The 144,179-nt window shown below is 40.5% G+C and overlaps 1 protein-coding gene and 1 pseudogene across 1 annotated transcript; one reads left to right on the top strand and one right to left on the bottom strand.

Annotated features, from left to right (window-relative positions):
- Positions 1-7,239: 7,239 nt before the first annotated feature.
- LOC148353906 (U2 spliceosomal RNA) lies at positions 7,240-7,329 on the top strand (annotated as a pseudogene).
- A 39,553-nt stretch (positions 7,330-46,882) lies between these two features.
- LOC148353905 (uncharacterized) lies at positions 46,883-143,905 on the bottom strand. Its single transcript, XM_088351448.1, has 5 exons — positions 143,193-143,905; positions 65,076-65,180; positions 60,822-60,964; positions 59,095-59,213; positions 46,883-54,021 (listed from the first exon to the last, which is right to left on the bottom strand). The coding sequence occupies exons 1-5, from the start codon at positions 143,307-143,309 to the stop codon at positions 50,036-50,038; spliced, it is 4,470 nt and encodes a 1,489-aa protein (XP_088207574.1). The 5' UTR covers positions 143,310-143,905; the 3' UTR covers positions 46,883-50,035.
- Positions 143,906-144,179: the final 274 nt, after the last annotated feature.

Raw genomic sequence — 144,179 nt, 5'->3', positions numbered from 1 at the left:
ACTCTATGTCGCTGAATCGTCAGACCAGCTCCCCATCCCAATACTTCGTCTACATACTTGGTCTCTCCAAGATGTTCATCAAATATTCTTTTTAAGACCACCTCAACTTTCTTTACCAAGATTCCCCTCCTCCGCAGCTCTGGTTCCACTCTCCCTTCTCAATAGTGAGTCTTATTTTTGTTATTGAATAAACGCCCCCTGTTGGGGTTCGATCACACCCCCGTTTTTTTGCTCTGTCCGACATAAAAGCATAAGGGGTCCCACTTAGGGATTGTTAACATAAATTTGATAGAAAAAATAATTAGTTTTCAAAAATGTTTGAGGACACCTCAAACGAACGCTGCAACCCACCTTTAACTTACAAATGAAGCCAATGCCCTTTTTTTAATGAAAGCATAAATGGATAGGTGATCCTCCACTATAAAATACATCCATGCCATGAAAAAAGAATAACTGGATGGCTTGACTTGTTTTTAGCTTGCAATTACTATTACTACTTTTTTCCAGTCCAAAATGTGCAGACAGACAAATAAACGTTATAGCTGTCAACCGGTCTGACAAAACACAAAAAAGTCATTTTTTTAATGTGGTCTTTTTGATGGTGTTAGTCGATGTTTTTCTTCTCATTTGTTTTTTTTTGTGTAGAAAGCCGAGGCTAACAATGAGGCTGTCCGCTGAGCTCAGCCTCCCGCTGGGCTGCAAAGTTTACAGTCTCATTCAAATTCAACCTTTAGTCAAATACAACGCTGTTCGATATTTCTTGTTTATTTGCATGTACAACACCGTTGACCTGCCTGACTGATGGTCCGCGAGTTTAAACTCATCTGTTCGTTCACCTGCCCATCTCGAAATAACAGTGATGAATACAATAGTCCACTCTTCTACTTTCCATGATGCTTTTATAATTCATTAACTTACAAATTATGTCAACAAAACTGTATAAGTAGAGACTGATGAGCAGGTAAAGTGTGTCACTTTATATACAGTGTTTAAGTCCAGGCTGAAAACAGCTCTGTTCAACTGTGCATTCAACTGAAAGGGTTCTATCTGCACTCTTCACTTTTACTTTATTTTAATTCATTGATTTTATTGTTTTATCTGTGGTTTTAATGCATTTTAAAAACCACATTTTAAGTTTTTCAATTTCTTTTTTTCTATGTTTTAACTGTAATTGTGTTTTTAACCTGTCTCTTTGCCATTTGTGTAAAGCACTTTGAATTGCCTTGTGTATGAATTATGCTATACAAATAAACTTGCCTTGCATTGCGTATATTTAGTCACCATATATTTTATTAACTATTTACTTAAATACTTCCTGATGCATTCACTTGATGTCTTAAAGTATTCTCTCATTCAGTCGTGACATTGTCCCAAGAAGTGTTCTGATTTACTTTTGACGGGGAGGCCTGGAGTCTTACCAGACTCCCTGCAAAATCCAGAAAAATCCAGTCCGACCAGGCCTTTTACACTTACCGGTACTTGATCCTTCGTTCTTTCAGACATCGTCCGTTTCCTGTACAAATAATGGTCAGCCGTTTTGTTGATGCCCTTGTGACACAGAGCTTCGTTCTGTTCTCACAATCCCGGAACATATTCTGATATTTTGTTTTGTTTCCTTTTGTTCAAACAAAAACCTCAACGGAACTGCTTCACTCAGGCAATTTTTTTCCCAATTTGGTCTCGCAACCCGGATGTTGATTCGAACAGGGAGATGAAAAAAAACTTGTCCTCCTTTAGGACTCAGGTGTGAAATAATTCAGCCTACACAAGACTTTTAGTTGCTCCATCATAAACAATACACTTGATATTGTTCTTAATATTTTGAGTTTATTTTTTTCTGACATTTCATGTCTGACATCAAGAATGAAAAAAATGGGAAACATTTTTCCCCAAATCAAATGCGGGAACTTAACAAATTTTCAAGGTTTTGCAATTCGAACGCTTGACACGAAAGGCAACTATTACTCTATGTCGAAGCTCTTGAGCCGCATATGGCTCTTTAGCACCGCTCAAGTGGCTCCCTGAAGATTTTCAAACATGTCTGGAAATGGAAAAAGAAGAGTCAGGGAAGTATACATTTAAAAAAAATCTGGTTTCTGTCAAACAGAGGTTTCCATCGTGGTGCCCGAGCTCACCAGGTAGACCCCTCACAGCACCCTCGTGGCCTGCTTACCTGATCAGCAAATAGCTCACCAAGTTATCGGGATATTTCAAAAAATTTGATTTAAATGGCTTGATAAATCATTCACATGATCAGTGTCTTTAAAATCACTTGTTAGCGGTTAGCTGTGCTTTTCTAATAATGACAACTTGGTAATAACATAATACTAACATTGTAATTACATAGCAATAACACAAGTTACTGTCTTACGAATACATTTCAAACTGGTATCCCTTTGCACAAAAAAGTAGCAAAAATAAGTTCTCGGGATCAGAGGGACAAACACAAAACAAACAATTTTAGTATTCTTCATTGCTGCAATTTTGTTTGGAATATATACTAAATGAGTGACATTTAGGAAAGAATCCCCCTTCGGTTTGGATTTGAAAAAGTCTTTCAAAAGGCTTTTATCTTTTTTGCAGCTCAAAACATTTTTGCTTTTTTGTTTTTTAAGTTTGTTATGGTTCTTTTAACATTTTGGGGCGCTCAGCCTGTTCTATGTGATAGGGAAAAGATCCACTTATTATTGTCATGTGAAATGTGCTCCCATGCAAGCAGGTCAGTAGACAGCAAAACAAGTTTCCTACGCTTTCACAAATCAGTACCTTTCCCTACCAGTGATTTGGACAAAAACCCGCTTTAGAAAAACAAAGGGCCACAGTGTAAAATGTTTCTCCTTCTGTGTAAAGTCTGACACAAATGTCATAAAGATGGCGGCTTGGCCCCCTGGTGGCCACATGTAAGCCAAACGCAAATGCAGCTTAATAAGAAAGATAAAAGTGCAAAGTTGTGATTTGAGGATTCTGTTTCAAGTCAGCTCATTCATCAGCATCTTTGTATAATCTCACACTGACTTGACCTCACATTAATTATTCATTCAGGCCAGAAAAAAGAAGAAGCAGCAGCTCAGAAGTTGCATGAAAGTTTCAAGTATGGCGTCGGGGGGGACGCCGAACAAGCACGACTTTACTTTCCTTTCATCTTCTACTCTCTACTTTTTTTCCTTTTTTCTCTAACTTTTCTACATGCTCAGGTTTGCCTATAGGGCTGGCAAGTCTCAATTTTATCAGTCAATCTCAACTACATCCATTTGAATCGAATTTAAACAATAAACCAGACAGTGTGTATTGATTCGACACTAGAGGCCCATGTATCATAGAAAGACACTTTTTTCAATATTGGACACCTGCAAAGTAAATTGCATGAGATGTGTCACGGTTGCCCATTGCCCTCATTTGGGCCCGCCCGCTTGGCACCAGCTGCTGCTCGTTGCCTGATTGGCTTCCCTCCTATTTAAACTCAGTGCTCTCATTCACTCCTGGTCAGTCCGCCAACGAACCTCTGCACTTGCAAGACTTGTATTTTGAATCTGTCCGTTATCCTGCTCGTGTATCCAGTATACGGTATCGATCCCGCCTGTCACGATAGCCAATTTACTGGCGTTTGTGTTCCCGCGCATGACTGCCCCGTTCCCGTAAAAAAAAGCTTGTGTGAAAACGTAACACATCCGTCTCCACCAACTGTTCGCGTTCTGACAAGAATCCAGTTTGTTATTTTGACTATTACAACTCACGATTGTTCGTTGTTTTTAATACAAATGTGACAAATGTCACATCACACAGAGTGACTCAGTTAAAAATTTAGGTGTCATATTTGACCCTGATCTATCCTTTGAAATGCATGTAAAGAAAATTACTAGAACCGCTTTCTTCCATCTTCGTAACATTGCTAAAATCCGTTCAATACTGTCTCAGCCTGATGCGGAAATTATAATTCATGCGTTTGTTACCTCCCGTCTTGATTACTGTAATGCACCACTCTCTGGTCTCCCGAAGTCTAGAATCAAGTCACTTCAGCTGGTACAAAATGCCGCAGCGAGGCTTTTAACTAGGACAAAAAAGTACGATCACATCACACCGATTTTGGCTAACCTGCATTGTCTCCCAGTTAGCCTTAGATGTGATTTCAAGGTTCTCTTAGTATTGTACAAAATCATACATGGACTTGCTCCCTCTTATCTTTCAGATCTGATTTGCCCCTACGTCCCGGTCCGAAGCCTACGATCTGAGAGTGCTGGTCTTCTGGTGATCCCAAGAGCAAAGAAGTGTTCTGCTGGTTCGAGAGCGTTCTCCATCCGGGCACCGGTGCTGTGGAATGCTCTTCCCCCTGAGATCCGATCTGCAACCTCAGTGGAAATGTTTAAATCTAAACTTAAAACTCACTTCTACTCCATAGCATATGAATAACCTACTCTTCTCGTCGGCTGAAAAATAGTCTGTGTAATATAGTGTAATAATCTGTGAAGCCCTTTGAGACTCTTCGTGATTTAGGGCTATACAAATAAAAATGACTTGACTTAACTTCGGGGCGGCAGTGGCTCAGGAGGTAGAGCGCTCGTCTTGGGATCAAGGGATCCCAGTTCGAATCCCGGCTTGTCCGTGTTACATGTCGAAGTGTCCTTGGGTAAGACACTGAACCCCTAATACCCCCAATAGGCAGGTTAGCGCCTCACATGGCTGCAAGGCCGCTATTGGGAAATGTGGAGCACATTGTAAAGCGCTTTGGGAAGTCATTGACTTGAAAAGCGCTATATAAATGCAGATCATTTCATTTCATTTCATTTAACTTGACTTAATATTATGCACTGCTTACATCAACATCACTATTGGCCAATAACGTTGCTGTTCTTTGAGTTCGCCCTCTTTAGCACGGATTTTTAATTTTGTAACTTAGGAGATTTAATAAAAAAGTAAAGCCCCTACGAGGGCTTTTAGAACAGGTGGTAATTCCTTATCTGAGATTCAGGTCCTCTCCTGTTTTACTTGCAAGTTGAAAACCCATTAAGTGTTTCGCTCCTTATTTTGAGTGTCTACTACGGTGTTTTTCAACCTATTTTGAGCCAGGACATATTTTTTTTATTTGAAAGATTTTGCGGCACACCACTAACCAAAAATGTCATAAAATGACACTGAACTGTATGTTTGATTACAATATAATTCATAATGCCCCCAGTTTTTACAGCACAGACACTTGACAATGACATAGTATTTGCAGACAATGATTCAAACATGTTTTATGAAATTTTAAGTTTTAAAAAGTGACATTGGATAATTTCTCTCGGCACACCCACGGCACAGTGGTTGAAAATCACTGGTCTACTAAACTATAAACTTAACAGTCACTAAATCATGTGCATTTCAATACATTGCACAATGGAAACCCAGACCAAATCAAAAATACATAAATGCTGGTTTATGTCAAAGCGTCCATTTCATAAAAGAGGTTTCGTGAGAAAATTGAGTGTTGCAATTCTTAAAATAAGGCAAACGTTTAATTTTCTGTTACGCAAACAAACAGAGAAAGTTATTTTTTTATTTTTACTATGAAAGGGGATTTGAAATTTTAACCTGTTACCCTAACAATATGTTTTTGTAATAAGCCTGCAGGTTTTCCCTCAATGAACCTCAAGTTTTCCCTCTATTTCGGACGCAAGATTCGACTTTCTCATTCATTCAGTCAGATGGCGAGATTTGGCATAGCATCTCATAGTTCCGCCTTCTGAATTTTTAAGGCAAAAAAATTATTCAACCTTACCCTCAGAGCGTTCATTGGTTTTGGTACTGAGAAGTCCGGTTTTCAAAATTGAGGTTGAAGACAGTTCCTTCGAAGGTTTTTCTTTTCAGAATACATTACAGACATAAATGAGCTTGAAGACAATTGCCGTAGCAATTCAGTTGTGAAAAGGCTCCCACATTTTACCAACACTCATAAGATCATTTAAAATCTATTAAAACGTAAACATACATTTAAATGTAACACTATCCTACTAATGACCGCCTCATCATTTTTACTTAAGCAGCTCAACCCTTAATGAGGAAATCATTTGTATTTTGTTAAAACGGATGAAAGCTGGACTTAATGCGATCTTCTCAGGAATGTACTTACTTTAGACATCTCCTCATAGATTGAAATTAGTGTTTCCTGTCTTCTATAGTGTATTCTATTTAAAGAAGTAAGATTATTTGATATATTTTAAAAACTAAAGTTACATAATTACGACAAAATAAATTGAGAACTTATAAATGAAGTATAAAATCTCGACGAAATATGGGCAGTGACATATTTTAAGACTACAACAGTCTCTATTATAAGTCCAGTATGTTTATTAACATTTTGTATCCGAGTTGTGAGACAGTCAAAAACAATGCTGGGACAGGCACTTTCTTCAAAGTTTTATTACAGAATACCCCGGGCACAAACGAACTACAGGACAATGGCTGTAAATTCAGAAGTGCACAGTCAAAATGGCTGACCATTACTTTTATACAAAAAGGGTGGTCCTTCAGGACCGAGAACCAAATAAAATGGCGTAACGCGGTTGACTCACCTCAAAACTAAAACAGTAAACTGGAGTTGAATATCCCCAAACAAGAATCTTTTGTTACAACAGGAACTGAAAAGACAAGCTCAATTTCTTTCTATAAAACACGGCTGAAATAATAGAGAAGTCAAATAATATTGACAGAATAAATGAATAAATATTAAAGTTGATACTCTCGATTTCACAATTCAGTACATATTAAATTGTTGATCATCACAACAAGTAATGTATATATTTATGTATAATACACACTCGAGTATTGCATGCAAATCTTTAATTAAAAATCAGTATACCTGTAGTATTTTGTTACACTTTTTCTCAGCTCAAACCGAGAATTACAAGTGACAAATGTTGTTGAACATGTGTGGCCATGTTTAAAATAATTTGTTAACAACGTAAACTATAAACACAATACCTCATACATCATATACATCATATTTACAATGTATTTATTTAATGTCTTGAAAAGTCCAATTGATCATCAGATACGGCAAGAATTGTTTCCCTGGTCTGGTTTCTTTGGAGTTATTTATATCTTTCAGGAAGATTTTCTATTTTCTCCATTCTCTATCATTCGTCTCTGGTACCATGAGTAAAAATAGTGTTATAATGACATAAAAGAAAATGTTTTTTTTCCTATGTTAACAATGTAATTTGTGGTCTATTAGTAAGTATTCCACACTCTCTTGCCATGATCTTTGATTTTTGCAATCCGGAGATGGAATAAGAGCTTGCTCTGTCCACTTCACGCATCGGCCCGGTATTGCAGTACCTCCGGGAACGGTGCATTCGCAATGATCGCAGCAAGGCTTTAGGGCTAGGACCTTAGCTTGGCCTTTTGGCTGAGAGTAAGTGTCTCAGTCTGATGCGAAAATTATAATTCATGCGTTTGCTACCTCCCGTCTCGATTACTGTAATGCACTACTCTCTGGCTTTGTAGCGTATTATGAACTGACCGATAACGGATAATGGATAATGAATAACGAAGATAGAACAATAACCCTTAAAATCCCCAAAACCCCACACTCTCTTCGCCGCCAATGTTTTCTGATTGTACGTTAATATACAACCACAAAACCTCATGTATGACTTGCAGACAAACTTTGGATTATTTTTTAGGTAAAAAAGTGTGCGTTATACACAAAATAATACTATAATTATTGGAATCAATTGTACTTATTATCCCGTCCCAAAAATATCTGCATGCAGCTAATCTGGTTTGATGTTGTATCAAGTGATTCTGACTCACAACTTTTCATCAAGTACACTTTTTTCAAGATGAACTTTAGTTGAGAAAGAGCATGTTGCGTTAACATGGACATGCGAAAACCTGATAATGAGCTCCGCGTCATTAATGCAAGTCATCGATCCTGCTCGAAATTTTGGGGAAGCGTCGGCTAGTTTGTTAGCCGTAGAGCACCCGAGCGGCGCATCCGTTAGCATAATCGATGAGGCACTCTGGCGTGTTTACAATATTCCAAATGTGTGCGGCTAATTGGCCGACGGTCAACTTGTGGTCGTCAATGCTGATCAGTCACCAGGAGTCCGGTTGAGCAAACGCTCCCGATCAAGTGTTAGCTTAGCCTTGTTTGCTTGAATTCTGACTTTGTCGAGTTGACCCATAGGTTTCCTGGTGGGTGTCCTGTGTTCTGACTCTGCTATATGTGGAGCTCCATCCACATACAGAAAGCAGAACTTTGTGCGTCTGCAGACTAATCCATCCACCGAATTTAGAAGCTATGTCAAAGAAATTCTGGAAAAAGTAAATTATATTTGCCGCATCAAGTTGAGTTAATGATAGGGACAAGGGAAGTAAAAAAGACACTCCATAGAAGAACAATATTGAATAACCGGTGCCAAAAACACAGTCCAAAAATGCAAGGCAAGATGAATACAAAGTCTAACTATTCATAAAGGAGGTGACAAGGGTTTTTTAGAGAGCTGTGCGGACGGGCAGGAACGTCTCAGATCTCACACTGGGGATCTGTCCAAACTGTCCTTAAATGCTAAAATTTAAATGAGCACAAGGTATCCTCATCCCCTGGCGTCCTTTAGTAAGCTTTGGCGCACTGAGACCACATGATTAGCACACAAAAACACCTTAAACCAACAAATGATCAAAAAGAAAACAGTTGGGTTAACAAAAACAAGTTTAGGTCAGAAATGGACTAACCCTGTATTCAGGTTTATTCAACCTAATGTCCTGTGTTGTTTTGCAGAAACAACCCCAATTAAGATTGTGTAATGTTTAAGTGTGATGTACAAAATAGTTCAGCAAAAAAATGAGTATTTTTCTCTAGAATAACTTGCCCACGTGTAGGTTTGTAATCAGGGAATGTTGCATCTACCATACTTGTGGGCCAGTACAGCCCTCTAAGATACTGTGTGATTAGGGGCTATTCATGTAAATATGACTCTATTGTAAAATGTGACTTATTAATAGTGGGGCTAAAATAGGCTCAATCAAACTCAATCAAAACGTCTTCCTCAAAAAAGGCACTAGGAAATTACATATATAACTAATATGCTAATTGAAAAAAAATATATTTAATCAGCGTTACCATTAAGAATGGCTCATGTATTTAAAGACTCCGATCATGTTAGTGTTTTATCATGTCAGTAAGAAAACATATGCTACCAATATAAAACACTTTCTTAAGATTTGTCGAACTGTTTGCATTTTTTACAAAATCACAATGGCCCATTTACTGGTAATTTTTCTTTGATATGGTCTGAGGTCTACTAAGGCGTTCTTTGAGGGCTACTTATGCTCGCCGGCCAACGTGGCGACCTGTGGCATAAAATAAGAATTTGAGTGCATGGCATCCATTTTATTGCCTCGATAGTTGTGGAGTAGCCATAAATCGGCCCAACAAATTTCATGCAACCAAGATGAAGTGTGAGCACAATTTAGTAAAAACAAAAGAAAAATTGGGCCAACAAATTCTTCCCCGAAGGTTTGCCTGTAACTGTTTTAAAGGACAACAAACAAAACAGCAGCTTCCAAGTAAAACTGGGCACTTGTGTGTATACGTGTTTTTCAATGCCACATGTTGTCTAAACTTTTTGATCGTCATCTATTGGCAAAAATGCTTACCACATTTTGTGGAATTGGTTCTTGAGCCCAACTTTACAAGATTGACAAGAAGTAGCTTGAATTGTTGTCCTATATGCTGACAAATATTACAGACAAAGACTTTGGTGCTAGTGTATTTTTGTTTGTTTGTGACAATGACATTCCGTGAGATTCATGTTCCCGAGTGCAGCGATTAGCAATTTGCCTAAAACGCAAAAGGTCCCTGGTTCGAGACTGGGTGGAAACATTTGTTGGCCTGGAGAGGGATGCGGGGCACCAGGCTGTACTTGCCCAAAACACACCAAAAGAAATGGTGCCCCTAAGACCCCAAAGGATCCACCCAACCACCCATTGAACTGTGTATTCATCGTTGATTGGCAACATGTAACGCAATGTTGGAAAACCAGCATCCTTCCCATAATAATATACAGACGCTCTCCTACTTATGACCATTCGACTTATGCAAAACTGTAGATACAAACATTTTTTTCGGGATGTTGAAAAATATCCGTACACTGCTGTAAGTTTGATTTTGTATTGTGTGCACCCTTGTCCAAGTACAGGACATTACTGTAGCAGCGTCAGCCATGCAAGGCCTGCTATCAGGGGCATTAGGGATTCAGTGTCTTGCCCAAGGACACTTTGACATATAACACGGAGGAGACGGGAATTGAACCTGCGACCTCTTGACGAGCGCTCTACCTCCTGAGCTAATGCCGCCCCCAAAATCTGGAAGTGATTGTCCAAATAATGCAAGACTGAGACACAGGAGAAAGGAGAGAGAGAGAGATAGTTAGAGAGAGAACCTACAGACAAATAGAAACCTAAGTGCATGATTGTGATCATCGCAAGCTGGCAAGGTCCTCCTGACTGTGCAGAGAGCAGGCAATGATTTTATGGCCCGTGTTGATTACTCTCTGCATGGTTGTCCAGTCTCCCGCTTTTTTCATAGTGTGGTAAATGTGATATATGAAAAAGAAAATCCTAAAAAAATTGAAGTTAAAAGCAAAATAACTTTAACACTGCATCAATAAAACCATTTAATATATTCTTTATTTTTCCATGATGTAACGTGAGGCACTGGCTCACCTGCCTCCCCTGACTGCATGTCACTGGTATGTAAAAATGTGCTTACATGTGTCTTAGGGAGAAGAAATCTGTTGCTCCTGGACTTCTGACATGAGGAAACACAGACACACACACACACACACACACACACACACACACACACACACACACACACACACACACACACACGGCACAAAGTGTCCTTCGCGCTGACATTGCTTTTCAATATTTCACGACATGCAGTGATTGCCATATGCCATCCTGTCATACACACTCATGCATACAGACACACTCGTACGTTCCCACGTACACAGTAAATATACCAGAGTTAAATATGCATTAGTAAAGTGTTCTTACTCCTCTGGTGTTCTTCTAACTATGGGCAGAGTAAAAGAGAACAGAATACTGTAACCTCCGGTGTAGTGAAAAAACAGACATCCCATAGGATTTACATGATCTCTCTCACATTATATTGCAAAAAATATTTTATAATTTGTTAGTGGATAATGTGTAGATGTATTTTCAAATTGTTTCCTTTATTTGTGTGTCATTTTAACAATTTTTAGGACGGCCTCCCCTCGAAATGTTGCTCATCTGTTCCTGGTTTTACAGTACTCCCTATCACTGATATCCACTGGTTCACCATAGATTTTGAATTGGAAGTCTTTGAATATGTGTTATTTTTTGTTAATGGAGTGAAATTATTTGTACAGTATTTGATTCTTTTCTGTCCGTGTGTTTTTGTGTGTGTTTACAAACGTTTTTGTGTGTCTTAACTACGTTTTTGTGTGTTTTTTACCTGCCTTTTTGTGCGCGTTTACGTTTTTGTGTGTGTTTATATATGTTTTTGTTTGTGTTAACGAAGGTTTTTGTGCTACTTACGTACCTTTTTGTGCATTTTTTACAGGTAGGTTTTTGCGCGTGTTTACATATGTTTTGTGCGTCTTAAGTACATTTTTGTGCATTTTTTACGTACATTTTTGTGGGTGTTTACATACGTTTTTGTGCGTCTTAAGTACGTTTTTTTACATATATTTTTGAACGTGTTTATTTATGTTTTTGTGTGTGTTTACGTACATATTGTGTTTGTGTTTGTATACGTTTTTGTGTGTATTTTACGTACGTTTTTGTGCATGGTTACATATGAATACTGAATGCTATTTTATTCTACTGTTTACTGTTAATTTTGGTCGCATGACAATAAAGACAACAAAGTGTAGGATAGATCTGTTGCTGGTGTGGTGCAATAAATATTACAATGTTCTATACAATTTTTTTGACAAGGAGTCATTCTGAAAATGTTTACTCTGACATGCCCACCTCCATGAATGTTAATGAAGGTGAGTTTGTGAATGAAACTGTTGATGAAGTTGCACATGGACATTTTGGTTTTGGCATTGGTATCAAGCCAAACGACTGTGTTTCTAATGTAAGTAGAAGAAGGTTACATGGCAAAGGATCACATCGATTCTACGTCATAGAAGCTCTAATAGTGGCAGGTCAAGCATGTACTCATCCAGGGTTCTGGCCAATGCTGACAGGTTGGTGTCTAGAGATTGTGATGTATTCTATCGAGTGAAACTCATTTAATATTGTTTTACAATAGACTTTTGTTGTGAGCAAAATACTTGAGGTAGAGTAGGCTTTGTCTACTTGACCAATTGTCTCAGGTTGTGAAAGTTGGATTCAATATATTAAACTCACTTTATATTGTTTACTGCTGATTGATATTACATATATTATATTCTTTACTGTTTATTTTTGTTATAAGTGTCGGATAAATCTGTGGCTGGTGAGGTGCAATAAATATGATTCTATATGGTTCTATAACTCAATTGCCTGTCTGTTCTTCTCTATTCAAATGACTCAAATACTGGTCAGGTCATTTCAAATTTTTTGACATACAACTGCTTTTTAAAGTAATGGAAATAGTCACCTACCCTGGCAACTAGTTACTTTTATTCTAGAGTTACTAACTCCCATACTTTTTATAGAAGTAGTGAGTAACTATCACTTATTGCTTCTCTAGTAACGTGCACAACACTGATGGTGACCAACGTCTTCAGCAGAAGCTGTTGTTCGATAACTCCAGACAAACTGGCGGGACGGACGTTAAGCCAGGGGCCCCTTTGTGTGTGTTGGGGCCGACCCTCTCTCGTTGCTGCTTTTGTTCACTAATGGCCGCCATAACTCACTTGCGCGCAAGTCAGTTGGCATGCACGCACACACATGCACGCTCAGGCTTTAATGTCTCGTGGAAACAAATGGCCTTCGATGGGCGGCTAAACGTCGGTTGCCATAGCAATAAGGTCAATCGATCACAAAGTATCGATTGTACATCGATCGCGTTCGGACAGCGAGTTGCAGGAATAGGCAACGAGGATTGTTGTGTGTTTGTGTGTGTGTTTGTGCGTGGACGTGTGTGTGTGGGTTTAACCGTTGGTATACTGTATGACGCAGGAATTCCGTTGCAGTGGTTTATGTGATTGTACCATCTTGTTTGCAGCACTGCCCATTTCATCTCTTAAAATAAATCTTGGTGAATTGCTCTTGCATATAATATAGTTTTTTTCGATTACAATAAAAAATCAAATACTTAGTATAAGCAAAATGATTTAACATGGCTAGTCATTTTACTTATTTGACTCATTTTATTGAATTGCACTCGCATATATTTTTTTTTATTACAATAACAAATAGAATACTTAAAATAAGATAAATAATTAAACATGGATGGTCAATTTACTTATTTTACTCCTTTTATTTATTAGAATAAATCTTTCTAAAAATCTAAAACTTATCAATTGCACTAGCAGATAATTATGTTATTTTTTTACCCATTAAAATTTTAAATTGAATACTTAAAATGAGCAAAACGATTTGATATGTTTGGTAATTTTCCTGATATGACAAAAGCTATTCTTAAAATTGATCTTGGAGAACTGCACTTGCATATGATTTAGTAAATTATTTTTTATCACATTTAAAAATAGAATGTTTAAAATGAGCAAAACGGTTTAACATGGTTGGTAATTTCACTTATTTGAAGTGATATTTCCCCCCTAGTTAACTTAAATCATTTCTTAGAATAAATCTTGGTAAATTGTCTTTGCAGATAATTAAGTTGATTTGTATCTCTTTAAAATAAAATTAAAAACTTAAAATAACTAAAATGATATAAAATGGCTGGTCATTTTGCTCACTATAGGTGATTTTTTTATTTTCTTATTTTATTAAAACTACATCTTAAAATAAATCTTTGTTTTGCAGATGATCAAGTTCAGTTTTTCATATTGAATTTTAAAATAGAAGATAATAAAATGAGCAAAACAATTGACATTTTGCTCATTCAACATGATTAGTTTTCCTTATTTTACTTTAAAGGGTTATTAAAATGAATCTTTGTGAATTGCACTCACAGATGATATGTTTATTTTTTTGTATTAAAATTAAAAATAGAATACTTAAAACAAGGACAACATTTAACGGCTGATAATTTTTCCTGTTATTCTATTCTCATTTAACTAAAATGTATTGCCTGAAATAAAACATGGTCAACTGCACTTGCAAATATTAAGTCCATTTTCTCTATCAAAACAAAAAATAAAACGACCAAAATAACTAAAAAGGTTTAACAATGCTGCTTATTTTGCCTTTTTAGAGGGAGTGTGGTTTCCCCCTTATTTCACTGATACTATTTTTAGAAATACATCTTGGTGAACTACACTTGCTAATCATATTTTTTTTATTCAAATGAAATATAAATCACCTAAAATGACCCAAAATGCTTGTGTAGTGCAGTTCATTTTGCCTACTTAAAGTGATTATTTTCTCATTTCATTAAAACAATTTATAAAAATAAATCTTAGTAAACTGCACTAGCAGATAATTTATTTAAAAAAATGTTTCTATTAAAATTGAGGATAGAATACCGGTACTTAAAATGAGAAAAAAAACCTTTATCAAGGCTGGTTATTTTCCTTAATTTAGGTGATATTTCGTCCTCATTTTACTATAATCATTTTTAAAAATAAATCTTGGTGAACTCCACTTGCAGATAATTTAGTTCATTGTTTAATTTTCAAATCAAAACTATAATACTTGAAATGAGCAGGTCCTTTTCATATATTTAAAGTGTTTTTTTTCTCATTTACTAAACTATGTCTTAAAATAAATCTTGGTGAACTGTACTTGCAGATAATTTACTCAGTTTTTTTTCCAATTAAAACAGTATTAAAATACTTAAAATAAGCAAAACCATCTAATATGGCAGGTCCTTTTTAAAGTGATTAAAAAAATATTTCACTAAATAAATTCTTAAAATAAATATTCGTATAAAACCAAAATCATTTTTAATAAAAACTAAATTATCCTCCATCAGAATATCATAATTTTCCTAAACTTAGATGTATTTTTCTGTCATCTCCATATTTTCCACCAGTTTGCAGTCGGAAAAAAAGCCTTGAGTTTTATCAGTACTTGCCAGACAAACGCTAGACAAAGGGCTGGTGTAAAGGAGAAGTTTTGTGTTATGTGTCATGGTCCCAATCCTAGTATAAAAGTGATTTTCAGCCATTTTGAGAACGCATTTGTCAAAATATACAGCAGGGTTGTGAAAGTCAAGTGGACGGAGGGCCAAATATAAATCCAGCTAAAGCGGAATGTTGGAGTGATCAAATCCAGACATTTTTTTTAAAATGACCCATGGGTCTAGTGAACCTAATTAAAGTTACTGGAAACCTAACATATCTGTTTATATTTGATAAATAAGGAAAACAATTATTGTGGCCCGGTCAGTAATCGTGAATTTTTAATAAGCACTAAAGACAAATTTACAGAAAATAAAAAGCCGGTCTTATAGAAGGCACCATCAGTAGCCTATAGTTTTTATGCTAGCAAAAATCGGCTAAGAAAAATAAAGCATTTTTTATCAATCACTCAACTGAAGTATTTTTTAAATAGAGTTGGATAGAAATATGATAAAAATAAATCAATTCACATCAAAAACAACACGTCATTCAAGGAGGAGTAATATACATTGAGATAAATTCACGACGATTCCAGGAGTAAGATACAATAATGAAAAAAGATCATCTCAGGGGCTGGAGAAAACCAGCTGGATATGTCCCGCATTGTTTTGTACCCCACATTGCCCAGAATATTCTGTTTCTATTTAATAAAAGTCTCAGTGGAACCGCTCAACTCCGGCGTTTGTTTTACCCATCTCACAACCTGGATGTTTAACAAACATCAGAGGAAGAAATGTCATCCTCCATCACACTAAACTTAGACTGTGCAAGACTAAACACTTTTTTTACGTGTGATTGATGAAGTAGAAAAAAGGAAATCGGCGTCGCAAAGGAGCTGCATACCGTATGCCAACGACATTTACAAAAGTCAAGTATGTCATTGTGGTAAGAACTGTGCAACACCAGGTGAACCTTCAAAAGCACATTAGCGAAAGTCGGTGGTCGCCAGGGTTACTGAACAGGTAGCAGCATCTGAAAGCTACCTTCGCTCTTAAGTTGGGGGAGTGGCGGAGCTTTTTCGTCAGCGCCTTCCATTAAAGCCAACGCTTGTTGCTAACAGCGCCAACGAGTCCCCCGACAAAGTGCTCCCCTGCTGAGCTCCGTCATGAGCTGTGCTCCCTCACGTGCTACAGAAAATAAAAAAAACAAGTGTTTGAGGCCTTAATGCTGCACCGGAGCGGATCACCCCCAAACGGTATGCTGCGCGAAGGCCTCATCATACCTACATCTTGATAAATAATGCATCGAATGCGCTTGTTGAAAATTTCCCGAGGGCTCAATCAAGCATCTTGCCTCGACAAGTCTGCGCTTCATGCTCACTGCTTCGTTTGAAAACAACCAAAGTGCAAATGTCTGTAATGCCTGCTGGCACTAGGTATGTTTAAATTCAGTAAATAGTTGAAAATCTATAATCCGTTTCCATGACTAGGAACAAGAGTTAACTCCACTTTGAACAACAATGCACAAGTGAACTAGTAGACATTTTGTATTTGGTTTTCGACAATAGGGGATGGGAGTGCAGTTTGAGGTGTCCATAAAAAGTAAAATGACATATTTTCCTCTATTAAATATGTATTTAACAATGCCTAACTAAGTTCAAAGAGCATTTATGTATTTTTTCCAATGTGCCTATCTGTTCCAAAAATGAAAGAGGAAGAGGTTATTTGAGTGCATCTAAGAGTTGTACTTAATTGCACATGCAACAAAATGAACTGTAATAAGGATTTCAGCCAGAAAATGGCGTCAACAAGTGAAATATTTGGAAGTTACGGACACCAACTTTAAAAATAAGACAGTTTTATTAATGCCAGTCACAACAATGCTGAGTCATGTCTTCATAGGTTTTGCTCCTAAGTTGTGTTGTAATTTAGAACTGTGTCAAAGCATGTAATTTCATGTTTTGTGAGTTTTTTTTTCATTTTTAATATTTTAATCAAGGTTATTCATTTGTTGGTAATTTTTGCACCTTATAATTATCCAGATATTTGAATATAGTTATCTACTCTATTTCAATGTATCCATTCATTTAGTTACCATACCGTCTCTACATTGTTTAAGGTGTAGTTCTGGGATACTGTTGGGAACAAGGCTTTGAGTCTCAAACCACAAGCAGGATTCAGTCCACACAAAAGCCTGGCTTGAAGCGAGAAATACAGGCATTTTCCACTGAATTATGTTTTGATTTTGTCATGGCCCGCTGTGTTCCGCCCCTTTGATATATAAATGATAGTCAGCCATTTTGAAAGCAAGTCAGTCCGTGTTAATTTGTAATAAAGTCCAGTTATTGAACATCATTTGCTCATTTTAATTATTCATAAAAAAAATAGAATATATATATATATATATATATATATATATATATATATATATATATATATATATATATATATATATATACAGTATATATATATATAATTAGATGTGTTTGCTTTTTTATTTATTTATGTATTTATTTTTTTATTTGTTATTTTACTCAAAAAACAGGATAAAAAAGGTAGTAAACCCTCCAAAGCAGGTAAAAATATAGCATAATTTTGAATCACAGCACTATAATTGAGCAAAATCAACCACGGTGACCAAAAAATGATAAAATAAGAATTTTATGCTCTCAATTTAAAAAACAAATTAATTTAAGCTTAAAAACCTGAAATGAATAAACTAATTAATTTTTAAAAGTTTTCGACATATAAAAAATATAGCAATACTAGCAAGCAAAATCCACCACTGTGACCAAAAGTAATGAAAGAAAAATTGTATGCTCTCAATTTAAACAACACAAGCTTATAAACCCGTATAAAAAATGAATAAACTAATGAATTTTTCGACAAGTGCCTCAAGAATTTTTAATTAAATACGTATTCCTTGGCTCAAAAACAATTGGTAAACTCGAATTTTAGTAGAACTAAGAAAAATCTATTTTCAGATTTTGAAACCTCCTACCCCTGTACAGTACACATGCACTCACTTGTCATATGAAAGCACGGAATAAAGTGGGACCCAAAAAAAAACTGGGGTTCTCAGAGCTTACATTTTGGTTTGTAAGGCAAAGCAAAAAGCAAAGCAAAAAATGACCCAAGTGTTGGGTTTACCTGTTGAAAAGCATGCAAGCGAGTCCGGGATACAGTGCCGTTGAATCATGAATCAGCACCACGGCCTGAACAGCTCCACCAAGACTTCTTGATTGGAGCTCACAGTGTTCCTATTGAAGTGACCAACTTCAGCATGTCGAGTTCTTCCTCATTTCCACTTGAAAGGCGTCTTTGATGAAAGCAAGTTTAACCTTGACACCGGCAGAGCGGTCGGTCAAGCGGTAGGAATTAGATCCAAAGTCCGGCAGGTGCCTCAGGGGAGGCCTCACTATCCTCTGGGAACTTCTGCTCATCAGCAGTTTTGCTCAAGGGAGGTCAAGTCGCTTGCAATGCTAGTAAGTGTGTACAACTCATATATCATGCTCCAATTCATGATTAAACTTTGGGGAGAAAAAGTATATTTGTTTTATTTAGTGATTGTTATCGTTGGGCGTGTAACTGGAAAAAAGTACAATATTGAGTTATAGTTAATAGTTACTTAATATAAAAAGTAATTGTGTTTACATAAAAATGTAAAGTTTATTCTTTTTTTAAATTCTTCTTATTCTTTTTGTTATTGTATTTTTGATTTTGTGTCATTTCTCCATTTTTTTCTTTTTTTTCTCTTTATTTTTCTACTTTTTAAAGTCATTCTGTGCAAAATGTTACATCATAGTTGGTAATGTAGGGATTAAAGCAACCAAAACAACCTGAAGAGACGTTGGGCCCCCCAAAAGAGCCGGCTCTTTTTAATGATTCGACCAAAAGAAAACCCCAGCTCTCTAAAAATAGTCAAAATTCTGGTCAAAGACGTCACTACAGTGTTTCGTATTTTCCCAGAAAATTTCAAATTATTTGACATGGCACTAGCCACCCCTGCCAACCACTGATTACGCCCCTGGTCCTAGCAGACCTGATGTCCACCGGCAAACTGTTCCATAGCTCAGGACCAAAGTGGCTGAATATTGCTTCCCCATTGATGGGTTTTGGGCCTCACCCTAAGAACAGTCAACAACCCCTCTTAGAGGACCGAGAAGGCTGATTTCATAAAAGCAAATCGGACAGATAGGATGGCCCAAGACCATTAAGACACTTAAAACTGGTAAAAGCACCATAAAAATGGTCTCAGAGAATCAGGGGATGGTATAACGGTGGTCTGTGCAGCCCTTTGATACTTGTTGTGATTAAGGGCTATGCAAATAAACATGGCTTAACATACAGCTTTCACGGAAATACTTTCCCTGGTAACTAGTTAATTTGACTATAGAGTAATTCAGTTACTAATTGAGTGAGTACCTATAACTAATTACTTTTTCAGAGTAACATGCCCGACACTGATAGCGACACATGAGACATGGGAAAGTATTAAATTCACACACGCGCACACCCGGGAATAGTAATCCAAAGGAAAAGGAAGGAGCACTATTTTTTTTAATTCCCACTCTGGCTGTCTCCCTCATTCTCTTGTCATGCGTGAGATTACCTGAAGGGACAGCTGGCTATCAGTACTGTACGTGTACCTACACACACCCAAAGACACACACATGGAAGAAAAAACACTTAAAAGATGCGCTCGCACTTGCTGTAGTAGTCAGCAGGGACATCTAGTTGAATGACTCTCATTTGGTAGGAATGGCCTGCACATTTGTGTGTGTGTCGGACATTTTTGTGCAAGTAGGAGACGGTTGTCTCCCCCGTGAGAGGAAGTAAATATTAACCGAAGAACGAGATGAGGCGCTGATATGAACCCTGAGGGCTGTGTGGATTGTGAATGGTTTCAGTGGGAGAAATCATGTAGCAATTGGCGGAGGGTGTTAGGGGGGGATGTTTTTTAACTTAGGATGTTGCCACGGCAACGTTTGGCTGCCAAATGTAGCAAATGTCCGCCGCTCAGAAAAAAAAGGCTGCCAAGCGCCACCTTTAGAGGATTTAGAAAAGGAGGAAATAAAGGCTGAATGAACACTGTCCTCCACCCACGTGTTGAATTCAAATATATCTTCAGAGCAACACAAAAAACCTTACAAACCCACTAATAAATTTAAAAAATCACATTTTGTTGTTGAAGCCTGGGTCATTTTGTGTACTTTCTGGCCTGTCATTGTTTCTGTGGTGTTTTATTTTGTAAGAAAACAGCCTTGAATGATATCAGTATTTGCCAGAACCAGTTTAGACAAAGACCTGTTGTGCAGTGCAATTTTTCACTCTACCTCTACTTTAAGTTTCATTTTTGTTATGGCACACACGCAGTATAACATAAGTAATTAAGTATTGTCAGCCATTTTGACTACACACTTCTGAAATTTCCATTGAAATTTAGCTCACTTGTGCCCGTAACATTCTGCAATAAAAACTTCAACGGAATTGCTAATCTCCAGCGCTTGTTTTACTCGTCTAACAACCCGGATATAAAATGAATTCGCAGAGGAAGAAAATATGTTTAATCATCATAAATTAGTGTTCCAGTATATGTCCTATGTCATCTTCCCTTCACTTTTTGTTCAGTTGAAGTTAGTTAGTGTTCCGACATATCCTCCTTTGTCCTCTGTCATATTTTGTTTTGTTCTAGCCGGTTGATGTTGGAACATTATGTAGTTGTTTAATCCATGCCCGAGTATGTTCGTCTGCATTCTTTTTAGTGATTTGTTCAGTTTAAACTCCCCAACATGTCCTGCGTCTTCATCCTTTTATGTTTTGTGCATTTAGTTCTAATTCGTGTTCTGCTACCTGTTCAGTAACCTTGGGGACCGCCGACTTCCTCTAATGTGCTTTTGAGGGTTCTCCTGGTTCCGCACGGACGTTACCACAATGTTCTTTCAATTCTGAGGATCCTTGGATGCTTTTTCTGTTCTTTTTCTGCACACCAACGGATAACGGTAACAGACAACACTAACTGTAACTAACGAACGATGTGTTTTCTGTAAATAAATCACTTTCTAAAATCGTATTTTGTGTCTACATTTCTGGGGTCTGCTTCTCTAGTCATGCTGAATCATGACAAACAGTGCCTTGTTAATATTGCGCTACCGTGAAATTGCTGAATTTGCAGGTTGTAATCAGTGTCAGGCAATTTATCCATATCCCCTAGTCCAACATGGCAATTATTTTTGTATCTTATGTAAAAGCTTTCTTTTGGATGTTAGATTTTGGCCCATTTAATGCCTAACATGCGTTAGATCCTTCCTACTTTCCTTACTACTATAATTCCTTCTTACCTTATTTTAGTCTTCCCTCTCTTTCTACTTTCCATCTTTCCTTTACTATTTACTCACTACTTATGTCCTTTCTTACTGATTTCCATTCTTCCTTCATTCTTTTCTTGCTGCTTTTTGTCTTTCCTTCTTATTTTCCTTGCTACTTAAATTCCGCCCTTCAATCCTCCATACCTACTTTCATTCTTTTCTCTCAACTTTATGTCCTTTCTTCCTACATCACATCCTTCTTACTTTCATTGCCACTTTAATTCCTTATTACCTTCCTTCAGGACCCCATCTCTCCCTCTACTTTACATCCTTCTTTCCATAGTTTCTCATGATTTATGCCCTTCTATTCTTTCGCCCTACTTTACACGTTTCTTTCATTCTTCCTTCATCCTTCCTCACTACTTTATCCCTTCTTTTTTACTTTTCTTGCTTCTGAAATCCCTTACTTCCTTCAGTCCAGCCTCCCTCCCTTTCATCATTCCTTCATTCTTTCCTCACTACTTTATGTCTTATATTCTTACTTTCCATCCTTCCTACTATTCTCACTACCTTTTTTCTTTCTTTCCTTCCTTCACTCCTACTTTCCATTCTTATCAAGACAAGGCAAGTCACATTTCTTTGTACAGGCCTCAAACACAAAATGTCTCAAAGGACTACACAGGTTACAATCACACCATCCCCTGATCTTAAACCAAGATGCGGGCAAGAAAAAAACTCAAAAACCTTAGCATGAGGAAAAGAAGAAACCTTGAAAAGGGGCCTCACAAATGGTAATCCCCCTTCCAGGTTGACCAGGCTGCAAAAGATTTACCATTGGGTAACAGTACACAAAACATAGTAAACATCAATTCTTCCTTTTTTCCTTTCTTCTTCCCTAACTACTTTATTCCATTCCTTTCTTCATTCCTTGGGTTGTGTTTCATCTATCCAACATGGTCTAAATTTTGTATGAAAAAGCCTATAAAAAATTACTATTCAAGTTATCTTTTCCAACAAAAAGACTAGATTAGCCCCCAAAAAGACATTTAGAATTGTGTTGCTATGTTGTTCGAATATAGTCTGAATAATAGTCGTCTTATCAACATTGTGTACAAGACGTTTTTTAACTTGAATTTTTCAATAAATGAAGCTGGTTGCAGGAGGAATTTTAGCATCAATTCGATGTCATTTTACAGCAGTTTTTGTTCTGTAGCTCCCCTGTAAAGCAACTTCTCCATTATGCTGGGTCTTCAGACTGTTTCACGCCACCACATATTTGCTGACGTGAAACCCGCTGAGTCGACAGAGAGACCAGAGCCGCCATCATCACGTCCGTCTCCCCTGGTGGCCTGGCGCGACTTCTCCACTATTGAAGGCCTGTTGGTGGGACGTCCAACGATTTCCGTCTTTTCGCCACTTCTCAGTTGAAGGACCGACATGGGTGTCGCTTCACTCCCGCCGTGTCTCCTCTAACCGGACGGCACACGAGTGTCGGCACGTCCCCGGTGAGCATTCAATGGTGGCATTAACTTCATCCTGACTCAGCGGAAAAAGTCCTGAGAAAGATCTGCAGTGCTGCATTCATTCTTTCTTTAAAGGTGGAGAGTTGTGTGTTTCTAATACACAACAGTCAAACAATTGCAGGAATTTTGTTTTCTTCTTCCATTTTGTGTTTGAAAATAAGGGAGAAAAGCCTTTTTCTCCTCCGCGTGTTTGTTTACATTCGTTTTGTGAGATGGGTAGAGAAAGCGCTGGAGCTGAGATGAGTAGTTTCCTCAAAGTTATATTGTCACAAAATTTTCCAGAAACAAATGAGCTACAGATCAATAGCTTGCTTTAAAAAATGGCAAATAATTACTTTGATACTGCTGGGGCGGCCCCAATGACCAGAACCTAAAGAAAATAAAACAGAGAGTGGAATTTCACACTTGAAATAGGCGTCTTTTTCAAACCGGTATTAATAGGAACTTACATGATGAGCCCAAGCCTCATCCTTCTACAAAATAAAACACAACTGAGACAATTACGATAAATAATAAGGCAATTACTTACAATTGCTACACAATAAATTAAGTTAACTAATTATGACTAAGGAAAATTAAGAAGTTATGAATGAAAAACCGTAAAGGGTACGTCATTTGAGGTGTCCTTAAAGTTAACAATGTCCAACTAAGTTTACTGTTATATTTTTAACTGCACCTATTTGCTTTTATCTTTATATTTGCAGAGCTGTTCGGAGCGGAACACATGAGGTAGGAGGAATGGGGGTTCGGTAGGTGCTGCAGAGTAAAGTTATGCTCATTCCTGTCTTAAAAAAACCAACTATTTCTACTTATTGGTGTAGCGTGTTAAAAGTAAAAATAAGAAAAGGGCATGCTTCAAATATGGTCCAAATGCTGGGCCAAACCCCAAGAAAGATAAAAAGATAAGTTTATTTGAGTGGTCTAAAAATTGAATGTACTTGCAGGCGCATCATGAACACGATGAATGAGGCTCTAGTAATAACACAAACATGGAAATTTTGTAGTTTCTTTAATGTGAAGCAGCCAAAGACTTCTTCATCGCATGCCTTAAAATCTCAGAAATAGTTGCAAAGCAGATGGAGGTCCAGCGGATCGCACGCAAACTTTCTTCTTCAGCTTGATAATGGCGAGTGTGAAAAGAATGGCGAGCGATGGCGTCAGTCGCTGGCCGTGCGCAATAGCCAAACGAACGCATCCGGCATGGCCTTGCTCAGGAATGGTGCCAGCCATTTCCATGGAAACACACTCAAACTGGCCAGCCTTGATTTGGGATTTATCATTTTCACACACACACACACACACACACACACACACACACACACACACACACACACACACACACACACACACACACACACACACACACACACACACACACACACACACACACACACACACACACACACACACACACACATAACCACGCGCTTACACAAAACACTCTGATTAAAAACTTGCATGTTTCAATTCCCAAACTGATTCTAGTGGGCATTGTGGTGCTCCTTCTGGTTTGTCAACTTTGGCCACAGGGGGGCAGTTGTTTGATTCCAGACGCTGCCCTACTTACGAATTAGATTGCAAATTGAATTTGTTGGTTAGTTAGTTCAGTGCTAGATTTTGTATGGAATGTATGTTTAAGGTTTATATAAGTTTGTTTAAGGCTTTTGTAAGTAACCTGCATTGTTTTGTACTAAAAAATAAACATTTAATAAAACAATATGCTCTTAAAAGATAAATGAACTTTAACTTACTTTTGTAAGATTTCGGCGACTTCCTCCTTTGTGGAAAAAGTGGACGAAAAAAAAGCGATTCCAAATATTTTCTCAACCGCTTCAATCTTTCTTATACCATTTTCATTTCAAAAGAAATGGCTTGCCTCTTCTTTACACTAACCATATTGAATGGATGCACGAGATATTGAACAATAAAAACGTCAAAGTTCTTAGTGCGCTAGAGATACTGCATAGTATTTTTACACACGAACTAGAAAGAGGAAGCCGGATTTCCTCTTAGGGGTGGATGCTGGGTTACCTGTCATAGTGCCAAATGCCAGTAGCGGCGAAAAGAAGCAGTACAGTACGTTCCTGTACTCGGAAAAAGGTGCACACAATACAAAATATAACTTACAGCAGTGTTCGGATATTTTTCGACACCCTGAAAAAAATATCTTCCGTATTTCGTAAGACGAATGCTCATAAGTAGGGAAGCATCTGTACTGAAATATGACGGTGCATACACAGAGAGCTTTGGTAATCGCTGGTTCACTTCTTCGCGGATTTTGAATTGAATTGTCCCTATGTAATTGATTTCATTGTATTGAACATTGCTATTTGATAGACAGCAGACAGCGAGGACAGATTAGGGAGGGTGCTCTTTGCTGTGTACGTACAACTGTGATAGGATGGTGCATGCTGTCAGTCAAACAGCAGGCGAGCGATGCCTTCTAAAACAAATTGGAAAGCATACAGACCGCTACCTTTTAGCATATCATTACATTGAAAATAAGTTCATAAATTAAATCTGACTCTGAGGAAAGTCAGAAGAGCGCAAAGAAATGGTGATCATCAGCGGGTGCTCCCTGGATTACAGGTTCGAGAAACTATTGAGGTGGCATCCGGGAGAAGGCATAGAGAGATTGGTGCTACTGCTAAGGTTAAGCTATGTCGCAACCCTCACAGGCTACCCCCGGAGCCTGTATTTTTGCAACGCCAGATCCATTACTGATGAGACTGATGACATGGAGGACCCGCTACACTTGGGACTCTTGTATTTTAATAATTGCGGGACTTGGCACAATTCGATGATACCTGATGCTAGCCCGCAGCTAGCCATAAGCTCTCCAAATTGCTTTCTTACACTGAAGAAGAATCCCTCCAATGTCATTTTAATTTTGTGAAATTACAATAATCTATAGTTGTTATTTTGTCACAGTCTTATACTCTCAGTCATTAATGAAAGTTTTTTTCTTAGAGTCTTTTATGAAGGTGTGACAGTAACTGGCGGATTTTCACTTTTTGCTGGTGGTTCTGTTCCCCGTTAACCGCGAAAACCGAGGGATATCTATATAGTCATTGTGGACTAACACCTTCCATCACTTGATGAACAATACAGAGCTTTCTGCGTCAAGAAAGGTCAGAAAATTGTCAAGGACACGTTCCACCCCAGACATTACTTTTTTGAACTGTTGCCTTAAGGTAGACGATTATGGATCATCAAGTCTCAAACACATAGAAATAAAAACAGCTTCCGCCCTAAGGCAACAATCAGCCTCACACTGGTAACCATGTTTGGACGTTAACGTGCAATAATAAAATGTATATTTCTAATTTTTATACTATTACCTTTAAGTTATTCTAAACTGTGGTATTTTATCTAGTGAATGTTCTTGCACCATCAGGATGAACTTTGTTGTGCATTTCACATGTTATAATGACAATAAATTCTATTATAGTCTATAGTTGTATGTGTTTTTCATTTTTTTTTGATCGATTAAATCACCATATTATTTTTTAACCATTTTATTGATTTAATTGTAATGAATACACCTTATGATTACCTATGTGTCAAGTATTGAATGTAATATTTACCGTACATCTTGGTGGGTTTCAAAAGATGCCGCAATTAAAAAATGCCCTAAAACTTGTCCTCGATTTTGTTAATGGCCAGCAAGGTTGCGAGCCAGGAGTTCGGGCTCCACCCTTCCTCAAATTTCGTTCCTTTCTGAGCCAGTCTCTTCCTGGTATCTAAACTATGGTCAGCCATGTTGTTGACATCCTTGTTACACCTTAAAATAGCTCGTTTGGTATTCCACAGGCTCAAAACATGTTCTGTTTTCATTTTATTTGTTCTATTGTTTGAAAATAAACCTCAACAGAACTTCTCTGCTCAAGCTCTTGCTTCACTTGTGGAAGTCTTGTCGATCCCGGATGTTGACTCGAGCATGCGGAGGGAAACAAAAGCTCCCTCCATCTTCACAGGACAATTATTTTTGTGTGACATTGAAGTGTAGGTAAGAACAGGCCTCAAATATCTAGCCAGACCCGGCTCGCGAGTATATACTGCAAGCCCGAACCTGCCCGAACCCAACTGATTAACTTGATTTGAGGGACCGAGGCCGAAGCTTTACTGTACTTCAGTGCGAAAGTCCAAATTGTGCGTTTCAACTGAAATACGCTGCTACGGGTTTACATCAGGCCAAGTCTTCAAATCAAGTGTACATTTTGAAGAGCAGTGCTGAAATTAACATTTCCGCGCTGAAGTGTACATTTTGACGAAATGCAACAAAATGAAACTGAACAAAATGGCACTGAAATTAAATCATATTTTGCAGATTACAAGACGCCAATCGTGAAATATTTGGCTGAAAAGTAGAAAGACATTTTGTAAAGCTTGTAAGCTATAGGCAAAAGGAGAAATGAGGTCTGACATAAGCGACGAGACGTGGAAAGAGGAAGCAGTGCATCTTCTCCCGTGACACCAAGGATGAAAATATCTTCGGATTTAGTGATCTGGAGTTGAACTGATTGTTTGGCAAGCACGTTCGTCATGATAGTTTCCTGAAAAAGATTACTTTGGCATCGAACTGCAGCTTTGACGTGTGTTACTCAAGTAAAATTACTGTTACTTCAGAAAAAATAATTATTCGAGTAAAAGTAAGTACATGCTGTGCAGATCATAGCTCACTTAAAATTGTCACGACCAGCAAACAGGATAGACCTAATCGCGTAATGTTTTCTTACAATTTTATTGAAACAAAGAGGAAGGGCAGGGCCCGCAATCCGATGCTCGCTGGACGCTAGAAGCAAGTCGCTCTCGCAATCGGATTGTGATCCGAATAGGGAAGTGGATCTTCTGTCGCGGGTGATGGCAGTGTCAGGAACGGAAAAACTGGTCGATAGCCGGGACAGGACAGCAAAAACGTGGTCGGGGTCAGAAATGGGTCGTAAGCCGGTACGGGAGAGCAGACGTAGTCGGGATCAAAACGGGTCGTAGCCGGAGACAAACGGGAGCAAAAAAGGTGGGAGTCGGGGTCGAAAAAGGCTTGTCTTGCAAAAACAGAGGTTTGCAGGTGGACTGACCACAGGGGATTGACAGGGCTGGGTTCAAATAGTGAAAGGGAGCCTATCAGAACCCGCGGTGGTTGGCGCCAAATGAGCAGGCACAGGTGATTCAGATCGGTGATCATGACAAAAATACTCACTTAAATTACTCACAATTTAATTACTTTAAGTGTGTTACTCAAGAAGTATTTTTACTTCAGAAAAAATGTTACTCAAGTAGAAGTAAAAGCGGTCATCTAAATAATTACTTGAGTAAAAGTAAGTGCATGCTGTGTAGACCCTCCACGAAGGAAATTAAAAAAAAAAAAAAAAAAAAAAAAACGCGATAGAGAACCCCGACCTGGCCAGACTATTGACATATTAAGCCCATATAAGTTGTTGTTTTTTGAACAAGATGAAGAAAATATGCTGTGGCATTCAGCTAAAGACATCAGTTGAAATTTGCAAGCACAGAATATATGATGCGTCCAAACCAAACGCTTCTATGGTGAATGAAGCCACTGAGCTTGTAAATTCCAGCGGTGCACTTGGTTCCAGGATGCACGGTCGCAGCTCGGCTTTCCACCGTGCACGTGTGCAGGAGGCGCCAGAAAAGAAGGAGCCGTTCCCGCAGTAGTTTCGATCCTCGCTGCAGTCACACATCCATCAGCATGCGACTCGTCTTCAATAAATCATTAGTGTGGTGACGCATGGAAGAAATCCACAAGCGCTGTGAACAATTCGACACGCATCGTCAGCATTTGGGGAGTTACATGAACTTGAATGGGAAACTGAAGCCTTCAGAGAACCCTTGTACCTTCAAAACTGCAATGGGTTAGGACCATGACATTCTTGGAGTATATGCTAAAGTTTAAATTCAACTGGAACGTTTTAAAATAATGTCTGAGTTGTGAGACATGTAAAATGAGCAACAGAGATGAGGGATGAGCAGTTTGTCCAAAGTTTATGATCACAGAATATTCTGGACGCAAATGAGCTACGTAAAATAGATTGTGGGATTCATGAGTGGGCCGTCAAACTGGCCAACAACAATTACAAGGACTAAAACCTAAGGAAAACAAACTAAGAGAGTGGAATTTTTCACTGAAATCATTTGTTAGAACAAGTTCGGACTATCAATTTAACTCCAAATTGTCATGATTGCTTATTTGGGGCACTTGCGACTGCCCCGTTGGCGCCAACAGCCCTGAGCGCTGATTGGTTCCCTGACTCCTTTTAAACCCCCGGCTTCCAACAGGAAGCTGTCAGACCGTCCTGCGAACCTATGCTTTCAGCTAGCCAAGCTCTGTACCTCCCGACATTCTCCTGCCCTGTTTTCTCCTGCCTGATACCTGTTGCCGACCTGTTTTTGGACCCGTTTTCACCCTGCTCTTCCGTCCTGGCCATCGACCTGTTTTGCCCTGTTTCCTGCCTCATACCTCTTGCAGCACCACTTTTTTGTACTCGTTACCGCCCTTGCTCCCCCGTCCCGGTTATCGACCAGTTTTCCCGCTGCCTACGACTATCCTCGCTCGACACAGAAGTGCCACTTCCGCGTTCCTGCCATCAGCTACCTGTGTCCGAAGATCATCGGATCGTGGAAGCAAGCACTGCTCTCTTTCTCAATAAAACTGAGTAAAAACGAACGCTATTGGGTCCTGTCTCCGTTTCTGGCTTGTGACACCAATCACTGAATCCAAAGAAACGTTCATCCTCGGAATTGTGGTAAAAGACACGCTGCTTCCTCCTTCCACCTCCCTGACGTCAGACATAATTTTCGCTTCCTGCCAATAGTTTACAAGCTTTACAAACTTTCTGCTTTTTGGGCCAAATCGTTCACTGTTTGATTTATTTTATTTTATTTTATTTTCTGTGGAATTTCGTTTGCTACACGTAGCCAACATGAGCACTTCAGCGCCAAACCGCTCATTTTGGTGCACACTTGATTTGATGGAGTCAAGTAAAACTCCTAGTTGCGTAGTTCAGACGAAACGCACAGTTCATGTGGCCAAAGTAAAGCTTCGTGTTCACTTTGGCTGCAAATTAGAGCTTCCAGTTTATTTCGGGCTCGCTTATTAAATCAAGTTAATGTGTCAGGTTTGGGCGGGTTCGGGTTTATATACCTGCGACGCAGATCAGGTCGGGCTGAATTTTTTTAGGCCTAATCTTACCTCTACTTCAGATTATATTTTGTCTTCATCATGTGGACATTATTGGGAATACAAAAATGGGACGTTATAATGCTTTTACCTTCTTTTAGCACCTTTTTCTCACACACATACACTCACACAACTATTATTTTTCACGCACCATTAAAAATAGCTATTACTATCGGGGTTAATCACACCTAGTGTAATGATCACCTCTCAGGTGTTTTTTGTTTTACCTTGGGCTCTTTGGTAACCATAGTAATGCAAACTGATCTCTGTGTATATGTTGTACAGTTTGACATCAAACTGGAGTTGCTCCTAGAATATTCATGCAGTCTCCTTAATGAGCAGTTTTGGGCACATTACTGTAGTTGTTATAGTTACTCAATACTTTTTCCAAAAAGTAAACAAGTTGATAACTCAATTAATCTATATTAAAAGAAAGTTACCAGGGATAATACATCTTTCAGTTACTTTTAAAAGGAGTTGTATGTCAAAGAATTTGAAATACACTAAACACTATTCGAGTCAGTTGAATAGAGGTGTAATAATATGACAGACAGGTAAAGAACACAACTACCCGTCTGTCATATTATTACACCTCATAAGCCACGGATTTAGCCAATACTTGAAGTGAAACAAAAATAAACAGTAAACAATGAAAAAGTGAGTTTAATAAATTAAATCCAACTCTCACAACCTGAGACAATTGGTCAAGTAGACAAAGCCTACTGTACTTCAAGTATTTTGTTCACAACAAAAGTCAATTGTAGAACAATATTAAATGAGTTTCACACTATAAAATAGATCACAATCTCAGACACCAATGCGTCTGTCAGCATTGGCCAGAACCTTGGCTGAATCCTTGCTTGACCTGCCACTATTAAAGCTTCTGCGACATGGAATTGATGTGACCCTTTGCCATGTGATCTTCTTCTTCTTACATTAGGAACACAGTCAGTGGGCTTGATACCAATGCCAAGACCAAAATGTTCATGTGCAATTGCATCAACAGTTTCAATCATTAACATTCATGTTGGTGGGCACGTCAGAGTAAACATTTTCAGAATGACTCCTTGTCATGAAAATCTTAATGCCACGTATAAAATCATTATTTGGAATGATTTTTGCTCTAAACCAAATATCATGTGTTTCCCCTTCTTCCACTGGTAATATACTCAACAAGGTATCATGAATATGTTTAGCATCATTACAATTTTTCATCAAACATTTTAAAGCATTTTGTAACGGAGAAATGTCATGTTTTAAAATGAACATTGATTTCCCAATAACACTTGCACTGTCCAATTTAGCCTTTCAGTCCACCCGTAAGACCAAGTTTGTCAGGAAGCGCATTTGCATGACTGCTTTGATGATTCACGTCACTACTAGATTGACTAGCAGGCAGCAGTTTTTCTGCCATTGTCACAAATATGTTCAACAAAAAGAGACAGACTGTTCGATATGCAAACAAAAAAGTCTGTGATTGTAAAAAAACGGAACGGGAAGCAGGAAGTTGGAACTCATTTGCGTAGACGATCACTTTAATTGAGAAAGAAAAGTTGTCTAACACACAAACGGACCAAAAACAAAACAAAGCAGGCTCAAATGCAGGCAAAACTACAGATTAGGCATTTAACGGGATTAAACAGAATTTGCAGGAATCTCTCAGAATGTCACACCGAAGTGTAACAAAGTCCAACAAGCACAACAAGAATAAATAAGTATCAAACAGGCATGAACAGGTTTTCAACAACGGTAAACAATGATCTGGCAAAGGGCAGTTCCAAAAGGCTCGTTTAAGTACCCATAGGAGTAATCAGGAAAATGCAGGTCAGCCGGTGTCAAGGGGCGGGGCCAGCTGGGTGCCATGACAACCGTGCTGGACATGACAGTGATAAGGTCAGTCATTCAATCAAACGACGCACAAAGTCCCAAGCAGTCCTTGCTTTTCTGCTAAAATTGATTTAAGTGAGATATTTCTACCCATTTAGCTCATGACTCCGGGAAGAGATTCGTAATGACCATGTAAATATGTCACATGTCAGTGATCTGGAAAATAATAGGTGCGTAGGATAGTGGCTGTCCGGTGATTTTCTTCCTGTTTTAGTGATTCTTCACTTGATTATCTTACACAAGTAGTGAATACGGCCAAACCGACCACCTGCCTGTTTGACCCACTTCCAAGCTCCCTGATTAAAGATCTTTTCAGGGGCCTTGGACCTTCAGCTTTAAATATGATCAACATATCGCTCACCCCGGGTGTTGTTCCAGTGACTTTTAAGTCAGCTGTCATGAAACCGACGCCTAAAGAACCCGACCTTGACCTGGAAATCGCATTTGATTATAGACCCGTGTCAAACCTACCGTTTCTTTCTAAGGTACTTGAAAAGGTTGTAGCACAGCAGCTGGAAAAAATTATGTCTGAGATTAATCTTTTTGAATGTATGCAGTCAGGATTCAGGGCTAATCACTCTACTGAGACAGCCCTAGTTACGGTAACCAATGATCTTCTGTCATGCCCAATTTCGTTGTCACAATATGTTAGCCCATTTGTAACAATGACAATAAAGGTATATTCTATTCTATTCTATTCTATTCTATTCTCCTGTCGACGGATTCCAGGGCGTCATATCTTTTGCTGCTGCTAGATCTCGGTGCTGCCTTTGACACTGTGGACCATAATGTCTTACAGTATTTGGTTCCCCTCTTTTCAGCATTTATATGCTTCTTTTACGTGATATTATTCGAAAGTATATTGTCAGTTTCCATTGCTATGCAGAAGACACTTAACTGTCTCTTCCAATGAGGAATCTGCCCAACTTGATTGTGGAAGTTTGGAAGGCTGCCTCACTGAAAAAAAATGGATGTCACTTAACTTTTTGCGCCTCAATCCTGAAAAGACTGAAATGTGCATTATTATCTAAATGCCGTGACTTGTTATTAAACACTGCTCTGAACATTGACAAATGTACTATCACCCAGAGTGACTCTTTCAAAAATATAGGTGACACATTTGACACGCGGCACAGTTCTGAGGTCATGGGTTCAAATCCAGTTACCAGCCTTCCTGTGCAGAGTTTGTATGTTCTGCCCATGCTTGCGTGGGTTTTCTCGGGGCACTGCGGTTTCCTCCAACATTCCAAAAACATGCATGTAAGGTTAATCGACCAGTCCAAATTGTCCGTACGTGTGAATGAGTGAGTGAGTTGTCTGTGTGCCCTACAACTGGCCGGCAACCAGTTGAGGGTGTCCCCTGCCCCCACTGCCTGAAGATGGCTGGTTTGGGCTCCAGCACCCTACTGAGGATAGGTGTTGCAGATAATGGATGGATGGATGGATGGACATTTGACCCTAATCCGTCCTTCCAGTTACACGTTAACATTATTACTAAAACAGCTTCTCAACATTGCGAAAAATCGCCCTATGCTGTCCCAGTCTGATGTTGAGACTTGAATTCATGCGTTCGTTAACACCCGTTTCGATTACTATAATTTAATACTCTCAGGTCTCCCAAGTTTAGCATCAAGAGCCTGCAGCTGGTACAAAATGCTGCAGCGGGGCTTTTAACTAAAACAACATTTTATTTATATCTGTACATTCAAGGAAACTGTGCGGGTCAGATGTATCGACATTTCATTCTGTATACACGTGTACTAGAATGACAATAAGGTAGATCTGAATCTGAATCTGAATTTGAATCTGAAAGTTTGATCACATTACCCAGATTTTGGCTGACCTGCATTGGCTCCCTGTCCGTTTAAGATATGATTTTAAAGTTCTGTTGGTTTTACACAAAATTATGCATGGACTTGCTCCCTCAGAGATTGATTTGAATTATATCTAATTAATTCAGAATTTATTTCAGTGGTTCCCAATTTGGCCAGCACATAATGCTCATGGTTTTCCACACAAATTAAAATGAAAATTTAATGAAATAGCCTCATATTGTGCTTAACATGTATCATGAAGAAAGCGATATTTTAACATATTTTAAGTTTTAGCTATGAATTATTGATTTTTCAGGTAATTTATACGGATACTGATTGATCAGTCCAGAAGAAAAACACAAAGAATGCAAATGGTTTATTACTAACCAACTACATTTATTTATATGACAAGGAACAAACAAACAAAAGATTAAAGGTCATTGTTGACAAGAGAAACTCGTATTTCTAATTAACAAAGGATAACAATGTGGGAAAAAAAGGAGTTGAGTAAAAGTGGCGAGTTGTTACTGTTTGAGAAACACAGGATTGCTTGCTAACAGGGTTGGGTAGGGTTACTTTAACTTACTTACTTACTTACTTATTGCTCCAGTCCCTGTGCGTTGAGCCGACCAGATGAACCAGGTTTTTCCAATGCTGGCGGTCTTGTGCCAGCTGTTCTGCATCCTCTACGGCAACTCCGTGTTGTTGGAGGTCGCCCGCAACGACGTCGAGCCATCGAGTGCGGGGTTTCCCTCGTGGTCGTCTCCAGCCTGCGGCCTTTGGGTCAAACTGGAGAATGGCTCGTGTCGGATGGTCTGGTGGTAGACGAAGGACATGGCCAAACCAGCGGGTGCGGCGTTGTGCGACCAAGGAAGATGCTTGGGGCTGGCACGTGCGGGCTCTGAGCTCTTTATTGGAGACTCGCTGGGGCCACCTGATGTTCTCGATGGTTCTGAGAGCCCTGCTATCAAAACCATCGATTCTTGTGGCCAGGGTGTCGTTCAGGGGCCATGTTTCTGAGCCATAAAGCAGGATAGGGAGTACGGCGAGGTTGTAAATGCGGAGCTTCGTCTTGCGTGCGATGGTCTGGTGCCGCCAGAGTGGTTTCCAGAGAGACTGCAGAGCAGATGCTGCCAGGGCTCTTCTGCGGAGAATCTCTGGTTTTAGGTCCCCATTGTCTGTCACCATGGACCCCAGATATACAAAGCTCTTGACAGGCTCTACGATGTCGCTACCAATTTGGATGGGAGGTGGATCTGGTCCATCACCGACATACATGAACTTGGTTTTCGTCCAACTCACTTGCAGGCCAAGCCGCGCTGCCTCTTCGCTGTAAATGCCCAGAGCGTCTCTCAGCTGGCTGTAGGAAGTGCTGAGAATGATGGTGTCGTCAGCATACTCCAGGTCAGTCAGGTGGTAGTTGCCGAAAGACACTCCGGGGATGCGCTCACTAACCCTGAACATCAGATGGTCGATGATGCAATTAAAAAGGTCGGGAGCAGCCACACAGCCTTGGCGAACGCCGCTGGAGATAGCAAACCAGTCGGAGTCAATGCCGTTGATACGGACACAGCTCTCTGTGTTGCTGTAGAGCAGCTTGAACAGGGCTATGATCTTGGGTGGTGCTCTGAGAGCTTGGAGGATGTTCCACAGTGAAGAGTGGCAGACGGTGTCAAAGGCGGCCTTCAGATCAATGAATCCGATATATAGATGGCGATCTTTACGGAATTCACGGGTCTTTTCTATCAGCAAACGGACGGCAGAGATGTGGTCCGTTGTGGAGCGGTTGGGCATAAAGCCAGCCTGCTGGGGACGGCGGCAGCTTCTGATTGCTGGAAGGGCACGGCTGAGCAAGATCCTGGTAAAGACCTTGCCCGGGATGGAGAGTAAGGTTATGCCTCTGTGGTTTCCACAGACAAGCCTGTCGCCCTTGCATTTCCAGAAGGGCAAGATGACTCCTCTGGTCCAGTCGGTGGGCAGCTGCTCCGATTCCCACACCTGGTTGAATAGGCGGGTTAGCCACTCCACCATGCCATCACCGCCGGCCTTGAGCATCTCGCCGGTAATGGCACAGATGCCGGGGGCTTTCTTGGTGTTCAGCTTCTTCAGAGCAGCTCTCACTTCCTCGGGTGTTACGGGGTCTGTGCAGCAGGTGTCGTTAGGAGGTGCTGTGCTCGCAGCCCGTAGGAGGGTGGGATCAGCCGGGATGGTGCTGTGCTGCAAGAGGAGGCTAAAGTGCTCCTTCCAGCGCTCGAGGCAGTTGGCTTCTGTCATGATGAGGTTGCCGTCTGAGTCCTTTACCAGGGCTGTCTTTATGTGTGGGCCGCTACGGGCTTGGCGTAGTAGACTGAATACGCGGCTCATGTTGTTGTTGTTGGCCGCGGACTCAAGCTGTTGGGCTTCTGCCTGCCAAAACCTCTCCCTATCTTCAGCAATGGCCACATTGCGCAGGCGATTCAGTCTCCGATACTCTGTGAGGTCGCCTCGGAGTCGGGCCTCACGCCGCTGGTCTATGATGTTTAGTGTCCTCTCTGATATCCAGGGCTTTCTCGGGGAGGATCGCGGGCGTCCGTTACTTTAACTGGACTACTTTAAATTACTTTTGGATTACTCCAATACCAAATATGCTAATAAAAGACAAAAGAAACTAAATATGAATAAAATGACTAAATTTTGTGCAGGCTTGGGGAGTAACATAATACATGGAACGGCAAAAATGATGTTGGCAAGCTTTTTGGATTTATTTTCATTTTGTTTCTGACGCATTTTATGTTAGTTTTGCCAGAGATCAAAGAGATCAAAGCCAGGAGAGAAAGCTTACCACATGTTGTGAGTCATCATTTTATTCATATTTAGGTTTTTTTTGTCTTTTATTAGCATATTCGGGATTGGAGTAATCCAAAAGTAATTGAAAGTAATCAAGTTAAAGTAAACCTACCGACTTTAATCGGGCATGTTTAAGGACTGTACTTCCCAAATCCATTCAACATGTGGACTGAGCAATTAGGGAAAAAACACTGGACCGTGTGTACAGTAAGGTCAAACATCTAGTTGGATCCGCCCATCTCTGTCTGTCCCTCACCCCCTCATACAGTCAGTAACGCTAAAGGCGTTTTGAGGTCTGAAAAAATTATTGGTTCGATCACCCCGTTACTAAACAATACTGCTGTTACGTATCGGCGTTATTTTAGGACGCAATCAATTCAGCACCATTGGAACTTTAAAGGAGCTGGACGGAATTTGAAAATTTCTTACTCTGCTGCAATCTCCTGGCTTGAAGTTACAATCGCAGCCTCATTCAGTGTAATTAATCTGGACTATTTGAGAAAGTGTGCTTGCTTATGTGCGAGTATGACAGGCCGTTTGAGAAGTAAATCCTACTTGCTCTCACATATAACACTATACGTTCACTCATACACAACTATACTCTCATACAGATAAAGTCATACCCATGCTTAAACATTAATGGCCTCCTAAATGTGAGTCCACAACACTCACACATCTGATTGCTGTTATTTGCTTGTGGTGGCAGCAATGCGCAATGCAATTTACGAGGTGTGCGTGTTTGTGCTTGCATGTGTGACTGTAAGGAGGAAGGCAGATGGGGAGTCAAGTGAGGCAATTTAGAGTAAGGACGCCCGTGCGTGTCTATGTGTTGTGTGTGTACATGTGTGCAAACAGTTCAAGTAGCAATTTGGAGTAAGCAATTGTGTGCGTGTGTCTGTGTGTGTGTGTGGACAGCTCAAGCAACTTTTGGTGCGGCTACTTTGATGTCTGACCCACTTTGGCGGATTCTGACTAGAAAGCTATTTATTTACTTTCTGCGTTTGTGTGCCTGGGTGTGCGCGCACATGTCAATTTAGTAGACAGCCTAGCACCATGTTAGCTGTCCGCTGGACCTTCATCATCAACTTCGACATCTTACGCTTGGTCTGCTCTTGCTGGTCCACTTTGCGCCCTCATTTTCCCGGATGCCTTCGTCTGGACATACTCGTTTCGTCCGGCTTGATTCGATGAGGTCTTGTTTCGTTCGTTTCTTTCCACCTTTTGCGGGTTATGAAGTGCCTCCGCTTTGCATTAGATAGGCTTCTCTCCGCTGAATGGATGAGTCCTATGCTTCTTTTTTAGGCAAATGTCCAATTTGATTCAAATTAATTCCTTCCTTCCTTCCTTCCCTTCTTCCTTTATCTCATTTTTCCTTTGTTTCTTTTTCACATTCTTCCCTCCTGCCTGCCTGCCTTAGGGCCCGGTCACACAGCCGTTTGCGTCTGTATCGAGGCTGAATCACGGCCAGAAATTTCTGCCTGTGAAGCAGACGCTGTTGGACGCTTTGAGATCGCCATACAGACGAGATACAGCAGTGCTTTACACGCGGTCGGAAATTCACACGCGGCAAAAAAGTTTTGCGCTGCTCAAAACTTTAGACCACGTGTTAACCGCGGGCGGCACACGTGGTACACACGAGGTAATGACGCGGAACGACGTGCTATGGCCGCGGCCAGGGCGTGGTTACACGTGGGTAGGACGCGAAATTTCAGCGGGTAATCGTGGGTGGAGCACGGTCATAGCATGTTCTGCGCCTGTATCGCGGTGTTATTACGTGAAATTAGCGCGTCACTTTTGAGAACTGTTATGCACTCTACCGTAAAGCTTATTATGCAGAAATAAGCTTTATGGTATATTGCATAACAGTTTCAATACGAGCGATTTGAATAGAAAAAGGCAAAATAAACATGTTACCTGCTCAAAAGTGATTTGTATACGGCGTGCATTACCGTTCGATTACATTCACAACAAATACAAAGACGGAATGTTTTAAGTTATATTACATTCCCAACAAATGCAAGACGAAGTGGGTTTGGTTATATGTTCGCCATTACATTCCCTAAAAGTGATATAAAAGTGAGATAAAACGAGGTAAAAGTGGTTGTAGTAGCGAGGGGATGCAAATCTCGGCAAGGATGCATTTCTCGGCATAACACCGGCTCGGCAGCTTTTATACCCGTGGTCCAGGGGTCAGCAATAAATGATTGGTGAAAAATTAATGCCATTAATTGCGAAAAATTAATGGAATGGTTGCTTAAATTCATAAATCCATTTATTGCAAAATTTAAATAATTAGCAATTATTGCAACCCATTAATTGCGAAAATATTCGGGTTTTTTGTTAGTCGATTGCGTCAACAAACGTGCAACTTTTCACGCCGCGCGAGCATTTCGTATGCGGTCAAGGTCACATACACGCACAATCGGGACAGTGCATGCATACGCGTAAGCTACCGTGCTTCCCCCATTATAAGACCCACCCTGAATATAAGGCCCAGCTTTTTATGAGAAATGAAATTCAACCTTCCTGCAAATAAGAGGCTCATATTACCTATGAAAACCGTAGATATCAACGTTATTTAACAACGGCAATGCTTTTCTAAGAAATTTTTAGCGAAAATGTATTACTTTTGCACATATTTTTGTTTCAAAACCTCAATTTTTGACGATGATTTTGAAGTAAGGCCGGCCTTATATTCGGGGAAACACGGTAGCTGTACGTACATAGTGTGGTTGCAAAGCAGCTTTTTATTGGTCGGGACAAAATCGGGCTTGTTGATTGGCTCACGTTTTGCCTCAAGCACGTACGTCGTGGATGCCCATACGCACACGTTGTACACCACTACTACTACGCTGTATTGATTGTAATCTTCGCACGGTTATGGGACCGAAGGAAAAAATGGTTAGATTAGATTAGAGGGACCAGTTTGTTCGACCATATTGACACGGCTAGTATACCATTAAATTACCAATTAATGGCTAGAAATCCAATAAATACCCATTAATTGGCCTTGCCGCAAAAAAATTAATTTTAATTTTTTCGCACTTAAATATTAATTTTTTTTCTAAAAATCAATTACTGATGACCCCTGCCGTGGTCCACACGAGAAAATGACGCGATGAGGAAGCGTAACAGGCGCCGACGTCTGTTTTGCGGGCATACCACCGATGAACAGCGGGTTGGCCAATTTTGCGCATTTTCCATCGCGGGCAACCACGGGCAAAAAAAAAAATCGCAAAATTTTACCCGCGATAAAATATGTGCAAAAGTAATACATTTTCGCTAAAAACAGCTGTGTGACCGGGCCCTTACTTCCTTCATTTCTCCATTCCTTTTCCCCTCCCTCTATGCTTTCCTTCTTTCCTCACTTCCTTTGTACTTTTATTCCCTACTTACTTTCCTTTCCTCCTTGTTTGCATCCTTCATTTCTACCTACGACTCTCAGTACTTGATGTCGTTACATCCTTCCTTCCTTCCTTCCTTCCTTCCTTCCTTCCTTCCTTCCTTCCTTCCTTCCTTCCTTCCTTCCTTCCTTCCTTCCTTCCTTCCTTCCTTCCTTCCTTCCTTCCTTCCTTCCTTCCTTCCTTCCTTCCTTCCTTCCTTCCTTCCTTCCTTCCTACTTTTTAAAAATGCACAGACGCACAAATTCATTGAACACCGTACCTTTTTTCAGCATCCAGCAAGAGGAGAAAATAAATTAAAAAACGTGTCGTCTCCCCATGGTTGATTTTTTAATTTTCTGCTCCTTTGCTTTGGTCTCCTTCATATTTCACTTTTCTCCTCCGCGCCATTTCCTGCTTGCTTGCATCTTGCGTCTCTTGTCATGTAGTTTCTGGAGGTAAGTCGTTCACTTTTCCCAAATGCTCGCATGAGCACCTTAGTTTCATCACGTCCAGTACAGAGATCTGCATCCTCTTAATCAGGGGTCTCCAACCTGTTTAAGCTGAGAGCTACTTTTTGTTACTAGTTAGCATACATTTCACCCTGTTTGATTTCACTTTTTAAAATAAAAACTTAGCATGTTATTTGTATTTTGTTACAATGTTTTGACCAGGTAACTAATGGAAGTAGGGTCAAATGGACTACATCAACCCCTAAAAACATCATTTAACAAGAAAATCACAATGACCCAGCATTGGTGAGCTATTTTCAGAGCAGGTCCGTAGGCACCTAAGTTGCCCATAGGGGGAATTCTGGTGCGGGCACAACGATGGAAATTCCAGTGACTGGATCCTTACTCTTTTTCAACCCAACCCTGGATTGAAACCTTAATTTAAAAAACTTTACCTCAAATTAAAGCATTTGTTTACATCAACTGAAAATCGTAATTTATAGTGTAACTACTCCTTGCTTGAATCTAAAAAAAAAAAAAAAACACAATATGATTCAAAACCCATTTAAAATTCCTAGCATGAAGGATTTCATACATTTGACTATAAAGGATTTTATACGATTGACTCATAATGCAATGAAGATTTTCACTGAGTAGGCTTTAGTTCAATGACAGGTCAGGCTGTTCCAAATGAAGAATATTTTGTCTAGTTCTGTTGATAACAGGACTCTGACGGAGGACGGCAGGCGTTGTTTTGAGAACAAGGCGCTGTGTTGTGAGAACGGTGGGCGCAAAATTATTCCTTGGCACGCCCATGGGAGGAGTTGCGACGCCATCTTGCGGGAGACGTGGGCTGAGAAGAGAAAGCTAAAGAACTTCAGAAGAAGGCTTCACACAGACTCCAACGTCGCTAATTCGGCAGTTTTCGATGGAGTACACTTAGTTAAATTGTTAATGAAATTAAATCCGCCCCCGTGTGGAAATGTCGGCTTCCTGTTAATCTTTTCCCTCAAGAAACGAGCGCGCATAAATTGTTGGGTAAATGTAGGTTGTGTTTGGTTAACTAATTCGAACAATTTGGTAAACGGTACATTTTGATATTTAATTCCCAATAAGTGTCATGATTACCCAAGTGGAGCCACCTGGGGTAATCATGTGGCGCGCTGGAATGTGCTACCTGATTGGTTAATGCTCCCTTTTTAAACGCGTTACGCGGAGAACTCTTTGTCGGAGGATTACTTTTTACCCCGTTTGACTCGCCTGATTTTCCTGTGTATTTTTGACTTGTTTACCTGATTCTGCCTGCCTCCGATTCGACCTGCTTTCGTCCCACGCTACGATCTTCTCTTCAGTCCTGGTAAACTCGACCTGCCTTCGTCCCACGCTACGATTGATCACGTCTCCCGCTAACCCTTACGCTTCCCCAAATAAAGAACTGTACGAACACTCTGGGGTCTCTTGCTCTGTTCTGGTCCTTCCTGACAGAATCCTCCGACCAGAATGGACCCCGCGTCCGTACATTTGCCCCCTGACCACTATGAAAGCCTGAATCAGCAGCGCAATTCCCCTTCAGAATGTACAGTTCGGCAAGTCCTTTCCGACGTGGCAAAATTGGCTAAGGCACCTCCGGCCGTATGACTGCGTAATGACTCCCATGCCTGCCTGTTCGACTCCCATGCCTGCCTGTTCGACTCCCATGCCTGCCTGTTCGACTCCCATGCCTGCCTGTTCGACTCCCATGCCTGCCTGTTCGACTCCGACTCCGGTGCCTGCCCGCCCTGAGTCCGACTCTTCTGAATCTGCCCGCCCTGAGTCCGACTCTTCTGAATCTGCCCGCCCTGAGTCCGACTCTTCTGAATCTGCCCGCCCTGAGTCCGACTCTTCTGAATCTGCCCGCCCTGAGTCCGACTCTTCTGAATCTGCCCGCCCTGAGTCCGACTCTTCTGAATCTGCCCGCCCTGAGTCCGACTCTTCTGAATCTGCCCGCCCTGAGTCCGACTCTTCTGAATCTGCCCGCCCTGAGTCCGACTCTTCTGAATCTGCCCGCCCTGAGTCCGACTCTTCTGAACCTGCCCGCCCTGAGTCCGACTCTTCTGAATCTGCCCGCCCTGAGTCCGACTCTTGTGAATCTGCCCGCCCTGAGTCCGACTCTTCTGAACCTGCCCGCCCTGAGTCCGACTCTTCTGAATCTGCCCGCCCTGAGTCCGACTCTTCTGAATCTGCCCGCCCTGAGTCCGACTCTTCTGAATCTGCCCGCCCTGAGTCCGACTCTTCTGAATCTGCCCGCCCTGAGTCCGACTCTTCTGAATCTGCCCGCCCTGAGTCCGACTCTTCTGAATCTGCCCGCCCTGAGTCCGACTCTTCTGAACCTGCCCGCCCTGAGTCCGACTCTTCTGAATCTGCCCGCCCTGAGTCCGACTCTTGTGAATCTGCCCGCCCTGAGTCCGACTCTTCTGAACCTGCCCGCCCTGAGTCCGACTCTTCTGAATCCGACCCCCCTGAGTCCGACTCTTCTGAGTTGACTCTCCTGATTTTCCTGTGTTACCCTGTGACGTGCCGTGGGTTTATTTATTTTTTTTCCTGGGGAACTTCTGGAGCCGTTCCTTGAGGGGGGGGTTCTGTCATGATTACCCAAGTGGAGCCACCTGGGGTAATCATGTGGCGCGCTGGAATGTGCTACCTGATTGGTTAATGCTCCCTTTTTAAACGCGTTACGCGGAGAACTCTTTGTCGGAGGATTACTTTTTACCCCGTTTGACTCGCCTGATTTTCCTGTGTATTTTTGACTTGTTTACCTGATTCTGGCTGCCTCCGATTCGACCTGCCTTCGTCCCACGCTACGATCTTCTCTTCAGTCCTGGTAAACTCGACCTGCCTTCGTCCCACGCTACGATTGATCACGTCTCCCGCTAACCCTTACGCTTCCCCAAATAAAGAACTGTACGAACGCTCTGGGGTCTCCTGCTCTGTTCTGGTCCTCCCTGACAATAAGCCCCAATTACAAACTTCAATTTGGAACCTAAACTTGGCTTTAAAATGGTAGTTTAATCCTATTTTGAAACAGAATTGGACAGAATTGGAAACCATAATCTGACTTGTAAACAGTACTCAAGCAAGAACCCCAATTCCAAAACCTTTTTACAAACTTAAACCCTACCTTAAAATCTGAAGGGGAAACTGAAACGAGCAAAAGGAACTAACATCTCTTTTTCTCTCCGTAGACTTCTTACCGCCACTGAAGTAGCGGTCCAGAATCACGGACAAATGTCAGCTTTTCTTGCGGCCTGCATCCCAAAATAAACTAACAAATGATACATTTTGAGTCCACGCTGTGAGGCGTATTTCAAGCGTTCTCGCTTGAATGTCACATCGTTGCTTTCTTGCACCTTTTAAAGGTCAGCCCTGAAAAACGGCTGCTGAGCATTGATTCGTACACGCGCACGCAAGCACAGACCGTACGTCAAAATGAGCCTCCCATAGGAAAGCAAGTAAAAGTCACAAGACATTTTTATTAAGAATCTCGTTCAAGAAGTTTGAGTAGACTGTCAGGCAAATCAAACGCAGGCCATTTCTTGGTTGTCCATCTGAAGTATTCTTTTCTTTGAATTTTTAGTCGGATTAAACGGAATACGTGATTCCTCCTGTGGCGCGCCGTGAGGTTTGTGTTTGATGAGGCACAGTCAGATTTAGAAATAAACAAACTTACATCGTATTCAACATTCAATTGTTTTACCTTAATTTATCATACCTGTCAACCTGTACGTTTTTGCCGTACAAAGTACGTTTATTATGCATTTTAAGACGTGTACGACGTACGAGAAAATCTGTATGGAAAAACGAAAATTTGTCAAATATGAGTACCACCCGGTATACACCGGCTATCACGAAACGGCAAATCAAGCAAGTCAAACGAGTTCGACGCGGTACCCTCTACCTTGGTATCGTTTTTTCGTTGCAAACGAAGCAAGCGGTTTAATGCTACTGTGCGCATGCGTCTGCTGCCTGGGGATTTCCCATCATGCATCATTCTGTGGTAGTTGTGTAGAGAAAGGAAGTCCGTCTCTCTTCAGAGAAACGGCTTTTTCGGCTCAACTCATTAAAGAGTTGAGAAAAAAAGAAAGTATAAAAGGAGAAAATGAAAAATGACAGGTTTGTGGTTATCCCTTTAATCAGTATGTTAACAACAATAATTTAATGAAGAAAATGAATTAATAATTTGAATAAGAAAATTGTACTTATTATATTTGCCTGCATTTTTTCCTTCTATAGTGAACGTCAAAGCCACTTAATGTTTGATTTTTTTTTTAATAAACCTCATTTATGTCGAGCAACTCAGGATCTCACAACAAAATGTTAATTAACAGTATATATGATAAATCGAAACACATGTACAATATAACACGTTAAACTACATAAATGAACATGTCCGAAAAAAAAATATGGTGTAAGATTATTTTGTATTTTGTAAGGGAAAATACGACAGTTTGTAAGGGCATGGAGCCGTGGAATTGACAGGTATGGATTATCCTGACCCTTTATAATTACATTTTAGACAGCAGGTGTCGTCTGGTCATTTAATTTCCCATTGCTAACTTTGATTTTGTTTTTGTTTCTGGTTTCTTGTTAGGAAATTTTGTCAGAAGTTGAGTGTCCACTTGTTTGGTTGTTTTTTTGTTCCAAGCATCTCCATTTCCAGTTTTGTCTTTGTTCCTGGGTGGGACCAAGTCAGGTTTTGTTTTGTTTGGATATTTTGTTGTTTTGTGAACCCTTAATTAATTGTCGCTTTGTACCTCATTTTCTTATTAAATTCTATGCCTCTTTTTGAGCACCCCTGCCTCAGTGTCTGATTCCCCCATACTAGTCCACTCCCACAAAAACAGAGTTAGGGAGGAATGTTGCGGTTAGCGCGGAAAGCTAGCAAAAGTGTAGTTTCAGGTTGTTTTTCTGTAATATGTCTCGGTCGGTTGCCATTCTTTATTTACTGTATTACTAGAAGTGACGCTCTGGTTATTTTGTACTTTCTGGCCGTAACTTGCTAATCCATTACCTGTTTTAAAATTCATCGATTGATTGTCTTAAACCTGAGCAGTGGCTGAAATGTGTGCCAAATAAGAACCCTTGGTCTCACTATTGCCCTCTACCATTAGACAAGAGAATTGTGTCCCCTACCCTGCATCTGCAGCAGTGTAATACATTACAAACTGCTCTTTTGGGTTAGGGTTAGGGTTAGGGTTAGGTCACTTCTAATAAAGTATTAATAGATTGGACTCTTTCATAATTAAAGATTTTTTTTTAATGAATAAGAAAAAGTACTGGAGGGCTTGACTTGCTGTTAGCTTTAATGTTTTGGACTGAGGTGTGTGCCCTATTTTTGGTCTCGTTATTGCCCTCTTCCAAGAGGCAAGACAATTGCGTGCCTCACTCTGCATCTACAAATGCGCATCACAGAAATACGTCACATACAGATTGGTTTGATAATATTCCTTAAATGACAAAGACTTTGAACACTGAATAAATAGAACCTTTTAAAGATATTTTGATGTTATATTTTCCTTATTTAACAGGTTAGACATTGCCTCACTTGTCTGTCCTGACTGCATGTCACTAGATTCTTCAGTTAGTAATCTACTTGTCATGATTAATTTTCGCTAACTGCTGCGGGTTCTGATTTGCTCCCTGTCAGTATTTGAACCCAGTCCTGTCTGTCCCCTTTTGTCAGTCCGTCTGCAAACCTCAGTTTATACTAGGCAAGCCTTTTTTTTGACCCTGACTCCCACCTGTCCCGTTTTTGCTCCCGTCTGTCTCCGGCAATGATCTGTTTTGCTCCTGACCACGTCTGCTCCCCCGTCCCGGCTTACGACCCTTTTTGTCCCCGACAACGTCTACTCACCCGTTCTGGCTTACGACTCGTTTCCGACCCCGGCCACGCCATGCTCTCCCAGTCCCAGCTAGGACCCGTTTCTGACCCCGACCATGTTTTGGCTCTCCTGTCCTGGCTATTGACCTGTTCTTCCGTCCCCGACACCGCCATCCCCCGCTACAGGAGATCCACTTCTGTATTCGGATCACAATCTGATCGCGAGAGCGACCTGCCTTCCACGTCCAGCGAGCATCGGATCGCGGGCGCTGCCCTTCCTCTTTCTTTAAAAAAAATTGTGAGAAAACAATACGCGATTGGGTCTACCCTGTGTGCTGGTCGTGACACTACTAACTTATACATATGTAGCATTTTGGAAACATGTAGCGCAAAGAAAACAGACCTGACGATGTTTTTTTTCTCAAGAAAACAATTCTCTCCTGATTTTTTATTCCGGTTCAAAGAAATCAAGACACTCAGTAATCGAGTTTATAGATTTATTCTGCATTTTCCATGTCCATGTATTTCTTCTAAGACAAGCATTTACTCTGTTCCAGATGTATCTTTTTATTTCTTTTTTTTAAATGGGTCACAGAGAGAGAACAAAACAAGTCGTTTGAATCTAAGCCTAACTAATTTGCAGCATCAGCACAAAAATATAAAAAGTCTGCCTCATTCAACTGAGGCTCTGGTCTACAAAAATACATCCAAGTCGACTTGTAGCTTCTAGTTGATATATTACAGTTATCTATGACGTCACACTTGTGCTCAACACACGTCAGAAAGTCTCTCAGAGAAACAGGAAGGTGTCAGTAGTTTGTCAATGAAATGAGCAAAGGGCTAGATCGAGATTGGAATATGTGTCACAACTTCTTGTTTTCAACAGTTCCATTTGACTTTTAGTTTTATGTGGAGGAAAGTGACAGAGTGGGTCATCAGTTCACCACAAACCAATGTCTGTCATAAGAAACTCATCAAAATCCTGTTTAGTCCATTTCAATTTCAATTTTAAATTGTAATTTACTCTCATTATAAAATTATAATTTTTGCTGTTATTTGTATATTTATTGAATTTCACTATCAACAATTAGTGCTATACACAGCGTAAACACAAACAAAGGCAAAGTGAACCTTCATTTTTTTTTACCTTGATGAAATGAAGAGAACAATTAGATTTTGCTGCTCTGTTTCTAATCCACAATTATCATCACAATTACATTTCATGTTACAATTTCAAGAGAGAAAAAGCAAATACTTCCTGTAAAATTTCTTGTAAAATGTGTTGCAGGATTGGCAAAATAACAAGAATAATAAGTAAATTAGTAAAATATTTAATCCATCCATCCATCCGTCCATTACCTGCACCGCTTATCCTCAGTAGGGTCGCGGGAGTACTGGGGCCCATCCCAGGTATCTTTGGGCAGTGGGCAGTCTCAGGGTTAAAATATTTTCAATTTGCTAAATGATCAGCCATTCTAGATTGGATTACTATTCTTTTTCAATAGTTTATTTTAGTAATTATTCAATAGAAAATGGGAATTAACATTTGTATTATTTTTCTTAACTATTATCCTTCCGGGCAGCACAACGGCGCTGTGGTTAGCGCGTGTGCGGCACAGTTCTGAGGTCATGAGATCGAACCTTCCTGTGTGGAGTTTGCATGTTCTCCCCGTGCTTGCGTGGGTTTCCTCCGGGCACTCCCTTTTTCTCCCACATTCCAACAGCATGCATGTCAGGTTAATTGGCCCGTCCAAATTGTCCCTAGGTGTGAATGAGCGAGTGAGTTGTCTGTCTCCGTGTGCCTTGCGACTGGCTAGCAACCAGTTCAGGGTGTCCCCCGCCCACTGCCCGGAGATAGCCGGGATGGGCTCCAGCACCCCCGCGACCCTATTGAGAATAAGCGGTGCAGATAATGGATGGATGGATGGATTACAAATGCATCATTTTCTGCACTCACAATATTTTGCAGTGCAACTATTTAGAAGTGCTAGACCCGAGGGGTGAGCAAATTACAGCCTGCGGGCCACATGCGGCTTACTTAATCTGGCCAGCCAAATGAAAAGTAAAGATGTAAAGATATAATCACTAGCCGAAAATAGTCGAATCGAATGTGATTTGAGTGGAGCCAAGTGAAGCCGAGATGCACTCAGCAGAACTAGCTTTAGCTCCACTTCTATCCAGACCATCAATGAGTGAAGGGGTATGTCATTTTTTAAGTTATTTCTTTCCTAGCTTGTAATTTTGCGTTCCTTTTGAACATGGGTCCCAAGAACGACAGCGATAAAGGGAAAGATAAGAGGAAAACAGTGAGGCAAACTATTGGACTGAAAAAGGAAATAATCACTAGTATGACAATTGTTTCGAGTGTCCGATCTCGCACTGCAATATGGCATCGCAACGTCGCCAATTTCGACTTTTATAAAACATAAAGAAGCGATGAAGAAAGCTGCTCCGGCAATGGGAGTGACAGTGGTTACCAGGCAAAAGCCTCAGATAATCGGGGAAATGGAAAAGTTGCTTCTAATCATTATCAAAGACAAGGAGATGGCAGGGAATGGCATTAGTGAAGCTTTTATTTGTGAAAAAGCGCTTTCTTAATATTTTAGGTATTTTTTTATGCGTGGAACGGATTTAAATACTTACCATTATTTCCTATGGGAAAAAGAAAATCGGTACTCAACCAAGTCGGTACTTAACCAACAACTAGTTGAGGACCGAGGTACCACAGTGTTATTGATGAAAAATCGATTTTTTTTTTTAAATTCAGATGGTAAATATTTATTGGTGTCACTCTAGTCCCCGTAATCCCTTTTTTATCACCCTATTTAAAACATATATAATAATAATAAAAGCATTAAAGTCTATTCCGTTCAAGACTAACAAAAAAGCTGGTTACATTATCTGTACTTGCTTTTTTTAATCATGTAATTGATTTAGTTATAAATACACCTATCAAATTTTAGGAATAAAAAAAAAACTTTCTGAGCTAAAACCATTACATTTTTTCATTCATGTTATCAAATTTAGTGCTCAAAACCAGGGACTTGTTATATTATTTTTAATTTAATTCTTTACTCCATGCCCATGTATCCTTTGCTTAGACAAGCGTTTACTTTTCTCTAATTTGGTAAAATGCTCTACTTATACATTAAAAGGTATATATATAAAATATACATGTAGACGTTTGCATGTTTATCTATTGCCGCTACTCTAAAAAAACTTATAATTCATAACTCATAATTTTTGACATTTTTGCAATAATCATTGCAAAAAAACGCCAAAAATTGGATACATATTTTCGAATTAGCAGTGACGATATGAGAAAAATTGGACACGGCTGCATCTTTTTTTCCTCATGCATTGCTGAAGGATTTGAGACTGTATTGGTAGATACAAAAAAATCAAATCAATCATTTTTTTAATCCTGGCCCAGATCCTCTTTGATTTTGTTAAGTCAATGAAATCCGCGAAGCAAAATGGATGCCCACCCCTAGTCTAGGTTTTTATCAGGGGAAAATGAAAACGCCCCGTTTTTTAACCATTTGAGAGACGTGACTGAGTAAATGAGCACAGTCCATGACTTGTGAGTTTATTATGATTATTTTCAAAGTTACCTGTTGTTTTTCAAAATGTAGGCTAGAACAACACTTGCAAGGGTAAGGCCGTTGGGTGAGGGGGTGCCAGGAGGGCAGCATGGTGCTGACTTAGCATGGGGTGAAACTCGGCCGTCGCCAGAGGAAACGGCGCCTCTAAGAGATGGATAGTTGGGGAGGCCAAGAAAGAAGGCGGCGGCGGTGGCGGATTGAGCGCCAGGGGATGAGGAGCAAAGGCTGGCAAAAGGCGAGTGTAGGAGGGAAGCGGCAGGGGCGGGGGCACCATTGAAAGATGGTGCTGGATGACGGTGTGACGGAAGGAAAAGGAGGAAGGCGACGGCAGGAGTAGGGGAGCCCCAAGACTGGCACACCCCCGGGGCAGGCCACGGGGGAAACGTTGTCTCTTTTTTGGGGGGGTATATTCTGCAACCTCGTCCCCCTCAGGCATCCCGTTCGCACACTTGTCCTTTGCAAAGTCGACTGATTGGACTTCTCCAAGACAAATACGGTACTGAAAAGATGCAGCGCTAGAGGGGCTGAACTGGCCAATTGCTTGGTTTCCTCCCTGACTCATTTTGTTTGTCCTGTCAGGTGAAAGATGGGCCAGTTTCTCTTTCTCGCTTCCTTGGTTTGTTTCTGCTGAGTACAAAGTTTTGCTCGAGCCAAATCTGTCTAGTTTGTCAAGGGTCGTTACTGCCAACGCCAGATTAAATCCTCTTCCGTTTGCTTCCTGACGTGCTTTGTTTGTCTTGTAAGGTGAGGGATGGACCAGGTTTTGTCTATCGCTTCTTGTGCTCGTTTCTGCTGAGTCCGGAGTTCTTCTCAAACCCAATTTGTTCGTTTTAGCATGGGAGAAACAGATCATATTAGCCACTTTGTTGGTGTCTTGGTGTCCACGTTTGATGACATCATCAAGAGTGGTGTTTACTTGTTTGCCACTGGTAGCATCCCAAGCCATTGCTCCACCGGATGAGAGGCAGGCAGGCTCTTCATTTGTGTTTCCTTTACTTATGACTGCCAGGTCCAAATCACAAACATTTCCGTTTGATCCCGGACACACTTTGTTTGTCTTGTGAGGTGAAGGATGGACCATGTTTTCTTTCTCGAGTCTTCTGCTCGTTTCTTCTGAGTCCAAAGTTATTTTCAAACCCACGTTGTTTGCTTTATCAGGGGGGAAACAGCTCAGAATAGCATCCTCGTCTCTCTGTTCACTTTTGATTACATTATCAGAAGGAATGTTTACTTGTTTGCAGTCGTTGTTAGCATCCCTAACCATTCGCACGTCAGGTGAGAGGCGGCTTGGCTCTTCATTCCTGTTTCCTATACTTGTTACAGAGTCCAAAGTAGAAACTCTTGTGTTTGATCTCTGAAAGATTTTGTCTGTCTTGTCAGGTGAGAGGTGGGTCAACTTTTCGCTCTGGCTTCCTCCGCTCGTTTCTGCTGAATCCAAAGTTCTGCTCAGTCCGACTTTGGCTGTCTTGTCAGGGGAGAAACGGCTCAGATTAGCCTCTTTAGTGGTGTCTTGATGTCCATGTTTGATGACATGTTCAGGAGTGCTGTTTACTTGTTTGCCGTTGTTGTTAGCATCCCAAACCATTGCTCTGTCAGGCGAGAGGCGGCGAGGCTCTACATTTGTGGTCCCTTTATTCGAAACTGCAGAGTCAAAAGTAATAACTTTTCTGTTTTCATTAAGTTCTTCTTTGTGTTTCTTCTCAGCACTGCTTAACGGACCGTCAGTCCACTTCCTCTTGATGCTTCCATTGGCATTTTGCGCATGGCAGGTGAGTGCCATATTGTTTAAATGTTTGTTGAGGTGGGCAGGGTTGCTCCCTGCCTTGCAAGATGGTGCGAGATAGCTTTGGCGCCCGCACGCCGAGTCTCGGCAGGGGGGCGAGATGGCGTTAATCTGCGGCATCCACACGCTTCCCTCCTGAGCTTTTTTCCGGCTCGAGTTTCGGTCAGCCTCATCGTCTCTGTTGGGCCCCTCGCGGGTGGCGGCGGCAATTGCAGGACAGCGTGGTGTCTGTGGCGCGGGACTAATCGCCCCGTTACATGCCGCTTCCCCACAGAGAGGCTTTGTGAGCGCGAGACCCCGCCCGGAGGATGATTGAGGCCCGGCACCCGCGCTCACCTGCTCGGAGCGATTACAGCGATTTGCGGGAAGATGACATAATTGCGCCTCGCTCTCTGCTCTGCGTCCCTGCTCATTTTTTTCCCCCCTCAGAGTTTTACCTGTGCTCGAGCGCATCACTGATTGCCTTAATAGCTGCTTTTGCAACCTTTCTTCTGTTTCTGCGTCCTCTTGTTCTAGCTTCAAATTGGTTATGACGCCCCACCCTCTTTGCCGTTTGCTCTTGATCCTCTCGCCTCTTTTCCTTCTCCCCCTCTTCCTCATTCCTCCCCTCCTTTTCCTCTTCCTCCTTCTCCTCCACCCTGCATGGACAGATTTGAAGGCGCCGACTTGTTTGCCACCTTTGGCTGGGCCCGCCACTTGCGGGGGATTTCCCGCCTGTCGGCCTTGATTCTCTTCCCGGCTTTCATCTGACTTCACCTCGCCATCTCCCCCGCCGTTTTTCCGCTTCTGTCGGCAGCCGGAGTGTTTGATCACTGACGGCTTTATCTTTGGGCCGTCTTCCCCGCGGCCTCCCGCGTTTGCTCGGAAGTCGTACAGCAGCGGGTTGATGGCATAGGAGAGTGAGGGCGAGGTACTGGTGTACCAGATCATCTCCGAGGGCCACAGAAGCACCCGGCTGCCATCGCGACTGAGGACAGGACAAAACGGTTCTCGGGACTGGGCTGCAGGAGGTGCAGGTGACTTTTTCTGACCCAATTCTTTGGTTTGGTTCTCCAGTCTTTCTTTTAGAAGTTCAACGGGAGTGTCAAAACCTTGGCCCTGTGAAGGTGGCAGTGTATGGCACAAACCTCCCTCATGAGTCCCACTTTGACATGTTATCAGGGTTCCGAACCCACTACCGGCAGAATCTGGTTTGGTTCCAGCCATATCTTTACTTTGATATTGCTCCTTTGTACTGCATGCATCTAGGTCTTCAGGTCCAGTACCACAACCAACAATTACCTTTCCATCTTGCTCTTGAGAGTCACATCTTACAACAAGTTGGTCCTCTGTCTCAGTTTCAGTCCATTTTTCACCTCGACCTTTAATAGTCCCAAGTTCACGAGTCACTGCGCCATTGGTTGCATCCTTGCTTCCGGTAATCGCTGTTTCACTGATTAGGGTTGCAAAGACTCCAGTTCTGCTTCCACCACGAGCTTGCCTGGCTTCAGTTCTAGACATAGTCTGCCCACAATCATCATTGCCTTGGCCAGCAGTTGCACTTCCAATTCTGTCATTATCTTTCAGCTTATTAATGCTCTGTGCTATTGTTCGACCACCTACATTTATTTGGACTCCCGTCTCATTTAAGTGAGATCCAGAGAACCTAGCTCCAATAACATCTTCAGATGAACACCCACTCTTAAGCCCGCCTCCAAGCCTATTTCCACCTCCATCTTGGCCTACTGCAGCTTCAAGCCTACATCCGCCACAGACTTGGGCTCCTGTCCTACATCCCACATTTACTTCAGCCTTAGTCCCATGTTGGTGGTTACACAATGCAAAGGAGGCTTTTATGTTGTTGCCAATCTCTCGGTTTAAGTTGGGGATACCCTTTGTCCTTTCTCTGTCTTGTGAGTTTCGCCCGGCCTGGATGAAGACAGCGGCTGACCGGTGCAAGAGAACGCAGCTCCTCTTTGGCAGAGAGAAACAAACTGGGCGTCCCCTGCCGGCGCCCGCACTCTTGTTTTCACTCTTGGCCGGGATGTTGTTGGCTGTAATGGTATCGCTTAAGATAGTGGAGGCCCGTGGGAGCTTGTTAAAGGAGCTTTGGCTGGCGTCACAGCCGTTCTTGCCGGTGATGTCACCAGACGTTAGAGAGTTTGTATTGTTCGGTTGGTACGGCCATCGAGTGTCGCTCAGGAGCCGGCTCTCCAGCGCCGCGTCCAGAGGGAAGAGCAGCGAGCTTTGAGGATCTAAGAAGGAAGAAAGAGAACACGGAGGATTACAAGTCGGCTTACATTTACATGTCAAAAGCGGCGCAGGGAGTCAAAGAAAAAAGATGAGGGGGAGATGATTGCAGGCATTCAGCAATGAGGCTGTCGGGCCTTCCTTTTTTGATGCTCATCACACATCACAATGCCACATGCGAGCGTGGGACGCTCTTGAATGTGAGATTATTTAAACGTGTCTTTTATTTTCATAAAAGTCCAAAATGCGTCTAGGGAGAAGCGTTTAGCTGCGTCGTTGGACAGATGCCAGACGCTTGTTGGCTGGCTGCAGGATTTACACGCTTGCTGAAGATTGAAAGATGAGCGCCGCTTCCCCATAAAGGGCCTGCGCCTCCTACACCTCCTGTCCTAAAGCACTCCTTCAACTGTATATCCCTCCTTCACAGTATACACTGATGTTTAAACCTCCTCTTTTTCCTCTGGTTTTACCTTAAATACCACCTCCTCCCCAACCTTTTTCATGCTTCCAAATCTCTTTACCTGTCCCGTCCTAAGACTCATCATCAACATCCTCTTAACTTAATAAACTTTATAATCTATGTTCTCCTCCTTCCACCTGAAACCAAAGATTTAGAAGATTGTGATTGCCAGCCGCCACCTGAATCTCATCTGTTTGCTTCTCTTCCTAAATCTTTTATCCATCGAAAACTCCTCCTAAGCCTCAAAACATATCCTTCCAAAAATCCTCCTAAACTTTCTACTCCAGAGTCTCTGCTCATAACCAAACGTCATTTTCAGCGTCACGATCCTCGAAAACGTCTATCTGCTTCACACCCTCAATGCAGCATTTTAAAAAAACTACCCAATCTATGGAAAGGGCAAAACCTTGGTGATCATTTTTAAATATTCAAGCAGTGATGTTCAGGTTCAGTATCAGTTTATTAGTATCCACATTCCTACAAAGAGATTCTCATGGGTCCATTTGAAATATAAGCAAATAAATAAGTACAATGTATAACGGGAGAAAATAAAACTTTAGAAATTGGAAATTAAGAGCTTTTCAGAATTGCAAACATCATTTCAGGGGAGGCAAGTGATGCTGTGCCTCACTTGTCACTTGTCACGTGAGTTTGCAATTCAAAATATAATAAAAAGTTAAATTTAGTCAACGTTATATTTTTTTTATTTAACTTCACACTTTATAGTTAATATAGTATACATACAATATAATTAATACAATTAGCATGTAACTTATCACTGCGCTGAGTGTGTGTAGTTTGGCACACAATTCTCTTGCCTCATGACACAGGGTAATAGTGAGATCAAGGATTCTGATTTCACCTACACCTCTGCCTCAAACCATGGAATTTAAGATCAGAAAACCACCAGCAAGTATAGACATGTAGTCATTTTGTTCTTGTTGCATAGACTTTTTCATGATAGACGATTACCTATTGATTGATGCTTTCATTTAAAAAAAGCAATATGTGATGTATTACTGTGTTGAGCATCTGCAAATGTAGAGTAAGGCAGGCAATTTTCTTGCCACTTGGCAGAGAGGGACAGTGAGACCAAGGATTCTGATTTGGTGCACCTCTCAGCCCCAACCAATACAATTAGTGATAGTATTAGCAAGCTAACAGCAAGCAAAGCCTTTCAGTATCTTTTTTCCATCATTGGATTGGCTTTTTTTTTTGTCATGAAGGATTACCTACCTATTGATGCTTATATTCAGCAGAGCATAGACTTTATGATAAGTGATAATTTTATTTTATTTTAATATTGCACAAATGCAAAGAATATTTCATATGATGCCAGTTCTTTATTTTGACAATGATTGCGCTCTGTTGTTTGTTGTTTTCACTATTACATCATGTTGCTGATCTTTGATATTCTCACCCCAACGGGCTGTTTTTTGTAACCTTAATGATTTAATAAAAAGAGGGGTCTCAGGTGAGGACTTAAGAACAGGGATGGAATTTTCTCATCTGAAACCTTCTCTCCGGCTTCTCTATTGATGTTTTCTCTCCTTATTTTGAGTGTTTACTAAAGTGTTGACTTAACAATAAGTTAAGGTGGGAAAATAAAACGTTTTTTCTATGCTACCGTTTTTATATTACTTTCTTGAGCTGCTTATAAATAAGATTTGGTTTTATTCATTTGTAAATCTGACTGTGCCTCACATCATTTGATTGAGATGTTAGTCATTGGTCCATCTAAATGCCGTGACTTATTCTCAAAAACTGCTGTGAACATCGACAAATGTCACATTACACAGAGTGACTCAGTTAAAAATTTAGGTGTCATATTTGACCCTGATCTATCCTTTGAAACGCATGTAAAGAAAATTACTAGAACCGCTTTCTTCCATCTTCGTAACATTGCTAAAATTCGTTCTATACTGTCTCAGTCGGATGCGGAAATTATAATTCATGCGTTTGTTACCTCCCGTCTCGATTACTGTAATGCACTACTCTCTGGTCTCCCTAAGTCTAGAATCAAGTCTCTTCAGCTGGTACAAAATGCCGCAGCAAGGCTTTTAACTAGGACAAAAAAGTCCGATCACATCACACCGATTTTGGCTAACCTGCATTGGCTCCCAGTTAGCCTTAGATGTGATTTCAAGGTTCTTTTAGTATTATACAAAATCATACATGGACTTGCTCCCTCTTATCTTTCAGATCTGATTTCCCCCTATGTCCCGGTCCGAAGCTACGTTCTGAGAGTGCCGGTCTTCTGGTGATCCCAAGAGCAAAGAAGTGTTCTGCTGGTTCGAGAGCGTTCTCCATCCGGGCACTGGTGTTGTGGAATGCTCTTCCCCCTGAGATCCGATCTGCAACCTCAGTGGAAATGTTTAAATCTAAGCTTAAAACTCACTTCTACTCTATAGCATATGAATAACCTACTCTTTTCGTCGGCTCCAGAGCAGAGGAATGTATGATAATATTCTGAAAAATAGTCTGTGTAACATAGTGTAATGATCTGTGAAGCCCTTTGAGACTCTTCGTGATTTAGGGCTATACAAATAAAAATGACTTGACTTGAAATGACTTAGATGTTATTCACGTGTTTTCAGAACATTTGTTTTTCTTGAAAACATCCACGGGCTGAGGTTGCACTTCATTTATTAGTTTAAACCAAATTGATCTATAGAAAATCCTCCCAAAGTTAAAAAAAAAACAAAAAAAACAAAAAAAACTTACATCTTACAAAGTGGCCACTTGATTAAGTGCACAGTTTGAATATCGTTCTCAAGGGAACTGGAAGTTCCATCAGCAAGAGTGCGACAAGAAGTTTGTTCCGGATTGATTGGTGGCCCATTCCTTGTTTTGTTCTCGAATAGGAAAAGAATTAAGGCTGCCGGCAGCGAATCCTCTTTCTATGACAAATTCTCAACATGAGCATAGAACATCCTCACTCGGTTCCACATGAGATGCAGAGGCTAAATTGTTTCGGCAGTTTTGTGCCACACATCTGCGTCTTCTACCTGCTTCGGATGGCTTGCAGATTCGGCTCTGTCCCTGAGTAGGAGTTTGTCAATCTAGCAGCTGGAACGTGCCCAAAATGAGCTTGCGTGGGCTCGCCGCTTGTGTGCTGGCTTCCTCCCACCTTTTTTTAACATGCATTTTAGATTCAGTAAGGACTCCAAATTTGCAGGATCAAATTCTCCTTAGGTGCAAATGTAATTGCAAAGAGATGTTTGTTTTTATGAGAAGTAATCAACTTTTTGCAGAGCTCAAAACATTTTTTTTAAAAGTAAAGGAAATTAATCTTGACAAGAAGTCAAAAATAATTAAAGGGACAAGGTGTATTATTTTGACCATTGGATGTCACTGTATTTTGTGGTACAACCGAAAAAAAACACTTGGAATAATACAAACTATGGAGAGTCCTTATGACCAAACTGCACCGCTTTTCTTCTAACTTTTTTGCCCAAGCTTTTGCGAGGTTGTTGTTTTTTTTGGGTATCTGCAGCAGCAAGATAGTGGACAACTATTATCATGGAATAATTCAGGAAAAACTATATAAAATTACTTATTTTGTTTGATGAAATTGTTTCAGACTGTGTTTCAAAATTATAAAATATACCTGGTGAACATGTTGCACATATTTTAGATTTTTTAGCTATTATCTTATTTTACAAATAAAAAGTTAGAAAGGTAGATGATTTTTGCTTATTTTAATGAAGCTTGGTGGAATTAGCATCTTCTTTTACTTGTGGCTGCCATCTCCTGGCTCACAGTCTGTGCAGCGGTCATTCATGATGCACATGCAAGTACTTGCATTTCTCAGACATACTCGAATAAACTCTTCTTTTTTCTCCTTTGTTTGGGCTTAGGTTGGCAGGTTGCTTCTTACTATCACTATCTTCATGCTATACCACCAAATAGAACCAAACAAAAAAACTCGCAGGGACGAGCCTGACATCACCCTCCAGCACCCCCCAAACTCGCTAGGACGAGCCTGACATCACTCTCCAGCACTCCCCCCACCCCATTCCTCCTACCTAATGTGTTCCGTCCAAACAGATTTTCTAAAATTAAAATAAAAGCACATAGCTGAGGTGGACGCCTCAAACGATGCACCCCACCTTTAAGTATTATTTTTCAATTAAAAAAATAATACTAATATAAAGGTTGTTTAAAAGAGGTTAAAAATATAGTTGTATCCAGAAAAACAGAAAAAAATACTGACCAAAATAAATAACCTGTATTACAAATTCACTAAAAATGACACGAAAAATGTTATAGTGTCTATTTAGGGAACATGATTATCTTTTTTTTTTTTTATAAAAACAGACTAATGTGACACTACGGACCTTTTCTACTGATTTTTGGATGAAAGAGTGTGTCGTATCAAAAAGGGTTAAGAAACACTGCTCTATGAAAGGTTTTGGTTTTTATTTTAAAACATATTTTAGACTTGGGAGAATAAATTCAACTTGGAAAACTTAGAGTTAGCGTGGTTGGAGATAGGAACCAAAGGAAATTGATGATTTTGACTCCATGAGTACTTGTGCTGATGTGTGATTGTGTGTATCATCTGACACAATGGCAAAATCTATTGAGTGGAGTTGAGTGCTTGAGGAGCTCTTACCTCTCTGCAGGTCGCTGTGATCGTTTCTGCTGGCGTGGCCGTCGGTCCATTTCTCCACCGCGCTCGACGGCTCAACCGCCACAGTAGTGGAGCGGAACATGGGCCCGGATCCCGGAGCGCTAACAGAAAAAGAAGAACGTGGGGGAGGTTGGATGGTGGAAAGCAAAAGCCGAGAATCAATTTGGTCACACTTAGCTCTTCTCTCGCATTCTCACAGGCTATCCTGCAACATGACTTTCTAACGGCTTTGCCTATTTTAGTAGCCGGTGACTGTCAACAAATCACCAGTTTTTTGCACTCTTTGAGCTTTTGGTGAAGATGTGCTGCTTGTAATGAGCAGCTCCTTCTCAGCACATGAAGTGTTAAACGGCATTATTCCGCAATGCTCCTTTGAAATTCTTGCCTTCATGCATAGATTGAAAGAGTTTGATGTGGCCCTGAGGGACGACTTTCTAGCATAGGCCGGAGTTCTCCCGGCGTAGGCGTGCCGCGAGTGGCTCAGAGTGGGGGTTTGTTCGCAATCGTTGGAAAAAAGGGGTGCCTTTGATGGGTCAATTTCGCAACTTTAAAATGTATTTGAAACCAGGGGTCTCAAACTTAATTTACCTGACGGCCACAAAAGCTGGGTTCTAGCTGAGGTTGGGCCAAATCGGGGTTTCCACAAGAAAATCTCTAGTAAAAACACTGTTCTCAAATATCTCAGTGAAGTGAGATCCACAAATTAAGATCAAAAATTTAAAAACATTAGCAATGAACGTGAAACTAAACCAATGAATCAGTACCAAATTAGTCTTTTAATAAACTTTCATTATAAGGCCGGTGCCTCAAACTATCAGCAAGGGTGCTGCAATTGGCCCCTGAGCTGCAAGTTTGATATCTCTGCTGTGAGTACTTTGTAAACCAGCTGATCATAGCACAGCATTGAAAAAGAAGGTTGCTAAATGTTTGTGTCGAAACAAAAACAACTATCCATCCATCCATTATCTGCGTCGCTTGCCCTCAGCAGGGGTGCTGGAGCCAATCCCAGCTATCTTCGTGCAGTGGGCAGGGGACACTGAACTGGTTCCCAGCCAATCGCAGGGCACATAGAGACAGACAAGTCATTCGCCCATTCACACCTACAGACAATTTGAACTGGCCAATTAACCTAATAAATTAGAATATCATTGCTGTCATGTTTTTTTACAAACGTTTTTACATATTCATACATCATGTATGATTAATCAGATATTTACTTACTTTAATTTTTAGGATGAATTAATACTTCTCCATTTGCAGTTTTAATGTTTTAGTGTCTGCGTGTGAGCGGCACGGCGGCTAACTTGTTAGCGCTTCCACGGCACAGTTCAGAGGTCATGGGTTCAAATTCAGCTACCAGCCTTCCTGTGCAAAGTTTGCATATTCTCCCCGTGCCTGTGTGGTTTTCCTCCGGGCACTCCAGTGTCCTCCCACATTCCAAAAAATATTCATTTTGGGTTATTTGGCCCGGTCTTAATTGTCCATAGGTGTGTATGAGCCCTGTGACTGGCTGGCAAACAGTTTGGGGGGGCCCCTACCCACTGCCCGAAGTCAGCTGGGATGGGCTCTGGAACCCCCGTGACCCTACTGAGGATACGCGGTGCAGATAATTGATGGATGTTTGCGTGTGTAAGTTGTAAATAGTAAAGAAAAAAAGCCGTACGTGTGTAGGGTGGTTTTGGATTATTTTTCGTGTTCATCTGTCTTACCAGTGCTCTTGTGCTTTCTCCTCATGATGATGATGGAGCCTCTTCCTCAGCAAACGCTCCTCCCTGCGTTCCTCCCTTCGCCGCCTCTGCTTCCTGCAGGCCAACGCCCGGTAGAACTCACGATGCTTCAGCTCTTTCAGGCGCTGAAAGGAGAGTCGAGGTTATTGTCGATGCCAAAACATTCGACATCATAATCAGCATTGGCTTTAATAACGTGACGTCATCGTTATTATCATCTTTGTAACACAAACTTCCCAGGCGGAAGGCATGAAATTAGGGCAATTTATTACAACATAAGAGGCAGCACAGCGGGGCAGTGCTTAGCGCGTGTGCGGCACAGTTCTGAGGTCATGAGATCGAACCTTCCTGTGTGGAGTTTGCATGTTCTCCTCGTGCTTGCGTGTGACTGAGCAGGTGAGTTGTCTGTCTCTGTCAGGGTTGGGTAGGGTTGCTTTAACGTGATTACTTTCAATTATTTTTGGATGACTCCAATACCAAGTATGCTCATAAAAGACAAAAGAAAGTAAATATGAATAAAATGATGACTCCCAACACGTAGTAAGCTTTCTCTCCTGGCTTTGATCTCTTTGATCTCCGGCAAAACTAACATAAAATGCGACAGAAACAAAATGAAAATAAATCCAAACAGCTTGCCAACATCATTTTTGCCATTCCATGTATTCCACGCCTGCACACAATTTTGTACTTTTATCCATATTTAGTTTCTTTTGTCTTTTATTAGCATATTTGGTATTGGAGTAATCCAAAAGTAATTGAAAGTAATCCAGTTAAAGTAACCCTACCCAACCCTGGTCTCTGTGTGCCCTGCGACTGGCTGGTCCCCAGTTCAAGGTGTCCCATGTTAATTGGTCGATCCAAATTGTCCCTAGGTATGAATGAGCGAGCGAGTTGTGTATCTCTATGTGCCCTGCAACTGGCTGGCAACCAGTTCAGGGTGTCCCCTGCCCACTGCCCGAAGATAGCTGGGATGGGCTCCAGCACCCCCACGACCCTACTGAGGATAAGCGGTGCAGCTAATGGATGGATGGATGGATAGTCCAAAAATCTGAATTCTGATACCAGTCAGACTATACCTTGCATGTAAATATAGGATAATGTGAGCGTATGCATCATCCAGAAAGGAGGGATGCCAATTCCCTAGTGCCAATCAGCGATTGTAAAATGAGCCGTAATTTGTAGCATTTAAAATATGTAAATAGTAAATAGACTGCATTTATATAGCGCTTTTTGAGTCACTGAAGACCTCCCAAAGCGCTTTACGATGTACTTCACATTTACCCATTCACACACACTCACACCCCGATGGGGTGTCAGCTATGCAAGGCGCCTACCTTCTGTACAGTATAATGTAATTTTTTTTCCCCTGCTTATTATTTTACGGTACAGTAGTTATTTTTAAAAAAACAAAAGTAACTTTTATGGAGTACTTTTATTTGTTAAACAAATGCTTGAGTATTGAATGATATTGTATATAAATTTTATGCGCGTAACCTATTAATAGAAAAAATAAATAAATAATAGTTTTGCAAGCCACTGTATATATACTTCTGCTAGTGTGTGCGTGTTTATCAACAGCAAAGCCTCCTCCTGTCATTAAATGTGCTTGCGCTCAACTGTCAGCTTTTGCGGAGTCCAGCTTAATTCCAGAAGCGAGGGGTCTGCAGCGCAGAGATAGCGACGCACGCTCGCAAAGAATCACCACAACAACAATAGCGTGCACTACATCGTATAGACGAATACTAATAATAATCAGAAACATGAGAAAACAGTTGTGTGCCGTCGTATCGACAAACTGGGACAGACAGGACACTCACAAACTTTTAAGTACTTTTAGAACGTGAGTGGCGTGCCTGTGTCTGTGCATTATACAGAAGAGTCTCAACATATCTTTTATGACTGAGTCAAACTTTTTTCTTGAGACCATACATACTGAAGGAAAAGCTCTACTTTTTCAACATGGTTGAAATTTTGCAGTTTTCGAGCTGATCACTAAACGTTTAGGAAGTCCAACCTGCCCATTTTGACATTTGCTGATCTTGATTTTTGTAAAGTTCAACACACACCTTCACCTTTCTCATCTTCCATTCATCTATCCATTATCTGCACTGCTTATCCTCAGTTGGGTCGCAGGGGTACTGGAGCCCATCCCTGCCATCTTCGGGCAGTGGGCAGGGGACACCCTAAACTGGTTGCCAGCCAGTCGCAGGGCACATAGAAACACACAACTCGCTCGTTCATTCACACCAAGGGACAGTTTGGATCGGTTGATTAACTTGACATGCATGTATTTGGAATGTGGGAGAAAACGAGAGTGGCCGGAGGAAGCCCACGCAGGCACAAAAAGAACAAGCAAACTCTACATGAGGAGGTAGCTGGACTTGAACCCTGAACTTTCACACCGTGGGGCTGAGCTCTAACCACCCAGCCGCCTTCCCGCCTTTACCATATCTTATAAAAACGAGCTGCCAAACATCAATAATCCTTTTTAAGATTGTATGGAGAGGTTTTCAGATTTTGAAAATGTTTTCGTAATTTTTGATTGAAAGTTGCTCTTGGACAACGAAAAAAACCTACAATAAACTTGCTGTTACTGCAAGTGTCCAGAAGATGGCACTAATGCACCATAATTAACAAAGGATCAATCAATATTGTCAAAACAAAAACGAGCCCCGGTTGACTTTTTTTTTGTTTTAATTTTTATAGTTTTTATGTAAAATGAGTATTTCGTAATTTTCTATAAACTGGCATAGTTTCCTAGCACAGTGGCCCCTCTACATACGAGCTACGCTGACCATTTACCATTTAGTTACGAAAAATTTGCAACATCTTCCAGATAAACGGGAGATAATACAAGTTACGAGAATTTCCAGAAGCTACCACCAGAAAGCAGAGTGCTCAAAACAGCTCACTGCCGCATCAGCATGTGTTAGGACATCTTTTCCCCGCCATACAGACCTTAGCCCGCACTCTTGTCTCTTTTTATTGTTTCATCTTGTGCTCCCTCACTCCTCCCAAATCTCTCTCCTATACTACTCCACCACAACACATACACCTCTGTTAGCAACTACCAACTTCCTCCATGGTGTGTGCTCATAATAAACTTCTCATCTCATTAGCTGCACCACTTATCCTCAGTAGAGTCGCGGGGGTGCTGGAGCCCTTCCCAGCAGTCATCGGGCAGTGGGCAGGGGACACGCTGAACTGGTTGCCAGCCAATCGCAGGGCACACAGGGACAGACAACTCGCTCGCTCATTCACACCTAGGGACAATATGGACCGGCCAATCCACCTCAAATGCATGTCTTTGGAATGTGGGAGGAAACCGGAGTGCCCAGATGAAACCCACGCAAGCACGGGGAGAACATACAAACTCCACACAGGAAGTCCGGTAGCTGGATTTGAACCCACTCAGGAGGTTCCCAAGACCTTAGAACTGTGCCGCACACGCGCTAAACACTACACCGCCGTGCTGCCCTATAATAAACTTTTATTTCATAGATATCATCTAATTCATCTCATTGCTGTGTTTTTATGTACAATTACTACTTTAATGTGATTTTAGCGACTAGGACAATTTGTTTTATAGCGATTAGGGTTAAGTTGGATGATTTTGGAAAGCCAGGAATGAATGAATTGGTTTGCAGTTATTTCTTACGGGGAAAATTCATTCGAGATACGAAAAATTGTAGTTACAACCTTAATCTGGGAACAATGTATTCTTGTATTTAGACAGGGCACTGTATTTGGTAGCACTGACCATTGTATCATTCACGCATTAATTTGTTCTTTTAGATAAAAAATCTGAATTCTCTTTATCATCTTTTCATAGAAAAACGGTGCTGATCTTTTCAGACCAATCAAAGGGAGATGAGGTCAGAGGAAAAAAAAGTTTGTTTTATAAGAGTTTGCCTGGTCACAGTTCTTGTGGTAATTGTTTTCTTCTCAAATCTATCATTTCAAATATGGAACCCACTTTTATCTCAATTAGGATTCATTCATCGACAAAGTCAACTTGACTTCTTTTAATTACAGCTGGTCAAACATGTTAACATAACATGGACATTCTCAGCAGGACTTTGGCCTGCACCGAAGTAAACTATTAGATGTGTGCTTGGTTCAAGCAACCATGGCGAGTTGTTACTGGCAACCAGAGAAATGTGAAGGCGAAGGCGTCGACGAGAACGTGGAGGCGTAATTGTGAGCTAAGGCGTCTCCGGGCCCCCCCTCGCTCACCTGCTTGTGGTGATGGTCGTAGGAGTTGATGTGGTTGTCAAACTGCTGGTGTCGCACATATTGTTTGTCGCACAGCTCGCAGTAAAGACTGGAGGCACCCTCATCCTGCACACAGGTTACAAAAACACACACACGTGAAGTCAGTTTTTGTGTGAATGTTAAAACGTGTGCTGATGGAGAAGAAAAAAAAACAAGCAGAAAAGTCACAAAGCAAGGACGTTGAATTACATTGTATACATTAAAAAAAGAAAAATATAAACAACACGAGTGGAGAGTTAAGTAACACAAACATGTTGCATGGTCTTCCACCCTATTAGTCTTCTGATTTAGTAGTGTGGATGTTCCTGCTGAATGCCCCTGCACACAAAATGATGAACTACTTGAGACTCCAAGAGCCAAGAAGAAATCTGCAGCCTCATAAGTTTTCTCCATTTTTACCACTGTGCTGTGGAATGCTCTGGCCTTACAGATAACATTTTCAAGCTCATTGGATGTGTTAAAATCTAGACCTAAACACACTTATATTTTATACCTTATGATTAATGTTCACCTTATACTATTGTTCATTATCTCTTCCCTGTTGCTTCGCCGGTGGCTTAGTGACATAGATGGACTGTGTTGAAGAATGGAACTGCACCTTATACATGCCGTCATTTGGTGCCGACTGCATAGAGTGGCTGTTGGGATGAGAAACTTTGTGGTTCCTGTCTTGGACATTTTGCATAATTTCAGTTATTACTTAATGTTGATGTTGACCATGTTTTTCTATTAGTGCCCATGCCTTGTCATCCGGGAAGGAGGATTACCTCATGTGTGACCCCTTCTCAAAGTTTCTTATTTTTCCTTGTCCTCATATGGGTTTCAGATCAAGAGATGTTGCAATGGTGGCCTGTGCAGCCCTGTACAAATCTCTGCTCTTAAGAGGAATACAAATAAATGTGACTAGAATTGATATTTTTTTGCATTTGGACATTTTAAACAAACCATGTTTGTTCATCTTTAAAACTTGTAAAGGTACATCTTCTATTATTTGACTGGATGACACTGTATTTTCTGAAGTGAAAGAAAACCATTGCTAAAAGAGCACAGCGTAGCAGCAAGATGGCAAACGTGGTGGCAACTACTAGGTATGGATTCAACTATGTAAAAGCCATAAGAATTTCTCACCCTATGAATACTTATAAAAATTAACATTGATATGATGGTTAATTATTGATATCAATATTTTTATTTTCACTGAAAGAAGATTTTGTGTGCCACAAAGTGGCACTAAATATGACACACTGTCCCTTCAAATAGTTTGTATTCAAATTGTTTACGAACGTGACTCACACAAATTCGCAAACCAGTCGCCTGACCACACAATCTATCTGCGTAGTGAGTGTTTATGAAAAAAAAAAAGGATCGCCCTGGTGAATTATCATGATTAAAAAGGCAGAATATGTTCACACGGGATCAATACTTATCATACTGGGGCTTTTCATTTGGGTGCGTGTGTGAACAATTTTGTCTCTGTGGCTAATGGAGCTTTTAATCGCAACTATTGATCCGCAATTCGAGTTCCTGACTGTCTTGTGCACACCAACTTTGAGTGTTTCAAAGCCATCTATCCTATACCTGCACCGCTTTTCCTCAGTAGGGTCGCGGGGGTACTGGAGCCCATCCCAGCTGACTTCGGGCAGTGGGCAGGGGACACCATGAGCTGGTTGCCAGCCAGTCACAGGGCACACAGAGACAGACAACCATCCACATGCTCATTCACACCAAAAGACAATTTGGACCAGCCAAATTAACCTGACATGCATGTTTTTGGAATGTCGGAGGAAACAGGAGAGCCCAGAGGAAACCCACGCAAACACGGGGAGAACATGCAAACTTGGCACGGGGAATTGAACCCTGGACCTCAGCACCATGGAGCTGAGCGCTAACCACAGAGCCGGCGTGATGAAAATGATCTATTTATAAACAAATATGAAATGTACAAGTAGATTTCTGCATACATATTAAACTTTAAATTTGATGAGTTTACATGATCTTTTTTCCTCGTAACTATCAATAAATAGAAAAAAGCAAGTCAATCATTAAACTCCTAAATCAGAACACTTCACAGCCTGCGACTTCATTTGTTTGCCCAACCCTGATTTAAGCGGAATCCATAACCCTTTAGCTCCAATATTCTCGAGCAACATTTAAACCGACCCGAAAACGTATTCTAGAAGAAAATGATTTTGATGACGACCTTAAAAATGTCCCTAAATTACATCAACTTAAAAAATTACATACGCTATGTACTTTCAATAAATATGATGAAAATGATTAACATGTCAAGAGTTTCTTTGGGTATTTTCTGTTATAGGAGTCACTAGCGGTATGATTGCAGGTCTGAAATGTCATTTATTTTATCTCATTTCCCTTTTGTGGGGTAAAGTTATTTTTTCATTTTTTTAATGCCGTATCTATTTGTATACAACGTGTATTTTTTTAAACCTGAAAAATAACTGTGGGTGCATGTTATATCCTAGGGGAAGTTTTATTACATAACCGTATTAGTGCAATGATCTATCAGTGGACAAGCGTAATTGCCCTGCGTTGCCAGGCATGGCATTGCCGGGCATTCTACTTGAGCGAGGTTGTCGGGGCCATAGTTTGGTGAAAAAAAGACCAGGGAGCCACTATGGAGTGCTCTAGAGTAGCAGCTTCACAGCTTCAGAGCAGCTTGTACACAAAAGCAGATGCTTATTGATATTTTTTGGAATGCTCTATTGGAGGTGCCTTGACATGAAACTTAGCTAAAACCACTCTCAGAGTCCTGGAGTACTACTATGTAGATATTTACGAAAAATCAGTTCAGGCATTTTGGAGCCTATCAGCCACATACAAACACACACACACACACACACACGCACGCATGCACACACACCATCACAATTAATTTTCCCTTGAGTTTTTCTCGCGGGCCACCTTAAATGATGTGGTGGGCCACATTTCTTTCGCATGGCATGAGTTTGACAAATGTGTATTACACGTTGTATTGTACAGCTGTTTGGTGTTAATATTTCGTGGTCTTCTCCCGTAATTAGTTTTTGTTTCTATTGTCGTATGCAAATGAAAAGCAACAAACAAAAAATGAATGTTTAAAAGAAAAAACAACAGAAGATAAAAATTTCCCCATAAACTCCAAAAGTTCCTCACAGAGCTAAAGTCTGGCAGGGAGCGGTGGCCCGTGGCCACCCATCGCTCACTTGCTCGGACGTGACACATGGAAGACAAACTAAAGCGTGCGCTAGCGTCCGTCGTCCATTAGGGGAAGAAGGTCCCCCCCCGGACGATGGCGCGATCCGCCGTAATTGCATTAAGTCACGACTTATGTGGCGTGATTGCACGAGACAGAGCCACATTAGGCCAGGACCAATGCGCCCTTCTTCCATTCAACAAGCACAATCGAGTCGTCGTTCAATTAGAAAAACTAAAGGGCCCATTTGCATGATTCCCGCTTAGCCTGATGTCGTTCCAACAACCTCCATTACGGTCCTCGCCTCAATTGAGACAAATTTGGCCATCGACTTTATGGCTTGTTTTGCTTGGACCGAAAACAAGGTGGGATTAAAAAGACAAGCGCGACGGACAATGAAAATATGCAAATTGATTTTGGACTGCAATTTGGAACAGTTTTTACATCCAGAATGTATCAAATAAAACAACAATGTTCTACTTTGTGTGTGTAGAAAAAGGGTGGGCAGACTGATCCAAATATTGATATTATCGATACCAAGCAAGTATTTGGGTCGGGTCGACTCTATTATCTTAGGATCGATACTTTGCTCCCCCACAAAAGTGCGGCTTCTCTGTCTAGATATCGCAGACGTTCATTCTCTCTAAGTTTATACCTGAGTGTGTAACTGACAGTCTTAGAACCTCTCTTTATCTGGCCAGCTGCTGCAACCTGCACTCCAGAGAAAGTCTAATTTATACACCCTCCCTTTTCAGAGGCAAACAGGAAAGACAGCGCTAGAGGTAAGCTCTTAAGCTCGAGCCCAAACTAAGCCCCAAACAAAATTTGGGTCAAGCCTGAACTGTCAATAATTACATTCAGGATCGGGCCAGGCTTCTCTCTCGGGTCGGGTGGTGTCGGCCAAAATCACAGTTCCTACCCCCGACTCGTCACAAATAAGATATGAAAATGTGTGTTTGCTTCAGGCTATGTCCCTCAAATAATTTTATTAGTTGGGCCTAAGGTGAGTCGGGCTTTAATATCCGCTGGCCCAGGTCAGATCAGCTGGATGTCTAGGCGGTGCGGTATGGACTTTTTCTTCAACTACTGAAAAAGACAATGCCAGGTGTAATTTGTGTGGTTAAGTGATCTGCTACTGTGGCATCACCACAAATTTACATAAAAACATAAAAACGCTCACCCTGCTCAGAGCAACATTATGCGACCAAAGATAATTATGTTACAGTTCCTGAACAAAAACGTGTAAATCCGTTGTCACTATGGCAACAGAGCCAATAAGAGAACATTGAATCATTATTTGCATTACTGACTTCATCTTCAAAATACTGTGCAAGTGAAGAAACTATAGTATTAATGTCTTGTTTTAATGACATATTTTCATTACATAGCTGGTTTGTTTCTTGAATTTTGTTGTAAAACAGTCGTTTCTGTTAAAGTTTGCATTGTAGGTATTTGATAAAAAAATAAAACATATTTAGTGCCTTAATTAACTAAACTCAATTATTCAACAATCATCACATTTCCAAGCAAACATTATCATTATTGAATCGGCGTCAATCGATTCTTTCCTATATTTAAAAGTTTGGATCGGATGAATGCCAAAATTCCAAGTATTGTCCACCCATATTGCCTAATTTGTTTGTTTGCGTAATCCTTCACCATTATTATGGTATCGTGCGGCTTGTCTAGCAATAATAGTTTCAAATTTGTCTTCATTATCCGTACTTAAACTATGGGATCTTAAGTAATTGTGTAATTCATACACAAAACCAGCCCACCAGGAAGCTTGAGCATGTGCCGCACTTGGATTTGTGGATGCGTACTAATGAGTAGCATTGAAAAGTACATTTCTTACTCCATTTGAAGACATTTTCTAGAACTATTCCATTCCAAAGTGACCCTGAAGCTGACGCAAACATTCGATGTGCTTCAGATGCCTCAACCTCGCCTAACAACCCGCACGTCTTTTATTGTGTGGCGCTTTGATGCGTAGCGTTAGCGATTTACCCTGGCTAGGCCAGAAAACAGGAAACGGAGCGCTAATGTATTGTAGCCAATTAGCCGCTTGCAGAGTTGGCTTCAAAACAAAATGTCTCGCCGCGCGCATCGTACATGAAACAAAGCATGACGGCTGCAAATCATCGCCGTTCTGATTCCGCACGCCAAATTGTTGAAAACATCACTGACTTTCAATCTTAATATAACTCTTATTCGGCATATTGAAGAGCGAATAGGAACGGTCTAGAATATATTTGTTATGTTGGTTCCTAAAATAATTATCAGTTATCACACATGTGCTTATTATTAACATTCATGTAACGTGTAGTACAGTACATTGGGGGCGGCATTAGCTCAGGAGGTAGAGCGCTCGTCTGGGATCAAGGGATCGCAGGTTCGATTCCCGGCTCCTCTGTTATATGTCGAAGTGTCCTTGGGCAATACACTGAATCCCTAATGCCGCCGATAAGCAGGTTGGTGCTTTGCATGGCTGCATGGCTGCTATTGGTGTGTGAGTGTGTGTGAATGGGTAAGTGTGAAGCACATTGTAAAGCGCTTTGGGAAGTCTTCATTGAGTTGAAAAGCGCTATATAAATGCAGATCATTTCATTTCATAAAATTTTTTAGATGTTTTGTAAACAGTTTTCTTATGCTAGCTAGAGATAGGTTTCCCGTATCTCAATGTTGTGCGTGGTTTCCTCCCAGCATCTTATCCAGCAGATACAGATTTAATAGGGGGCCATCCAAGTGAAATAAAATGTTTGTGGAGACCATGGGACACCATAAATGACGAGCAAGCTCCCATGTTCAGTTGTTCCACAGCCTTCTCCCAGATGGAAAATAATTAAACGTCTGCATCTCTTCTTTGTGGTATTTTTGGTAGAAAAAAAGTCTCAATAACCTGACATTTAATTGGTCCTTCGAGCCGGATTCAATATACCGGAAATTTCCAGAATCTGATATAGCTTCCAGAAAAAGACCATGCCATAGACGGACACCCTTCCGGGGCCTGGATCCAGACTCAGTTTCTGGGAGCCGAAGAATGATGGAAGTCCTAAGAGGCAGACGACTTTGGTCAGTAGAGAAACTCACGAACAATTCATATTGCTTTTGTGATTTGTGCTCAAGAATTCTTTGGTGAGAAGGAATATTCATGCTCACATTGGTTCTGTGATTTGCATGACCTCTGTTAAAACCTTGATGAATACTAATCTCTGATCAAGTCAGATATTGGAACACGTCTTAGGCAATGACGCCTCTTAAACTTAAATTTAGAACTTTTTGGGGAAATTAGACAGTAGAATCTATAAAAATGAGACTGAAGATAAGGCATGTCCCTGGGATAATAGGGCAGTAAAAGGTCATGCAGGCATAAAAAATACCAATACAAGCTTTTGATTTGAATTAATTGAAAAATTCAAAATTCAACTTCATATGCAAGTTTAAACATACATCTGTAATTTTATTCTAAGCCCTTTAACACTAAATTTTGTAATTCCTTACAACACAATAAATCTTTGACACAATGGAAATTAATTGTCTTCTATTTTGGTGGAAAGAAGAATGACACTTAAGTAAGACGCTCTGTTGAAAAAAACCATGCCTCTCCCAGACAGAGTAACCAGTTGAATTCTTCTTTTGCTGTGTTAAAAAAACAGACTACCGTAAATTCCGGACTGTAGAGCGCACCTGATTATAGGCCACATTTTAAAACGAAAACCGATTTTGTACTTACACAAGCCGCACCTGTATGTAAGCCGCATGCGCCCACATTAAAAATATGTAACACAAACACAAAATTAACCCAAACCCGACTTTAAGTCCCGCGATTGAAACTGAATGTCCTTCATTAAAGTACACAGTCCAAAAATCACAGCCGGCAAAATGAATGTAAAATGATACTGGTACTTAAGGGTTGATGTAGACCTGCAGAGTCCGGGTCCCGTTGAAAGTAATCCAAGGAAAAAAGTGTATATTTCCAAAGGTAAGGGTGGGAAAAATATATATCCACTATTGTCTGCCGCGTCCACAAACAGGTCTCACCTTTACCCCACTTCCCGTCAGCCCCGCGTTTGTTCTGCCCTTTCTTTTTTATTCGCCTGTGCAAAACATATCAAAATAAGTGTCTCAAATAAATACGTTACAAAAATATACAGTTGCAAATACATATCATACATGGTTACACATATTTACAAAGAAAGACGGTACACCGAGAGAGTTTTCAAAGCTTTAATAATAACAATATAACTTTCATCCCAAACGGTGCCTGTGGCAGGGCAGTTTATAGTAGCAACACGCTAGCAACACGCTCGCAACACATTAAATGGGTCTGTTAAAAAAAATACCGTACTTTTAAAAATCACGGTAAACCGTCCTCATCTTCCTCCTTAGAACTGAAGCCATCAAAGTCGTCTTCCTCAGTGTCGGAAAGCAACTTTGTCATATAGACTTCGTCCTACGCTCCCGCAGCCTCACTCGCGCAGTCACTGTCGCTGGAACTTTCATCCACTCCTGATTCTGTGCCCTCCTCTCCGTCACGCAGCAGACCGGCTTTTCGGAACCCGTTGGTGAAGGTGGATTTTTTTGATGTGCCTTTCTTTTTGCATTTTGCATGATGAGGGTATGTTTACGCTAAATTAATTCATGCACAAGCCAAGAAGTTGCAGTCTTCTTCGGCGCATATATTCCACCGGTCTAAATCTTATCTTTTGTACTCGAGCGCCGCTGGCGGCCGTTAGAAAAATTACATAAATTGGTCGCATCACTGAATAAGCCGCAGGGTTGAACGTTTGGGAAAAAAGTAGCGGCTTATAGTCCGTGATTTACGGTAGTTGTCAGAACTTAAAATGTTCCAGCTGTTTGACGTTTAAGTACTTCATAATTCTGTATATCAACTGAGCTTCTCTTGATGAAGGCTAACTGTATAGCTAATTGTGCATGGCTTAGACACCAGACTTAAACGGAATGTTCCCAACAGTTGAACGTACTGAAGAGAGAGAACTTTTTCTCCTCCACGTGTTTAAATCAACATCCAGGTTGCGATGGAGAATGGCTATAGTCAAGGCCTGGAGTGAGTAGTATGAGACGTTTTTACAATAAAACACGTAAAACAAAAAATATGTTAAATTCTGGGTTTGTTAATACAGACCGCTGTGTCTCCATCACAAACAATCCACAGAATGTAATAGGTATGGAAGAACAAAGCATTGATTCAGTGGAAAAATCCGAGAACCCTCTTCAGACAAATCTTGTAAGAATTTTCAGGTGATCTGGCAAGACTGCAGACCTCCCTACCAGAAAAACACAAATCACTTGGAACAATGTAGACTGCACAACGGCCAAAACAATAGACACAATGAGACCCTTAGTGAACACACCAAGAAGTATATGAGTAAATAGTGACTAAAATAATGATGAGATAATTAAAACAAATAAAATTGTTATAGGAGAAAGAGGCAAACTCATATACTCATGACAACAAATGCAGTTGTCAAGACCAGAAGGGAATCAGGACAAAGTTTACCACAAGTTTTATTGAAAGAAAGAGGAAGGGCTGTGCCCACAATCCGGTGCTCGCTGGACGCGGGATGCAAGTCGCTCTCGCAATTGGAATGTGATTCGAAAATGGAAGTTGATCTTCCGTAGCGCGTGGTGGCGGTGTCAGGGACAGAAAAACAGGTCAATAGCCGGGACAGGAGAGCAAAAACGTGGTTGGAGTCAGAAACGGGCCGTGAGCCGGGAAGGGAGAGCAGACGTGGTCGGGATCAAAAAACAGGTCATAGCCGGAGACGGACGGGGAGATCAGTAACGGACAGGTGAAAAACAGGACAGGCGGGAGTCAGGGTAAAAAAATGCTTGCCTTGTACCAACAAAGGTTCGCAGAGGGACTGACAACAGGGGAGTGACGGGACTTGGTTTAAATAGGGACAGGGAGCCAATCACATAGCCTGCAGCAGCTGGCGGCAAATGAGCGGGCACAGGGGATTCCAATCGGTAATCATGACAGCAGTAACACATTTCAATATTATAATAGTACTAATGTATTCCATTTTTACCATAGGAAATTAATTTTAGGTTGGAGTACAAAAATGTGCTGGAATTCTCAATGATGGGTAATTTCAGATAAATGCTATGTAGAAATAGGCATTTTAAAATGACTTAAAGCAGGAAAAAGGTGATTTATCCTCCTTTACAACAAGGACCATCAGTTTTTGCTTTTGAATAACTAGAACTAACACAACACTCTCACCTATTGAGATTTTCATCATTTCATCCCTAAATAGGAGCAAATTAGGGTACATATTACTCCTCGGGGACTCTTTAAGTTGGCAGATAAGGCCAGGGATCCATACCAGACTTTGTGATCAACACTGAGCAACTCAATTCTTACGATGCCTGATGCTAGGACATACATAAAATAAAACAAAGATATCGAGCACAAATGCTGCAGTCTTCATAATGAACAAACCACCACATGACCGCACACAGTTAAATGCATGCACCATGTAATTGTACAGCAAGCGGCCTCGATGAGGAAAAGCATCAAGAAAAGGTGTGTTCATCTCAGAGTTTTTAACCTGTTGAGAGCCAAGGGGTAATATTTTTATTGAAAAATATCTTAAGGCACAAAGCTCTTAGAAAAGGTTTTGAAAAATATGTGATTCCAGATTAGATTTATATCATGTAAATTGTCAAGAGAGGCTATTATCTAGCCTTAATCGACAATAAAAATGTTACAGTGTATGCTGTCCCAGTCTGATGCCGAAATTAAAATTCATGCGTTTGTTACCTCCCGTCTCGATTACTGTAAAGTACAACTCTCCGGTCTTCCAAAATCAAGACTCTTCAGCTGGTACAAAATGTTTGATCACATTACCCGGAATTCAGCAAAAATACTCATTATGATTAAAAATCGATAGGCTGTTAACAATTAGGATAGAATGGAGAAGAATTAGAATTACGATTGGATTCATTGACATTGACAACAAAGTTGTGAAACATTGTATTGCGATTAGACATGGCGCTCCAGGGTAAAACATGTAATATAGAGACTTTGGGGAGAAAAGACTAACAGGTCGAATACGTCTAAAATAATAATAATTACAACATAGTGCTTAGAAAAACTGGCCTGAGTTAAAATAATAATAATGCAATAAAGAATATTGCATTCTGACAATAGTGCAATGAAAATAAGTATAATAACATTTAGCAGCAGCAATTAGAAAAAAAAAAAAAATTATATACATATTTTTCACAGTTTCTTGCACTAGTATATATTTTCACAGTTTCATTTGGCAACAACAAAAAGAGAAATAAACCCAAAATTGTGGAAAGAATTGTTTTCACAGTTTTGAGTGTTGGTTTAGGGTTGTGATGGCCCTATTATCTGTGGCACACCAGTATGGTCGAGAAAGACTGCATTATCTGACCGTATGTCGGCACGGGAGTAAAAACATGACGTCTTCCTGAAGGCTTCAGAGCACAAGTGAACCTCCACCAGCGTACCTGCAAAAAATGTTGGTGTTGCCCCTACACCCAGTCACGAGAAATGCCGACCTCAGGGAATATGCGAGTGGGCGTTATGTGAAGCGCGCCAAAAATGAGCCGTAAAATAGGACGGAATTGCTGCATGGCGTCCGGCGCGTCCGCATTTAATAGACGAAATGATGCAGCAGGAACGAGCTGCTTTCCATACCGAATCGATGCAACACACAACTGCTGCATGGTCGTGCAGGACAGATTTTGGTGCGTGTGTGCGTTAGAGGTAAGAGCTTGGGTTTGATGTCAATCATTAAGCTGGGCCAGTCCGGCTTCTCTCTCTCCGTTTTTATTTTCCTCCTTTGTGGATGATCTACACAGCATGCACTTACTTTTACTCACGTAATTGTTTAAATAAAAAAAATGCTTACCAAACTACCGTTTTACCTCAAAACTAAATCCAAATACATTTTCCTCCTCCTGGTCGGGGTAAAAGACGGACGGCTTCCTCCCTCCACCTCCCTCACATCAGACATTAAATCTTCTTCTTTCCATTAGCTTTACAAAGTTCCTTTCTGCTTTTTGGCCAAAGCTTTTTGCAGCTTGTAATCTGAAGAATGTTATTTACTTTTCGGGGGCATTTTGTTCAGTTTCACTTTCGTTTGCTGCACGTAGCCGAGATGCGCACTTCTGCGCCAAATCGTTCATTTAAGCACTGCTCTTGCAGTGTACACTTGATTGCAGGGACTCAGCCCCGATTATCTTAACACCGAGTACCTTAACACAGACCATATTAACACTGATCATCTTAGCACAGGGTATCTTTACACTGAATATCTTAACATCGTGTATCAATGCATATGCTGAATATTTTTTTGTTTTTGCACTATGATGACTTTTGCACCAAATGCAATATTGCACAACCCTTACAATACCAAAGGTATTACAATAACAACTGTATGTTACATCCCACATGCCGACATATCTTGTGTAAATACCATATAAATTATAACTATAGCCTTATCCCCCTTGTTTTATAACCTTATCTTCTCTGTTCCCTTTTCTTCTTGGCTCATACCTCACTGTGAATGTGTAAAACTGGAGTGCCATGCCTAATTTCGTTGTCACAATATGTTAACCCATTTTGTAACAATGACAATAAAGGTATATTCTATTCTATTCTATTCTATTCTATTCTATTCTATTCTATTCTATTCTATTCTTAACACCATGTATCTTAACACAGAGTAGTTGAGTAGGGTTACTTTAACTGGATTACTTTTGGATTTCTCCAATACCAAATATGCTAATAAAAGACAAAAGAAACTAAATATGAATAAAATTACTAAATTTTGTGCTGGCTTAGGGAGTAACGGAATTCATGGAACGGCAAAAATGATGTTGGCAAGCTGTTTGGATTTATTTTCATTTTGTTTCTGTCGCATTTTGTGTTAGTTTTGCCGGAGATCAAAGAGATCAAAGCCAGGAGAGAAAGCTTAACCCGTGTTGTGAGTCATCATTTTATTCATATTTAGTTTCATTTGTCTTTTATTAGCATATTTGGTATTGGAGTAATCCAAAAGTAATTGAAAGTAATCCAGTTAAAGTAACCCTAACCAACCTTGCTTAGCGCTGAGTATTTCAACACAGTATCTTTACACTGGATATCTTAACAACAAGGTATCTTGACACCATGTATCTTACACAGAGTACCTTAACACTGAGTATCTCTTTAGACCCGACTTGTCTCCTCATGACCTGATGTGTTTGTCCTCTCAATGGAGTCGCAAGCTTGCGATTTTTGCAGGTACATTTTAATGACAAGCATTTCACAGCTCATTTGTTTGAGCGCGTAAGAACAAGAGCGACACCGAACCGACAAAGACATCAAAAGTTATGGGGTGAGACCAAAATGGCGGCACGGGCAGACGAAGGGAAAACAAAAAGAGAGAGCAGTGAGAAATTTCGAAACCCAAAAATAGCCGTTGCAACATCGCTCTTCAAAAAAGGCAGCGTGTGGTCTGCATTGCCAGTAGTCAGTCAGATTTGTTTCCAGGGCTGCTCTTTGTCACCGATTCTGTTCAAAACTTTTATGGAAAGAATTTCTAGGCGCAGCCTTGGCGGGCAAGGGGTCCGGTTTGGAAGCTTCAGCATTGCATCTCTACTTTTTGCAGATTATGTGGTGCGGTTGGTTTCGTGGAAACGTGACCTTTAGCTCTCACTGGAGCAGTCTTCAGCCAAGTGGGAAGCAGCTGGGATAAAGATCAGCACCTCCAATTCTGAGACCATGGATTTCAGCCGAAAAAAATTCACATGCTGAGATCCTGTCCCAAGTGGAGGAGTATCTCTGGGTCTTGTTCACGAGTGAGGGTAGGATGTAACCTGAGATCAACAGGCGGATCAGTGCAGTGTCTGCCAGCATGCAGACCCTGTACCGTGTCGTGGTAAAGAAGGAGCTGAGCTGAAAGGCTAAGCTCTCGGTTTGGTGGTCAATTTACGTTCCTACCTATGGTCATGAAGTGTGGGTCATGACTGATGAGTTTCCACCACAGGGTCGCTAGGCTCTCCCTCAGAGATGAGGTGAGAAGCTCAGTAAAAGTGATGCTCCTCCGCATTGAGAGGAGCCAGTTGTGGTTGCTGAGGCGTCTAAAAAGGGTGCCTCCTGGACGCCTCCCTCAGGAGGTACTCTGGACATGTCCACCCGTGGGATTGGATGATGTGGCTGGGGATAGGGACGTCTGGGCTTCCCTATTAAGGCTGCTGTCCCTGCAACCGGGGTCAGGTTGCAGGGGCAGCAGCCTTAATAGGGAATAATAAGCGAAAAAAATGAATAGAGGGATGTTATTATGTAGTTTTAATTACATTTGCCTTGTAGTCCAGTGGTCCTTATATATAAAAAGTATGTACCAAAATACTATTTGAAGGGGGTTGGGCCTTCTACAGAAAATATTGTATTCATTTCTTCAACTCATTCAATGCCATAATGTAAAAATACATTTTCGGCAAATGTGTGTGTGTGTGTGTAGGCGTTTCATGAGGGACCGCAATCGGCATGGAAGCTCAAATCGTGTAATAACTTAACTGGAAACATTGGGTGCTGAAAAGTTCTTACAAAGTTCATGCATAAGTCCAGTTTTCTTGCAATAAAACATTACTTTGCAAGCAAATTGTTCTTGTGTTCATGGAAAGAATTGTTTACATAATGGGGGTATCACAAATTTTTAAAAAAGCATCGAAATGAAAGTTCTACTTGAAATGCATCCATTTTTCCCAGAAGATGTCTCGGATACAAGTATTTTCAATAAACTTAGCATAGTTCAACTGTTGTTTACTGAACAATGGAAAGAGCAAGAAACATGTATCTCTCTAATGAAATATAAGGGTTCAAGCTTTCTTTTATGTGTCCTACGCCTTTTTATTACAAAACTACATTTCCGTAAGGCCTTCAAAAATTAGTCAAAATGGCAAAAAATGGTTGGCTCTTCCCATTTGAGAGAAATGTCTGGCATTGAATGGGTTAATGCGTACGTGGTAAATGTCAACTTCAAGTAATTTATCTTTTCTGTGTTTTTTTTCCCTTTAATGAGATCCGCCACCGCAAAAAGCTGAGGGTGAGAAGGCAGCCATATTGACATGAATATTGCATCACCATCCCGAGCGCAGCGCGTGTGATGCGACGCACAAATGCGCAAACAAGCATTTTCGTCTGCCTAGACCAAGGGTGTCAAATTCATTTGAGCTAAGGGGCCACACGCTAGAAAAGAAAATTCCCACAGGGTCCGGACTAGTAGTTTAAAGAGAAAGAAAGAAATGCAGAGGGTCAGAAAAAAAGAGAGAGGGGGCAACAGGGGAAAGGAAGAGAGGGGAAGGGAGAAAGATGAAAAGAAACAGAAAGAAAAATAAAGAAGGAAAAAGAGAAAGAAAGAAAGAGAGCAAGAGATTAAAAGACGGACAGAGAGAGAGAAAGAGAGGAAGAAAAAAACAAAGAAAGAAAGAAAGAAAGAAAGAAAGAAAGAAAGAAAGAAAGAAAGAAAGAAAGAGAACTAATAAATAGATAGAGTGAGAGAAATTGTAAGAAAGAGAGAAAGATAGAAAAAGAAAGAAAGAAACAAAAGGGAGAAAATATAGAGACAGAGCAACAAAGAAAGAGAGAGAGAGAGAGAGAGAGAGAGAGAGAGAGAGAGAGAGAGAGAGAGAGAGAGAGAGAGAGAGAGAGAGAGAGAGAGAGAGAGAGAGAGAGAGAGAGAGAGAGAGAGAGAGAGAGAGAGAGAGAGAGAGAGAGAGAGAGAGAAGGAATAAGAGTGGGAGAGAGAAAGAGATTTAGGGCAGGCTGAGAAAGGTAAGGACAGTGAAAGAGAAAATAAAGAAAGAGAACGAAGTAGAAAGGATATGGAGAAAGAAAGAGAGAAAGAGATAAAACGAGAGAGAAGAGAGAGAGAGAGAGAAAAAAAAGAAAGTAAGAGAGAAAAAGGAAAGCAACACATGTAGAAAGAGAAATGAAGTAACCGACAAAGTTAGAAACAGGAATAAAGAGGGGAAAAAGAGAGAAAGGAAAAACAAAGGGGAAGAGACTTTGGGGAGGGAGAGTTCAACAAACACTATCAAATATAAAACAGACCATCGTAAAACAAGAAACAAAAAACAGAAAAGAGAAAAATAAACATGACTGCACAGCAGCGTATCTTCTCAGGCAAATGGTTGAGTGGTTCATAAGGTGATAAAAGTCTTTGAAGCAAGGAAAACGTTTTACTCATATGTTGGGACCCTATATAATTAAAACAATTCTAACTTCAATTGTAACATTTTATTATTATCAATTATCCCATCAATTTTCTTCATTCATAACGTTCTCATTATTTCAGTCAATTATAACTCCTTCACTTATGTAGTTGTAATTATTACACTTCATGATTATTTTTTATCTGAGTGTAAACATTGTATTTTCCGAACTATATGGTGTACCTAAAAAAAAAAAAAAAAAAAAAAGCACATTTGTAGCCTTATAATCCAATGCGTTTTATAGGCCGGAAAATGTGGTAAATGCAATTGGAAATGCAAAATTACAAGGAAACGCTACTTAATATTGTAACTATTAAGTAATGAATCATTTTAGTTATGAAACAATATTTCATAAGGATAGATAATGTTCTATTGAATAGGTTTTCTTTAAGTTCTGACGTTTTTTGATGCAACCTTAGCCACCATAGTAGTTTTTGTTTCATGTGTGGTCGAGTGCGGCTTATATATGAAAAAATATTTCACAAAAGACTTTTTTTGAAGGTACGCCTTACGATCAGGTGTGGCTTATTTTTTGATATAATTATGTGACTTTTTGGTGTATTGAATCAATTGTGATACATTGTTTTAAGTAATGTTTTCAAGTGGTGTTTTCTTTTTTGTCAGGAGTTCTTTCCCATACTTGGTCGAGACAAAGGATTAGAGTGAAGCAGGGATTTTCCTACAACCTCTCAAGTTTTACTATTGTCATAGAATTCCCTCCTGGTATAAAAGTAATTGTCAGCTATTTATCGGCACATTTTGTGAAACCATACAGCCTTGTTCTGTACTCACGTGCTAGAAATAATGTGGTTAATAGTTTAATGATAAAACTTCGAAGACACTCCTTCAGTTCTTGTCAGGAAAAGGCATTTTTAAGACCAGACCCTCCACTTACTGCACTTTAAAGACCAGAAACCCAGACTGTATAATTTCCAATTGTGTTCATGTTTCACATCAAAATACTTCTTTATAATAAAGTTTTTCATATGAACTTGAACTGATAAACACAAAACGTATCATGGCTGATAAAACAAACTTAGAGTTAGGTGTTGTTTCAGCCAGCTCTGGAACTCATTGCCGCCTGACCTCTGCAATTCTGTGACCCTGTCCACCTTCAAATCCGGACTCAAAACTCACCAATTCAGACTTGCCTTTTCATGATTATCCGCCTCACATACCACCCTCTATTAACTCTACTGTGGTTTTATTTGCTATTTATTACTCTCTTGTTTTATTCTTGCTTTATTGTTGTTTGGTAATGTATGTGCAGCGACCTTGGGTGTCCCGAAGGACGCTTTGTAGTCGAATGTATTATCATTATTGTTATTATTACAAACAGCTATTTTCACGAGATGAGAGGGGGCGCTGGTTGCATGATTGTTAATGTACTAGAATTTCCATAGATTGGAGCAAAACACAAGTTTGATTTCAAGTTTGATTTAACTGGATAAGTCTTGATAAGGAAGATTTGGCTTTCTGTGCTTGTCTGGATTGTGACGGGTAAAACAAGTGCTGAAGGAGAGCAGCACCGCTGAGATTTTTATTAATCGGAAACAGAATATTCCTGGCAAGGTTACGATGCACTATTCTATTTCATTCACAAATATTGTACAGTTGTAGCTTTGGAAGGTCTTTAAGCACTAAATTATATATAATATTTTTCCTTGCCTCTTATCCTGATGGTCTTTTACCATTTTTGTCTCTTTAAAGTCTTTAATAGATGTTTACTCTGGAGCGCCATGTCTAATCTCATCGTATCAGACACAGAATGTTCCTGGCAAGGTTACGATGCACTATTCTTTTTCATTCAAAACGATTGTGCTGTTGTAGCTTGGGCCAGTCTCTTAGCAATAAGTTATATGTAAAATCTTTCCCGTGACTCTTATCCTGATGGTCTTTTAACATGTTTTCCTCTTTAATGTCTTTATTAGATGGTTACCCTGGAACTTCATGTCTAATCTCATTGCATACAATGCTTCCTACGTTGTTATCAATGACAATAAAGACAATTATATTCAATAAATTATTATTCTTTTACAACATTGTTGGAATTATACTTGGATTTCGAATTGTATTAATCATATAAAGTTCCTATAGTTGAACAAAAAATGTTTTCCTTGCTTCAAAGAGTTTTTCACCTTCTGAACCACTTAACCATTCGCCTGAGAGGAGAAGCTGTTACATTGTCATGTTTCTCCGTTCTGTTCAATGTTTCTTGTTTTACTATGGTGTCTTCTTGGTATGTTAAACCCTCCAACCCCATTAACCGTGTGACTCATCTCATCTCATCTCATTAGCTGCACCGCTTATCCTCAATAGGGTCGCGGGGGTGCTGGAGCCCATCCTAGCAATCATCGGGCAGTGGGCAGGGGACACCCTGAACTGGTTGCCAGCCAATCCCAGGGCACCGTGTGACTCAATTGTTTGTAATACAATAGGGGAGCTGTTGCAGTTCTGGTCAGATGTGAATCAGGCTTTGACTGTGAAACATCTCCTCATGAGAAAATATTAATATTACTTGTTTCTCCTCGTGTGTTTTATTCAGAGGTGTAAGGTAATGGCTACAGGACGAGATTATGGTTTCACAAATGAGCCATAAAATTGGCTGAATGTCACTTATAGACTATGAGTGTGCCTGCTAGGGGAGCTTGGGAAACGTCACCCGTTTCACAAACTATGATTGGCTAAGGGGGCGGTAACGTAAATATTATATTAAAAAAAACAGGAAGAAAAATCCACTGCTTCAGTCAAACGCACTTTTTCTGAGCTAAATCGATTAAAAACATATGCCAAAAATAAACAGGACAGGCTCAATTTTCAGTATTGGCTCCAATAGCGATAGAAAATAACTTGTTGATAGAACTGAAACGCATAGAAAATCTGTACAACAGAGTACAGTAATTGAAATCTTCTTGATGAATAAAAGTGGATGGATTTTGTTCACAAATAAAATAAATGGGTGAGTAAATTGTGGCTTTTTTACAAGGTTATTATCTATTCTCTTTCATATGTGTGTAAAGCCAATAAGTCCAGCACAAATATGATTTCCACATTCTTTGTATCAAATATATCACTTTGGAATGGATGGAACTACTGTGTCCGTTTTTGGACAGTTACCAGACGTACCAATTCGCCACGTACCATAATGAAATCTGATAACATAAAGTTTTGAGTCTAATTAAAACATCCAAGGCTATGTATTGATAAAATAATAGTCACCCTGTACGTAATTATGTAGATTGAAGGGAAATTCTTAAGTACAGAACATTACGCAAATTTCTCACTTCTTTGGCTTTCTAACAAGTTTAGCAACTTCAAACATCGTCATCTGATCCTTGTAGTATCAGATATATGAGACGACGCCCAAAAAGACATGATGTGGTCAAGCGTCCAAGATCCATATAAAAAGAGTAGCTGATCGATAGCTCGCCCTCTTTTCTCCTGCCTGACTGCCTTGTTCGTCGTTGTGCGGCCCTGCACTGAGGCCTTGTGTTCAGCACGTGGGCCATACGTTGCGATGCTTTGGAAAATGAGACTAAATCGCTCCACAACAACAAGTAAGGTGACTGCTATAGATTTAACTTCACGTTTTCTGTTTTTGGGGAATAATATTTTTTGTATACAAGGGAATCTTCCCCAAAATGATTAGCATTATAGCATAAACGTACTTTTTGTGCTGGTGACTTTCAGGAGTTGAAAAATCTCATTTTCTCCATTTTGAGGGTTTTATTGAACTGGATTGACTACTGAAGGCGTAGGTCCGAAATGCACATCCCCACACTGATTGATACCTGTATCGGGATTTATACTGCCAACTCCTCAAGAGTTGAGTACTTAATGACTCACTTTTCAATTGTTTATAGATCCCTCGGGCTTTCGTGGTTCCTCACGTCACTCACGCGCACTGGTGCAGCAGGCGGGATCATTTTATGGAGTGACTTTTGTTCAATTCCCACACTCCCCGACGGAATTCTCGAGGCCGAGTTTTTCTCCACGTACACCAACGCACACAAACACACGCTCCCAAACACTCTTGGGTCCGCAGAGAGGGCGGATATGACAATCAAGCGTCGACGGGCTATCACAGTCGGATACACATTAATGGACTTAGCTAGGATTAGACCTCAAACACACAAAGAATGGAAAACACACACGCAAACGCACAGCCTTAGAAAACACAAACTAGAGAGCAACAACACACACAGTGTCGCGCTTGCATACCCATTCCGGCCTTGCTCATTATCATGCATAGTGGCAGCGCCCGCATTGATTTTCACTCTGTCTTAAACGTAACCCACGCAGATGTGTGTTCACGTGTGTGTGGTTGTGTATCTGCTTGTGTGGTCATCTCGGCAAAGCCTCTCCAGGCTGAGTGAAGATTACGGCTCAGAGATTTTTCACTTTTTCTGTCCTCTTAAATTCCCCACACTCTGCCTCCATTCCATGCATCTGTAATAAACCCGGACCACCAGGAGGCGCTCCGATGCCCCTGAGGTGAGTTACGGGAAGTAAGAAAACCCCAAAATTGGCTTCGGGATTATCAGACAAGTTGGGTGTGACGACGAGAAGGAGGGTATTTCAGCGTAAAACGAGGATTAACACGAGACTTTTGAACAGACAGAGTGTATTATTTAGTGCCTCCGAGTGGTAATACTTTATCCATAAAAAAACAACAATTTTGATTTGAATGAAAAGCAAAAATACATGTACATTTAAGTAAGGGCTCGTTATTTGAAAAGATATGGAGAATTTCAAATCCCTCGAATTCGAACAACAACTAAACGTTTTTGTGTTTCTGTTCGTGGTGTAAAACTTAGTCTGTGTTTACATCTGAAGCAATGGAAGAATATTCACAGGTTTAAATTACTTGACAAATAGTATGGTCACAGTACTCACTGCGAAAGTCTTAGGGTGTTCTGTAAAGTATGTCTGTTCTTATAACATTGTGGGTATTTTGTCCTTACTATTATTGGCACAGACGCTCCCTTACTTACGACCATTTCACTTAAGAAAAACGGTAGATACGATAATTTTTTTGGGATATCGAAAAAAATCCGGACATTGTTGTTAGTTATATTTTATATTGTGTGCACCTTTTTCTGAGTACAGGGCATTACTGTAGTGCTTCCCTCCGCCGTTACTGACGTGTGGCACTGTAAGAGGTCACCCAGCATCCACCCCTGAGGAAGAAATCCGGCTTCCTCTTCCTAGTTCGTGTGTAAACATTCTATACTGTATCTCCAGCGCGCTAAGAACTTTGACATTTTTGCTGTCTAATATCTCGTGCATCCATTAAATATCCTTGGTGTAAAGTGTAAAGAAGAGGTGAGCCGTTTCTTTCGAAACAAAAGTGGAATAAGAAAGCTTGATGCGGTTGAGAAAATGGTTGGAATCGCTTTTTTTTTTGGCCACTCTCTACCATGAAGGAGGACCTTTTGAAGCGCATCTTCCAAAAGTAATTTAAACTCAACTTTATCTTTATTTTATTAGGACAAAACAATAAATTTTACTTATATAAGGCTTAATCATACTTATATAAACCATAAACATTGAAAACAACAAACGTCAGTTGTTAATTCCAATTTCAAACTGTGTACGAATCCGCAGTATGTTCAATAAAAGATGCATTTTTCATTGTACTCTTTTGTCTTGTGTCTGAAATAATTTGCCGCATAATTGAATCAACTTCATGCTAAATTTAAGAAAAATATAATAATTAACCAATTATTCAACTAAACGTTCCAATAGTCTGTCACTAATCGACTATTAAAATAGTCTTTAGTTGCAGTCCTAATTGTTATGAGACCGTTTTGAATGATGTCAGCAATTTTCTATCCTCCAACGCTCGTCACAAGGTAAGCACGCCTGCAGCCATCTGCTCACGTTTATTCCCAAATCGTAATCAGCATCCCCGCTGCACATTGAGTCATCTATTCATATGTTGGTCCAATCTGAGATAAAAATTGATCCTAAACAAAATATTCCGCGCAGTTGTGTGCTGTTCTATTGTGTTTTTGTCCAGTATTGACACTCTCTGAAATTGCAATGAGGCGCTCGTCTTGCTACCGACGAGTAGATTAAGTCGGGTGAGTCCCAAGACACCCGAATGACAACGACGGAAACGCTGAATTAAATCCTACACGGAAATAAGCCATCGAAGCTCCTCGCCATTCAAGTATCCGGGGAGTTTTCACAGCCGCAAATCTCCCGGCGATAATCGCGCTATTATGATAGGATGGCATCGGCCTATTCTAATTAACCCCCCGCCGCTGCGCTCGGGGCTTCTGCAACGCCCGATTAAAGCTGATGTGGTACACCGTGACGCAGTTTTTATCACGCAATGTCTCGGGATGCCACTCGATGGCGGCAAATGCCTTTAGGATTATTAAATTGTGTCAAAGAAGTGAATTATGGTGACATAGGCTCAATCCCAATAATTCCTCTCCCCCCCTGTTATTTCCCTTACTCTAGCAAACTGCATTAAAGGGTAGGTGAACAGTGTGGCATTCCTCCATAAAGCGTAGAAGTTGGAAGAGTATGCAACACCCAAAAAAGGAAAAAAACAAACTAAAAATAAAAACTTAATGAACAACTGCCCTTAACTGGGGGTCAGCAACAAATGGCTGCTTGTGGCTCCCTGGCACATTTTCAAAAATGTTTGATAATGGAAAATGTTTATGGTTTTTGTAGGAGGAAAAACATGACATGAACATTCCTAATGTTTTCCAATGATATATGTTGGCCTGGAGAGGGATGGGTGCCACAAGGCGGTACTTGTCCAAGACACACCGAAGGTAATGGTGTCCCTATGACCCTAGCGGTTAAGGGAACCAACCAACCAACCAACCAACCAACCAACCAACCAACCAACCAACCAACCAACCAACCAACCAACCATATATATATCAGTTTGTGTTGCCTTCCTTATAAGCCTTATATAGCTTTTGTGGCTTCAAACATACGTGTTTGCTTTGTTGGGTACAATATGGCAATATGGCTCTTTCAACATTTTGGGTGGCCAACCCCTTTCTAAACAAATAATTGGCAGAGGGGAGAAAGAGAAACACCATGAAGTGGGAAGGTGAAAGGGGAAACATTGGGATTTGGCCTTATTGCATTTTGACTTAGTGTACTTAAGGGAGAAGTTAAGTTTGATATAAATTAAAGGGACAATTTGTACTATTAACGCCTCCTCACCGTACAAAGTATTATTAGAGAAAAAATACTTTGTTTTGAATAATAAGCAAAAATACATGAACTATTATACAAATGTGCAAAATCTTTGAGGATCGTAGGTTAATATATATATATATATATATATATATATATATATATATATATAAAGAACTGATTCTGGATTTCAGAAGGAATGGCAGGAATCCAGCACCACTCATCATAAAAGGAGACTGCGTAGAGAGAGTCCACTCGTTCAAATTTCTGGGCGTGCACATCTCCGACGACCTCTCCTGGTCTGCAAACACCAGAGCGGTGGTAGGGAAGGCCCAGCAGCGACTGCACTTCCTGAGATTGCTCAGGAAAAATAACCTAAAACAGCAGCTGCAGGTGTCTTTCTACAAAGCCACAGTGGAGAGCATCCTAACATACTGCATCACGGTGTGGTATGCAGGGTGCACAGCAGCAGACAGGAAAAAGCTCCAGAGGATCATAAAAACAGCCCAGAGAATCGTCGGCTGCTCTCTGCCCAGTCTGGAGGACATTGCCTGCTCTCGCTACCTCAGCAGAGCAGAAAACATCGTCAAGGACTTTTCTCACCCCGGCCACCATCTCTTCGACCTGCTGCCTTCCGGCAAGCGCTACAGGTCACACAAAGCAAAAACGAACAGACTCAGAGACAGTTTCTTCCCCACAGCCATTACCACCCTAAACAGACACCGCACAAACAACTGAAAACTGTTGCAAAAAAAAAAAAAAAAAAAAATACCTCACACGTATGTAAAATGGTACTCACGTACATGCTGTCTGCACTATGTTTGTTCACTGCTCAACAGACACCGCACAAAAACTGAAAACTCGTGCCAACACTACCTCATACGAATATAATGTTACTCAAGTCTTGTTCTTGCACATGTCGACTGCACTACGTTTAATGCTCAAATTGCACAATGTCTGACCATTTCCTTTTTTTGCACTATGATGTCTATGCTTGCACCAATGTATATGCGGACTATTTTTGCACCATGATGACTTTGCACCAAATGCAATATTGCACAACCGTTACGATACAACGTTATCACGACAACCCTGTATGTAACATCCCACATGCTGACATTGCTGTGTAAATACCATGTAAATTATAACTATAGCCTTATTCCCCTTGTTTTATAACATTATTTTCTCTGTTCCTTTATCTTCTTGCTCATACCCTCACTATGTGTAAAACTGGAGTGTCATGCCCAATTTCGTTGTCACAATATGTTAGCCCATTTGTAACAATGACAATAAAGGTATATTCTATTCTATTCTATTCTTCTATATATATACTTTTCAATTTTTGTTTTTGTTTTTTTTTTGTTTTTGTTTTTTACATAACATAAGACTCCCCTAGCAGACATAATTGTCTGCCATTTTGCCTCTAAGTTACCCCCGAAACCAAAATCCTTGTGAAATATTTGGCAAAAACATGAGAAGAACAATCTTTTAGTTTGGTCACTTCAAGTCTCTGTAGTTTGTATTCTTCCTTGTGCTTTGTAGCCCTCATTTTTTGTCGCACAACAGAATACAGCGATATCTAGTGGTAAAATCATTCACAATGTCCCTCTGAGAATCTTTCCTGCATGTGCTCATACACGAATTGTATTTTAACTGGAGGAGCTTGAAAATATGAATGTTTGAGCTTCCTTGCTACAATACAAGTTACACTAGTTAAAAACTTTGCTCTTTTTGGTTTATATTTTCACCTATTTTTTAATTTTTCAATGTTCAATGTTTTAAAAGGGACACCATAGGAACTGTAAGTGTTCTAGGTCCTTGGGTTGTGATGTTCTTACAGTTTGTTAATTTACAGCCTACCAGACTGGGATATGCAAAGTGCCACCAAGAAACCCCAACGCTTGCAGTCAATTCAACCCCGGCACCATTTAGCGTTTAGCAGCCATAAATAATACATGTTATGCTTCTATAAATAAACATGGTGTCCTGTATACAAAACAGCTCGGGCGGCATATGGCATTTTGAGACATAAACAGCAAAAGCAATCGACCGGTCAATCATGTAGACAAACAACTACAAGAGGACATCTGTGTCTGTTTTCAATGTGGCGCCCACTGAGAGCAAGCTAATGTTGAATCTCACACAACTTAGACCTCACCTAGTTAGGTTTGGTCTACTTTCTGTCACAAAATTGTGTCAGTCCGTAGGAAAAAAAGAAATAAATATAAAAATAAAAATATTTTTAAAAAGCTAGTGTATATTTTGGGGCTTGACTTTCTGAGTTAAAAATGGATGTAACTTAATTGCCGGTGCCATAACCCAGAAAAACACTAGAAGTTGATCCAGCTCGTTGTTGTGACTTGTTCCCAAAGACTGCTCTGAACCTTGACAAACGTAATATTAACCAGAGTGACCTGGTCAAAAATCTAGGTGTCATATTTGATACTAATGTGTCATTCCGGTTACATGTGATAATGTAACTCAGAATTTGCTCTCACCTGCGCTCACTCGTTTAGTCCCAGCTGCTGCTTGTTTCCTGATTGGTTCCCCTCCTATTTTAACACGTCTTTCTCATTCACTCCTTGTCAGTCCGTCTGCGGACCTAAGCGCATGCAAGGCAAGCACTTTTGACTCTGGCTGCCGTTTTGATCCCGACATGTTACCTGTATCAAACCCCGATCCAAGCTCCGTTCTCCTGTCCTGGCTACCCGTGTCCTGATTCTGTTTCCTGCATCGAACCCCGATCCAAGCTCCGTTTACCTGTCCCGGCTACCCGTATCCTGATTCTGCTTCCTGTATCCCCGATTTGGACTCTTTGAACACTTTTACATATTACTTTTACATATTACTTATGTTTACTGTTGATGTTGACTATGTTTTGTCCAATGCAACAGCTAGTAAAGCCTGGTCATCCTGGAAGAAGGATTACCTCTTGAGTGGCACAGTCTCAAGGTTTCTTATTTTCCTCATCCTGAAGTTTTTGAGTTTTCCCTTGCTCGCATGCAGGTTTTAGATCAAGAGATATTGTCATGGTGGCCTGTGCAGTCCATTGCGACTTTATGTGATTTAGGGCTATACAAATAAACTGGACTTGACTTGAAATAGCAAAAAGAGGAGTCAGTATCTCAACACTCAAAATATCCTAAGTGTTTGTTTCCCAGTAAAAGAATGTAAAGTTTGGAATGTGATAAGTAAACAAATTATTATGAGGTTGGTTAGTGGAGGCCAAACTGGATTACTATGCAGTCTTTGAGCCGACCTTAGAAACAAAGCATACAAGCTGAGAATAATCCTAGTGTTCATAAACTAGATCGGACACGTGCGTGGCGTAATTACATTCAGCCGTAATTCCAAAAACAAAGGCCGCGGGTGTTTATTTCCTCAACTGCAGATGTGGAAAGCATGTAATATAAGAAAAAATGTTGTGCTGCATGACGGAAAGTTCCCACCTGGATTGAAAAAAGGGCTATGTTTGAAAAAAACAGCATGAAAGAGTGTACCTTAGCACGAATAAGTACCAAAATATGGCTGACCATAACAAGGTCAGAACACGAAAGGAAGACCAAGGCTTGAATTAGAATATTTAGAAGAAAAACAATGCATTTTTTTTTAAATTCGGACAATTACTTCGGACAGTTAATCATGTTTAACTTATTTTCATGCTTATATTGGAGGTAAATTAAGCCAGACCCAACCCGAGAGTATAAACCAGAACCCACCCAAACCCGACAAAGTTGAGCCTGAAATAAACCCAAAGCTGTAAGTCTTAAGAATGGACAATGCTTAAAATGTCCTTTTAGAAATCTACCGAACCCCTGGGATATGACGCACTTTCCAATCAGGAAAGACCCCATAGCTTGGGAAGCTAATTCTGTAAAGTTATTTTCATGATGAGATCTAAGCTTGTAAGTATTGTTTACGTTTCTACTCGAAGTTTTTATATTTCATAAAGCTTTTTATCAAGTATATATATATATATATATATATATATATATATATATATATATATATATATATATATATATATATATATCTCATCTCATTAGCCGTACCGCTTATCCTCATTAGGGTCGCGGGGGTGCTGGAGCCCATCCCAGCAATCATCGGGCAGTGGGCAGGGGACACCCTGAACTGGTTGCCAGCCAATCGCAGGGCACACGGGGAAAGACAACTCACTCGCTCATTCACACCTAGGGACAATTTGGACCGGCCAATTCACCTGAAATGCATGTCTTTGGAATGTGGGAGGAAACCGGAGTGCCCGGAGAAAACCCACGCAAGCACGGGGAGAACATACAAACTCCGCACAGGAAGTCTGGAGCTGGATTTGAACCCACGACAGGTTCCCATGACATGAACTGTGCTGCACAAGCGCTAACCACTGCGAGTTTTTATATATATATATATATATATATATATATATATATATATATATATAATACCACAGCCATATCCCCCTAATGGGAAGTGGCTAGAGTCATGTCTGACTCTTTTGGGAGATTGATTTAGAGGAGGGGATTCCCAGCCCCCTCGCTCAACCCAACTGAGGTGTTGGGAGTCATTAGGTGACCAAACCCCTCAATTCCAACCCCTAATGCTGAACGCCAAGCAGGGAGGCAACGGGTACCAATGTTTAAAGCCTTAGGTATGACTCGGCCGAGGCTTGAACCACAACCTCCCAGTCTCGGGGTGGGCGCAATACCCCCAAGGCCACCAAGCTGGTATACTTCGGTACCAGGTTTGGTATATATTTTTTTCAGGTAAAAATAAATTATTCTGACTCACTGCCTTAAAAGTGGTGTCTTTTGTGAAAATGGCCATTGTTATATTTTTACAGAATTTCTAAATGAAAATTACAACTTGTTCATTTTTGTAACAAATTTTACTTTCCACTTTGAAAACAAAATATACTTTTATTGTGCATTATGCTTTTTGGATGATACTTGAACGTGTTGTATTTTTTTGTTATTACAAGCATGTTTTTTATACAGGTCAGGTTTTAGAAACCCCCAGTTCTACAAGGTAGACTTGTGTAGCAAAAATGGGTGGTGAATAACATATTCTAACAAACAATTTATTGACCAATTGAATTAATGAGCCGAGTTTTTTTCTTTTCAAAACTCGTCTCGCCTTTTTGGAGAGCCACTTACGTTTTTAGATCATCATGTCAGGAAAACGGATGAAAAACCTTGGATACTTATTCTGAAAGGTGGCTACACACACTTTAGGTGAATTATTCTTATTTGTCAGGTTAATTGGTCGGTCCAAATTGTCCCTAGGTGTGAATGAGCGAGTGACTGGTTGTCTGTATCTGTGTGCCCTGTGACTGGCTGGCAACCAGTTCAGGGTGTTCCCTGCCCACATCCCGAGGATGGCTGGGATGGGCTCCAGCATCTTCGTGACCCTACTGAGGATAAGCGGTTCAGATGGATGGGTCAGCAATGATGATGATAATGACAGTGGGAGGAAAAATAAATAAATAAATAAATACATGTATAAGGTGATAATAGTAATCATGATGATGAAGTGACAGCATCCACTAATTATATAAGACTGAATAGTGGGTGGGACCAAATAAGCATACCTGCTACCCACTCCCCTCTCGTGCTATTGTTTTTTGTTTGTTTTTTTGACCTTCCTTTATGTGATTATTATTTTATTTTATTTGTTTTTTTCTCTTGTCTACTTTTTGCTTGGAGCGGGATAAACGGTATATTAATTACTCTTATTAATAATAATATTATTATTATAATTATTATCCAAGTGTCTTGTACAAGGAACCCATGTGACAACGTATAGACGTGAGGTATTTGTTACATGTAAATACACAAAAAAAACTAATTTGAGTTACAAATATTAAGGAAGTCGAAGGGGTAGGAGTAAATAAGCTTATGATTTCATCCTACTCCTTTTCGGACGTGCTACATTTATATTGTTTTTGTCTTAATTTTTTCGCTTGACTCATGTTTGAATTTAAATGTCATTCATTCATATATTCAGTCAATTTGGTCATTTGTTTCTCCAAGCTCCTTGAAGAACCTAGAGGTGTACATACACTGAAGTGGGTTACACAAGTCAATGGTTTTGATTATTTCCTGCTTAAAAGTTTACAAAATAATAACCTGTCAGCTTATTGTTGTCAGCTTGTTTTGAACACATGAAATGTTAGCATCAAGCTATCAAAAAGACACAGCTTGTGCATATGGCTGTTTCTAAATATAAATACTGCCTTGAGATCAAATCAACAGGGTTCGTAAAAGGCCAGCCCTATCTGAAGTTTTTTCTTGAGCTAAAGAGAAAAGTTTTGTAATTAAATCTAACACATTACTTCAGCGAGCTTAACACCAATTAGCATCTCATCGTGTTAAGTTTAATGGAGTCCTGATTGTAAAGATATTCGCTAAGGGTGGGCAATACTGGTATTTTTGGTATGAATCCAATCCGAGGAAATACAGGATAGTATCGATCCATGCCGATACATTCTGATACTATTTGCTTGGAAAATTCTTGATTTTTATGAATTGAACCCCCCTTGAGTTAATTTATTATAATCATCAAAAAGAGCCTAAAATTTTTTATTCCTTCATGAAATATTTACAATGCAAACTTTAGCAGTGTAAAAATATATATATAAATATTTGTTTTACAACTGTTCCAAAATAAAAATCAACAAAATAAAATGCAACCTTGTAGCGGAAATACAGATATAACAAGGTCAACATGACGAGTATAATACCTTTTATGTCACAATATTTGGAAAATAAGGTCAAAGAGTAGTGTGAATAATACAATGTGTAGACCTTGAACAGTATAAAAAATAATATACATAAAGGAAAACAAAAATACAAATATTGTATAACAATGTCCACAAGACAACTAAAATAAAGTATTTTTATGAGAGGGAATTTGCCAGATATTTGAAAGGGTGAATCATAATCTAATGCACCTTTATTGTTCCGGAACTACCATTCATAAACAAATCAATTCTTTCTAGTTGTGAAACCAGATTCTCTAATATTCATGTTCTATGAAATATATTTTTATCCTATGTTTTAACCTTATGTGCCTTTTTTATATGAAAAAAAAACTTTCACAAGGGAGCATTTTTGAAGGTCCCTCTTATATTCAGGTGTGCCTTATAATCCCCAAAATACAGAACCTTTGATTGCACAATAATTTTAAATAATATCAGTACTGCAAAAACAGTGAAATCACAATCAATAGATCTGTCAGAACTTGTTCTCAGCCAATCAGATCGTGAATATGACGACAGCTGGTGGCTGCCGATTTAGATCGTCCATCTTTGTATCACATGTGATCCACATGCTTGTACAGTGGTACCTCTACTTACAAATTTATTTTGTTCTGAGAGTAGCTTTGTAACCTGAAACATTTGTAAGTAGGGTTTTGGATCAAAAATGGTTCGAACGTTGTGTCTGGGGCACTTGTAACGTCAATCACAGGTATCCGGAAGGATTGGTAGGAGTGAGGTTCGTCCCTTTTCCTCAGGCAAAAACTTGTTTGAAGTGGATAAAGGCATGCTCAATGTAAAGATGATTGATGGGAACCGGAACAAAGTTATTTGTTTGACGGTAAATCCATCCATCCATTATCTGCACCGCTTATCCTCATTAGGGTCGCGGCGGTGCTGGAGCCCATCTCAGCTATCTTCGGGCATTGAGCAGGGGACACCATGAACTGGTTGCCAGCCAGTCGCAGGGCACACAGGGACAGACAATTTGCTCGCTTATTCACACCTAGGGACAATTTGGACCGGTCAATTAACCTGATATGCATGTTTTTGGAATGTGGGAGGGAACCGGAGTGCCCGGAGTACACCCACGCAAGCACAGGGAGAATATGCAAACTCCACACAGGAGGTTTGATCTCATGACCTCAGAACTGTGCGGCACACGCGCGAACCACCGCGCCGCCGTGCTGCCCTCTACGGTAAATGTTTTATTTTAATTAAATTAATGTTTATTGTTGTTGGGACGGTTATAACACAGCACCCTATCAGCCTAACAGGATGAAGTGTAACTCCTCCCTCTCGCGTTACTTCGGTGTATTACCATGAAATAGAAACCTGGACACACCTTAAAAATTCCGTAATGGGTTGGTTCTGTCATAGGTTATGAACTTATAAAATTAACTGCAAAGACAGCTTAAAGAAAACGTTGCTTCTATTATAGCACTAGATGCGTCAAAGAATAAGAGTGAAGTGACATATTTAAAACTAATGAAGGTGTATTAGAAGGGAAAGCAATTACATGCACATACCTCGCTTTACATTTGCAGTAAGAGTCCGTCAGAGCTGACAAATCGGAATCAATTTCTAAGTGTATTTGGTACAGGCTGACGACTTCCTCATAGAACACCAACATTTTGCATCCGCCCTTACAAGGTTATTAGCGTCTTTGGACACCTTGATGCCAGGAATATAACTCAGTACAAAATAATCAAGACCCTTTTCCACTGTCTTTTGAGATAAGTTTGCATTGTAAGGAAGAAATGATTAAGCCATGATAACAAGAATACTGTAGCGACTAAAGAGTCGCTCAAAGTTGTTTCGGCCGCCCTATTTTCTCTCCGTTGGATACATGGGTACAGTAACTAAGGTGTGCGTGGCTTAGCTCTTTCTGTGGGATCTATCAATTGGATTGAATTTAAAAGTTATAATTTATGTATAGTTTTACACCACACTTAGAGCATTATTATATTAATAGTTAAAACGGGAAGCCAGCATCGATCTTAAGGAAATAAAAGTGTCGACAATATAGATGTTTAGATCGGTCCGCCCACCCTTAATATTGGCTTAACCCCCTTCTCTCAACCTTCCGGGGCGGGCCCGACAAGCCAGCAGCCAATAAAAACAGAGCAGGGAACGCTTCCCGCCCAGCATTGACATTCCGAGTGACGAATGGAACATGCTAGCTGACCTCCATCCTTCATCTCTGCTGAGCCTGAACGCCCCGTAACTAATTTCTCCCCCACTTGCCCGCCTTCCTCGTACATCTTAGAACTCCCGCTTCCCTGTTTCTCTGTTCTTCTTCAACCCCCCTTATGCTTCAATTCTTCCTTCCTTCCTTCCTCTCCACTCGTCATCTTTTTTTCCGACTTCTCCGCATGCTGCTGTGCTCCCGTACTGCTGCTTTCATCGTATCTATTTCACTCTTGACAAGGGGGAAATCATTTAGAGATGTGCACGTGCACACAAACACAGACACGTACAGAATACCTGCTATTACTGTAAATTCTTAATTACAGAGCGCAACTGATGAAAAGCCACATGCGCATATTTAAAGGTGGGGTGCATCGTTTGAGGTGTCCTTAAAAAGCCGAAAGTAAATGGTAAAATATAAACCTTTTCAAGTCACTGGAGATCTACGAAAGCACTTTACAATGTATTGCACTCTTACCCATTCACACACACTCACACACCGATACAGAGAAAAGGATATCCATCATCTGTCTGCTTTTTTATTACTATTTTTCTGGAAAAAAATGAATTTATCTCATAATAAAACAAAAACAAAACAACAAATTGGGGAAAAAAAAGAAAAACAAATACAATGTTATCGTACATGTTAAAAAGGCAGTAGGAAGAAGCGATTTGCTTAGTAAATCCAACCCCTTTAACTTCATTAATAACCGTGTCATACAGTTAGATATTCTGTATATTTACAAACAATTAACATCTCTCAAATATACATATTTACATTGGCTCTGTGAATACACAGTCTCTTCATTATCATTACCATCACCACTTCCATCACTGTTTTTATGCTACCAGATTAATTCATTTTTTAGTTTGAACAGGTGAATACTTGGACATTGTTTGAGCTCATCCTGTAATTTGTTCCAAAGTTCAACTCCACATACAGACACACACATACTTTTCCTAGTAGTTCTCACCGGTTTAATTTTAAAGTTACTACATCGCCTCGAGTTATAGCTTTCTTCTTTTTGTGTGAATATTTTTTGTATGTTCTTTAGCAGTATATCTTTGTTCACTTTCAATAGTAATTGGGAAGTGGAAAACTCCCTACAGCAAACCGTTTTAATAATTTGGACTGCAGAAATAGGATATTGGTATGATCATAGTATCCTGCCTTGTGTGTAATTTTTATTGCTCATTTTTGGAGTACAGAAAGGGGATGGAGTGAACCTTTGTAATTATTGCCCCAAACTTCTGCACAGTGCGTTAAGTATGGCAAAACTAAAGAACAATATAATAAGTACAGCGCATTATAATAATAAAAAATGGCTATTAAGTCATTTCTTGAGTCAAGAGCTACCAGGTTAAAATACCACTATCATTTATTACCTTTTACCTTTCTTCTTTCCCTGGTTAACGGGTTAGCCAGCGGTTTGAAACAGGACTTCAATAAATAATGTAATGAATAAGCGTCAACACAGGACACCGACGACGGTGGGGGGGACTTTGCGACCATCTGTTTGGCAAAAAAAAAAACAACAAGCTACAATGTACGCAATGTATTAGAAGATGCAGTGTTTAAAATGTAAAAAAAAAAAAGTAGCAGCTTGTAGTCCTGAATTTACGGTAAGTGCAACTAGTATTGCAGTGTGAGCCAAAGTCTTGAGAGTGATGGGGCGGAGGCAAGGGGGGTTAAGGCAGCAGTCAGATGCAGGTGGAGTGTAAGTGGGTGGGGGTGGTTCAAGGTTGAGGAGAAGGAAACAAGAATGAAACACGGGAGCAAGCAAAGCCAGCGAAAAGCAATCCTGTTGGAGCTGATAGATTCCGGTGACAACAATGTTATCTCGCCGCGCACACACGTATACACGCACATTCACAAAAACACAGTAAAGAAAAAAATGATACACACACACGCTTGTATATAATAACACATAAGAGGTACACGGAACAATTCGTCCAATCAGAAAGTGAATTTAACAGTTATAAAGTCAAACCTATAGAGGACTGACTGCCATTTGTTGAAATAAATGTATAAATGAATAAATACTTACAATTGTATGCAGTATAAATAAATGAGCAAATAAAAATCTAATTATTTGAAGCAAATGCAATTCATTCATTTATTTATACACGTTGTCTTTTATTTTTTTATGTATTTATTTTGTCCTGTATTTTGTCTTGCATTTTTTCATGTATTTTGTTTTGTTTTTCTTGTGTTTTTATCATGTATTTTGTCAAGTATTTTGACGTATACGTTGTGGATTTTGTCATGTACTTTGTCTTTCATTTTGTCATGTATTTTGTGCATTTTGTTGCGCGCTCGTCATGGATTTTGTCGTATACGGTTATGTGTATTCACTCATTTATTTCGACATGTATTCTATCACGTGAGCTTTTCTTCTATTGGTTGATCAGTGAAGAAAGGCAGCTGATCAACAAACAGGCTAAAAGCTTACCTGCCTCTCCTTTCGAATAACATTATTTGGGGACAAACTACACAACAAAACAAATAAACAAAATACACAACAATATACTCGCCAAAATACGCAATAAAATACACGACAAAATAAAGACCGATAAGAAAATGCGTGAATAAATGAATTAATTTCATTTGTGAGAAAGAGGTCTAAATATAGTGGAAGCTAGAGCTCCTGTTTGTGATAGGAATGAGTGGAGAAGTGTTGTAAAAGGATAGTGGGATGTTTAGACGCGTTATAAGGGATGGGCAGGGCACCTGTATGATGCGGCAGGGGTAAACCAGTGAAAGCTGTCGGGCCCTTCTGTTGAACAGAAGAGTGTGTTGTGTCACCCTGACCCGAGTGACATGGCCGTTTTATTGTGTCCTGTTTCATCTGGAGGGACGAAAGCGTGCTTAACTTGTTTGGGTGTTCAGGCATTTGGGTTGGCCATGGTCCAAACATTTTTGTGTGCTTGTTTTTCCCTTTTTTTCCCTTTGTTTTTGTGGATGTGTTTGTCTTGCTGTCGGTCACCCCTCTTGAGGGATATGACCAGGGTAGATGGATAGATAGATAGATAGAATTGCATTTGTGTCATACATTTAGGTATGACGTGATTTACTCACATTTTCATTTATTTATATAGCATTTATCTGTAGGTATTTACATATTTCCACACATTTTTTCAACATATGGAAGAATTGGTCACATAGATGAATGCACGTGCACAAATTCAAGATAAAAAGCCCATAAATGCTCACCCATAGGGCACACACAAGAATCAAAGTGAAATATGACAAAGGACAATCCATCCGGTTTTAATGGAGCCGGTTGAAAAAAATCAAAGATTCGAAGATAAAAAAACATTCCTGCAAAACTCCACAAAGAAACATACACAATCAATGCGTGCTCATGCATGTGTATGTTTATAAATAGCGTCAAGGAAAAATATGGAAAAACGTAGAGAGAACATTACATGCTTTATATGGGAATTTGTACGGAGGATGACGAACTTCACACACGCTTGCTTTCATTTGCACTTGACACAAATAAATTGACACTTGACTCGTGTAGGCGGCTGTGTAAGTGAGACATAATCAAAGTTACGGTAGAAGAATCGTTTCACTTTCAAATGTAAGCGTCTCAGATTGAGAAAAATCAAAGAAAGAGGACTTTGCATTTCTGCGACCTCTGTCATAAAAACATTAAAAAAAATCATGATTTTAAATAGAAATGTGAGTACATATAAAGACAAGTGAGAACATTTGTGCAAAAATAGGGATGGGCAATATCGATAACAGGTATTGGTATCAGTGTCCATACCAGTCTTTTTAGTGGTCTTGATACATGTGACGGCCCTGTAGCTGCTGTTTTTGAACAGAAATGGGAGGAAAACTAAGTTGACGTTAATAATTGCAATATGAAAGCCCCAATGTTTTATATAGTGATCCTTAGTGGTGTAAAAAATACTTAATTCAATGAAAAAAAAATGATATCGATAATGAAGAAGCAAGGGCTTTTGTTCCTCCATGTCTTCGTTTTATATCCGGTTTGTGAGACAGTCAAAACAAAGGCTGCACAGTTGAATTACCTATGTTAATTTAACACTCATTGGATACTTGCCCAGGACACACCACAGGAAATGGTGCCTCTCCAACCTGTGTGGGTATGGGAACCAGATAAGGAACATATGTTCACTGAAGTCGTGTTAAATTGACACTGTTACTGAGTACATTGAGATAAAAAGTGTTAGCAGTTAAAGTGTAAGGTTGTGTTAAAAATTGATTTTTCAAGGGTTAAATGGACACTGCTACTGATTACAATACAATAAAAACATGTTACAGTATGTTATATACTTGGGTAGTAGTAAAGGTTTACTCTATAAGTGTTAAATTAACACTATTACTAAGTTCATTATTCAAAACGCATTAGCACAAACAACTGTGCTTAATGAACTCTTAAAGAGTAAACTCAAACACTACCTTAGTAAACGTATGTTTTTTTTTATTCTCTACAGAGTGTTAAATTAACATGTTTTTTTTTTTTTTTACTTAGTGGGATAAAAAGTTTCTTCAAAGTTGTATTACAGAATATTCCAGGCACAAATGAGCAATATGGCAATGGCTGTAGGATTCACAAATGCGTAATCAAAATGGCTGATAATTACTTTTATACTGGGAGGGTAGTCTTAAGGCTGAGCAAAAAGAATGAACTGGAATGGGAAATTCCATGAACAAGAGTCTTTGTCCAAACCGGCTCTTACAGGAATTATTATGAAAAACTCAAACAAACGTCTGACTAAATATTAAAACCCAATTGAAACAATAAAGAGGCTTTCCAATTACAAAAAATAAATTCAGAAGTTAATTAGTTATGTCTAAATAAATGATGATATAAATGACTGAAATAAAAAAGAGGTTATAAATACAGAAATGATACATTGATTGTCATACGTGCAGCAACGCATTTCCATATTAAAACTATAATAAACAGAATCAGACCAACTATCATATAAACAATAATTATTTTTGAATATTCGTAGGATTCGAATTTTTCTGTTATCTTACATAGCCTAAGGGCGCTTTAACAATGGAGCCATCGTTTCGTGGCCAAGCATGCTGACTGCTAAAATGCAGATTTGAGAAGTATTGTGAGCACAATCGCATGTACATTGTGGGCAAGTGCAAAGTGCAGTATATAGTATATGGTGAAAAAACCTTTGGCTCTATTGTCTAGTTTGCTTTCTATGGCACTACAAGCGCCCGCCTTATTTTTGCTTGACTCAATGTGATTAGGTATATTTTGTAGGCAACTGGGAGCGGTCTCGAGCACTCAGCCCTGAAATGGTAGCGTCTGGAAGTTTTTGTAACTCGGATTTTTTTTCTCGTATGTCAGGCAAGATTTTGCCTGAAAGACATCTCGTATCTCAAATTTCTCGCAACTAAAGTAAGCTGTAGAAGGGGGCCGAAAAATGTGTTTTTATTTTAAAAATATGAGGCTCACCTAGAGGGAGCTGACATGATTGTCCATCATTTTGCTGCTACTGATACCCAAATAATTAAAACCCTATGGTGTCACGGTTGCCCATTACCTCACTTGGGCCCGCCCATTTGGCGCCAGCTGCTGCTTGTTGCCTGATTGGCTTCCCTCCTATTTAAACTCAGTGCTCTCATTCACTCCGGGTCAGTCCGTCAACGAACCTCTGCACTTGCAAGACTTGTGTTTTGACTCCTTCTGGTATCTTGCTCCTGTCTCTAGTACCCGGTATCGATCCTTTCTGTCTCCTCCTGTCCGGTATCTTGCTCCAGTATCCAACATCGAGCCCGCCTGTCACGTCCTGTCCGGTATCTCGCTCCGGTCTCCAGCATTCGATATCGATTTCGTCTGTCTCCTACTGCCTGGTATCTTGCTCCAGTCTCCAGTATCCGATATTGATCCCGCCTGTCTCGTCCTGTCCGGTATCTTGCTGCTGTCTCTAAAATCCGGTATCAATCCCGTCGGTCTCGCCCTGTCGGGTATCTTGCTCCAGTCTTCGGTATCCGGTATCGATACCGTTTGTCTCGACCTGTCGGGTATCTTGCTCCAGTATCCGGTATTGATCCCGTCTGTCCCGTCTGGTATCTACCCGTGGGTTCTGTATCGATCCTATCTGTTCTGTCCGGCCTCTATCTCGTCTGCCTCTGACTTCTCTGTCGCACTTCTCACGCCTAGTGATCATTAGTTTGTATTCTTCCTCTTGCTTTTTAACACTCTTTTTTGGTTGCCCTACACACTACAGCAACATCTAGTGCTTAAAAATGACACCGTGTCCCTTTCAAGAAAGCATTAACTTGACCTTTACATGTAGTTATTCAACGGATCAGCCTTTTTTGTTTAGGGAAAGGTATTCAATAGAGATAGCACCTGATAACTACTCAATAGCTGAGTATTGGATTAGAGATTGAAAAATGTGGTCTAAAACATACATGGTAAATCATGGAATTGATTGCGAACACATCTTTTTTGTGGCCTTTTTTCAGTCACAATTGGATTTGTTTTTTCAGCAGCTCCCAAGGCCTTTACATGCACACAAACACACACGGTGACGCACAAGCACTCGGCTTCCTTGTGTGAGGCCAATTCATTTTTCCACAAGTGGCCCCCGATTGGATCTGGTCAGAGTTCCATTACAGCTCACCTTGACTGACCTTAAGGTGCCCTAAAGCACCCTTGACATGAGCAGAAACGGAACCAAACGCACACACACACACAAAGAAAATACACTGAACACATTTTGTGGGAATGCAGTGCCTTTTTAAAAACTCAAATTAGAGGGAAAAATACATTGACATGATTGCTATATGAAAACCCCAATGTGTTTCTTACTGCATTTATCTAAACATAGCTATTGTTTTAGATAATGAAGGAGCAAGGGAATTTGTTCCTCCGCGTGTTCATTTCATATCCAGGTTGTGCGACAGTCAAAATGAACGTTGAGATGAGCAGTTTCTTTGAAGTTTTATTACAGAATATTCCAGGCGCAAATGGGCTACCAGACTTTCACTAATGAACTCGCAAAATTAGAATTAGAACTGTCTTGATTGTCATTGCTAACCACGCAAGTGAACATTGTTTGCAACGAGATTAGACAAGGAATTCAAAAATAAACATGCAATAAAGACATAAAAGAGAAAAAAATGGATAAAATAATGTCAGTATAAATAGGTAGTGATTAGGGACTAGCCTAACTTGTAATAATAGTGCAGTTAAAAATAGTGCATCGTGACAATCGTTCGATGATAAGAAGCGCAATAACATTTAGCAGCGGCAAAAATTTGCAAACCAGATAATAAATAATATACGAGTAACCACTTTTAAATGCAACTGGCAAAATATTCTTTTCACAGTCTTACACCCTTGTTTAGGGTGGTGGTGGCCTTAGGGAAGACACTGTCTCTGAGCCTGTCCGTGTTTTAAGTGACCTTTAGGGCAACAGGTCGAACAGGTAGTGGGCTGGGATGAGAAGAGTCCTTCATAATGTTGTTGGCTCTGTTGGCTGACAATTACTTTTATACTGAGAGGGCGGTCTTAAGGTTGACTAACAAGGAAACTAAGTGTAAGGCTGGAGTGTAAATGTGAGGCTGATTCATTTTTCCGCAAGTGGCTCACCTTGACTAACCTTAAGGTGCCCTAAAGCACCTTGACATGAGCCGACACGGAACCTAAAGCGTATACACACAAACAGAATACACCAAACACGTCAAGTAAGAAACCTATTTTTGGAGAGAAAAAAAAGAAAAAAAACTCATGTTTATCACACACACACATAATCATCATCATCACTAATCCAGCATTAACCTCCTCCTGGTCCGGACAGATCAGGTTGTTCTTTGCTTAAGTCAATCCAACACAAGCACACACGTAAACACACACCCTAGGTCAGACATGTCAGCTTATATACAAGTCAAACACAATCCCTTGCACACACATAATACACACATATGCAGACACAAAATAACACATGCATCAGAGGTCAGAGTCAGACCCGTCAAATGGTAGTAAAGTCAACCAACGATACACAAACACGGACAAGCTCAAGGTCAGACGACGTGTCAGGTTAAAGTAAAGTCAACCACATGCAAAAAAAAAAGGCATCTTCTATTCGAGACACTTTGGGTCAGAATGACGTCAGCAACACACAAAAAGGCACACGCACGTGCACGCACGCAGAGGGAGTAAGACAAAGAAAGTGTTATTGATTGCGTGTAAGCTTATCTGGATGTGATCATCGGTATTGATGTTGAAAGAGGGTCAGGAGGATCGATACTATCTGCCGCTCGGCTGTCATTAGAAGCGCTGACGCCACAACGCACAAACGCACAAGCGAGTGAGACACAAGCGCACAACGAAGTGTGTGTGCGGGTCGGAGCTAAGATAACCGCCGTGACCTTTTATGCCCGCAGACCACTTGCACTTGTCGTCTCTGTCTTTTATGTCCCTCACTTTTGACAGCGCAAAGGCCACGATAACACAAAGATAACGACGCATAGGGTTGGGTAGGGTTACTTTAACTTTCAATTACTTTTGGATTACCCCAATACCAAATATGCTAATAAAAGACAAAAGAAACTAAATATGAATAAAATGATGACTCACAACACGTGGTAAGCTTTCTCTCCTGGCTTTGATCTCTTTGATCTCCGGCAAAACTAACATAAAATGCGACAGAAACAAAATGAAAATAAATCCAAATAGCTTGCCAACATCATTTTTGCCATTCCATGTATTCCGTTACTCCCCAAGCCTGCACAAAATTGAGTCATTTTATTCATATTTAGTTTATTTTGTCTTTTATTAGCATATTTGGTATTGGAGTAATCCAAAAGTAATTGAAAGTAATCCAGTTAAAGTAACCCTACCCAACCCTGACGACGCACAATACACATGCACACACATTCTTGTGTTAAGTCTCAATACAAATTACCGTAAAATCCGGACTACTAAACGCACTTGGTAGAAAGGCCGCGCGCTGTTTTATTTCCTTATTGTTTTTCTGTATGATTTTTGACAAATTCAACTTTCATTACATAAAAAAACGTTTGGAAAGAACTAATCTTAATAAACACATCTTCCCATGCTTAGTGAATGTATCAGGCAGCAGGACCCTCATGAGAGTGTAGAAGAGTAGGAGCAGACATCCTGAAGGGACAAGCCCCTACATGGAAAGTACATCCATCACATATAGAAGGTGGCTGAGATCAAGAAATCCTACCAGACGGCACGGTGGCTCTGAACATGGCACCACAAGAACAGGTCCCTTTGCAGAAAAACAGCCCCAAAGCATGATGTTTTCACCTGTATGCTTTACAGTAAGTATGGTGTTTTTTGGTTGCAATTCTGTATTATTTCTGCTCAAAACAAGAGAACCCATGTTTCCATCAAAAGATTCTACTTTGGTTTCATCTGACTATAATACACTATCCCAGTCCTCTTCTGGATCATCCAAATGCTCTCTAGCGAAGCACAGACAGGAGGTGTACTGGCTTCAAGTGGGGTACATGTCTGTCAGTGCAAGATTTGTGTCCCTGCCAGCGCCTCGTGTTGCTGATTGCAGTCTTTGTTTGTTTGGTCCTAAGATTTCAATTATTACGTTTGGGCCAAGCCAGGCTTCTCTCTTGCTGGTCGTTTTGAAAAGAAATATATGTTATTAAAAATGTATACTAAAACGATGTGTGGATACTAAACTAAAAAAAAGAGTGCATAATTCGCTTTCGCATCAGAGCTCCAATAGTAGCATAGACAATGATGTGCATGAAACACATTGATTAAATCCATATCTTTTCACAACTAACATCACAGTGTGCTGAGCCGTTGAGGCTGTGAGTAGTTTAAGTCACGAGGGACAAAAAAACAGAAGTCACCTCAAATAACTCAAGTTTGTCTCTGTCTATTATCCACCCTTCATTGTTCTTTGTCTTGCTGCCTCTTTGTCTCTCTTAAAGTGCAGATTCTAATGAACGTCCTGTTGCTGTGGTTTATGGTCTTAAACATTTTCAGTCAACTCTTGAAAAATCTGTCATTGATAGAGTTGTCGGGTAATGTAACTACTGAAGACTTATAAATATAAGATATGTTAATGTTTATACAGTCTGGTTTAACTTATTTTGTTACAAAAGACAGGCTTTGTTAGAATCAATCACCTATCCTCCTTCCAGGTCCTTACAAATTAAATGTAAAATGTCAGGATTTTTTCGGGTTCGGTCCTACACATCAAGTTAATTGGTCAGGCTCGGGCAGGGTCGGTCTTTATTACCCGATGGCCTGCCTCGAGTAAGGCTCGACATTTTACGCCCTATCTCACCTCTACTTCAAGAGCACACCAGTCTTAGCAGCTACAGCAATGCCTTGGCCGTCCTCTCTGCCATCAAGTCAGCTTTTTCTTAGCAGTAAGGAATTAAGACAAGATGGCAAACGACGTCTGGTGACTTCCTGCCACAACATAAGGGACACCGACATCCGTAACGACACAAGAGCAGTCGGACATGTTTTTTCACAGCAGGAAACGAGCCTCCCGAGGCCACTTCGGATCTTTGCGAGCGATTACGAGAAAGGTTGTGTCGATATCGGACAAAAGCAATCACGGTGCTCTACGTGTGTTGTTCATTATCTCCATTTTTTTCCAACGGATTTAATCCTCTCGAAAAGGGAAACCGGTTGTATTTAAGCCACGACAGCTGAAGTCAGCACATGCTCAATTTTGGCATTGATCCTATTTTTCATTTACTTGCGTTCCACACAATGACGTGCACGCTCATTTTGATTGACGGAAGTGCAAAGATCACAAATCGAAGCGGGGCACTAGCCGCAAGTGAAAAATGTCACAAATCAAATGAAATTGTGCAAACTTTGCAAGATATATGTATATACAGTACAGTGTTCCTACGGCTCAAGGCAAGTTCAATTCAAGACTTTTCTTATGCCCTTTGAATTCAAATTTAACACCAATTCGAGCAAAAAAACCCACAATTGAAACAAACAAAACAAAACAAAAACACCACATCAATTAAAAATATTCTAATCAAATTTAGGTTGAAAACTTTCCATCTGGAAAACATAGCACTCTCACACTTAAGTTTTAGACATGGAAAACAATAAATAGAAAGTTTGTTTACTGTTCATTATGGATACCCAAAACTGGCATGTAACAACTAATTCCAAACAACTCTTTGGCTACATTCATGAAGCATTTTTATCAAGATGCATGAAATATGACTTTTTTTAACTAAATCTTTTTAGTTCAAAAAATGAAAATCTTATTAATGTGTTCACATTTTTAAGACATTTTAGTGCCAAATAAGGCCTTATTTTTAGAATAATAAGTTCAATGCCTTTTAAGATTTTTCAAGGATCAGCGGGAACCGTGTTTTTATATATATATATATATATATATATATATATATATATATATATATATATATATATATATATATATATATATATATATATATATATATATATAATAAATATACAGTGAAGAAGAAGTATTTGAACACCCTGCTATCTCGCTATTTCTCCCACTTAGAAACCAGGGGTCTGAAATTTTAATCCAAGGAACATGTCCACTGTGAGAGAGATTAACTAAAAAGAAAAATCCAGAAATCACAATACATAATTTTTTTTAAAGATGTATTTGTGTGATATAGCTGCAAATAAGAATTTGAACACCTGAAAAAATGAATGTTAATATTTGGTACAGTAAGCCTTCATTTGCTATTACAGAGGTCAAACGTTTTCTGTAGTCTTTCACCAGGTTTGCACACATTGCAACTCCCGCCAAATATTTTCGATTGAGTTCAGGTCTAGCAACTGGCCATGCTAGAACCTTGATATGCTTCTTACGGAGCCACTCCTTGGTTTGCCTGGCTGTGTGCTTCGGGTCAATGTCGTGTTAGAAGACCCAGCCACGATCCATCTTTAATGCCTGGCTGAGGGAAGGTAGTTGTTCCCCGAAATCTCACAATACACGGCCCCCTCTCTTTAATGCAGTGCACTCGTTCTGTCCTATGTGCAGAAAAACACCCACAAAGCATGCTACCACTCCCATAATTCAGAGTAGGGATGGTGTTCTTCGGATTGTACTCTTCATTCTTCTTACTCCAAACGCGCATAGTGGAATTATGACCAAAAGGCTCTATTTTTGGTCTCGTCTGATCATAAAACTCCTCTGTACTCTCTAAATGGTCATATGCAAACGTAATACGGGCCTTGACATGTGCTGGTTTATGTGCCATGCATGATTTCAAATCATGATGTCTTAGTGTATTACCTACAGTAACCTTGGAAACGCTGGTCCCAGCTCTTTTCAGGTCATTGACCAACTCCTGTCGTGTAGTTCCTGGCTGATTCCTTGCCTTTATTTAGATCATTAAGACCCCACGAGGTGATATCTGCATGGGGCTCCACTCCGATTTTGCCTGACTGTCATGTTTAGCTTCTTCCATTTTCTAATGATTGCTACAACAGTGGACCTTTTTTCACCAAGCTGCTTTGCAATTGCGTAGCCCTTTCCAGCCTGGAGGTGGAGGTGTACAATTATGTCTCTGGTGTCTTTGGACAGCTCTTTGGTCTTCGCCATGTTACAAGTTAAAGTCTTACTGGTTGTATGGGGTGGACATGTGTCTTTATGCAGCTAACGACCTCAAACAGGTGCATCTGATTCTGGATGATACATAGAGTGCTGGTAGACTTCTAATGGGCGGGCTAACAGGTCTTTTAGGGTCAGAATTCTAGATGATATACAGTTGAAGTACTTATTTGCTGCTGTGTCACACAAATAAATTGTTAAAAATCATGCATTGAGATCTCTGAAAGAATTTTTTTAGTTCATCTCTCTCACAATGGACATGCACCTAAGATGAAAATTTAAGACCCCTCCAGGATTTCTATGTGGGAGAAATAGCAAAATAGCAGGATGCTGGAATACTTTTTAAACTCGTGTTATGAATAACATGCCTGTTCTACAACCCCTGTCAGTCACAACCCCTGTCAGTCACTCCACTATAGCTAAGACCAGAAGCTGTCGAAAGACATTAGATACAAAATTGTAAACCTGCACTAGGCTGGAAAGACTTAAGTTGCAATTAGTAAAACACTTTGGGAGCAATTATTAGAAAATGGAAGACGTACAAGACCACTGACAATCTCCCTTGATCTAGGGCTACATGCAAGATCTCAATCCGTGGATTCAAAATTATAAGAACAGCGTACAAAAATACCGGAACAACACGGGCAAGTCAGCTACCCAGTAATTTATTTTCCCCTTTCATGGTATTTTCTCTTAATCTGTGGATGCTTTTAAGACAATAAAACGTTTTTTTCTAATGCTTGTTTATACAGTGCTGTTCAAAATAATAGCATTGCAATGTGACTAACTGAATACCTTAGGTTTTAGTATACTTTTTATTGTTACATACCAAACAAGTGGATTCTCAGAAAACAAATAAGACACAATATACATTATATGCATGCTCTACAGGTTGTGCATTTAGGCAAATAGTTCAAAGGGGTGATTTTTTTTTTTTAAATAGCAGCGTCTACTGTTGACTGTATTTACAAAAAAAGGTAAGATTTAGAAATCCTAAGATTTAGTCGCATGACCAAAGTTTTTTATAACTCCTTCGCATCTGTGTGACATAGTCAATGAACTTGTGGCACCTTTAACTCCATGATTGCTTAACAACATTTCACAATTCATTTAGATTTCTTGGCTTTGCCTCAAAAACAGCATTTTTTAAATCACCCAACAAGTGCTTGATTGGATCGAGATCTGGGAATTGGGCTAGCCACTCCATGGCAATAATTCTATTCGTTTGGAACCAGGACTTTGCCACAAGTGTGTTTGGGGTTATTGTCTTGTTGAAACACCCAGTTCACTGGCATTTACTCTTCAGCATTAATCAACATAACCTTTTGAAGTATCTTGACATACAAAAACTGATCCATGATCCCTGGTATGCGACAAATGGGCCCAACACCAGAGTAGGAGAAACCCAGACCATGATGCTTGCCACCATGCCTCACTTTCTTCAATGTGTACTGATGTTTGAATTCAGAGCTTGAGGGGTCATCTCACGGTCTGTGGCCCCTGGACCCAAAAAGGACAATTTAATTTTCATCAGTCCACAAAATGATCCTCCGTTTTTCTTTAGGCCAGTTGATGTGTTCTTTTGGCAAATTGGAACCTTCTTGGTATTTAAATATTTTTTTATTATTAGGAGGTACAGTATACCTTTAAGGTTTTTATTTTTAGATGTTATTTTGAGTAGTAGTGGAACTTCTACACATGCAGAAGGACTTTGGGTGGGATTCTTGAATATAATTCGCTTCACACAGAGAACTTACAGGTAACTGCAGCTTGTGTTTGATCATCCTGGAGCTGATCATTGGCAGAACTTTTGCCATTCTGGTCATTCTCCAGTCCATTTTAATAGTTGTGTTTCGTTTTCTTTCATGTGGTAGCTGCAATTGAACACTGGACCTACGCACCGTGGAGCTGCGCACCAAACACTCATTTGCTGTGCTGCCGAGACTTGTCAAACTTATATGTGTTTTTTACCCATTTTAGGGAATTGAAGATCATTTTAGCTGAATAGCCAAACATTTTTTTGCACCTGTATATAGGTTCTTCCCTCTATAATCAACTACTTAATCAAAGAACACCGTTCTCTGGAAAAGTGTCTTAAACGGCCGATTTCCTCTAAAATGCATGTTCAACCTGTGCTGGCTTCATCATCCTTAAATAGGCGTCACCCGATTCCCACCTTGTTTTTCATTTTTTTTTCTTCCCCAAAATCGATGAACACAGAGATTAGTTGCCACACTTCTATTTTTCTCAACACACCCGTATTTGCACAGCCTTCGGAGCCTATTATGAATGTTGGGTCTTGTTTGATTTCCAAAATTCTATTGCACCTGTTGGTAACTTGTCTAGCATGTAACAATAAAAAAATATACTAAAAACCAGGGATATTCTGGTCAGTCACATTTCACTGCTAACATTTTCAACAGCACTGTATATTGCTTTCTTGCTTTGCCAATCTATCAAATGATGGATAAGATGCAAGTTCATTTATTCTTTTAAATCTGTCATCGATGGAGCCGACTTGAAATAGTCTTTAATTACAAACTTGCCGCGTGTGAATTTCTTTCAAAGTGCTGGGGTATCCTCCATACACGACGCCCTCAAACGAATCTGATACATGGTGCCTCGTGTGGCTTCTGCGCTTGTTTCGGTAGTGTAAATGCGTCCGCCGAGGACGCCGGCATCGTCTTTCAGGTCGGTGGACGCGATCTTGGCAAAATGACGAGAGCAGACAGGCCGCGCTCGCCTCCAGTGGAGCGCGCATGCTTGGCCTTCTGTTTCGCTTCCTCTTCTGCTCTCTGACTTGCCTAGTGCACGAGCGTCCAAATACGTGCGTGCACTTCTGTGTGTGTGTGTGTGGAAGCAATCCAGATGGAGATGGCTTTATAATGGCAGGACAGTTGTTGTTTTTATGCTTATTATTTGATGCCGGTTTTTACTGCTCACTAAAGTGAGAATTAAGAGGGGGATGATGGGCAGCAAAAGGTGGAGGTGGGGAGATGAGAAAGGTTGGGATGAGACAACAAAGAGAGGGAGGTGGGCAGTAGGGCGAGCATAGAGGCAATCAAAAGGGAGAAGAATGAGAAGGCGATTGAAGGAGAAAACGAGGCGACGGAGAAGAAAGGCGACCGGCCCGTACTCGTGATTGAAAAGCTAGAAACGCCGGCGGAAACCAAATCAAACTACGGTCGCACGAGCAAAGTCGCAAAAGTTCCTGCGGGAGAGCCATGAGAAGAAAAAGGAAAAGTAACAGCGACATAAGCCTGGATCACAGGGGTCTACTGTAAGTCTCCTGTGGAAAGATTTATCCAGCAGGTGGCAATGTGATTATAATAACAAAAAACGTATTGATTGTCAAGCTTTCAACACTATGGTTTGTGTCCTCTGAGATAACCATTAAGGTTATTTACCCTCCCCCTTCCTAAAAATGTCTTTTCCATCCAAAATAATTGGGTCGCCAGATGGGTAGCCATCACGCTTCCTGTTTTGTCCCCCTCTGCTGGTGATAGTTTTAACGCTGGTCTGGATCTGGTTGAGGTGGGGCCACAAGAAAAGCTCTGTTAAAAATGTCTCACTCTTCTCAAATATCTTTCTTAAAATCCCCTACACGATATCTATCTTTCCATCTATCTATCTATCTATCTACCTGCCCTGGTCATATCCCTCGAGAGGGGTGACCAACAGCAAGACAAACATATACAAAAACAAAGAGAATAAAAAAAGGGAAAGAGTAGGAAAAAACACACATAAAAACTTTTGGACCATGGCCAACCCAAATGCCGAACACCCAAACAGGTTAAGCACCTCGGCACCTAAGTTGGTCATGCTTTCGTCCCTCCAGATGAAACGGGACACAAGAAAGCGGCCATGTCACTCGGGTCAGAGTGACACAACACACTCTTCTGTTCTACAGCAGGGCCCTACAGCTTTCACTGGTTTACCCCTGCCGCATCATACAGGTTTCCTGCACATGCCTTAGAACACGTCTAACCACTATCCTTTTACAACTCCTTTCCACTCATTCCTATCACCAACAAGAGCTCTAACTTCCACTATATTTAGACCTGTTTCCTGCAGTGCACTCATAAAACCATCCGACCACGTCAATTGTGGCCTGCCTCTTGGTCTCCTTCCATTTACTTCTGCTCTGTAGATCCTCTTCAACATTCGCTCCTCATCCATCCTCTCCATGTGTCCAAACCAACCGGGTACTCTCTTATCCACACGCTTGCTCAGTTCCACTACTACATAAAATAACATCTAAAAATAAAAACCTTAAAGGTATACTGTACCTCCTAATAGTAAAAAAAATATTTAAATACCAAGCAAAAATACACGACCTATTATACCAAAGTTCATTTTTATAAAAAATAAAAAAAAATCATTGATCGAAAAATTTGTATTTCTTCTCCACCTCGAAATTCCAACGTAAGTCTGCGCCATGTTTGTGGGGTGAATCACTGCTCATACCAGACAACACAGTTCCAACTACTGGTCAAGTATTACACATTGGGGCTTAGGTATAGGAAAATCAATCAATCAGTAATAAGTTAAAAATGTCCTTCACGAGGGCTTTCTCAATTTGGAAGTGCCAGTCAAATTTTGGCATTTTGACTACTAGAAAATGTAGCTCTGTAGCTGTATGGGCATATTAACATATCAGAGATATCAAAGGAAAAATTAAAAAATTTTTCATTGAAAAAAATAACACGTTTAGATTTTACTATTGTTTAGTAAGCAAATGTTAAACAAAAGAAGTTTCTTGAAAATACAGCTTTTTGCGAAATACTTCCAATACTGCTTGTGCATTTTGCTTGCAAAATAACAGTTGATCGCAAGAACACAGAACTAATACATGAAATATTCGTGAACTGTGCAAGAACTTTTCAGCGCCCTATGTTTCCGATGATCCCGTTCCCTCGGGCGACCGTGTTCCAGCGGACGAAACATCATCGCTCTCTGACCGGACGATGGACTTTTGTCATCTTTTTTTAGTATAAATATCGCTGTTAAAAAGTTAACTGCCTATTCCTACTTGTCCATACCTTGAGCTTTTCACCACATTGCTTCACTATGTCTACTCTCAATATGGGGCTGCCTTTACACACTGTTTTGCTGGTTATAAATCGGTAAAGAAATGACAAAGTCATTGATACAGAAAGGAAACTGTTAGTATTTGTGTTGTATAAATACTCATTTCCGGACCAATAAAGGTAAACTGACTCATTCATTTGCTGCGCGTTGGAAATCACAGATACATTAGTGTTAAAAAAAAAATAATAGTTGCACCAAGGTAGTGGGCTAACAAGCGTTAGCGTGGGTAAAATTCCTCACTCTGCATCTCGGCCATCTGCTTCCATTTCCTTCGTCGCCAACTCACTTGGCGGGCATCCATCTCCCCTCTGTGCCCCAAAGCCCCCCCCCATTCCCGTGCCGCCCACCTCGTTGGCAGGGTTCACCCGAGTCGCCATGACGCCCCCTCCACTTTGCCGCCTCGCTCACCCCCCAGTTGCCATGACGATGGAGAAGCAACATAAATATATACTTTAGCATGCGGCACTCCACAACTCATTAAGAGCATCTAAGGAGGGAAAAATCATACTCTGGAGGGAAAAAGAGGGCGGAGGAGACGGGGGCGGATTGAAGTGGGGCAGGAGGACGTGTTTGTTGTTTTTAAAGGGCCACCATGGCCATCGGTGGGAGTTTGCATGTTGCATTTGTGAGTTTGAAAGGTGAAATCATGCTAAATATTGCCTGGGGCTGATTTCAAGGGCAAGCATTTTCTCATTTGTACATTGGAAAAATTTAACAAGGTTTAGGGTAAAGAGCTTTCAAGTCCAACTTGAATTCAACTATAGTGATACCTCAGGTCTCGAACTACTCTATAGTCCAGGGGTATCCAACATGCTGCCCGCAGGCACCAAGTTGCCCTCCAGGGACAGCTGAGGTGCCTGTTCTGAAAATTGCTCACCAGTGCTGGGTCTTTGTAATTTTCAAGTGAAATTCTTTTTTTAGTGTTTGACTGAGTATACTTAACCCTATTTCCACTTAGTAACCTGGTAATAACAGAGTAACAACATAGCAATAACACGATAATGTCATGTGGAAATGCATATCAAACTGGGTGCCCTTTGCACTTATTTGTAACAAACACCATTTCTCGGCTTGAAAAATGTTGGAGATCCCTGCTATAATCCAACAAAAATTGGTGTTTCATCAAAAATTTGAATAACTTTTGCTTGGGTATTCAAACGTAAAATCTGAACTCAAACAAACCCAAACACAGACAAAGTGAGATGAGCGGTCATCTTGGCTACTCATCTTAACAGATATTGTCATTCCGACAAGACGTGTAAAAGGAGATTGCGTAGGATGCCAGTTCATTATTTTGACTTTTACTCTTGTTTGCTATTTTGACAATTATGCACTGTTTATGTCTATTATTTCACACTGTTGTTTTTGCTTGGGCACTACTTACATTATGTAACTATTAGCCAATGATATTGCTGTTCTTTAAGTTTCATTCTCTTTAAGGTTGATCAGGATTTTTTTCACCTAGGAGATTTTAAAAAGCAAGGGCTTGGTAGAGGACTTTTAATCAGTTTGGATTTTTACACCTTAAAGGTTTTATACGTTCCTATATTATCCAACCTCAAAATTCGTTGATGTATTTGCTCCTTATTTTGAGTGTCTATTAAACTATAAATCTAACAAAACATACAGGACATATGAATTTAAAATTTGTTAAATGAATGATGGCAGATGAGTGGTTAGCGTGGCCGTGGCACAGTTCTAAGGTTGTGGGTTCGAATCCAGCTACCAGCCTTTCTGTGCGGAGTTTGAATGTTCTCCCCGTGCTTCAGTTTTCCCACATTCAAAAAACATGCATGTCAGGTTAATTGGCTGGTCCAAATTTTGGATGAGCGAGTGAGTTGTCTGTCATTGTGTGCCCTGTGACAACCATTCACACCGACAGGCAAACTGAAACCGGCCAATTAACCCGACATGCATGTTTTAGGAATGTGGGAGGAATCTGAGGTTCCTGGAGGAAAGCCACACAGGCACAGGGAGAACATGCAAACTCTGATGGTGGAGTTGTGGTAGCTGCAATTGAACACTGGACCTACGCACCGTGGAGCTGCGCACCAAACACCCATTTGCTGTGCTGCCAAGACTTTTCAAACTTATATGTAAATTATTTGACGTTTTTTCTTTTTTTTAACTTTTTTTTAACATATGTGGGGGGGAGAAGCCAATGTATGTTGAAAGCTGGTATTCTTTAACTACAATTTTGTATTAAAACATCTTAATCAATGCGTTACATTTTTGCAGGACTTTTGGCAGCAGGTTCTTGCGAGTCAGGCTGATTGAAATAAGGCAAGATGAGTTGGACAGTGCCGGTCCAAAATTGTCCCTAGGTGTGAATGAGCGAGTGAGTTGTCTGTCTCTGTGTGAACTGCGACTTGCTAGCCACCAGTTCAGGGTGTCCCCTGCCCACTGCCCGATAGCTGGAATGGGCTCCAGTATCCCGGGACCCTACTGAGGATAAGCGGTGCAGATAATGGATGGATGGATGGAGTTGGAGAGCCGCCAGCCATACTTTTGCAACACTCACACAAAAAAAAAATGCCTGACGGCAGCCATTTTTTTTGCTTTTTCCCTGTCATATGCGGGACCAAGAAAGGGCCGTCTGATTGGAATATAATGCAATCTGCCTGCATTGAGAGTTAACGAGCGGCGGCTCTCAGACGGTTGCCGGCTAACAGCAGTCGCGCTTTGCAAATTGTTCCCGTCTCTAATTGTATTGGCGCGAGTGCAATATCTTACATTTAGACTTTATTTGAAGTCATCATGCATATTTAACGAGAGCAAACAAACGGGAGAAAACGTACAATTGCGGGCAAACAATAGCTTGTTTGCTTACTTTTAGGCGGAGATACACTCATAACCAAAAATTGGGTCTAAGTGAAGCATTTTTCCACTTTTGCAATGTGAGTTCAGAGAAATGTTTCCAAGAGTAAATATTTTGTAGTCTGAAAACTAGTGATGTTTCCAATCTTCTAATAAATGTCAGGTGAAGACAATTCCTGACTACAATGACATGTGGTGAGGTTCATGTCTGTTGAGGTAAAGTCCGATTTACGGATAAATTAACCTACATGTTTACAAGCATTTGAGTGGCAGAGCAAGGAAGCAATATCTAAACTGTATCCTCTATTATGAAAAAAAAAGATGCAACAAGAAAATAAAATGCTGGCTGGCTTGACTTGCTCTTAGCTTGCTAACTCTATCACCAATTCCTTTTTGGGGCGCTGAAGTGTGCGGCAAATCGGAATCCTCGGTCTCACTATGGCCCTCTGCCAGGAGGCAAGAGAATTGCGAGCCTCACTCTGCCACTGCAGATGTTCAGCACAGTAATGTGACATCCTGATTCTATTAACTTAGTCACTGCTGATAACGACATTATTGAAACTGTGTTTGAAATGAGTGTTACATATGTTATTATTTTGCCACCTTACAATGAAGACTACTCAACACTCACATAGAAAATTGCTTAAATGACAAGGTTAGGTTATTTTATACTGATATTGAACGTTGCTCCTGTTCTCCTCGCAAAATGCATTAAAGGTCCTTTTTGAGTGCCTATTAAACTAAGAACTTCAATCGCCTTCCTGAATGCAAAAGGAGTATTGAATTCTCAAGCCGACAATGACACTGAATTTAACAACAGTACTTTGATGGCTATAGACATTATCGGCAGTGAAAGAGTTAATAATATCCATCGGTCCATCCATCCATTGCCTTCCGCTTATCCGAGGTCGGGTCGCGGGGCAGCAGCGTTAAAAGGGAAGCCCAGACGTCCCTATCCCCAGCCACCTCCTCCAGCTCATCGGACGGGACCCCAAGGCGTTCCCAAGCCAGCCGAGAGACATAGTCTCCCCAACGTGTCTTGGGTCGCCCCCGGGGCCTCCTGCTGGTGGGACATGCCCGGAACACCTCCCGAGGGAGGCGTCCAGGAGGCATCCTTATTAGATGCCCGAGCCACCTCAATTGGCTCCTCTCAACGCGTAGGAGTAGTGGCTCTACACAGAGTCCTTCCCGGATGACTGAGCTTCTCACCTTATCTCTAAGAGAGAACCCAGCCACCCTGCGGAGGAAACTAATTTTGGCCACTTGTATCCGGGATCGTGTTCTTTCGGTCATGACCCAAAGTTCATGAGCATAGGTGAGGGTAGGAACGTAGATCGACCCGTAGATCGAGAGCTTTGCCTTTCGGCTCAGCTCCCTCTTCACCACGACGGACCGGTACAGGGTCCGAATGACGGCAGACGCTGCACCGACCAGTCTGTCGATCTCCCGTTCCATCCTACCCTCACTTGTGAACAAGACCCCAAGATACTTGAACTCCTCCACTTGGGGCAACACCTCCTCCCCGACCTGGAGGGAGCATACCACCCTTTTCCGACTGAGATCCATGGCCTCGGACCTGGAGGTGCTGATCCTCATCCCGGCCGCTTCACACTCGGCTGCGAATCGCTCCAGCGAGAGCTGAAGATCATGGCCTGAGGAAGCCGACAGCACCACGGCATCTGCAAAAAGCAGTGACGCAATGCAATGAGGCCCCCAAACCGGACTCCATTACCGCCAAAGCTGCGCCTAGAAATTCTGTCCATAAAAGTTATGAACAGAATCGGTGACAAAGGGCAGCCCTGGCGGGAGCCCAACCCTCGACGGGAACGAATCCGACTTACTGCCAGCAATGCGGACCAGACTCTGGCACCGGGCATACAGGGACCGCACAGCCCGGATAAGACTGTGCGGTACCCCATACTCCCGAAGCACCCCCCACAGGGCCTCCCGAGGAACACGGTCGAATGCCTTCTCCAAGTCCACAAAACACATGTAGACCGGACAGGCAAACTCCCATGCACCCTCGAAGACCCTGCAGAGTGTATAGAGCTGTTACAGTGTTCCACGGCCAGGATGAAAACCACACTGTTCCTCCTGAATCCGAGATTCGACTTCCTGGCGGACCCTCCTCTCCAGTATCCCTGAATAGACCTTACCAGGGAGGCTGAGAAGTGTGATTCCCCTGTAGTTGGAACACACTCTCCGGTCCCCCTTCTTAAAGACGGGAACCACCACCCCAGTCTGCCAGTCCAGAGGCACTGTTCCCGATGTACACGCGATGTTGCAGAGGCGTGTCAAACATGACACGCCCACAACATCCAGAGCCTTAATGAAATCGGGGCGGATCTCATCGACCCCCGGGGCCCTGCCACCGAGGAGTTTTTTGACCACCTCGGTGACTTCAACCCCGGTGATACGAGAGCCCAACCCAGAGTCCTCAGGCTCTGCTTCCCCAGAGGAAGACGTGTCGGTGGGATTGAGGAGGTCTTCGAAGTACTCCGCCCACTGATTCACAACGTCCCGGGTCGAGGTCAGCAGCGCCCCATCGGCAATATACACAGTGTCGATGGCACACCGCTCCCCCCCTAAAACGCCGGATGGTGGATCAGAATTTCCTCGAAGCCGTTCGGAAGTCGGCTTCCATGGCCTCGCCAAACTCCTCCCATGCCCGAGTTTTTGCCTCGGCAACCGCCGAAGCCGCATTCTGCTTGGCCAGCTGATACCTGCCAGCTGCTTCCAGAGTCCCACAGGCCAGGAAGGCCCGTTAAGACTCCTTCTTCAGCTTGACGGCATCCCTCACCGCCGGTGACCACCAACGGGTCTGAGGGTTGCCGCCGCGGCAGGCACCGACTACCTTGCGGCCACAGCTCCGATCAGCCGCTTCGACAATGGAGGCGCGGAACATGGTCCACTCGGACTCAATGTCCCCCGCCTCCCTCGGGACATGGGCAAAGTTCTGCCGGAGGTGTGAATTGAAACTTCTTCTGACAGGAGATTCCGCCATCCATTCCCAACAGACCCTCACAACACGCTTGGGTCTGCCGGGTCGGGCCGGCATCTTCCCCCACCATCGAAGCCAACTCACCACCAGGTGGTGATCAGTTGACAGCTCCGCCCCTCTCTTCACCCGAGTGTCGAGACCATGCGGCCGCAGGTCCGACGAAACGACGACAAAGTCGATCATCGAACTACGGCCTAGGGTGTCCTGGTGCCAAGTGCACATATGGACACCCTTATGTCTGAACATGGTGTTCATTATGGACAAACCATGACGGGCACAGAAGTCCAATAACGAAACACCACTCGGGTTCAGGTCAGGGGGGCCGTTCTTCCCAATCACGCCCCTCCGGGTCTCTTTGTCATTGCACACGAGAGCGTTGAAGTCTCCCAGCAGTACAAGGGAGTCCCCAGGGGGCGCGCTCTCAAGCACACCTTCTAAGGACTCCAAGAAGGGTGGGTACTCCGAACTGCTATTTGGTGCATAAGCACAAACAACAGTCAGGACCCGTCCCCCCACCCGAAGGCGGAGGGAGGCTACCCTCTCGTCTACTGGGGTGAACCCCAAGGTACAGGCGCCGAGCCGTGGAGCAATTAATATGCCCACACCGGCTCTGCGCCTCTCACCACGGGCAACTCCAGAGTGGAAGAGAGTCCAACCCCTCTGGAGAGGACTGGTACCAGAGCCCAAGCCGTGCGTAGAGGTGAATCCGACTATATCTAGTCGGAATTTCTCAACCTCACGCACCAACTCGGGCTCCTTCCCTGCCAGAGAGGTAACGTTCCATGTCCCAAAAGCCAGTTTCTGTAGCCGGGGATCGTCGCGCCAAGGACCCCTCCCTTGGCCGCTACCCAGCTCTCTGCGCACCCGACCCCTTTGGCCCCTCCTACAGGTGGTGAGCCCATGGGAAGAGAGTCCCACGTTGTCCCTTCGGGCTGTGCCCGGCCGGCCCCCGTGGGCAAAGGTCCGGCCACCAGGCGCTCGCCAGCGGACCCCACCTCCAGGCCTGGCTCCAGAAGGGGGCCCCGGTAACCCGCGTCCGGGAGAGGGAAATCGAGGACCAAAGTTTTGTGTCATCATAAGGGGTCTTCTGATCTGCGTTTTGTCTGGCCACTCACCTAGGACCTGTTTGCCATGGGTGACCCTACCAGGGGCTTAAAGCCCCCGACAACATACCTCCTAGGATCATTGGGACACACAAACTCCTCCACGACGATAAGGTAGCAGATCAAGGAGGAGGAGATAATAATATTCATTTTATAATGTGAAGATTTTGTAATTTGGAAAAGGAAATTCAAAAAATTGTGAAATTAAATAAAAACTTTTACACTAAGATATACAACCATTTGATCTATTTTTGTAATAGTCACATCCTCACCTGCCTACCCTGACTGTTAAACCTGTTAATTTCTCAACCAATTTGGGAAAAATAAAATAGATTAGAGCCCAAATTTGAGGATGTTTTTCCTCTCGTATGCTAGTTTAACAAGGACACAATCAAACACAATGAAGTACATCAGATGAAACTCCTGCCTTGAAAATGAAGGCCTCAATTAAATAAAACTTTGAAGATAAAGAAACATCAAAAAAAATGATGGAATAGTTAAAGAGCTAAACAAATGTTGAACCAGACCTGGAATTTCAATTGATGAGTGCAAAATGTGAGTTTTTTTTTAGATTTTTGGATAGAATACTGCTGAATGTTTTGCAATTGAGCAAAAACAACAACTGAAGTTTAAGCGTCACGCTAACCAAATGGACTGTTCCAACCTATCTAGGAAGAATTCATTGTCAACAAACAGGTCGTACATGGCGTTGAGCTGGCGATGACTGAGCTCCCTTTTTTTTTGCCACCTACGCGAGCCGCTCAAATGCCCACGCAGGAAAAAGACTCGCTTCGGGTTGTTTGTGTGCGTGGGCGCCTCGGGGGTTTTTACAAGCAAAAGCGTGACAGGGCAACAGTGATTGCATTCAAAAAACTTTGGGCCCAAAGCAAAAACGGATTCGAACTTGGCTCGTGAAAGGCGATCAACTGACTGCCCACAGCCAGCATCAACAGCCTTTAATTCCGAATTGAGGTTTTCATTGGAAATGAAACACTAACTCATGTTTGTTTCATGATTCAGCACAACAAAGGACATAATTCGAACAATTGAAAAAAAACGTTAAAAAAATAATTAAGTAGAAAGTAAAAACATCCACTTAACAAATAAATATATTCAAACATCCATTTTCCAGACGTTTATCCTCACTAGGGTGGCGAGGGTGCTGGAGCCTATCCCAGCTGACCCAGAGCAGTGGGCAGAGGACACTGGACTGGTTTCCAGCCAATCACAGGGCACACAAAGACAGACAACCATTCACTCGCTCAATCATTCGTAGGGACAATTTTGACTCGCCATTCAGACCTCCCAATTTGGAGTGCTTGAATAAAACACACTCAGGCACGGGGAGAACATGCAAATTCCGTACGGGGAGGCCAGTAGATGCGGATTGAACCCATATCTCTGGACTGTGAGGCAAGAGTGCTAAACAGTTATCGAGTGCCACCTAATAAATATACATATCATTGTGTAATCAAATATTTAAAATTACTTGATGATTTTTAAAGTGGTCTAATTATTTCTGTAAGCAACTATTTCTCTATTTGAATATGTAGCTCGGTGGCTTTGGGGATAGGGCGCCCTCCCCGAGACTGGGTGGTTGCCGGTTCGAGCCTCTGGCGGGTCATACCTAAGACTTAAAACATCGGTACCCGTTGCGTCCCTGCTTGGCGCTCGGCATTAGGGGTTAGAATTGGGGGAGTTTGGTCACCTAATGACTCCCAACCAGATGTTGCAACGCATGAGTTGGGCTGAGTGAGGGGGCTGGGAATCCCTTCCCCTGTATCAATCTCCCACCAGAAAGAGTAAAAAATGTGAAGGGGAATATGGCTCCGGTATATATATATATATATATATATATATATATATATATATATATATATATATATATATATATATATATATATATATATATATATGTGTGCATACATCGATTGATGTAGGCACTTGATTATTTTTCAATTCAAATATCTATGTATCCATTTACTGTAGTTAAATATGTCCCTACTGACTTTACTGTTTAATGGTCAAGCGTTGCATTGTTAATAATACATTTATTTTGAGATACTACCTTGAGTTCGTTCGCACTCAGGCCTAGAAAATTTCGCCTAATTAGATATGATTTGAAGGAACGATTTTTTTCATGGCGCAAAAATCAATAAAGTAGTAAACGAAGAATATAAACAAAAATCATCCATACAATTTTAATGTTTTTGAATTAGATTTTTGTTGTGTGAGGTTCTCTGTACTGGTCATCTTCACCACTCAAGAGCAGTAACATTGACTAAGGTTACATGCAAGGAATAGTCCAACAGGGTTCAGAATTTTGATTTTCCGAAAAATCTAAATCAATCATTTAGGTGATTAGAAACAAATGAATAACCCCTTATATATTCCGTTTGCAAGCAATCCAATCAGGGGGGCCAATCATGAATCATTAAGCAAATACTTTCATTTAACTTTTGACATCAAATTAATTATTCAAATTATGTCACTCACCAAAACCAACACAGTCCCTCCAAAAGTGTGCACCTATGTACTTTTGTTTAAGTAATTATTGCACACTTTGTATCAATCCTATACATTTCATTTAACTTCTCAAATATCCCTGTGTTTGTCAAGTCAAGTTTATTTGTATAGCCCTTAATCACAGGGAGTCTCAAATGACTACACAGACCACAGACTATTGCAAACTATTGCAGACTATTATTACACCATCCCCTAATCTAAAATCTACATGAGGGCAAGGACAAACTCGAAAAACTAAACTTGAGGAAAATGAAGAAACCTTGAGGGGGGACCGCACAGGAGGTAAATCCCCCTTCCGGGATGACCAGGCTGAATTGGATGTTGCATTAACAAACAATACACAGATATTGTCAAAATGAAATGTAGGTCATTCATAGTTAGAGAATATAAGTGTGTTTTAAGTTTAGATTTAAACAGTTCCACTGAGGTAGCAGATTGATTCTTATAGGGCAGAGCATTCAATAGCACCGAGGCCCGAACGGAGAACACTCTCGAACCTGCAGATCTCTTCTTGGCTCTTGGGATCACTAGTAGACCTGCATTTTCAGAGAAAAGGCTCCGGACAGAAACATGAAATGATCTGCATTTATATAGCGCTTTTCAAGTCAATGACTTCCCAAAGCGCTTTACATTGTGCTTCACATTTCCCAATAGCGGCCGTGATCTGTGCAGCCATGTAAGGCGCTAACCTGCTTATTGGGGGTAATTGGGGGTTCAATGTCTTACCCAAGGACACTTCGACATGTAACACGGACAAGCCGGGATTCGAACTGGGATCCCTTAATCCTAAAACGATCACTCTACCTCCTGAGCTACTGCCGCCCAACATTGGGGGAAACAAAATCTAATTTGTCTGATATATCATATATTTAACTGAAATTGCTGTTTCAAACAACAATGATTCCAAGAAACATTTAAAAATGTACAAGGGTTTTAAAAATTGGAAAAAAAAGTGTAACCCAAACAAATCATTTGGAATATTCACGGTGGGACTAGTACCTTAATCCAATTTCTGAGCGCGTTGACATTGATTTACGATTTCCATGCATGTAAATGTAATTAATTACGGACAAACAGTTGTTCATTCTGACATAGTCATGGATGACTTCACTTAGAATTTTACCTTATTCAATGCCAGATGTTTCAAAATTTTGACTTATTTTTTAAGGTCTACCTAAAATTTACCTATCAAAAGAAAGCTTAAAACCTTATCTTTCATTAGAAGAAAAATCTTTCTAGCTTTTACCATTCTATAGTAAACAACAGTTGAACATTGTTAAGTTTCTTGAAAATAAGAATTTTCAGGAAAACTTCAAAGAAAAATAGCTTTTTGTGCAAGGAGGCATTTCAAGTAGAACTTTCACATTGGTGTTCTTTTTTTGCATTTGTGATACCTAATATCTACTCAATGCTTTCCATAAACACAAGGGCACTTTGCTTGCTAAATAACAATTTATTGCAAGAACACTGAACTCATGCAAGTACTCTGTAAAAACCTTTTAGTGCCCGAAGTTTTGGTGAGTGATCACACAATTTCGATCACCATAGTGATCGCGTGCGTTCAGGCGACTGGATTTCTGCGGAGGTGCACAAAATGTCATCCGTCTCCGACCAGATGATGATGCCGATGGGACTTTGTCATCTTTTATTGAAAGGAATAAGATCTGTTGCCCAGTTGTCCATGCCATGTGAGTCTCAAAACACTGCTTCAGTACGCCTACTCGCTAAGTGAGGCCACCTACACACTCTCGTTTCCGGAAAAAGGAAGTGGGGGCTTCCTCGATGTGTGGACAAAGTTCTGACCAAAGCCATTCCTGTCATCTTATCGTGATTTACCATACTGAAACCATTCCCAGAAGCTTGATACTTACTGATAAGAACTGGCAAACCCTTTAAAATATATACTTTTAGATGAAACAAGAAAAAGTTACCTTTACGTTTTGGCACTGAATGAGTTAAAGTAAAATAATGGAGGCTTTTCTAATTATCGTCACCGGCAATTTACACTCCCAAAATACAGACAACGTACAGCGCAAATAAAGCCGAAAGACACCTGAAATTAGTGAGAGGGCTGCAAGGAAAACACTTAGGCAACGTCGCCCCATGTAGTTTTCGGCTATGACTGATAGTGCGGAAGCATGCACTTGAGCGAAAGAGCTGCCGTTACCGTGGAAACATGGAAAAAGTGGATGTCTGAAAATCAAGAGTTAGTAACAACGTGTTGATGTGTTCCACCAAAAACTCTTCATGTGTCCTCCTGAAACATGTGTCCTACCAAGCCTTTTCACTGTGGCAATGGACACGCAAACACGCAGCACTTTAGAACACGGAACACACAAATGCACACACGTGGCTGTGGGCAGCAGATGGCTCCTCAGTCATGGCTGATGTTTCACACATCCACAGAGTTCCCACGCCACATGCACGCTAGTTATGTCGAGTGCTCGACAAACACACACGTGTAACAAAGATACACGCATGCGTGCACATAGACTTAAAAAAACATAGCTTGAATATAATTCATGAAGCATTGAGCCAAATTCTTTGGTGGAGTTCAAGGCAATAACACAAATTCATGGCAACAATAACAATGCTACACGCAAACGTATTTGCAGCAATAACTAGACTTGTCTCGAAAATATGCACAACTACATACACTCATTTACAACGTGTAAAAATCACCAACACAAAAGCTTTATTGATAACCTTGCACACACCTCATTAAACATTACACTCATATCCAGCAGAAACAAAAACTAGTACACACCTTCTACACACATTTTAATAAAAGGAATTTCTTAAAAAAATTACTGTCGTATACAAACCACTACAAGCAATAAAAAACTACACTAATTAACTACTACACACAACTTTATCACAGTGTTATAGCAACAAATACAGTAAACTGAATTAGGATTCACAATTTTAAAAGAAGAAGCAAAGACTACACGAACAAACGCCATAACTGCACGTATCCAAATCGTTAAAAAAGAACTAAACACGTGCAGCATATACCATATTTATTCGTGTATAACGCACACTCGTGTATGACCCGCAACCCTAATTCTTAATCAAAAATCTGTATGAAATTTTGTGTCACCTTTCAACTCATGTTAAGCATTGTTAGTGATAAACAGTGTTAAATACGAGCGGCAAATGATTACAATAATTAACAAATGTAAACTATGAACACAATTCCAACACAAAATTTACAATGCATTTACTTAAACTCTGATTCATCATCAGATACATCAAAAGGTTGGTTCCCTAATGGTGCTATTTTTGAGTTTTTAATATATTTTAGGACGACTTTGATCCATTCTCTAACATTTGTCTCTGGTACTGTTGGCAAAAATAGCGTGATAATTAGATTAAATTGAATGCCTTTTCATCTGTCATCTATATCACTGGTGGTCAAGTAGTGAGGATTTGGCGCTCTCACGGCTGTGCCACCGTTGCATCCAATGTTTTTTGATTGGTGTCAGAAGACTGGTCATGTATATTGCGCACCCAAACTTTGAGTTATTTTTTAGGTAACAAAAATGAGTGATATATATATATATATATATATATATATATATATATATATATATATATATATATATATATATATATATATATAACTATAGCTAAAAGACACAATTATTAAGGAAGTGGAGTAGGATCAAATAAGCATATGCTTCTTTCTATTCCTTTTCGGACATGTTACGGTCACATTGTTTTTGTTTTTTGACTTATTGTTTTGTTTTTCTATTTTATCATATACGAAATAAAGTGTTATTCATGCATTCATTCATACGCACCAAAAATGTATAATACTTTAGCAGATTTTGGCCAAAATTTCCTATATTGCAGCCTATTTACAGTGACTTTCGGGTCCTGTTTTCTGCTCTTCAATGATCCAGCACCATTTTGTAGCATGCAAAAATTGCTTTGATACAACTGTTTGTCTGAAGGAACTAGCTTTTTTGTGTCGGCCATGGATAACCCAAATTTGAGAGGAACAGGACGAAAATTAAGGCTGATAATGAATACAGTACAAACAAAACGCTACATAAGAACGGCCCCGATTTTATGACCCAGAATCAAAACCTAAGTCAGACTATGTTGTGACCAATCTGAGTAAAAATAAACAAGTAAAAACACACACTCTAAAGAACAATTTCTTTTGATATCTGGGACAATCGGACAATACTCCAGGTTGTAATATCGGTATCTTATCGGAAGTGAAAGGGTTGTTTCTGGACACCCCTAAATTTATGACAATAAATCAAAATACGCAAACATTTAGAACAATTTCAATTTAGAAACAAAGCTCTTTAAAATTTCTGTTTAACTGTGGATGATTCATGGAAATCAGAAGTAAAATAAAAACAGTAAAATCAAGAAGTGTTAGCATGAGTTGTGATTCCGGGGATCTGGCCGCGGCAGACGTTGCCACAGTAACGTGTCCGCCAGACTCGCCAATGTTGGGGAAAAGGTGTGAAACATTCCCAAGACACGCGAACATCATTTTGATGCGTTTTCCAAAAGTTTTGGCTCATGAGTCAGTTTGATACCACGGACGCTTTTCAAATACCGAGAAAACTCATCAACACTTCAGGTTGTGGATGTTTATTAAGATCACACAATCAAGTCACAAGAAACAACGTTCTAAAAGGAGGCCCGCTCGCTAACTCCAATTCTGATGAATCTAATCTCGCGGGGGACAACTTCATGAAACTTAGCCGTCTAAAGTGAAAGTGAAAACTAAAGTTTTTGTACAATTGCTAGCCGCGTCGCAAATGAAGAGAAACTACGCTGACGGGGATCCATGTTCACCCCCTTGACGTCACGAGCACAACTGACGTGTGCTCGGCATTCGCGCTGTTTATACGCGGAGAAAGGCGTTTGACTGTCACACGCGTAACACGCTAATTTCACGTAATAACACCGCGATACAGGCGCAGAACATGCTATTACCATGCTCCACCCACGATTACCCGCTGAAATTTCCCGTCCTACCCATGTGTAACCACGCCCTGGCCGCGGCCAGAGCACGTCGTTCCGCGTCATTTCCGCGTCATTTCCTCGTGTTGACCACGTGTGCGGCACGCGGTTTAACACGTGCTCAAACTTTTGAGCAGCTCAAAAGTTTTGAGCGCGGCCAACCACGTGAAAATTTCCGACCGCGAGTAAAGCACTGCTCTATCTCGTCTATATGGCGGTCTCCAAACGTCCAACAGCGCCCAACAGCATCTGCTTCACGGCCAGAAATTTCTGGACGTGGTTCAGCCTCAATACGGTCGTGAAAAGCTGTGTACCCGCGCTCTGAAGAATTGAGCAGCGCCAAACAGTTTCGCGCTGCCACCCGCGCGCGAATTTCCGACCTCGTATTAAGCACCGCTGTATCTTGTCTTAATGACGATCTCAATGCGTCCAATAGCGTCCGCCTCAAAGGCAGAAATTTCTGGCTGTGATTCAGCCGCAAATGTCTGTGTGACCGGCCCCTAAGCAACACAGAATCCCTGAAAAACATATGACACAACATAATGTAAATACAAAAAAATGTACTTCTTAGTGAAACAAATATTCTATGAAATACAAGAAGAAACTATTAGTTTTTTATACGTAAACCTTTAAAGTGAAATAAATAATCCCTGAAAAAGACACAAAATATAAATCAAAGTATTTACAGATCTACAAAAAATGATGAAATATTTAAAGTCAAGCAATAACACAGAATCCCTGACAATATTGCAAAATTTAAAAAAATATATTAACCCCTCAGTGCTATAGATAAACTATAAAATACAGGAATCTAATTACATTTTTGGTAACCAATTATGACAAACACTGAAAAGCAAATGAATTAAAATGTGAAAAAAAGCATTATCTAATGAAGCTTTGAGAGGATGATTTTGCTTCCGTCAGTATAATAAAATGTATTCTGCTTTTCAGTCTTTATTATCATTCAAATGAGTCGAAAAGTGGCTCCTTTTTCTTGTTTTGACTTTCTTTTTGTCCTCCGTATTGCACTCTCACTTTCCTCTAGAAACAGAAACGCCAGCACGCATATTGACCAATCACGTACACCTTCAATAGAAATAAGCAAAAGAAAAGGAAATGTCTTCAAGGAAGACAGCTCCTGATTGGTGCGGAATCAGCTACCGTCGTCCACTTCATAGCTCCGTTATGTTCATGAACAACACATCCCTAGCTGATAACATTCATTCATTCATTCATTCATTCATCCATTCTCCAAACCTCTAATCCTCACTAGGGTGACTGATAACAAGAAATCTAAAAGTGCCCAAAATAGAAAAAAACAATTCCACGCTGACTTAAAGCTGATAGTTTTTCTTTTTCTGTCAGTATCGTGTGTGGATGCACGATGGGGCACACTATTACTACAAGACCCCAAATCCCAAATTTTTCTTTTCTTGAAAATTGCGATTGCTTTTTAATTCCTTACTTTTGCCACGACAACTGGCTATCCAACGGAACTAAAATAAGAAAACTCAATTCATTTCTTTACAGTTAGGAGCTTTAAGGAACAAAATGAACGACAAATGCGTAAGATGTCCTTCCATATGAATCCAGTGATTTTGTCATTTGAGCAGGTGTATTCAGTCATTACAGTAATATCGGTGAGAATACTCACTCAAGGTCAAGTATTATGTCTTGTTCGCTCTCTTGCCTGCCCGCTCGCCCTCATCCATCCTTTCATTTTGGCTCTTTAAAAATGTTAAATACTTTCGGGAAGGAGATCAGAACATCTCCAACAGGACACTTTTTTGTCTGGAGCAAAGTCCATTTGAGGATTAGGATCATGTATTAGTAGGACAGGACAGGGCTGATTGAGACATTACTTTGCTCGCTAATGGAGGTCAGCGGAGGAACTGTTAAAAATGAAAAGCTAGATGTTAGACTTCATGCAGTGAGTTTGGAAGGTTTTTAATAACAAGGCTTGTTTTTTACATACTATAATTTTAAGGGGCAAAGTAACTGTTGTAATAAAAATAATTTACAGCATAATCATGGGAGTTTTTCCAGTTATATCCTCTTTGTTCTAATGCACCTTATGATTATCCATGTATTCGAATGTTGATATTTTTTTAGTCTCAATGTACCCATATGTTTAGTTTACAACAAAGTCTCTAGATTGCTTTATGTCAGGCGTCGGGAACCTAAGGCTCACGAGCCAGATATCATACTTGAATGGATAAATATTCGTAGAACCCTACACCCTTCTGATTTGGGTTCTGTGCATGCTAGGCTCTTCCACCACACCAATACCTAAAATAATTTGGAAAGTATAATCTCCAAGATTTATTAGATGATAGATGTGTGTACAGTAAAACTCAGTTAATCCGGATACAGTTTATCTGTATCTTCGCGAAATCCGGATAAAACAATCCGTCTTCACAGTTATTACTGACTGACTCCATCTAAAAATTCTCATTTTATCTGTGTGAATACAAACGCGTGAAATCCTGTTCAATCGAAACCAGATGAGTTATTCTTGTATTTTCTACTAAACATAACTTTAAGGTCAGGGGGTCTGAGAATACCAGACATCAGCTAATCCGGACACTCGGATGATCCAGATAATTTTCCTGGTCCATTTCAATTCAGATTAACCAAGTTTTACTGTACATGATTAACACTTGGCCTCTCGTAATCTCATTCCGTTTTTTCTTTTAGTTTCTGAATTCAGCAAAACTTTGCTTTTGGTGGACTGGACTTGAACACCAGACATGAACTAAAAAAAACTGGGAAAGACTTACCACTTCAGCCCTCGAATTCTTTTCTGCCTCTTTCCAATGTTCAGTTGATGAGGATAGTCTAGAAGTGCCAAAATGCTAGTTTCCTAACTACTTGGGTCAGAAAGGATTCAAAAATGTGGTCTGTCCAAAGCTCTATTAAACATGAAACAATCTTCAAACACACACAAAAAAAGGAGTAATGATGCAATGAAAAATGAGCATGAAGCACTAAGCACCTATATTTAAAAAACAAAAACAAGGGACCAACTGAAGGCGGCACGGCCGATGAGTGGTTAGCGCGTCTGCGGCACAATTCTGAGGTCATGGGATTAAATCCAGTTACCAGGCTTCCTGTGCAGAGTTTGTATGTTCTCCTCATGCTTTTGTGGGTTTCCTCCAGCCACTCCAGGTTCCTCCCGCATTCCAAAAACATGCATTTCAGATTAATTAATTGGCCGGTCTAAGTTGTCCCTAAGTGAGACTGAGAGAGTGAGTTGTCTTTGTGCACTGCAATTGGCTGGCAACCAGTTCAGGCTGTCTCCTGCCCGCTGCCTGAAGGCTCCAGCACCTCTGCGACCCTGCTAAGGATAAACGGTGTAGATAATGGATGGATGGGACCAACAACAAAAAAAATGTAATTAGGAAAGTGTCCATTCAGCTCAAACAGCATCTCCCTCACTTATTTTCTTTGCATTACAGTGAGTTCAATATCTAAAAAATACATAAATGTTTTGCCAGTGGTAGGTTAGGTCCTCATTAAAAAGACAAAAGAAAATCATTTTCAGACCGACAGAGTAAAATAAAAGCATTTCAAGCCCGAACCAAACATTTCAGTAGCCAGCGCATTTGGGAATCATCGACCTAACGCATATTTCAGATGAACTTGAGTCAGCTCCCACGATTTTTTTGTGTGCGCTGCGCAAACACATGTCGGATCTCAGCGGCTTATTTGGAGGCGTGCCGCTTTCACACCGTTTCATCAGAGGCCGCCCGCGTAGATGGAGATAAAATTAGTCGCCGTGCGCATGAGGATCCAAGGTGACTGGCGGCCGTCTTGTGCGCTTATTTGCCAATTAACTCTCGGCGTGTATATATAGCGCACTATTCTGAGAAGAGGTGACGGACGCGAGTGGCGTTTGAAAGCGCTCATTAATGCTTCACTTTTTTTCTTCAACTTGTTTGCTTTATGACTTTGACGTTTTTGAAGTGTTAACAGAGAACTGTTGTGGAACTTTTTTTCTTCTTTACTTTTACATTGGCGACTAGTTGAGTGTCTACATTGCCGACTGCCTAGAGACAGCTATAGCACCCTGGGCTTGATTATGGCAGCGCAAAGAGAAAATGGAGGCAAACGTCTCAATTAGGGGTGGGCAGATCCATCCAAATATGTATATTATTAGATACCAATCATGCACTTGGATCAGATCAATTATATTGTCCTGGGATAGATATTTTACTCCTCCACCTAGTGTCGATAGTGCAGTCCTTCTTTCTCGCCCAGAGCCCTTGGCCACTCTAAGTTTATGACTGTTTGTGTGAATGACTAACAAACTTTTAGCAACTCTCCCTACCTTGCCTGCTGCTGCATCTTGCTTGCCAGACAGAATACAGGGCCAAATCTTCTTATCAAAAGCTAAATATGACATGGACAAATGGGAAGCGGAGCTAGGTGAGGACTTTTTTTTCCATCCAAAAAATAAAAATAATGCCAGATGTAATTTGTGTGGCAAAGTGGTATGCTACTGTAGATAATTTTCATAAAACATGAAAAGTTCACCTTTAAAAAAGAGCAACGAGAAAAATGTAAACATGTTACTCTTTCTGACTTTTGCTCTGTAAAAGTTGTTGTAGTTCTCTATTTTTTTTAATAGTTTTTTTTTTGTTTTTTTTGTTTTTTTTAGAATTTATTACTAACATGATTTGCACTTTCTAACTTTATTTTCAAAATATTGTGCAATATAAGATATGTAGACATTGTTATACAGTGGGACCTCGCTACTTCGCGCTTCGGCGTTCGCGGGTTCAGAGCTTCGCGGGCCTAAAAAATAATAATAAAAAAATAAAATATTTTAATTTTTTTAAGCATTTTTGAAGGGGCGTCGCTACTTCGTGGTTCCACGTTTGCAGGTTCAGAGCTTCGCAGGTCTAAAAAATAATAATAATAGAATAAAATAATTAAAAAAAAAAAAAAAAATATATATATATATATATATATATATATTTATTTTTTTTTTTTTTTTTTTAAGCATTTTTGAAGGGGCATCGCTACTTCGCAGATTTTCACTTTTCGCGGGTGGTTTTGGTCCCCATTAACCGGGTATAAAAAATAATAATAATAATTTAAAAAAAATTGTGAAGGAAATATTGCTTTTTTTTTAGCTGTTCGAGTTTGAATTGTAGTTATTTTATTCAGAATTAAAACTTGTTCAGTGCCTAAAACCTTAAAATGCTGTGTTTATCGTAAATGTAAACTCACTCAAGGGGCAGGGTTCAATTATTCAATGACCATGACATTTCCAAGCAAAAAGTATTGTTCTTGTTCGATACTGCCATTTATTTTGTTGTATCAGATCGATACTGAAATTCCTGGTATCAACCACCCCTTGTGTCGATAGATCAGCGTCTAGTTGGGTTTTTCAAACATGGTTAGCAGCATCTGCTTTCCTTTCTACTGTGGGGATACACCATCTTTATGATCAAGCAGCCAAATTTTGATTGCTTTGGTTGATGGACAATGTAATTTACTTCTCTGCTATTACAAAAGGTGGTGTGCATCATTTGGGGTGTCCTTCAGAAATTGAAAGTTAGACATTTTCTCTATTAGGTATTTGTTAAAAATGCCCAACTGAGATCATTATGCATCATTTTCCAACACGCCCATCTGTTTTTATTTTACTTTAAACAAAGCTATGGCTGGACATATTTCGTAGGGTGGAAAGAGTTGTGGAGAGCGATGTCATGCTCATCCCTGCAGGTTATTTTTTTCCTATTTGGCAGTGTGGCATTAAAATGGTGAGCGTAAAAAAGGCCTCTTTCAAATACAGTCCAAAAGCTAACCCAAATCTCCAAAATGATGAAAAAAGAAGAGTTTATCTGAATGCGTTCAAAAAACGCTCATACTTGCACGCCCATCGTGAATGAGCTGACTGAGGCTGCAATGATGACACAGGTCTGGAGATGGAGGCAGTGAGTAACAGAGTTCCACGTTCCGTACAGCTTCTTTAAAAAAAACGTCACACTTTTTTAACAAACTTTTCACTGGTAAATGATAACTGATTTTTTTTTTTTTTTCAATAAAACGATACCTTGAACAGATTGCCAGGGATATATTTGTGATATATTATCCTTAAGATTATCTTTCATTTAAAAAAATAAAAGAAGGACTTTTTTAATTTTATGAAAATCGATATCTTGGCAGTGATCAGACCCAATGTCTTTATTATTCTTGACTTTAACTTTCCCCTACTCTCCTTTCTCTCCAGAACTCATGTTTTTCAATTGTCATCATTTTTTAACCAATGTCATCAAAATGAAGCACGCAACCACCAATCTGGCATGTTGGCATAGTGCGATATGCTGCAATAAGTATATTAAGTGAAAACCTTAATCTATTCGGATTTGGAAACAATTCCTCATATTGGATGAAAGACCAGAAATAATCTCTTCTAGAGTAGGTCATCATTCGTCAACGCAAAACCAAATGTTCAATGACAACCTAAAGGCCAATTTCAAAGAACAAAACAATCTTTTTTAGATATTTAAAAAAAAAAGAGCGAAAATTGATACAATTATATTTCAAAAGACTCTCAGAATAAGGACAGATATCAAACAATAACACATTAAAGTTCTTAGCGTGCTAGAGATACAGTGCAGTGTGTATACACAGCAACCAGGAAGTAGAAGCCGGATTTATCCTTCAGGGTGGATGCTAGGTGACCTCTCATAGCGCCATGCGGTGGAAAGAAGCACTACAGTACTGTCCTCTACTCGGATAAAGGTGCACACAATACAAAATCAAACTTACAGGTGAAGTTTGAGTTATTGCTTAAGCATCATTTTATCTATTTTATCATTCATTCATTCATTATTATTATCTATTTTTGAACAAGGAAAACGAAAGAGGATCATACTAAACCTTCGAGATGTACAGTTTCAAGCCTGTTCTGAGCCTTTTCTTCTCAAAAAAAAACAGCAAAATGATTGGCGGACAGTGACAATGATGCTTATCATAACTCCTCAATAATTGTCAAAATAACCCAAGCCTGGCATTATAAGGATTCTTCTGTGTTAGAGTTCAAGAGTCAAAATAAACCAACCCTAGCATTAGAAGTCTTATTCTTTACAAGCATTTAACATTTTAAAACGATTGAATGAATGGCCTTTATTATCATTATACAGAAGTAAAACAAGATTTAACAGCTTCTCCTTTCAGTTCAATGTAAGATGAAGGTAAAAACCAAAGATGTTGTAAAAGATAAGAATGTAAAAAAGAAAAAGAAAACAACAAGATAAAAAGGTAAGAAAAAAAATAACAATACATAATACTTTAAATATAATAATGATATGTGAATTACTGAGGACTACAGTACAAGTAGTAACATTCTTCATTGCAAGATAAATAATAACATATATAACACTAACTTTGCAAAATATATATCAAACACAAATAAAAAATTTAAAAATGTAAAAAATCAACAAGCCAAATTCCTCCTAAACAGATGTGCATCGACACCACTTAATGTTAATGGGTGGAAGCAGTAGTGGGCTCATGCTGAAGAATGCAACATTGTAAGTGACATTTGAGAGAGTAATGTTAGGAAGCCTTACAATGCATAGATTAATGAGTTAGCAAAAACAGAGGAAATGGGAAAAATAATAAAGGAATTACAGCAGTGTCAGGAGACAAGGTTGCTATGCTTACTACTGAAGATACAAAAAGGTATTGAAAAATTAAAAATGAACGAGGCCTGGTAAGACAGACGCAACATTGGTGTGCAAGGCACACTAATAAAGGGAGAAGCCTCAGGAAAATGTGGAAAAGGGCAATGTTAATAGAAGCTTCCAGTTGACTTTAGTGAGTCATAAGTCCTGCTGAGTCTGGGAAATGCCTTGGAAAGTATAATCTCTGTTAAAAATAAGACATTATTGGAATTCAGACAAACTTCCTTTTTATCATTTTTGTTTGATAGCTTCCCTTCTTAATGCCATGACTCCAACCCGAGAAGAGTGCACCAGAGAAAAAGCAAACAATCAGAGACAGAAGGTCTTGCTACTATGGGGTCAACCTTCTGTGGTGCGTTTCTGTCAAACAGGTCACGGGCTCGAGCTGACTACTTGGCTTCATGTGGTTCTGCTGAAACCGTGACAAAAAATCCAAACGTCTTTTGTACAAAAATGAAACTATCAAAAGCTCACAAACTGTATCAACAATTGAATATAATTTAACAAACAAGGAGCCTTCGAAGGAATTTCAGGTGGACAAGTGGTCCGCAACCTTTTTCGTACCACGGACCGGTTTAATGTTCGACAATATTCTTGCAGCCCGGCCCAGTATAAACATTAGCAATAATAACAATGATAATAATAATGAGCCTGAATCCACTGTGTACAGACGCTGTTCTACTTACGAACGACATAGGTTCCGGACGATCGTCCGTAAGTTGCTTCAGTGCTATATTATGTATGTTTAAGGTTTATATAAGTATGTTTAAGGCTTGCATAAGTAACCTGTATTGTTTTGAAACTGAAAAATAAACCTTTAATAAAATAATATGCTCTATAATGTTACAAAGCAGGCTGAATGATAAAGAATAGTACTGAAAAACAGAGCTAAACAATAGGCTTTGACATTCTGTGGTCTGTGAAGCCCTATGAGACTCCTTGTGATTAAGGGCTATACAAATAAACATGACTTGACTTGACTATAAAGATAAATAAAGTTAAGTTTAACTTACTTTTGGAAGATTTAGGTGACTTCCTCCTCCGTGGTAAAAAGTGGACGAAAAAAAGCGATCCAACCATTTTCTCAACTGCATCAAGCTTCCAGATTCCACTTTCATTTCAAATGAAACGGCTCGCCTCTTTTTTATGCTTTACACCAACCATATTGAATGGATGCACGAGATATTAAACAATAAAACATCAAAGTTCTTAGCGTGCTAGACATACAGTGCAGTGTGTACACACAGAAACCAGGAAGTAGAAGCCGGATTTATCCTTCGGGGTGGATGCTAGGTGACCGCTCATAGCGCCATGCGGTGGAAAGAAGCACTACAGTACTGTCCTCTACTCGGATAAAGGTGCATACAATACAAAATTAAACTTACAGTAATGTCCTGCTATTTTTCGATATCCAGGAAAAAAATGTTTGTATGTATTGTTGTCCGTAACTCAAATTATCGTAAGTAGGGGAGCTTTACGACCAGGGATCTGGATAACAAGGGAAAAGGCATTATATTTTATCTCGTCACACTATACTTAAATGATAGTGCCACGTTGTACTCTTGAACTCTTTTCCCTAATGCTCCATTACAACATTGTACAAAGTGGCACTTTGAGTTAAAATGGTGTAATGATGAAATCAAAACAAATGCCTTTTTCTAGGTTACCTAGAATCCTAGCAGTCTAGTGGTTTGGATTTTGCATTCTCACCGCCGCAACCCAGGTTTGATCACCGTTGGTTTAGCAAATTTGTCAAGCGGTATTTGTCAACTGATCAACCATCACTTATCTATGGTAAGATCAGGGTTTGTGCACCTCTTTCATGGCCAAATTCAAGCACTTTGAAGGACTTTCAAAACCAAGTCTCCAATATCTCTGGTACCATTAAAAGAAAAAATCTGGTGTACATCATGTATTTTGCAGAGCCACAAATATACAGTATCTGTGATTTACATCAGCAAATTTTTATCTTGTGTATGCATTATTCAAGAAATTTGTTTTTTAGATCTTAAGTAAACCGCAAACAAATTTGTGGATCTAAACAATATGTGTGTAAATATTCATGAGAGAAATTCCTCCCCATGTAGGTGTTGAGTAAAAATGACGGTAATATGCAGCTTACATTTTCAGTTGCAGGAAGTTCTTCCCATTACAATTTGCCACTGGGATATGCTACCTTCATTTTTGAATGGCCTGTAATAAATGTCCATTCTTACCCGTCTACGCCTTAAAGGACAATGCCATACAAACTATTGCCAGTTGCCGTTAATCACGGGTTAAAAAAAATGCAATGGCGAAAGCCAAGCCACCAGAAAGTAGTGTCGGCATACTTTTTAAGCAGACTTGTTAAGAATCATAGCAACCGTTTGAAGCATTTAGAAGCACTGCCTCCAAAATTTGAGTATTCTTCAATCCATAAATCACAACATTTGAAATTCATCATTTGCAAAGATTTCAAGCACTCGTAGAAATCCTGTAATATACTACCATAAAATTTTGCTTGTACCATCTAAAGTTTGAGCTTTTATTTGAGGGGAAAATGCGGGTACTCATAGGTAAATATCGTATGTCGGATTTAAAAAAAATGTTTTGGAGGATAGAATAATAGTGCATGAAAAAACATAATAGTCTGTAATATAAAACATTAAAAGATCTGAGTGTTTGACTTATAGCCTAAAATTAAACAACAATACATACAAATGTACGCTATACACTTATATGATATTTGTAACATACTTTTAAGTGCAAAAAAAAGAGGCAATATTGGAGGAGATGTACTTTGTCGGATGTGTGAGAATAGTTTGTTTTATTTTGTTAATGAATGGTTGATGCTGTTTATTTGTGTGCTGTGACTAAATAGAAAGCCACAAACAAACGAGTTAACAGATAAACCTCTTAACAATGGACTGCTTGCGCATATCCTAAAATTGCCTCTCTTCATAGCTGTTGGCTAAATTCCTTGCTTTGCAGGCAACGTTTTATATGTCAATATATGTAGAGAAAATGTTTTGTACAGCACTTTGAGTTGCATTTTGGTGTCTGAAAAAATGGTATATGAATAAATTTGGATTTAGATCAAGATGACCTCACGCATCAGAATACGGTCTCAGAGCGCTCCCTACCGGACCAAAGTGCTACTACAACTTGGTCACCAGAGCAGTAGGAAATACGCTGTAGTCTCTTATGCTTCTATCTTAAATTCATTCGATGATGAGATTTGTTACCGCTTTTATCGATGACCTCATGTGCACCCCCTCTCAAAGTTTTTTCATTTTCCTCATGCTGAGGTTTTTGAGTTTTTCCTTGCCCTCAAGGTTTCAGATCAGGGGATAGTGTAAAGGTAATTTGTACAGCCCTCTTGTGATTAAGGGCTATACAAATAAACATAACTTGACTTTACTATCAATTCATTGTTGCAGCCCTGAGGGCTTTTTTTTTTTACCGTGCAGCCCAGTACCAAACGACCCAGTGCCCGGTAACAGTCCGCTGACCTGTGGAACTAGCTGCATTTCTGCTCGAGGGGTATACTAGATGTGCTTCCTCTCGATTTTGAAAAAGCTGACCAGTTTGTGACCGTCCACCATTTGTTATGCATCAAGTTATTAAAAAGCCAAACTTGAGCGTGCAATGTGAAAGTGATTGTTGCTTTCTAATCAAATCCTCTCCAGTGTCAATTTCTCAAAGTTGCATTGATTACTCGTGGCAGCTCATCTAAAGAACCCCGGCGCCAGGCTTCCCGTGACGTTCGGCCGAGGTACTGACCGGGACGTCAAGCGTGGCGGCTCCATCGGCGAGCAAGCGGAGCTCTGAGCTTAGCGCCGCCTTTCCACCCCCATCCCATCTGCCTCCCTGCGCCTCCAGTCAATTAAGCAAATGGAAGTGGCAATTAATTAACTGTGCAAACACTTTGATTAAAGAGCTGACAATCAAGGCTGAGGGCGGGGCCAAGTGATGCTGATGTGGACCTAATCACTCCACGGCCGTCACGCGGGAATACGCGTCAACAAGTATAGCTCGGGGCGCCGCTAGATTACTTTTGGTGAATTATTGACACAGCGTTTAAAAAAAGTGCACCCTTACGCTGCAAAAAGCAAGATTAAATCATGTAAATCAAGGCAAAATGTCTGCCAACGTATTTCTTCTTACCCAGCACTTTTTGCACAGAGAGCATTTAATTTACTTTAAGTAATTCATTTTAAAATAGATCCAATTAAGATCTTACAACTTCTAAATTCCTCTTTCTCTTATCTATTGACAGAGGTCCTTGTAAACATACAATGTTTAAGTCTTTTCCTTATAAATCACAATACTTACATACTGCCTACGTTTTTTTTCCATTGTTTTATTTAATGATGGACTATCCCAGGGTTTGTGAACCTATGGCTTGCAAGTCATATATGACAACATTGAAATAGATAATGATTCGGTCCAGCATATAGAGAAAACCGTCCCAACTATCATTTGGAGTCAGGGTGTCACACCAACAGACCCTGTTTTATGCTCTACAACACTAAAAAATCCTTTATATGGAAGCTCATTAAACAATCTATGTTCACTGTTGAGATACTTGATGATAAAAACCCACAAAACAAACTGTAAACTCCCTAAAACTCTAACAAATAAGTTGGTGAGCGGTGGGAATGAGCGGAACTATAGACACACCACAGGCACTCCCTTCTCCCCCTCGCCCAGCGCCGTCTGCTCCTAAGGTACATACGTTGGTATCCTCTATTGCAGTAATTTGTGACATTTTTACAAATTGCTCAGACCTTGTTTTGAAACCATTATTTAGGAAAGAATTACTGTCAAAAGGAGACTCATCACTTTTAAGAAACTGCTGCAGGGAGATATATTTTAAGTGGTGTATTTATTTAGATACGGAACACGGCTGTATTACTGCATATATTTTATCAAAACATCAAATGTCACACAGTGAAGTAAAATATGCTGAGGAATTAGATTGTGTATTGTGTGCGGATTTGGTGTTCTTGCTGATTTTTGTCCTGACCATCAAATAAGAAAAGTAGCAAAGATACATGACTGGCAAATGTTACATTTCTTTGTGCCTGTGTTGCTTGTTAATTTAGGCTGTGGTAATTTGCCGAATCTTTAATAAAAGGTGATTGTGCTCTTCAGGTTAGATGATTTTAAAAAAATTTTTTTATGTACCGTATTTTCCTCACTACAGGAGCACCGGATTAAAAGGTGCACCCCCTAAAAATAGTCTTATGTGAAATACTTTTCACACATAAGGCCTACTGGACTATAGGGAGCATGAGATTTAAACTACAGTATGAGCCAGGGTGCATAAAAAATATAAACATTTGAATTACAAAAATGTATTTCATGAAACATTTATATTATGACATCTGGTTTCACCAATTCATTCATTCATCAATGGTTTCTGTATGCAGTTAGTAGTGCAATTTCAATTAAATGTATACATTTCCAATTTCATTCACAATAATTTCCATTCTCTAAAGCTCATCGCGTTTTAAAGCACATGTTCAAATTCCTGTCCAACATGGGTTTTTTTTTTTGGTGCGCCTTATAGTCCGGAAAACACGTGAATTTGCATTGTGTGGGGTTTATGAACAATTAAAAGAGGACAATGCATTGTCTTTCTGGATGATAACAAAAAACTTAAGATTTGATGTTCCCAGCATGTGAGCAAGAAGACCCTCAGCCGGCAAATACAAGATAACAACTCACCGGGAGCTGCTGCAGGTCTCTACTAACACCCAGCCACCCACACAGAGGTCAACCAGCCATCCTGACTCCGGTTTATGCCATTTAGAGAGTTTTTTGATACATGTTGTGTTTTATTTTATTTTTAAATAACCTACAAAACACCTTGTATATATTAAAGAAATTATTGTGTTTGTGGTCACAAAGGAATCATGGAATTGCACATTTTTGCAACGGCAGGACTGCGTGGATAATTGAATAGCTGGATTTCAAATTTGGACAGATAATACACAATAAAGCCGAGTATTTTTTGGCCATTTGAAACTTTGAGAACATTATCACGATTATCTGAAATAAACCTATGTGTGACAAATTGTTTATTACAAAATTGCATGGACTTGTATTACATGTTTTTCCACATAGATTCTGGTCAAATGTAGAAAAATTAGGTCAATCTATTACCTTCGGCGGCATGTTCGTTTTATCCATTCTTGACCTTTCTTGAGTGCTGGCCTTGCCGGGACCGGCATCAGCGCGATACATTTACCATATATTTGCTTCAGTTTTTGCGTTATTGTATTTTTATTTAAACTTTGTTGCATGTTGTTTTTTTATTATAAAATCCAAAACATGACTTTCTTTCATATTTTCTTCAATGGTATTCCTTGCATGTTTTTATCCTGGCATCATGGGCGAAGGTCTGGTCTCAGCATTGGCATTAATTTAGAGTGATCACATAATATTGGTGGGGACAAAACAAGGATTTCTCAATATTGGTGGGGACATGTCCCCTTCGTCCATGCCAAAACTCAACCTTGCCTGGTAAGCAACATACATGGAAGTAAAGAGCTCCCATTTCAAAAGGCAAAAAGTAAAACAAAACAAAAACATTTTGATGTCTTTGCACATTCACTACTGTAGGCAGGTAGCCCATAACTGCCATCGTTAATGATGAACCCTAGTGCTGTTCCATGGTTTGAAAAGGCTTTTTTATAAATAAATGAAATATAATGGGAAAAGTGCTTTACCGTTTTGTTGTTTTTGTGTCCGCCGGCTCCGATTGGACCCCGGAACACCCCTTTGATGCTCCTCAGCTGTCCGTCACGCAGGTGGGTGGAGCTGATCACGATGTAGTAGCACGCCATTGGAAGCCCCACGCAGACTTTCCCGGACTTGCACTGAGCTCGGATGCCGTCCTCGTCCTACTTGAGCGCCGTCAAACACTCAAGAAATAATAAATAAAAAAGAGGAGAGTTTACTCCCTCTTGCTGATGCTCTTGCTGATAAATTCTGTTTCTTCTGCAAGTTTTTCCTTTAAATATTTCACTGCTCTCTTGTCCTAAATGAGCCTCCTCTTCTTCCCACTTGCTTTGTGCCCCATCTTTTTTTCATCGTTTTCTCCCAAATGTTGCCGCTGACTCCTGCTGTGTGTCTGCTGCAATCTGTCCTCCCTCCCCTGTCCTTCTACTTTCCTCCCCACTTTTTGCTCTTCTCCTGCTGATGCCGCCTTGTCCTGTCAGCATGTGCTCAGAGAATGAGAAGAGGAAGCAGCATCAGCACCAGCAGCAGCATTGAAAGCATGCTGACTGTGCCGATGTGTTCTCTGGCCAGTCTGCTTCCTTGCGTGAATCTGGAGCCGCATGTGTTGAGTGTCCGGCTCTCCCCGCGCTGATCCTTGGCTGCGCGTTTGGCGGAGTGCTTCGCTCCTCAGTTGCCCGCCGTTGCCATCTGCCCTTTTAACGCACGGAGTGCTGACGTTTGCTCTCGCTCACCACCACCCCGCTCCCCATCCTCTCCTCCTCTCTTGCCGCCTTAATCATCTAGCGAGAGCGAAACCCTCATCCACCCCCTCCTCTCCAGCCAAAGGAGACAAGCGCCACCTATTGGCATGCAAGAAAGCAGTTTGGACAAACTCCGGAAAAGTGATTAAGCTTCTATTCCGTGGTATCTTAACATCCATTTTAAACTCGGTGGACCGCTGCCTAGAGGGACAGCAATGATATTTATATTTTAGG

The sequence above is a fragment of the Urocampus carinirostris genome, chromosome 13 (genome assembly GCF_059441175.1).
Source record: "Urocampus carinirostris isolate Australia breed hairy pipefish chromosome 13, RoL_Ucar_1.0, whole genome shotgun sequence".
In the NCBI taxonomy this organism is placed as follows: domain Eukaryota; kingdom Metazoa; phylum Chordata; class Actinopteri; order Syngnathiformes; family Syngnathidae; genus Urocampus; species Urocampus carinirostris.
Note: the sequence above shows the minus strand (reverse complement) of the source record. Positions and strands in the feature narration are given on the sequence as shown.

Coding starts and splice junctions, on each gene's coding strand:
- LOC148353905 (XM_088351448.1), bottom strand. CDS start 143,309: ATGGCGTGCTACTACATCGTGATCAGCTCCACCCACCTGCGTGACGGA. Junction 65,181..143,192: donor GACACAAAAACAACAAAACG/GTAAAGCACTTT, acceptor ACCTGTGTGCAG/GATGAGGGTGCCTCCAGTCT. Junction 59,214..60,821: donor GAGAAAGCACAAGAGCACTG/GTAAGACAGATG, acceptor TTTTTCTGTTAG/CGCTCCGGGATCCGGGCCCA.